At 28.4% G+C, this 144,179-nt stretch overlaps 3 protein-coding genes and 2 long non-coding RNA genes across 5 annotated transcripts in view; all 5 read left to right on the top strand.

Moving 5' to 3' along the window:
• LOC147816961 (uncharacterized) overlaps window positions 1-1,486 on the top strand; it is a 21,791-nt gene extending 20,305 nt beyond the window's left edge. The window contains exon 3 of the long non-coding RNA XR_015429628.1: window positions 665-1,486. This is a non-coding gene — a long non-coding RNA (uncharacterized LOC147816961). The remainder of the gene's footprint in view (window positions 1-664) is intronic.
• Window positions 1,487-26,448: 24,962 nt separating this feature from the next.
• Window positions 26,449-27,199, top strand: LOC147816960 (uncharacterized). Its single transcript, XM_087157522.1, has 2 exons — window positions 26,449-26,854; window positions 27,030-27,199. The coding sequence occupies exons 1-2, from the start codon at window positions 26,449-26,451 to the stop codon at window positions 27,197-27,199; spliced, it is 576 nt and encodes a 191-aa protein (XP_087013648.1).
• A 22,143-nt stretch (window positions 27,200-49,342) lies between these two features.
• Window positions 49,343-64,024, top strand: LOC147816959 (uncharacterized). The gene is made up of 3 exons (XR_015429614.1): window positions 49,343-55,658; window positions 60,520-63,846; window positions 63,940-64,024. It is a non-coding gene; the product is annotated as an uncharacterized LOC147816959 (long non-coding RNA).
• A 9,311-nt stretch (window positions 64,025-73,335) lies between these two features.
• On the top strand, window positions 73,336-141,509 carry LOC107439990 (AP-4 complex subunit mu-1). Its single transcript, XM_087157504.1, has 13 exons — window positions 73,336-73,417; window positions 73,742-73,798; window positions 92,017-92,111; window positions 105,168-105,256; window positions 107,955-108,053; window positions 113,251-113,306; window positions 116,098-116,172; window positions 120,592-120,759; window positions 125,363-125,467; window positions 128,220-128,282; window positions 132,513-132,630; window positions 135,965-136,059; window positions 141,417-141,509. The coding sequence occupies exons 6-13, from the start codon at window positions 113,286-113,288 to the stop codon at window positions 141,507-141,509; spliced, it is 738 nt and encodes a 245-aa protein (XP_087013630.1). The 5' UTR covers window positions 73,336-73,417; window positions 73,742-73,798; window positions 92,017-92,111; window positions 105,168-105,256; window positions 107,955-108,053; window positions 113,251-113,285.
• Window positions 96,169-100,998, top strand: LOC147816958 (uncharacterized). Its single transcript, XM_087157515.1, has 2 exons — window positions 96,169-98,746; window positions 99,383-100,998. The coding sequence occupies exons 1-2, from the start codon at window positions 96,412-96,414 to the stop codon at window positions 100,996-100,998; spliced, it is 3,951 nt and encodes a 1,316-aa protein (XP_087013641.1). The 5' UTR covers window positions 96,169-96,411.
• Window positions 141,510-144,179: the final 2,670 nt, after the last annotated feature.

The raw sequence follows: 144,179 nt of genomic DNA, 5'->3' as shown, positions 1-144,179 counted from the left end.
GCTGGGATATCCTGTAAAATATTGGCTCAATAGAAAATTATACGATTTTTATATTGTTTTGCATAAATGTTTTAATACCCGGCTGAGTAACCGGAACTTACGAGATGATAAATCCGAATTTGCCTGGTTACCCGGAATCGCATGGGTAGCAGATAAAATCTTTGCCGATTACCTGGGAGGGTGGAAGATTCAATGTAACAGGTAATCCAGACCCATCAAAATTTTAGTGACCATCAGTACATCTCTAGAAAAAAGTAGCATTAACTTTTACAAGTTTGTCCTTTTTGTTGATAACTTCAATTTTTCACAAGTTTATTGTTCACAATTTTCAAGCTTAATTATCCGAATTATTTTATAATGTGTGTTCAAATCCTCCAAATTTAATTAAAATCGTGGGGGGGGGGGGACTAAAAGTGATCGTTATGACGCGGAATTTTTCTGTTTATTGTTTGCGATTTATTCTATTGTATTTCAAAAAATTACGAAAGGCTTTTCTGAATTCCTTTTTCAACGGTTTAGATATTTAAGTTCAGGACAGAAAATTTTATTTAATCCCTAGTTTTAAATATCCCAAATGGAAACCCTACTTTATAAAAATGGATTTCGTTATTTTTTTCTGCAAAGTTAATATTTTTGTTGTTATATTTGATTTTTTGTCTTTCAGACAAGAACGGCAAGACTGGCTGTAAGACGTTGCGGACAGGGCCGGAAATGGATAAGTACATTTTCAAACTATAATTTAAAAATTATTTTATGATTGATTCCCGTCATGTCCGTATCATGTCGAAATGATTGCAGCTCATGTGTCCACTCAACCCTGCCTAATCTGATCAATATGTCTTGATCCATGTATTCGATCATCTTGGTTGCTCCCATTTTGCCAAACAGGCATCATCAAGACCATGATCACATATATCTCCCTTTTACGACCTACGGTATTTTTATATATATATATAATGTTATGCCTTTAAAGGCTAGATGATTTAAGAGACTTAGGCGGCTACAGATAAAAAGGCATTTTATTATGTGATATTGAGTATTGAAAACAGTGTTCGTTGGCTATGTACAAGGATGTTTCCCCATTGCAGGGACTGTATGCAGTTGGCCCAGATTTATTTAGCCATAGAAATATGAAGAAAAAAAACACGCATTTTTGCCTGTCCCTAGCTTTTAAAGTGAGGTTCTGAAAGGGAGTGGTTGCAAGAATCGACTTATCTTCATGCAACGTCATTCAATTGATAAAATTTAGTGATTTTGATTCGCTAAAAGGATATCGCCACTCTGACGGTGGGAAATTTTTGGGACTATCTAAATGCGTACTTTATCTACGAATTATTGCCCATTAACTTCAGAAAAAAATCTTCTATCTTGCCTTATCTGGTCCATCTTGACTTTTTATGGCTCTTTGTGAGAGACCGACTTCTACATCGTAAACTTGATAAGAAACATATGTTTTAAGCTTATCAGTTAATATAGAAAGACTCGCATGAGACTCGCATGATATATATATATATATATATATATATATATATATATATATATATATATATATATATATATATATATATATATATATATCGGGTTGAGTAAAAAGTTTTCCGCCACGGGGAAATACTTCCGTGCCATCAGCAGCCATTAACCTTTTCTGAAACGGGCTTTTACATTTTAAAGCTGAAAGTTGAAACTACACAACTGTGTAATTTGTTTGTCAAAACTTTATCATCTTGTGCACCAAAAAAGTGTTTAAAATGGAGCTATCACGTAAGCAGATCAGAACGATTATGTACTATGAGTTTCGAAATAAACACAGTGTTACTGAATGCCACAAGAAAATCTGTGAAAGTTTAGGTTTCAATACTGTTTCTTATAATACGGTAGAAGTTTGGTTTCGAAAGTTTAATAGTGGGAATTTCAACATTGAAGATGAACCACGTTCTGGCCGCCCTATTGAGGTTGATAGTGACTAGGACTGGGCGATATAAGAAATTTTATATCGTGATGCATCGTCAGTTTTGCATAGCGATGTATCGCAATATAGTATTTTTGAAATTCATTTACTTGTAAGGAGCAGAAAATCTGATTTCTATCAAAACTTCATACTCTGATTGATTTAAATCAATTTATGAATTTGATTGTATGTTTTGCTTAAGGAAGATATTAATTTTATATTTTCTAAAAATGATTGCGCAAATAACGAAAGATTTCTTAGTTTAAAGATAAATGATAAAAAAATAAATAAAATTGAAATTTATCAATATATTTACCTAACAATATGGAAAGAAAATTTAAAAAATAAGTTTGATAAAAATTATTTGTATGCTTAAAACAAAGTGCTAAATAAATTAATCAACAACAACAACAAAAACACTTTTAAAACAACACTATTTTTTATCATTATTATTTCACATAAATAATAAAGTTAAATTGAATAATTACCGAATTCTGAACGAAAAAACAAAGTAAGGTTTAATTTCTTAAAAATAAAAACAAAAGAATTATGATATTCGATAATATATTCAACTGACAATATTGAAAGAAAATTAAAAAACACGATTATACTCTTTAATAAAACGAAGTGCCTAATGATTTTAAAAAAAGAAGTCGCAATCGCAAACCAGGGTTGTGTTTTTGCCGTCAAAAACTGGTTTTTGACATGATAGTGGTAAAATCCGTGTTTTTACCGGTAAAAACCGTCAAAAACCTACTGTTTTCTTTAATTTATGGCATATAGCGGACAATATATTATTTTCACTTAATTGCCTTTATAAATGAATGTTGTAAATGATTGCTATTGATTTTGCACCTATATACATGTATTCTTATAGAAAGATATACATTCATACAGAAATATTGTAAAATACTTATTGAAAATAGTGATACTTAACTTTTATCATAATAGCTTGATTTGCAAAAGATTCAAAATTTTGCACTTCTTAATTGTTAGAAATAAACAAACAAACAAAAAAACTTGGAACTATTAATAAATTCAAGAACTAAAAAGAAGAATTTAAAATTTGGCATTTCTTAAATATTAGAAATAAGCCAAACGAAACTTTCAAAACTTGTAACTACTAACAAACTCTAAGTCAGGAATGACTTGACATTCTTCAGTAATGTAATATGCCAAACAAAATTATGCTTGGAAATGTTGAAAATTTTGTTAAGTATCCTAATATTTTACTTCAAATAGTATGATTTGATATAATCATGTTGGAAAAGTGCAAAATTCTGTTCTTAAATATCCTTTAACAACTTTTTTTCCAATCTTATTGCCTAAAAAAGAATTAATTTTAAATCACAACCAGTTAAACTCAAATTAAAATACAGTTTTATCAAAACTATGGGTTTTTGACAGTTTCTGACGTTTTTGACAGAGGGGTTTTCGGCATGACGATTAAACCATGGTATAAAGCGGTAAAAACCGTCATGTGTCAAAAACTTGCCAACCCTGTCGCAAACATTACTAATTTTTTTGAATAAACAAAGTTGATTGATTTATGTCCAAATCCAAAAGAGGAAAAATAAGTTTTGTTATAATTTTATTTATAAAAATGAAACCAACTAAAGATTTATAAATTTAAAATCAGTAATTAGAACACATTAAATTATTATTTTATCCAAAAAGTTTTTAATAAATTAAAATAAAGTAAAAAATAGCCTAACAAATTTAATTACTTTTTAATTTAATTCTTTATGGGCACCTTAAGTTAGATTTCCTTTTGCAATAAATTCAATAAAGTAAAATAATATTTAAACATATAATATCAAAATTTATTTTCACATTTAAAAATAAAGAAAGTTTTGTCTCAAATTTTTTTTTACCTAATTAAGAAACACTTCTTTATAAATTCTTTTCAATAATAGAACAGCGTTCAGAACAAGGTAACGACGACGATTACAAAGTCAGTCCCACTGAAAATAATCTACAAGAAACGATATCAAGTCGCGACAAAGAAGTAAAAAAAAACTAAGAGATGCGGAAACGAACATGCGAGATCACGATATACGTTCTCAAAACTGATTCTGATTCTGCCTCTCATCAATCAAGGCCGTTTCAATATAACGATACGAACATATTCTTCCCCAGCGTGAGTTGGCATCGGAATGTAAGAGATCCTTGCGTGTTTTGTATCGCTATATTGTTCGTCTTCTTTACTCGACGGTTTAAATCAGATTTCTGATGCATCGCCTGGAACGAAAGTCGCTGTGTCGGCCTACCGATACAGGCGTTAAATCGATATGTCGCGATTTATCAATTTGTAGCCCAGTCCTAATTGTGACCAATTAAAGCAAATTATTGATCAAGACAGAAATGTTTCTACACAAACCATTGCATTAGAGCTTGACGTTTGTCCTATGTATTTATCATTTTTACAGGATTGTTTTTTTTGGCGGGAAACTCTTTACTCAACCCGATATATATATATATATATATATATATATATATATATATATATATATATATATATATATATATATATATATATATATATATATATATATATATATATATATATATATATATATATATATATATATATATATATATATATATATATATATATATATATGAAACGAGCCTTTTTGACTCCAGCGGCTCAAGATCAAACGGACGTGATACTAATTCCTTACTCTCGTATTATAAATAACTATCGAGAAAACTATCGCCAAATGACGTGACATTTCGCATTGCAAACTAAAATTAACCGTTCATTGTGAGTAATTATTCATTGTTATATTTGAAGGGATAACTTTTCATATATTGCTCAAATTCGGTTAAATAATATGAGGGTAAAGATTCAATTTTGGGGTACCTTCTGATAGTTGAAGGTTGTCGGAAGATCTGTCTCCACACTCTAACTGTAGTTCTTCATTTGGAATTTACTATTCATATGAAAAAGTTATCCCAGAAGTGTGACTTTATTTTGTCTTTATTTTTTTAAATCTTATTATACACTACCTTTCATGATTTTCAATACATCTCCATTCATTAACAAGAAAAATGGGGTACTTTCAATACCCTATTATGCCCTGTAGCTTACGTATTAAGACAAAGCCCATTTCCCGTAAAGTCCGCTAGCCACATATTTCTGGGCTTTTACAGTGCACAAAATGAAAGATATCACCCGGAATAACTTTTGCTCTAATGATCAGATTTTCGTGAATTAAGTGCCGATTTTTTTGGATGAAAGAAACTACCTCAAATATCTAATTAAGTATCAGAATCAGACATAAAAACGCACTTTCTCTGACTAAACATGTGAGAAATAATTACTGAGAAACGTTGTTTATAACGAACTTATTAAAATAAGAATGATTAGAATTTGAAATTACTTGTGTATTTTTTGTAAATGTTGGAAAAGTAATTAAATCAAATTAATCGAAACTAATAGTAATTATAAGTATTACTTTAATTAGTAACGTGGATAAAATAGAAGTAAGGCATAAGTTTACACTTTTTTCATGGCATAACCCAGCCAATCCATCGCAATCAGTCAATTGATCTACTGCGTTAAGAAAAAACTAATTAATGACTCCCCAAAGTTTTAGATAATACGACCATAGATATGTATTATTTTTAATTCAACCGCGTAATACTCGCGAGAAACCTAATAAAATGGATACAAAGCTACTCATTTCATTTCCAAAGGTAGTCGACGTCTGGAGAAGCTGATTAATAATAAATTTATGACAACCAAAATAAAATAATTTATCTCTCTGCAAAATTTATTAATAAAAAAAAACTGCTAAAATAACACCAAAAGCATCGTTTTGTATGAAATTCAAAACAAGAAAAACTAGCATTTCAATTTTGTAGCAAATTTATCCAGATTACAAAATAAGCAAAGAAGGAAAAGTTATTTTTAAGTAACAAAATGTATTGAAAATTTTACAGTTTAAATATGTTTTAAAATAAAATAAGTTGATCGAAAAGAAAATTACAAACAAATTTCGAAGTCTGGGAAAGGCACCAGGAACATAAATTAAATTGGCTCATAACTTATAACAAATTACATCAATTAATAAATTTAAGTAAAGGCGAATATAAAACTTTGTGTATCCACGAGTTATAATGCAAAATTCAATATTCAAGAAATATTTGAATAACAGTTTTTAATTGTATTTATAATTTGCCCTTTATTCCGGTTAATTCTACCATGAACTGAAAATCAGAAAATTGCTAGTATTTATAATTATTTTCCCCAATGATTTTCAGACATAAGACATATTTTACAGTCCACATCAAATTTATTAAATCAATACAATAATTATTCAAATGACCTGATTTCTTATACCAGGCATTTCTCTTTATAAACATTAACTAAAGTTTATTTCCGAATAATAATAGGATTGAATATTACCCATAATCATCCTGAACTAAATCTCCCAGATCAAAATATTTACCCATCTTGAATAGAACAAACTTTTAGTTTTCGAGGAAAACTTATTCGATTATTTCATAAGAAAAAAGGTGAACAGTAAGGATTAATAAGGATTAAAAGGTGAACTTTAAGGATTAATATTCTAAATGGAAAGCAATGTATTTTAAAATGAAATAAAATTTACCTAATAAAGATCCCTGCCCCTATTTTGAGGGTCAGAAATCTAAATTCATTAAAAAAGTATGCTTATTCAGAGACATAGTGTTTTTGTGTTTGATGCTGTAACTTAATAATTAGCTCTAACTTGTTAGCTTACTTGAAATCACATCATTGAACCTCGTTCTTGGAGCTTAGGTTTTGAACATCAGATTAAAAAAAGTTATTCCAGGTGATAAAATAGGCAAAACTTTACTTTTTATGAACATGCCCTGAAATGAAAATTTCAAAAGAAAAGTGCATTTGATAACTGAAACATATGCAGAATTCTTGTGGTAAGTTGTTCAACGTAACGTTTTTAGAATTTGCTTAGGTTGTTTAGGTTTGAAATGATAATAGTAGTATTTAATTTACGTCGGAAAACTAGATAGTAATAGTACTTTTACATACGTCGCACTAGGACTGCACAATGAGTTATTGGTGACGAACTAAATATTACTATTATCTAGTATTAATATTACTATGACATAATCTCAAGGATATAACTAGATATTAATATGGACTGCGTTTGAAAATTTGCAGTAAATAGAATTTGTTCTTTTTTAAAAGAAGATTTTTCGTTCCTGTGAAGTTGTATTAATTTAAAACTGATATCAATAGAAGGGAGTTACGTAATTAGATTGATTCTCAAATCGATTTCGACAGCTCCTTCAATAGAGAAGTGTGCAGGCTATAGGATGTTTCTATGTTAAGTGTTGTCATCAATTGGAAATTCAGGAATCATGTAAAGTGTATCTGATTAGAAAAGTCAAGTTTGGGTAAAAAAGCGAATATAAATATTGCATCAAGCAATACAAACATTGAATGAATAAATCTTACCGATTATCGCTTCTTGAAAGAAGTTTTCCGATATTCTCTTAAAAGAACTATCAAGAGCCATTAACTGCCTGAACATTAACATCTTCCGCAAAACCTCACATCAGGAAAATGTTTATAAGAGGGGATATCCAAAAGAAATGGATTCAGAACGTCCTCTTATGACAAGGTTGAAGCGATAAAAACTGTAGTGTATCGATATATACAAGTCGCCACCGAACCTTGAGGTTTCAGGTCTGTGTGTCAGCAAGAAAAACAGACGAATAAAAGGAAACCCCTTCGTTATGATCGCCGTATTTATCCACGCGCCCACGTGTGTACGGGAGCCGTAATTAGCAGTCGTGATACCGTTTGGTAACAGTCTCAATCTGTTAACATTGAATCAACCTATTGGCAATATTCCTTTAAACTATATAGAATTAATACCATTAACGGTATATATTGAGTTCGCTTAATATATTTCCTCCGTGAGTTATATATAGGAGTGAAGTATTTGCTACCCACAGAAGCTAAATATTATAAGAAATCATAACATGCAGCATGTCACACCATTTAGTGTTGTTACCTCAGCAAAGTGGATTGCCGTAATGTTAGGATTATCTGGACTAATGAAGACATGGATATTGCACCAGAGATCTGCTGGAGAAAGCTACACTGACGAATAATATCTGGTTCTGAAAAGATTTAGTTTGTGCTATAGACCATTTTATCAGCTGGTATCCAACCTACTATCAAGCATTTAGAGGATTTTATTATAATAATCAGGGGTCTGTTTTGAAGAAAATATCACAAAATATCTTTTCATGAAAACGGACCCTTCACAAAATATTTTAACTTAGAAACGGACCCTTCACAAAATAATTTATCTTTTAATCGGACCCTTCACAAATTTGTTTATCTTCATTATTGTTTTGTTAATCGAATAAACCCTTCCCAGGAAGGGGGGGGGGGAAGAAAGACAGACGTAAACGAACTAAATTTCGTCTTCCGCAGACGCTTCTTCCTTTATTCGTCCGAGATTAATATTCTGCGTTCAGCAGTCGGCTAAATGCCAAATATTTGTATGTTGCATCGCTTATTTAGTAGCTGCATTTGCTGTTTATTTTTTAAAATTTAATTTTCTTAATTATAATTTTACAGCATTGAGCATAATCTTGTATGTCTTTGCAATTTAGAAACTCCTTGAAAAAGTTTTGCAATAACGGACCCTATTTGCACAAATTCACAAAAGCGGACCATGGTTGAAAGAATGTGACTTAACTTTTATTTTATATTCACAAATTACGAGTAATTTTTTCACAATTTTACAAAAAACGGACCTTTCACAAAATGTCTGGACAGACCCCTGATAATAGAAGAAACAGTTTTTTTTGTGATCTTCTATAACTAGATGGGATCGTGGATGCCAGATCATTTTTTACTATTGGTCTGTGATTCAATCTACTGAAAAACTTCATTCTTTTAGTGCAACTGATATGTGAAGAAAGTCAGGATTGTGAAGAAAAATGTTTCAAAGAATTCAAAAGAATGAAGACGAGTGAGTGTCCCGAAATCTCAAAGTATGATTTGGTCTCCTCCTATGTTCACACTACTGCTCTCTTGGGCGACTTTAGAAAAATTTGAATAGTCGCTTCAAAATTATAAAAATTGAAACTGAAATCGTGTAGATGTAAACTCAATATAATTGGAATAATATAAAATTTTTGAGAAGCTAATGAACTACTGTAGTGACCAATGACAAAAATCGCTACTTTAATAAAGGAAGATTCAAGAGAAATTTCCATTGAGCTTATTATATTATGTAATTCTTTCATTTTTGAATAAAATATTATATTTATAATTTTTTGTTCTTTGTATTTCGAAAAAAAGGGAAACACAAAAATAAAGAGATGTATTGAAATATTATGAGTGGTAGTGTGACAGTTATTATGTGTGACAGTTTATAACAAGTAAAAAGTAGACACTATAGTAAAAGAGTTTTATATTTTGAATAAAAATATATTTTTTAACTAAAAGTGAAATAACTTCTTAATCTGTTATGCATTTTCAAATATTTCAATTTCTCACAATCTTTAATCTTATACTGTCCTGTGTTTTATTTTCTCCAACCATGAATTTTTTAAAATTGCATTTACGCTCGCGCTTAGGGCAATTTACGTAGTATTCAATGTCTAAATAAATTTTTTTTGTTGATAGTAATTGCAAGATTGAGAAATTCCATCTCATCATTCAAAAGGAAATGAAATTTTTTAGGGAATGAGTAGGAAAAAGGTAACCCCTTCATCTCTGGTTGAAACTAAATTTTGTAGGGAGAAAAAGTGATGCGTATTGCACCCACACAAAATGAAATCTTTTAAAAAACGTTTCGTCTCTGAGTCACAAATACTTCATTTCCAAACGTATATGAAGCTTGATAAATGTCTGGAAAATACTATTCTTTCAAGGTTAAAGGGTTGCATATATTTCCCAAACAAAAAACAAAATGTTTTCGAAAATGCGGCTATCATATTTTATGAAACAGAAATAAGGTTCATCTATTAGGACGAATGGTACATACTTAAAATTCTGTTCCGCTGCATGCAACAACTTATGGTCCAAGGAAAATGACCTAATATCCATATTTCAAATGGCACTATTATTAATATATTCGATTAGAAAATAAATATTAGTAAGCAAATTCTACCGAATTTTGGGCTAAATTTTCAACCAAAAAAATTAGCTTTCTATTAATTGTGAAATATCGAATTTAAACTTAAAGGAAAAATAATTAAATACGAAATAAGATATTTCTAAACAAAATAAATAAACATAAATCGGACGATTGGAAGCAAAAAAACGTTTCATCGCCGATTTGTTTTGAAGTATACTTTGGTTGAAATTGCATTCATCAGTAACACGTACTAGTATTTATTCTAAGCAGCATTAGTGCCCATTATTTTTTGACAAATGGCCTCCCTAAAATAGAACAATTTATCAGAAATTAAGTTTTGGCATTAATTCTTTTTAGCAATTTTTTCTTCACATTTTATCAATGAGAAACGGCGGATAAAGCTACTAACAGAGATGGACTTTCAAATTGTCTGTTCATTAAAAGTTAAATTGTTGTAATTAAATATCAAAATACTAATGATTAATAAAAATAACAAAACCATTTAAATACTACCTTATCAAAAAAGATATACATGAAAAAATGAAAGTGTTAAATTATAAATATATAATTTTCAGAAATTTCTATTCTAATTTGTTGAAATTCTGAGTAACAGCTTTTCTTTCATTTCGACAACTCGTAAAGCTCTTTAATGTAATGGATTTTTCAACTTTTTCAAATAAAAAACAGCTTTCCGCACGGATCCTTTCAGACTAAATTTTCAAACTATTTTAGGACATTTAATGTATATGAAATGTTATTCGGAAATTGCAACTAAATCGTGAATGAATTATGGTGGAACTAATTCAATACGCATCATCTATGAAATTATACTTAATCTCAAAAAATAAAATTTTTTTTTGCTATAAAGTGTCAGAATAATGAAATAGTCAAATGAATAATTTAGAAATAAATGGACACTACGCAATGGAGCTTACATTTTTTAAACGGATATTTATATTTTCAGCTTTACATTTATTCTGTAATTTATGTCACTTTGATCTTTCCCTGCACCTATAATAAGGTTATAAAGAATTTTAAACGTCCATTTACTTCTGGGTTGTATTTAAAAAAATATGAAACTGGAGTATTGCAGGCATATGTTCTGGGGATGCTGAAAAGGGTTAAGGAGAAGGTAGAAAGCGTTAAAACAAGGAAGGGGTTCCGAATCACGTGTTATAAACCCTAATTGTAAGGCTTATTGTGAAACAAAGAAAAAGAAGAAAAAAAAGAGAATTTTTTTTAACCCTTAACGGACAGTCATTTAAACGGCACTTTTACTTATAGGGAGTCTGCAATCTCTTTATTATTTTTATCACACTTATTGTTGTCATGATTGCAACAATTTAACTGCAATTAATTACATAACTATGATTAATTATAATAACTATGATTAATTATATGGTAGGAAGTAAACTTCATATACTTCCAGACCGTTAAGGGTTAAAAAATTAAAAAATAACTTCTATAGATTTCACATTTTTCTTGATTTCTGTTTAAGTACTATAATCATTTTGAATTATATTCAATAAAATTACTTAAAGGGCCTCAATTTTTTTTTGTGAAAATGTGGCTTTATACATTAGAACTACTAAAAATCTATTTCTCATTGGAATAAAAGTTATCTTCTTGTGACAGCGTTTCACAATAAGTTCCTACAATGACATCACGCAACTCGTAGAGCGATTTTGCCACAGTCCGAAATAGTGTTTTTATCTTAAAGTTTTTAACTTGCAAATTTTGAGGTTGGAAATTCATTTAAAGACAAAGTACACTTCTACCATTTAGTAGTCAAAACCTTTTTGTGGTGTATTGGTTGAGAGTGTGGTGCCCTACGAGTGTGATGCCTTATTTTTTCTATTCGAAGCAAGCTCAGAAGGGGAAGATAAATGGAGTAACAGTTCTTTGTAGCTTTGTTTTGAGTCTATGTCCATTAAAGCAGAGGTGCCATCAATTACAATTTGTCCTCAATCATTACGCTTTAATTGTCAAGATTACTATTTACTTTCAAATAATAAAAATTATACTTTTTAAGAATTTCCGTAATAAGCTGTTTAAAATAAGTTTATTTTCCTCTCCATTACCAAGAGTTACGAAATTTGGTGGGCTGCAACTAATCTGAGATTTTTTTTCTACTCCTCAAACAATTCTACAAATTAAAAAACAATGTTTTGATAGAAACAAATAAAAAAAGGAAAGAAACTTTATATATTTTTCCTTCCAGCAAACTAATCTTCTCTCCTTATGGAAGAGCATATTAGAATATTAACTAAAACTGATGCTGTGAGCATAAGTCTTTTGAGGTTCAAGTGCAAGATGACAAAAAAAGCCATGAAGGCTAGTTTTTGACTAAGACCTTGAAAATTCATTCCATTTAATTTTATCATCTTATAAAGTTTCAACGTTGTATAATTTTTAAATTAGGTTTATTATTTTTTATCTAAATGCTACTTTTATGTTTAATAGTAAATCCGTGCATATTTTTATTAAAATTATCTACTTATATCAAATTAGGTTGTATATACACCTTAAAATTGCTCTAATTTATATTCCGTTTATATTTTGGTGCTCTGATTTCTGATAGCTAAATAGGAAAGTTGGCACCTCTGCTAAAGTCAGCATTTTGAAATATGAGACTCTAGGGTAAAGTCTTGATTAGAATATTAAAAAGGCACGGAAGAAAATTGAGATTTCGGAGGTGGAATAAAAATTAAATTTTAAAAAACAAAATTAAGTCAAAAATAAGCTATCGATGTTTTGTGATAGATGAAACAATTTGGTGAGAAAACAATTTGATTTAATGGAAAGCTCCTCTATACTTATGCCAAAAGGAATAACTAACTTTAACAAATCCATTTACATATGTTTAAAAATGGTTACTTTTTCTCAAAAAAAGAAACGTTTTTTGTGTTTTCGACCTGAATGTGAGGGTTGAAAAATTTCAGGCACACAATTGTGTGTTATTTTACATCTACAAATATCTTAAATTTCCCCCTACGGATAGGAACTGCAAGATTGAAAGCTCTCTTGCTATTTGAGTAAAAATTTCGTTTTAACGCAATTTAATTTTGCGAGCTCTTGGGTGCGTAATGCCATATGAGTTTGCTACTGTGTTTGTTCGCTTTTGAATCTTTTAACTATAAGGTCGGTATTAAATTTGATTATAGGTTAGAATCTTTTGATGATAAGGTCTCAATTAAATTTGATCCTAAGTAAAATCACATCGATTGAATGTAAACAAAATGAAAATGGTGTCCTTTAAGGCTTAACCGCCTTCCTGAGAAAATTTGAAAAATATTTACTTAAAAACTAAACATTAAAAAAAAAATTTTTGGAATTTTTATTGGTAGCTTCATTTACACGTGATTGAATATTTCATAGTAGTATCTGTTATGAAATAAAAATCTTGTTTCAAGGTCATCATATGCTTCAGACGCGTATAAATGTTTACGATTTATGGAACATTTAATAATTTTTTCGTATTTAAAACAAAATTGCTTTTTAATTCATTCAATCTTCATTGTGAAATGAATTGAACAAAAGTTTATTCCTCTTTTAACAGAGCTTTCTTGTCCGTGGTTAGACTTTATCCAAGTTAGATAACTTACCCTGAAAAGTAGGTTATATACAGCTAAGCTTATGTCATTTATATAAAAAATAGGAACGACACTACAGGTGAATACTATTCAGCTTCAAAGTTAAAAGCATTGTGCATTAATTTGGTAGTAAATGTCGCGGATGAATGTTATCGGAAAATTTATCAAATAAAGCATATTTTATGTCCACTTTCTCTCCTCCGGACGAATATTGTGGATACGGGCCTGGTACGTTTTCTGGTAAAATATTGATAGATTTCGAAGAAATATTTTTTCCACTATACATTAAAAAAATTAAATCTTCGAAGAAGGGTTTCATAATGTAATCAAACTTAAGAGATATTTTACTTTCTAATATGACCTCTAATAATAAGAATAAAAGTTTATGGCTAACAGCAGAAATATTTTGCATTAAGAAAAATTTTTTTAAACAGAAGTTTCTGATTTGTACAGTTTGCTGACAATGTATTTAGAAGAAAATGTTCTCATTGCTTAATTAATAACTTGCCAGCCTTTTTTTTTGTTTTCTATGAAACGAAAAATTAATAATGAATTACAGTAAACTGTAATAATTAGAACACACATTTATACTTGTCACTGAATTTTGTTTCTATAATATATTTTACTAGAAAGACAAATAGAATTAAATGATGAGCAACCAAAAATTTTTTTAGAAATGTTAACATTTTTATTATTTTTTGATGTAACTAGATATATTTTTTACCTGGTATTTATCTCCAGAATATTATTTGCTGTGCAATACTGTCAGAAAATGATGCCTTCAATTTTATGCCGCTGATTAATATTGAGAACTCTGAAATATTTCAAATTTTTAATTCGTCAAATTCTCGAAATATGAAGGCCTTGAATTTCTGAAAGCGTTTCGCCAAGAAGTGCACAATTAAAAAAATGGAACATTAATTTTTATAAAAACTTGCATCCAGCTGTAATTGGGGAAAAATTAAAAATTTTAGGATTTAATTTTATCTAAGAATTCGAAATAGCATTCTTAATTGAGACTAATGATAGAAGCCTTGTTATTAATATTATCTTTAGACGCTAAAGACAGTAGCTTTCTCAGGAAAAAAAACACCCTTTTAGTTTAATCTTAGTCATAGTCAGCTATCCGCAAGCACAGCAAAGAACCAAAATGATGTAAGAGTATTGAACAATTATTCATTTAGCTTGATAGGCTTTGGAAATATCTGAGAGTTAAAATTATTTACAAATTGCGTTTGAAGTGTGATCACGTTTGTAAGGTTTTTTTTTATATTTATTGTTCACACATTAAATTTATTCAACGAAAACTAATTCCGACCAGTATGACAAAATCTAATACATGAATCGTGAATATAATACATGAAACGCGTCAGTTTAAGTAAAACGTTTTCTTTTAAACATGCACTGTTTATTTTATTATACATTCTTTCCAGAATGTAATCATAAGCCCTTAAGAAATATTTCATTATAAAAGCTCTATCAGAACGTAATAAATAGCTGAAAACAAATTTGTTATTTTCTATTGCAAAATTTCATACAATTTAATAAGCTACAATTTTATGGGCTCAGACGTAGAATAGTAATCGTTCTCAACTTTTTTTGGTGTTCAAGACTTGGTTTTTAAGACTGTTTGATTTTGTTGCATTGATAACTTAATAAGGTTTGCGATAAACTCAGTAGCTGCTTCCTCGCGCCGTTTGCTATTAAACTATACATTCAATTTATCAATCCATTCACTTAATGGATTTGTAGTGATGTCAACTCCTTATCTTTTGATATCTTGAACTCAGTTTACAATGTTGGGACTCCTGATAGATACTCATATAAGCACACGTTTATGGGATAGTTTTTAATTATTAATCCACATTTGGCTACATATAAAAGAAAACTAAGAGACTCTGTGGCTGTTAGCCCGATATTAATTCTGTTGGTTTTTTATTAAAAAAAAGTGGAAAATATTTTGAAGCTTGTTGGAAAATATTATTAAAATGTGAAACCTAATTCTTTTGTAGGTGTCATTGTTTATAGTTTCTGCAGAAATTAGTATTCATGATTGTAAATTCGTTAGCAAATATTACAAATAATGATGGTTGCAGATTTGACCAGGTCTTAATTAGTAAAAAGTGTTAGCTACCTTATTGTTTTTAAAAAATATAGAATTTCGTTTAGACATCGTGGTGAAAATATAGTTGTTAAAAAAGAAAAAAACAAACACAAGTCTTCACTTTGATGCGAACTTGAGAGTTTGTTTCAGAAGTGATGAATTTAAACATTAAATACTTTATGCTGGTGTTTTTGCTTCATTAGAATTATATTTGTATTATATTCATTTTACATTTATATTTGTGGTTATTTCTTCAACGGAATGTCATAAAATTAGTTTAAGCACTGAAAAATTACTTCAAAACTAAAAAGGCGGCTGAAAAAATATCTTTAAAATTATTTTTTTGTTAAAAAAAAATAAATGTCTCCAGTTATTTAATAAATTACTAAATGTTTTCAAACTTTATTTAAAAAATGCATTTCTATAACATAATGGCAATTTCCACTAGTTCATTATTTGCTATTAGTCATCATATAAAATGCAGCATAAGCTTTACAAAAAGTTTTTTTCTAATTATATTAAGTAAAGGTAACAGTTTATAGTAGTTTTAGCGGCTTTAGTTTGTCAAACGAAGGTTCTTGAAAACACAAATGGTTTAAATTATTGCAGAAAAAGTTCTAGATAGTGCTTAATTTTTTCTTTCCACTTAAGATAATTTTTCTAATTTTTATGCTTATTTTGATTTAAATTAAAAAAATTTCTTTCACCGTAATCAAAATTTTCTATGATTGAAATCTGTTGCATTTTTTTCTTTAAAATTTACATTGCCATACGACATGTGGTAGTATAAACTTTTTCTATTACTATTTTTATAATTCCAGAAAGGCAAACTCTTTATTTTCATTTATTCTTCGGTGCTCATCAAATTCGCATCGTGTTTTCAAGTTAACACTGGTACCACAATCAACTAGGTGTACCCTAGGGTGGTGCTTTCTCCCCCTCCCTCCCCAAAAAATTATAAATAATTAGTTAATTATAAAAACTGGTTTCTCGATCACGAAATATCTTAGTTTTATTTCATTTCGCTTTGTTTTCTGTCCCATTTACTGTTGCGTCAGGTCTATTTTTCCACACCATTTGAATTTATTAACTTGTATTTCTTCTGGCTCTGCTGTATAAGTTTATTGCACCCGATCCTAAGTATATTTCACCCTACCATAAAATTCCTAAATCATTCTCTTTATGTTAATAGTTTTGAGACATGTATCGATTTCCCTCTAATGCATCATAAAAAGTAATTTTTTTTAAAAATCAATTGAAATTATAAATAAAGCAAGAATAAAACAAAAATTGAAATGGAACAATTTCCATATTTTTGAGTCATCATTAAACACTTTCTATATTTAAAGTATTTTTCTGCTAATTAAGAAATTTATATCTAAAATTCTGATTTAAAAAAATATGTGTAGAAAATTTAAACTCTTATGCATAATTTTTTTGTCATATTGGTTTCTTTTTGAAGTACTAAAAATATTCAATTGATTTTAGATTATTGATCAAAACAAGATTTCTGTTCTCAAATAAAAACATGAATGTTCAAGTATAAATATAAATTTTCTGAGTTGCATTCTAAAATTTCAAAAATATGGATACATGTTTGAAGAATCCGCCGGTGCCGTTTTGTAATTTTGACTAATTAATATATATATATTTTTTAAGAGGGGTATATTATATATATTAAAGAGGGGAAGTACGTTTGCTATCTAAAATGACTAGGCATTTTATGTATGAAATTTGTATTACTAAAAAATGAACTAAGTGTTTAACAAATATTTGAGAAATAAGTTTAAATAATTAATAAATTGTCCCTATAGTCGATTACTGTGCATATCAAAATTGTGATCTTAGTACATCTTTACACTGTATATATTTTGTTTTTCACTTCAAATGAGCATTAGTTATTAATGCCAGTGTTCTTGATTATACCGTTAACAACTTACAACACACAAAATTATTTATTTCACAGTTCTGTTTACAAAAATATAAAATACTAGCTTCCTCAATAAAACTTGAAACAAAATGGCGTAAATATAAATATATTAATGCTCAAAAATAAATATATATAAACTAAAGTTGATTTTGTTTCTTCTGCACAAAAAAGAACAAACAAGCTTTAAAAAAGCAAAACCAACCGTTACCATAGCAACTTCCTTTTATGAATTACATCAAAATTAAAGATTAAACAAACGATAATTCATAACAGTATTGCTTTATTTTTTACCTGTTGCACAAAATTATTCTAATATCAGTGCTTCTTTCTATCATGAAAGCTAACTTTTTATCAAACAAATAACTGTTTAGTTAGCATTAATAATACCTACATACAACCTAATACAGCTTCCTACAGCCATGAATTATAATTTATCTAAACACTGTATTGTTATTTTAGCATTATTTTTGCATGAATAGTTAAGATGAATTTTTAAACGCAAGGAAAAAATGAATAACTAATAACATTGAGATTCCAAATACTTTACATTGTGTCAATTAGAAATTTTTTGTTTCTGGTGGTTCTCAGCAAAAAGCAGTTCTTTACACGCCTTAACTTTCTACGTTAGATAGAGAATAACCAAGTAGTTTTAAACTCTATTGGGAAAAACTATGAATTGATTTAAACAATCAGTAAATGATTAGTCGTCTCGGAATGGAAAAACGTCATAAGTGTAAAGATGATTTGGGAAATAAATCAGGCAATGATTTCTAAAAAATTGCTGTTACCTTTCTTTAGTTTTTAATATTTTTTTTAATTAAATGCTTTTGTGGAAAAACCGAAACACGAATTAAATAAATTCCGTGAAAGCATCAATTCGACAACCATAAGCTTCGAAAGAAGTATTAGTTATTTTTTCTATTTGTTTTAAAAGATGGAAAATATGTGGATAACTCTATGTTCTGTGCAACTAATGCTAAAAAAGGTAACAAATGAAATGTTTCAAAAAGTAATTTAGTTTATTATCTTAGACGTGTAGCTATGTCTCAAAATATTTCATAACTCATGCATAAAATTTAACAATTTCAATATCTTCCTGTTCATCACACATATGCGTTTCTTCAGGACATGAATTTAATCATAGAAAAATGAAACTAATCAAACTTTAATAATTTAGTATGTTTTTTCCCTTGTAAAATTAACTTAGATTCCTTATATCGTAAGAAATCTGAAAATTTAGCTGCTTTAAATATTTTTTTATCAAACTTACTCAATAATGAAGCAAAACTATTTTGAATAATATTAATTGTACCAAAAAGTGATTAACAAGGTAAATGTCATTTCCAGAAGAATTTTGAAATTAGAATTATGGCTTTTGGAAAGAAATAAGTAGCATGGTATTATATTAAATAATTATTAATGCTCCCAGCTATATCTGCAATTCCGATTGATCATATATTAAATGTTTGAAACTACGTGGAAAACTTTATAGACGTCAATAATTCTTAATTTCCTTTTCATTTGGTTTGTAAAACAGTAATTGCACACGGACGCACAATATAACATTTATTTACATATTCATGAGAAATGCTGTTTAAAGCTCCATAATAAAAATTTCTGGCAAAATTATTTCGGAATTTCAAGATGACAAAAGAGACAAAAACATTTTCTGCCCTAAGGTGATATCTTTAGCTTCTAATTCACAGCAACAGGCTGTTTTTGTCAGATAAAATTTTCTATTATAAGATGATATTTGTATAGTACGAGTTCTCTGTTATTTAATATGTGTTTTAAACTTTAGTAGCGTATCATTAGTAGTTATAAAAATAAAATATAAAAAATTTCAAATGGCAAAGCTTATGAAAATGTTCGATTTTGTTGTACATTTTAGCAATCCTTTGAACCAAATTAATTACTTTATTATAAAATTTGCTATTTTTCTGTTGCGCACAATACCAACTCTGCTAAATGGTTACCTTAATATTAAAACGATCGTTAATGAAAAACCTCCTTTCCTGACACAAAATAATTTTCAAATATGTGTAAACTTTTAAAACTTATTAGCCTGTCATGTGTCTTCATGCGTTGAAAAAATTTTCCTATGGCTCGGGATAAGGAATGTCATATCTAACCATACTCAATTTATGTATTAGTTTGAGTATTTTTATGCATCTCCTTGCGATATCTTTGCAATTATGTATTTTTCTTCCGAGTTATTTTTTATTTTACGTAAATGTATATTTTTAAGGAATAGATTGGATTTTAATGGTTCCGCTGCTCTTTTTAAATTGCGATCTTATCACGTTTTAAGATGTTTTCTTAAAATAAAAGCGAAGTATCACTTTGTAGTGAGTAGTTGGAAAGTTTTGGATATTCATAATTTTTCATCGACTTCCCGTTTGTGAATGTTTGTATCGATCGAGGTATATAAATTTTTTATTGAATTTGATATTTTTACAAGACTTTGAAAGTTTTGTAAACCTGCTTCTTATTTTAAAAAAGCATAACTCTTTTTAAGAATTGTTTTTTTTAAACTTATTTTGTTTCCGTTGTTTTTTCTGAACGGAATGTTTCGCCCCGAGTAATTCTTTTAAGTTAAAAATAATTCGAAAATATTTATTTTTTGAAAGGTTTATAATAAATTTCAACTGTATCCACGTAACATCCTCTTAATATAATGACGGCACTGTTGATAAAGTGGTGGCATTTTTTTTTTCAAATTTTGAAATGAATTTGCTTAGAGGTGTTAATTTGTCTCAAAAATAGTTCAGTGAAATTATTAGCGCATTAAATTACATTAAGTAACTTGTAACTTATTACTTGAATTTTAGTACTTGTTGATTGAAGTACAAAAAAAAATGTTAGGAAAAAAGTGACTCATGCAAAGGTTTATTAAACAAAAAAAAAATTCGAATATAAGGCAAACATTTTTTTAAAATCCTAGAGCGATTTTTCTAAATAAATATTACAGATAATATTGGAAAATTGTCAAATGTTGAGCAGTTTTAAAAAAAAAGTTTTAATGTTACTTTTCTCTTTACTTTTTGTTTAACGACACTTTTTTAATTAAAAAAATTACTATTTTGAAACAGTTTTATAAAACTAAATATTCTTTGAATGTATCAGTACATGATTAGTCGTCTCAAAACTTGAAGAAATGGAGAAAAATAAAAGTTTACGGAAATGTGATATCAAAGTTAAATCTCTAGAGGAAACTAAGAAATCCTCGTAACCTTTCTATTAATTAAAAGTATCAATAAATCATTTCATTAAAAAACTGATAATTTACTTAAACCTAAATCATCTTAATCTTATGAAAAAAAATCAAACATTTCTACAACTATGAACTACCATAGAAGTAATAAGCTAGCGACTCCTTGTAATCTGCAACCAAATTTGCTGATGTTATCAATAATTATAGGTGCATTGCTTAAAAATATAAATAAATTTGTAAGTAGATTGCTGTTCCCAAAATGTTATTTCTTAATTTGATGCTTAAAATTGAACAATCTTCGTAGCTATCCGTGTGCATAACACACAAATTAAGAATTTCTAAGCCCTTGCTTGCTTGTTTTTTAAATGCTTGAAATTCATCTTAGTATTTCAGATTTGTGGGAAAATCAATTCATTTTAGTGATTTCATATATTTCAAATATTTTTTTTATTTTACAAAAAAAAGGAACTGGTGTTGTCAAACGTTAATGAAGTTTGATACAAGGGATTTAATTTCTTTTATTAAATAGAAATTTATAGAAATAGAAATAAAAATCTTTTCCAGTAAGATAACATTAATAAAGCTCAGCAATAAAAAGTTCTTTTGACGTTTTACTGTGTAAGGTTGTTTAACAAAAAGCAAAAACATTTTCTGCCAATTTCTAATGGACAGCAGCAGTCCGTTTAAAAATGATTGTTCTCAGTTACATCAATCATCTATGATCAAAGTCTTTGTCGGGAAACGTTTTATTATACACGATCAGTAAGACTTTTATTTTACTCGATATGTGTTTTAAACTTAGTAGCTTGTTAATTATAAGAAAAAGTTATAGAACGGCAATACGCAGTTTAAAATGGCAAATCTTTGTAAATTTGAGTTTTGCTTCATAGTTTGAAAATATTTTATGCCTCTGAAACTTCTCAAAAACCCCTTTTTTTAAAACACACAATACTCATAGTACCTAATGGTTGCATTAAAATTTAAACGATCGCTAACGTAAAACCTTCTTTCATACCACAATCTGTTCCATGATGACGAATGCTAATTGAATGAGTGGCGTAAATTCTCAACATTTATTTCCCTGTCCATGTGTTGAACAAGTTTTTCGATTACTCGTGATAAGACTGGTATGCCTAACTACATTAATCTTATGCAGGAATTTGAGTGTACATTCATCACCCCCCAACCCTTTTTTTTTTGAAGGAAAGATACTATTTTAACATTTTTTCAAAAAAAAACGAAGTATCAATTTGTAGTGGGTAAATTATGGATATTTTTTGATGGCTTCTCGTTCGTAAACGTGTGTATCGATCGAGGTATAAGGAAAATTTTAAAAAAATGCGATTATTTTTACAAGACTTTGAAAGTTTTGTAAATTTGCTTTTTACTTTAAAAAGCAAACTCTTTTAATAATTTTCATTTTAATTAAGATGCTTTATATGAATCTTCGCCCCGAGTAATTCTTTTTAGATAAAAAATAATTGGAAAATAATTATTTTTTGTTAGGGTTAGATAGGGTTTTAACTGTATCCTCATAACGTGCTCTTAATACAATGTATGATGCTGCAGAGTATAGAAATACCGACAAAGCATGTCAGAGTTGCCGACATGTATATCAAAACTCTATTTTAAAATTTGAGAAGTATTGTCACTCAATATTTAGAACTCTAGTTTCATTTCTTGTTTGTTTAATATATAAAAATGTTGCAAAAGTAAAATCACCTATGCAAAGATTTATTATTATCTAAATGCTTTTTTTCTTCAATTTTTGTTTTTTAAATAGTTTTAAGCATATTGCATCTTCTTAAAAATTACAAAGACGCAGTTTGAGTTTATAGATAAATAAAAATGAACTGTTCTCTTATAAAATGTCAATAATATTTATCTTTTGCTAGCTCTAAATCTTTTTAACTTTAATTTTTTACCCAAATAAAAATTAATGAATTTCTTGTTTTAACGATGAGTTGTTTTGCATGTTTAAAAGCTTTTTTTGATTATTTTAAAAATTTTCAAATTCAGAATGATTTTTATTTAATTAACTTGAAAATTTCTCTAGAAAATTCATTTTTTCAAAGTAACTTTTTCATTTCTAAGATTAGACCTTAGCTTTATGAACTTAACGAATTATTATTATTAAACAATACCTGAAGTTTGAAAAATGTATCAAGCTGTAAAATCGTGTTAATTTTTGTTTCAAATGTATTTGTTTATACTGGTTATTAGTAATTTTTTGATCTCTAAAACTTTTTTCTTTATGATATTATTTTAAAAGCTAATTTTATTTACGAGTGTATATTTGAATGTAGTTATAATTATTTTAGTTGAAAGAGCATACATTTTAATTGTATTGTGTATTATAAGTAAAAGATTACTAAACGTTAAACAAAACTAGATGCAATAGAAAATATTTGAAGCAGACATTTTCAGAAAAAATGAAACTTTCATAATCACCCCCCCCCCTCACACTGATTAAAAAGTTAAATACACTGAGGTGGATCAATAAGCTGGATTTTATTACGAAACAAACTATTTTTAGTGTTTTTTAAAACTGCTACAAACTACGATCAAACGTTTGGAATTTCAAGAATAGTGCAAACTCTGTTCGTAAACTCGCTCAATGAGAGCTCGAAATTGAGTAGCTTCTTGAACAGTGTGTTAAAAGATATGCAGAATCAACTGGAAATATTGAATCTCTGAGAACTGAATTGACGTAAAAATAAAAGAAAAAGAAATCGAAAATCCAAACGTTCTAGAATATAAACAGCTAGAAAGTAACTTAGTTAAATAAGTTTTAGAGGAAAGATTTGAAAGCTTCAAATATAGCATTCACCGTTTTAAGCACAGCATTTAGACTTTTAATTCGAAAATCGAGAAATGTTACAAAAACTGTAAGCATGTTATATGGATTGTAATTATTTGACAACCTAAATCTATTAGGCCATCTAAATTGTCAGATAAATGCTTGAATAGTCGCGTGCGACAAGCTCAATGATTGCGCTTACAAAAAAGCAGTTTACTCAAATTGCTTAAATTGAGCTTTGAACACTTCAGAGAACACTTTGAACACCTCTCAATTCTTAGGAATGGCTCGAAAATCTGGACTTGTGATTCGTTTTAAAATAACGAGTGATATCAACAAAAGGTTATGAGGAAGCCTGATACAAATTATCAAAAATCTTATTTCTAAGAAGTTAAACTGATTAGCTTAAACGATCAGTTCATTAGGATTTAAGGAGCCATTTTTTAGTAACCAGTTCAAATTTATGCATTTTGGCTCATAAAAAGCAAAAATGATGAGACAAGCTTCAATTTCAAGGCTCTAATGATAGTGATCGATGTCAAAAATTGTTGATCAACTTACTTTTGAAGAAAAAATACAACATTCGCACAGAATTTGCCCTGAAAATTGAAACTTCAATCTCAAATGTCAAGCTATTCCAATCATATGTGCCAGTAACTAACTCGCAAAAAAAAAAATTGAAAGCGAAATTATTAGTAAATACAGGTTAAATGAGACAAAATGAAGTAACTGATTATTTGAAGCATCAGAAGCTTGTATGGTAAAATTATTCTTTAAGCGATATCTACCAGAGCTCAAATTTTCGTTACACATGGATTTAAAAAAAAAAAAAAAATTCAGCGAAAATGGTAGGAAAATTTCTTTTAATCTTTTCAAGAAAGTGGATTGGCATTGATTTTAAATAAAAAGGGAGGAGAGTCTCTAAAGTGTTGATGTTACTTTAATCTGCACATAACCAATTTGGAAGAGTGTTGTACTACTCTTCACTGATTGACGACATTTTGATTTATGTTTTGGCTATTTAACTTACACTTTGAGTTGGTCTGGCCTGTCTGTAAAAATAATACAAGTAAGAGTCAGTTAAGAAGATATGAGATTATAATAGTTGCGAAGATATAAATGGATTAGTAAATAATCTACATTGCCAGTAATTAAGGAACCAGCATTGATCAGGGCAATCCAAGATATATGCAGTATATGGGAATTGGAACAGATGCCGACAGGGAGATGGACTCAAGCCTTTGACTAGTGAGGACGTGTTTTTTCTCTGATCGACCAATGCCGTATCACAGAACAGCGCGCGGCGGAAAGGTTTTCCCTTCCGGCCGCTCTCAAGTACTGCCATTTGATGAGTCATCGTTAGATGATATACTTGCTAACTGCGGGATTCCCCCGCAATATAATTCGTCCGGAAACTTAGAGAAGTCTGAAATTGAAGCCTTCTACCTACAGTTTTCCCTAGAGGAACTGTGCAAAATTGATGACTCTTTCCGATATTTCTACAGAAAATATCCTACTTTTGATGGATCTCATCGACGTTACATCACTCAAAGGAGTGAAATTGCCCACTACATCATGTACAGATTAGGCAGACAGAAACCGGAGGGGATGGAATTAGCAAAGAAAGAAGACCCAGTTCCCGCTTCAGTTCCCATAGCTCAAACAACTGAGAAATTGGTCACAACCAATGCTACTGAATTTGACCAATACTTGGAACCTAGTGAGGAGCCTTCGGCCTCTGATACGAATCCCCAGACAGAAAATCCTAAAGAACCACCTATCAGAAAGAGAAAGAGGAATAATAAGAAGAACTCAACTAATGTAGACTCAACAAAGCCTACTAACTGTTCTTCTGACCCTCTAACTCCGCCAGTGAAACCGACTCCAGTCCCGATGGAAACTCCGGAGGAGAGCACAGAAAAAGTCCCAGAGCCATCCACAAATGTTCATAAAGCTCAACCACCCAAGAACCTAAAAGTTCTCATCCGAGGGCTTCCTTTGTACGGACTTTAGTACGGACAATATTTCCCTTGAATTAGGGAAACAGAATTTAGAAATACTGAAAGTTGTTCAGTTAAAAAAGGAAGTGGGCGGGGCCTATAGGCCACTCCCACTGTTCCTCCTCATCATAACAGAGATGAGAACTACATGAAGATCTACCATATCGAATTCATTAAGGACTTTCCGATTTGTGTAGAGAAATTTCATGGCGGCCGGTGGCCGATACAGGGTTTTAGATGTGAAGGCTACGGACACTCTCAGCGTGCCTGCACTTCCGATCCAAGATGTATGAAGTGTGCCGAAGGGCACTACTCATTCCAGTGCAAAAAAAAGCTAGAACACACCACCTACCTGCTGCAATTGCAGTAAGGATCATACCTCGAACTTCTCTGGGTGCGAGGTCAGGCCCCAGGAGAAAAAGATTCAACAACAAAGCTTCAACTACAGCTACCTCAGCTCATCGTTTGGTTACACTAATGAAAGAGTTACAAGAACTTTTGAAAAATCAGGAGGCACTCAGCCTTCTTCAGACACTTCTTCAGGGGAATACCCCCATCCCAATGATGATTTTCTTCAGTGCAACGCAGGCCCAACATCTGCAATGGACTTATATTGTGTAGATATCTTACAAATATCTTGTGAACTTAGGACATTATAATTTAGGACTTACTAGATTCGATGAATCGGTTAGAAGCGCTTCGTGCTTAATGCCGAGATAACACCTATTTCCAGCATTCCAGCATGGAGCAGATGCCCATTGAATGGGATGATGGTTTTATCTGCTTAATCTACAAAAAGGGAGATTTGATGGATTGTAAAAGTTATAGTGGGATCACCTTCTTGAATACAGCATACAAGATTTTCTCCAATGTATTATATAAAAGACTTTTTCCACACGTGGAGAAGGTGGTTGGAAGTCAACAGTGTGGTTTACAAAGAGAAAAATCTACAACCGATTTAATACAAGTTTTAAGACAAATTATTGAGAAGACAAACGAATTTAATATTGAGACTTTTCCTATTTTTATTGACTTTAAGGCAGCATACGACAGTATCAAGAGAAATAAGTTGTATGAAGCAATGGAGGAATTTGGTATTCCCCCTATTAACTTGACAAAGGCAACACTCAGAAGAGTCAAGTGCAGACGTAAGTTGCAAAATTAACTCTCCGAGCTCTTCTACACTGATGGTGATCTGAGGCAGGGGCATACACTTGTCTGCCTTTTATTTAATATCGCACTTGAAAAAGTAAATCAGAGCATCTGAAATCAATGTAAGAGGCAGTATCTTTCAAAGATCAACACAAATTCTTTCTTATGCAGATGATCTTGATATTATAGGAAGATCTAGACAATCAGTAGTGGAGAACTCCAAAGCTCTTGAAGTAGCAGCTAGTGAAATGGGACTACTAATCATTAATGCTGACAGAACTAAACACATGGATACAAACAGAGGGCTCGCTAAGGCAATGAATGCCCTTTCATGTGAATGATTATGACTTTGAAACTGTTGATGAATTTAAATATTTTGGGACTACTGTTACCTGCAAAAATGTCACAAATACTGAAATCAATAGCCGTTTAGCAATGGCAAACAAGTGCTACTTTGGTTCAAAACGCCAACTAAAAAGTGAATTTCTTAAAAGACAAAAATTAACATATACAAAACACTCTTACGGCCTGTGATCCTATATGGTAGTGAGTGCTGGACTCTTAATAAAAAAGAGAACAAATTGCTGATATTTGAGAGAGGGATACTAAGAAGAATATTTGGTGCAGTCTATGAGAATAACAAATGGTGCACCCTTTACAATCATGAGTTATATAAAAAGTATAAACAACCAGGCATAGTTCATGTTATTCAGGCCAATCGTATTCGATGTCTGGGACTCCTTTATAGATCTGAAGACCAAAATCCTGCAAAAAAGTTTAAAAATACTTTTTTAACCAAATTTACCAACCTTTTTTTAGCCTGGTTTAAAAAAGAAACTTCTTTTAAGCCAGAAGGTACAAGAAAAAGGGGTCGTCCACCGACTAGGTGGCTGGACGCAGTTGAGAGGGACCTAAATATAAAAGGAATAACTAACTGGAAGACCATGGCACAGAATATATTAAGACGGCAAAACTTATTGGGACAGCCTTGGCCTGCCATAGGCTGTAGTGCCCAAGAAAAAGAAGACGAATCAACTTGTTGTGAAAACTAGGAAGCATATGAAAAAGGTGGACTAATGGGAAACAAGCTCACATATCTGCTTAGTAACTGGACTATTTCTTCATTTAAATTTGATGTATCCCAACTGTAAAATGACACTCAGTTCTGATGCATACATTACACCATACCAACAAGTATATGGACAACTGCTTAACAATTCCGTAGAGAAAATAACTGTCAAGAATTGAATTTTCCTCTGAAAAATAACTAATACTGAAACTGTGCACAAAATGTGCAACAAACCTTTCGATTGTCTGATAAATTGTCTGACACGACTAACATATAACTTTAGTTTTTCTTCTCTATAAACAATAGTGGCAATCTATAAACTTCTGGCTAAATAATAGTGTAGAATGTCGAATAACAGAAACAAGGAAATGGGGGTGATTAAAAATAAACAAACTTACTCAAGAAAAATGTTTTAGTTTATTCATTATGTTCCTATTTGTTTTAAAAGCTTGTGATTATTTGCGAATTTTTCTTGAATCGTTTTTATGTAAGTAAGATGAAAACTTTGTTAAACTTGCTTTGCTGTTTTTATGGAGGCTTGTTCTAAAAGTATTTTATCGTTCATTGTTAATTTACATGCATACTTCATCTGTAGTATTCTAATTTTGATAAGTAATATATAAACATAATTCTTTTAGCTGCAAAATAACTTTATTTTTAAAAATGAATTATGTTGATAGATAAACATTTTAAGAAATGTATAGCTCAATTTTTTTATTTAGTCTTAGTTTAAAATCTGCAGTCAGTTAGATCATTATATATCTTAAATGTTTTATAGTTTTAATCAATTTAAACAAAAGAAAATCCATTTGCCCTCATCGCAGCAAAAAAAAAGATGGGGTATAAAGTTTTTTATTTTCCAAATTATTATTATTTTTTTATTTCATTAAATGTGAATTTTTAAAAAAAAGTTTTTTCGGACTAAATGGATTTTCTGCAGTGTTTTGAACGATTTTATATTTGTTTAATTAATTTATTTATAGTTAATTCTTGCCATCAAGAAAATCCATTTCTCCCCATCGTAGCAAATTAAAAAGATGGGGTATAAAACTTTTTATTCCAAATTTTTAATTTTTTTTATTTCTTTAAATGTGATTTTTTTTTTGAGAAATTATTTTCGGTTTGAATGGTTTTTCTTGGGCATTTGAAAGCTATTTAATTTAATTCATCTGTTTATTCATGTTTATATACTTATTTAATTCATTTATTTATAAATCTTGTCATTAAAAAAAAATTCCCCCCATCGTAAAAAAGGGGGTATAAAGTGATCTATTAAACAATTACTTGAAAAATCCAATTCGGCATTATATATAACATACATCCAACCAATTTAAGCCTCCATGAAACACTTGCAAATCCAATGCTTACTTGATTGTAATCTTTTGAACCTATGTATTATGTAAACAATCTAACAGTTTGCTTAAAAAAAAAAATAAATAAAATAAAAAAAAAAAAAAAAAAAAAAAAAAAAAAAAAAAAAAAACATTAAAAAATATAGAAAGTAAGAAATATTAAAAAAAAATATTTAAAAAATATATAAAAAAAGAAAATACAGAGAAAAGAAAAAAATATAAAAAAAGAAAAAAAAGGGGAAAAAAAGAAAAAATATAATATTGAAAATATAAAAAAAGAAAAAAAAAAGAAAATATAAAAAAAAAAGTTAAAGAAAGCAAACTGTGGTAATAGTATTTTGTATAATATTTTTATGCAAATGTGTGCTTTATGTTTTGAATAATATGTACTTTAAATTTTTTGTACTATTTATCTAGAAAAGTTAAGAAATTAATATTATGTATGCTTTTTTGTTTTTAGTGTTCTATTTATTGAAAAATTGTTTTCATCATTTTATTTATCTATAAACATAGACAATTTTTTCTAATTACATTAATGTCATTCGTTACATTTAAAGTTTCTATTTTTCAATAGCTTTCTTTTTTTTGTTGTTTAATTATAGGCTATTTGTAAAATATAATAATTTTCTAAAAACTTTTTTAACTGAATCATTTTGTTAAATTAAAGAAAATTAAATCTTTGCATCAGTGCTTCATACTTTTTCATGCATTACTTTTTCATAACTTGAGTGACTGATATTATATTTTAATTTCGGAATTGTTGAAAACCTCCAGTAAAAAGTTATATTTTTACGAATTAAATTTTAAATACAGAGTAGAGTTTGTAAGAATGAATTTAAATCATTCGAAAGAAACAAAATTTTTTTCAGTTTTTGAGTATCTTTAAAGTAATAGATTCGAATCAATTAATAGAATCCTCAAAAACATTGAATCAAACCAAAGACTCGTGAATATTTCTATTCGGAGCTTCGACTCAATATTTAACTATAATCGGCAGCATCATAAGTTGATATTTAAAGGACGTTTTTACAAAGTTGAACCTGATATTTTCTTGTCTTAAATATTTACTATGAAATCAATAAAATTCTTTATGAAACAGGGTGAAGCTACCTCTCGTTGCAACTATCGTTCTAACGACTTGAAGCCAGTCAAAGAATTATCAAATCCCTTCAAGTGTAAAGTCTATTAAAATAATTATGTAACTTCAATTTGTTGAGCTGAACTTAAATGAAATTTTGAACTATTTCTATTGAAATATTTTAACTGAAAGAATCATTTACTAAAAATTTTCAAATTTTTGTTTCGATTTTTATGTGTGCAAAGTTTTCATAATATTGAAAAAATGCATTAAATGCATTAAAATTTTTTAATTACATTTTTATTTCTTTCTGTCTAAAAATTAAGGTTTAAAAGTAAATAAAAGGTTAAAAACCAAAACAGTACGATGATTAAAATACACATTGATATTTAGCCCTAATTAGTTATGGAAGTCCTGAAAGTTTTGAATTATTTTTAGAAGAATTTTTTGATTGTATTTGTAGTGGGCTTTAATCAAATTAAAAATTCAACCTTTAACTTTACGCTTTGTGATAAATACGCCCTACAATTTTACCTATTGAATATTGAATATATTCAATACTTAGTATTCAATGGTTTATCTATTGAATATTTAAAATTTCTGTCTTCGCAGAAAAATTTCTTCACCGATGCAAAGCAATTTGTACAAAGTATGGCAGAAAATGTTTTGTCGCTTTCTGTATATCAGCCGCAACTGTGATTAATGATTTTTTGCAAACTGAAGAGCAGTCATTTGCTATAAATATAAAACTTAACATATTCTATGTCAGTTATTATGAACTCAACAAAGGAGACTAGGGCAGTTACGAAGTTAAATAGCTAGCTACATTTACCAGTGTCTTCGATGGAGATAGTTTTGAAAAAAATCTTTCGCTGTTAGCGTGAGAGTTATGGAACTGTAAAATAATGATCCATATATCCTCTGGGGAAATTTTATTCCTGCCCTGTATTCTGTGTGGGCTAGGATAAGAAATTTAATTAAATACTGCTATGGAACCGAGATTTGCATTTAGATTCTATTAACGGATCGAAATATGTAGCAGCGTTTTCTTATTACTACTAAAATATCAATTAAAAGAAGCAAAGTGTCATTTTTAATGATTCAATTTCATGCATATATAAATAAGTTCATTTATTAAAAATTGAATTTACGGAGTTGTTAATAATTTCAAATTCTAATGAATAAGAAATATCAGTTTTAAAATGTTTATACATGAACTTAAATCGTTCATCTAAAATGTTTTCAAATTATGTGCGTCTATTAGTAAGTGCAAAAAAAAAAAAAAAAAAAAAAAAAAAAAAAAAAAAACGAGTTGAAAAAAAAGTAATCTGAAACTAATCTTTATACTTTACTTTTATTTATTAACGTATAATTTCCACTTTTCATGCATACCTTTTTTATGATTTTAATGACAAAGGATATATTCAATATAAGTAAAATAAAACCATACAATGCTTAAAAAAATGTTACAAAAATGCAACTTGCGCATAGTTGTTAAGAAGCCTTATTATTAACTCTGAAACTTTTTAGTCAGAAAACAGGGATTTTCATATCAGCAAATTATTTCTCTGATTGTTTAATTGCAAACTAGTCATGTACTGTTATATTCGTCAAGTTTACTGTTATTTGAAGAGTTTTATTGGTAACTAATTGTCTGTGAATATTATGTTAACTTCAGTAATTAATTTTAATATATAATTAGATTTTTTTAATCTTATTAAAAAACTTGCTTTTTTTTAAGAAAACTTGCTTTTTTTAAACTTTTTTCTGTACATTGTCAGGCTTAAAAGCACGTGTTTATGCTTCAAATTTCAGAAAAAATTTATTTGGATTGCATTGGTTGTCAGATCACTAAACATATTTAAGATATATTATTTTAAAAAGCTAACTTTTTTGTAACTGTATATTTGAGAATGGAAATATTTTCTGAATTGAAAATAATATAAAAAAATTATTGTATTTTAAATGTTATAATTAAAAATAGTCTTACTGATTTTTATTATAAACCACAATCTATATTTTTTCTTTTCTTTAAACTTTTGTGAAAAACAAAATTGTATGATCTTCAGGGTCACCCCCTTGCAAATATGGCATTTTTTAAAATTAATAGCAGTTTAGCTGGGTCATTAAGTTATGGATATTAAATAAAAATGTAACTTTGTACAGAGGATGTCAACCTACGATCCGTATGACGAGGAATTATTAGGAGAACTATCATCAAAAATACTTGCAAAATACATACAAACTTGATAATCAAAAATGTAATAAATTATAAATAGTGTGACTTATATCTCGAATCAAAATATGTAGAATTTCGGAAGGGAGCATGAAATTATCAACTTCTTGAAAAAGATGATCTCAAGGTCAAACATGTCTGAACAGGAAATTCTGAAATGCAAGAACAAAAGCAGGTTGCAAAAAAAAAAAAAAAAAATAATTCTAATTGTCAGGAAACGTTACAATTTGAAAGAAGTTTAATTAAACAAGATACAACGAAAATATTTAAGTTTCAAAGATATCATTCCTAATACAGAATATTTACCTGTATTTATAAAAATAAATACTATCATATTCCAAAAGATTAGGATGATGCCGATTACAAATTAGCTGAAAACTGAACATAAAGAATTGAACTGATATGCTTAAAAAACTGGTTTCCGAGAACTTTACAGACAATGTTGCTGCCAACTAGCAAATGTTTACAGTTTCTTGTGTTTTTCTGATAAAATGCGAAGTTGTTTGAATAAACTACAAGTTCAAGTCTTGAATGATAAATTCAAAAAGGTAGATGAATCTTACAAAAATTAACCAAAAGAATATGTCAAAATATTTTTGAAGACCAACTTATTTTTGATGAGTGGAAAATACAACGTTTTTACAGAATATGCCCTATAAAGTACTGGGAATTTCCCTATTGATGATAAGTAATTTTAAAAGAGTTTATAAGGCAGAAAACAATTTCCAAAATGAAGTTTTGACAACTAAGACATTAGCATTTTCAGTTTAGATTTGAAGGAAACAAAATGAAGTAATTGATAATCAGAAGATAGAAAAGGCTGAGTGGTAAAAAATTTCTTTTAAAAAAAAAAAAAAAAAAAAAAACCCTCTACTTTTAAACAAACTAGTCGACTCCAAACAAACTAGACGATCCCAAATTTCAGTTATGCATGAAGAAGTTGACGAATTTGATTCCACAAAAAAACGAAGATATTTGCTAAATGATTTTTGTGCACGTAAACAACTTGAAAAAGTTTTTGAGCCATCCTTTGGTGTGCTGTGAATAAAAAAAGTAATTGCAGACGACGTTTTGAATCGTTCCATTTTATTAGCTTTTGAACTTTATCAAAAAGATATCCTATATTTAGAAATGATGCAACTAGGAATCTGCTAAGAAAATTTTTTATTTTAATTATTGAGAAGCTAGAAATGCTCAAAATAGATAAAAGTAGAATCCACACAACCAGTAATACCGCCTGAGAGCGAGCAAAGAATTTTATAATATATTTTTAAAGGAAAAAGAAAATAATATCAAGAATTTATGTCTCCTTCTTATTAATGATAAAGACTGAAATAGACTTGTTACTCATAAGATCAGAGCAATCCCATGAAAGTTGTTAACGATACAAAATAACGTTGACTGATAGACATGAACATTCCCTGCCTTTTTAGTGGTTTGTTAAATAATTCAAATTTGATACATGCATCTTAGCAAAGTGCTACGCAGTTCTACACATATTACACGATACCAGCAAGTATATGGACAGTTAATTGTTCTATAAGACAATGAATGCCAAAAATTCATTCTTCTTTTGATCAATAATAAAGACTGAAATAGATACATTGTGTGAAAGATGCAATATTAAATGAAACTACGAAAATCGCCTACCTGTTCTATGATTGAATTTTGCATCATCCTTATTCATCTTGCAATTTTTATAGTTATATATTGCCAATAACTATATAAACTATTATTTAAAATTCCTATGAAAAATTATCATTTTTGCTAAAAATTATTCCTATTTTGTGAAATATTTTCCCCCTTACATGTCTGATGATAAAGAATCTCTTCGAAAACGATTTGGAAACAGATAAAAGCGGACAATTAGTGGAACTTATACTGAGTTTGACCATTCAGATATTATCTCACTTCCTTTTTGAACCATGATCTAAATAGTGTGACATCCCCCCGTGTATAGTAGTGTGACATCTCCCCGTGTATAGTAGTGTGACTTCTCCCCGTGTAGCATAGTGAGACAGTTCCTAGTGTGACATAGTGAGAAAAATCTCCCAGTGACATTTGTTCTACTCATGCGCAGAAATTCTATTCAGGATTTACATGCATGAGGTCTCGACATTATTGTTCGATATTGCAACAATCAACATTACTTGAGCTCCATCAAGTGGTGGTGTTGATATTTACTCTGCAGGATAGACATTTTGGTGAAACAACAGATATGCGTGTTCTGGTTTACTCTATTGCTTGGTAAAAAGAGCTTTGATCCTACTCCCGCACAACGCTGTCACATAATAGTGTCGAACTATTTATTCAAAGAGTGATAATTTCAATGACATTCACGCCTATAAACAGAGGCAACAAACTAAATAAAATGGGGGTGACTGAAAAAATAAGTTTTTTGATAATCTTAATAAACAAATATCAATGTCTAAGTTCAGTTATATTCTTTTAAGTTTAAAATGTATTTTCCTCTATTTTTCTTGAAGTGTTTGCTATGTAAATATAATCAATGTCAAAAATTTGTCATTTTATGGAGGTGTATCTTGCACATTTTGAATATTTTTATAGTAAATTACTTGAAAATATTTCATAAACATACAATAGGCTTCAGTGTTTTAAATAAATGAAATTCCATGTAAAATGGTTGGACATGAAATTTTCTTAAATTCCAAATTTTATCTTTATCATTACTGCAAATGTGTATTTATGAGTAAAATAATGACGGATTCCGCTGATTTTTCCAGAAATTTGCATCAATAATAGATTATTAATTTGCAGTTATTTATCCCAATATCTTACGTATTTTTTATCATCTGTCATTAATTTCAAATGTAGTCAATTACATCAACTTAAATTTTTCATTTTTTCAAATAAGAGTTCCATTACACCAAAAATATGGTTTCCGCATTAAGTTCCAAATAATTATTTTTATTTTTTTTATTTTGAAATGTGAAATTTAAAAATAAAAATTTTATAACTGATTTAATTTATTTTTCATTAATTTGGAAAACTTTATTTTATTGTTAGAGAAAGACTGTTTTCAAATTGTTTTCAAGATTGTTTTTTTTGTTTTCTATTGAGAATGAGTTTTCTGTGTTAAAAAATTTTCTTAAGTTAAAACATGCTCATTGTTTCAATGCTTTGTAGAGAAATAGAATGAAAAATTCGTTTATAGTATTAAAAGCAGTTTCACATATTTTAAGCTATCTAAACAAACTCCATGAAAAATTGGCAAATTCATTTTTAATTTATGTAATGCTTACCAGATTGTAATTTATTGTACTAAAGTATAATATAAACAACCTCACGGTTTGCTTAAAAAAAAAAATATACAGAAAAAAATGAAAAAGAAAAAAATATATATATGTATTAAAAGAAGAAAAAAAGAAAAAAAAATTAAAAAAATGTATAAGAAATGTAAAAAAAATATATAAAAAAAAAAAAAAAATGCAAAAAAAAAATGCAAAAAAAAAAAAAAAAAAAAAAATTAAAAAAAAAAATACAAATAAAAATATGAAGAAAAAAAAAAGAAAAATATATATACATAAAAAAAAATTAATAAAATTATTAAAAAAAGCAAACTGTGAGGATATTTTATATATCATTATTTTATATATTTATCTTTTAATTTGTATGCAAACTTATTTTTGTATTATTCTACTGAAAAAGTGAACAAATTAATATTTTGTATGCTTTTTTTTAATTGTTGTGGTTTGTGTATTAAATTGCTCTTACTATTTTATTTATTTATAAATATTGACAATTTTCCATAATTATAGTAATTTCATCATAATCCATAACTTCAAGAATTAAACAGTGAGTTATACTAAATTTTTTTATTTCCTGAAACCTTTTCGAAATTTTTTTGACCTAATTATAGGTTAATTGTGAAATAAATTAATTGCCTTGAACTCTTTGAATTGAAAAAATGTAAGTATTATGCATTAAAAATCTTTGCATAAGTGTTTTACACTTTTTCCCCCATATTCATTTTAAAATGGGTGAGATACATTGTTTTAAGTTCGGAAATGATGAAAACCTTCAGCACAAGAATTAAATTTTAAATGATGAACGAAATTAAGTACTCCGAACCAAACAATTTATTTTCAATTTTGGAATATCTTTAAGCTAATAAATTTGAATCGATTAATGGAATCCTCAAAAACATTGAATCAAATGAACGACTTAATGTTTCACTCTAATCAGCAGTGCTATAAAATATTAAGAGGACGTTCTTCAAAAATTGAACCTGTTATTTTAAATATTTGCTATGAAATAAATAAAATTATTTTTAAAAGAGGGCGAAGCCATACCTCTCGTTTTACTTATCGTTCGACTTACTGGAAGCCAGAAATTATGAAATTAAGAGTATTTTTAAAAGCAGAGCGAAGCGTAATCTTTCGTTTTGAAATGTTCATTCCATTCACAGAAAATTAATAAGATTTTGCGCACACTTTCTTAAACATAACTCGTAAGTGCAAATTTTTTTTAAAAATTATTTTGAAGATTTTGTGTAGCTTTTGTTTAGTTCTTTTTCTTTAAGCTTTTTTTTTCATTGTGGTGATATTTATATTCATGCTTATATGATTATATGTAAATGAATGACAAGCTTTATCACGATATCCTTTTACATGAATTCCAGATGTTCTTAGAGTAAATAAATAATAATTTAATTACTCTTTCCAGACTTCATTTAAAAATCTTGTTTTATTTTCATTGTAACATTTCATCTGAAACACCAATTTGCTAAAAAAAAAACTTTTTAAAAATTTTATTTTATAGAAAATTTTTATGTGCGAACAAAAAACTATGCAACAAAAACCTGAATTTTGTACAAATATTTTAATTAAAATTATAATTTTTTGTCATACAAATTAAAATAATACAGAAATCAACAGTTTAAAATTGCTATGCCATTGTGCTTAGCCATAAACAAAAATATAGTAGCTTGAAAGATTTTTTTCAAAATTTAGCAAATTTTGGTATTGTGCATGTAGCGACCTCTAATCAAATTAATAAAGTCAACATTTATAAATGTTTCAATAGTTCTTTGCTTTAAATTTTTTTCTGTCATAGCAAAGAGATTTCTTCTACTTTATGCAATGTTATTAGTACGAGACACTGGCAGAAAATGTTACGTTTCTTTCTGTTTATCAGCCAAAATGCAGGGAATTATTATAAAAAATAATTTTTATTATACAAAAAAGCCACGATAATCATGTTGAGTAAGTAAATATTTATTAGTAGTTATTATGTAACTTTGTTATTTTTTAAAAAATAATTTTCGTTTTTAATTGGTGTTTATGACTTTCTGTAAAAGGCCAATAGACTTATTGATCTACAACATTTAGGCGACCATCTTATTTTAGTTTCGATTTCTGTTTATTGAAATGGGGCATGATTAAGGGAAATGGAACAAATAACTACCTGTATATACAAGTAGCATCGAAGAAGATTCTTTTAGAGAAACCTTTCACTCTTTGCGGGAGAGTACTTTTAAAATAATGATCCATATACCCAGGAGAGAATTTTATTCATGCCCTATTTTTCGTGTGGGTCAGGATAAGGAATCTTAACGAAATCTACTATGGAACTAGGAATTGCATTTCGATTCTATTAATGGATTGAGATAGTTCAGGTATTTTTTTATCACTACCAAATTATTAATTAAGAGGACATAGTTTTGTTTGATGTATTTCAAAAATACTTGCATTTATTATTTTTTTATTTTAAACGTTTATCTCAATTTGTGATGAACAGGAAGCATTAAAAGATCTGTGCAGTAATAAAGTGTTAACAGTTTCTCTAATGTGCTTTGAATTTGTTTCAGCTATACGGATAAATTTACAAAAATGGGTGAAATGTTTACATTCTAAAACTAAGTTTTTGGTTTACTTTATTTATGAAATGTTTTTAGTATTATTGAGACAGACATTTTCATTACTTTAACGAGGAAAAATATGTTCAATATAAATAAAAAATGATGTTCGTAATGTTTAAAAAAGTACTTCAACATAAAACTATTGTAATTTTTTAAAATTTTTAAAGGTCTTTAATCAGTCATAAGCTTTCAGAAACAAAATATTTTTTATAAAAAAAATAACTAATCATGCACTGTTATTTTTGTAACTTATTTTGTACTTTGTAACTAAATAGTTGGCGGTAAATGTATAAATTATCTGCAGTAATTAATAACTACACATAGCTTTCACTTTTTAAAAAACAATTTCACACAGTTTTATTTTTAAAGTACATTTTTAAAAATTTTGTTAATGAGCTTTACTTCTCGATGAAAGATATTTTTATGATTTTTTATGTTTAGTGCAAATTTTAAAACTCAGTTTTCGAAATATTTATTTGGAAAATAATTTTGGTTAAAGAAATATATTTTCTTAAAATTATGTGACTGAAATATCTATGCACATACTACTGACTCTGCATAGAAGGAATTCACTTGGAAGGAGTGGTTAAGTGCGATGCGTAAAAAAAATTAAATACAAAAAGCAATTTATTCTCAGTTTGGCGATTGGTATATTACAAATTTATTATTAATGGGTTAACTTATAATTTCTAAATATTTTTAATTACATGACTCGTCAATTTTAAAAGTCACGTATCTTAAAGTGAATCAGTTTTTAAATATAACTTTTTACTTGTTTAAAAGTGCTTCCCCTGTTTGATTTTTATCAATTGCCCGTTCGTTTCCAATATTAATTTTTTAACTATTTCCAAACTAGAAAAACTGCCAGAAAAAAACAAGTATCCTGAATTTTTAATGTTAATGTGCCCATTGCTTTCTTTTGAATATTTAACCAGTGATTATAATAGTAATTAATTTTCTGTGCAAAACATTGACATTAATTACCACTTAAAAATATATATGCACTGTAACATTTTTAGTTTAAATAAATATTATCCCTATTATTTCGTATTTTATCAATATATAAACTGCAGCGATGAACACGCATTCTTTCTTAAACTTCTGCAAATTTGGTAGAGTTTCAAGTCTTAGGTAGGTTAATTATAATGTCAAAAAGAAACCAATATATCATGGAAGAAATTTTTTATGTTTAAATTTATGGTGCAAAATCCTTTTTATGCTCTTAATAGTATTTAAATCAGTATTTTTGGAGTTTAAATGCAGTAAAAACTGATTGCATTAAAAAAAAAACGAACAGGGAACGAACTCACAATTCTCTCTCAACTTTAGTCTTGTAAATCAGTTATGTTGTCAAAAATTATCTTGCATACATCCGTTTTTTTTAAAGAAAATTTTATTATGCTTTTGTTCCTTTATGGTCAACAGTTGACAGCGAAACTGTGAATTAGCTTTTTTTTTCCTTTATAGTTCAGCCCTGAGATAAGAGATGTACTCAGGTTTTTTTAAAATAAAAATAGAGAATCAAAGAAATTGCCAATATGTTTTTTTAACCATTAGATTTTACTAAGCCTGTTGTAAGAAAGAAATATTTAAAAAAAACATATAATTATTAATATTGATATTTTTTATAATTAATATTTTTAATGATATTAATATTAATGTTCTTAATATTTTTTCCTATTCAAAAATGTATAAAAACACTTATATATTTGTATTACAGAATATACTTATCCTCAAATTTAATAACTTTTTTTTAAAAATTCATTTTGAGGTTGTGAGTATTTTTCTCTGCTGGTGGCGTGATCGAATGATCTATAACTCACTTTTCTGACTGACTTTTCAAAGTTCTTTGATTTTGTTTGAGATTTTGGATATTTAAGATTTAATGAAATGTCGGTTGAAAGTTGAAATCTTCCCAGTTTTATTTGTATTTCAATACTTTATCTCTTATCTACTTTAGTATAATAACCGTATTAAGAAGTCTCAAATAGTAACTAATAGGTCAAACTAGATAAATGTTATAATCCCCCTTTTTTTAAAAAAAAATTTATTACAATCTTAAAATAAAATAATTTCATTTAAATTCATTTTTGTTTCATAAACTTAAATGTTTCATGGCAGTTTATTTTAAGATATTCTACATAAAAATTGTGATTAGAAACTATAAAATAGTTTAGAGGAAATGTTACTTTATTAAAGGATTTTTAATTACATTAAGATATGCCGATTTTCAAACATTATTTTTTTATTCAACAAATTGCAATTATTAAAATAGTTTTCTGAATAAAGTTGACATTTGCCAAATTGCATTTGAAAAGGAAAATGATATTAAGAGGTGAAATGTATGAGGAAGAATATGCTAGAAAATTATATTTATTTTATTTATACTATTAATTTATATTTTTGATAAAACAGTGTAGTTTATATGATTATTTATTTTTAAAATATTCGATCTAGTTTGAAATTTAATTCGGTGCTTTGTCTAATAGCCAATCTCAAAGCAGTATCATAGACGCAATTGCTTTCCGCAGTTTCATATGCACTATAGATATGCCCTTTTTTTTATTTTCTCGTCATGAAATGCATAAAAGAAATTAAATTGAATAAATGATTAAGAGCTTTATTTTCTTTAAAAGAATTAATAGTATAACATTTATCGGCCAAGCTCTCTGTTTTCCAAAATACAGTATTATATGTATCAACTGATAAGAACTGTGCACTGTTATTTTGAATATTTTATTTAGCCGTACTTTAATAATTTTTATTTTATTTTAGCATTTACTAAACTTTTTTCTTCCTTAAAAGTTGAAATGATATTTTCCCCTCTAATGATTAATTAAATGTTGCCTATCATTAATTAATCAATTCTTTGCTGTTGAATGTAGTGCTTAAGAGCACAAGAGCTGCAGACTCCTTTACTGCTCCAAGACCAAGCATCGCTAACACCTATTCAATTTAATGAAATCAAACAGTGATATAAAACCAGTTTGATGCAAAAATAAGAGGGACAATATAATTTGTAATTATCATGCTTCTTTTGAGTAAAAAATATAAGTTTGAATTTGTTATTCAATGTATATATATATTTTTTTAATTTTCCTCCATATAAAATAAACGCTAATTCTTCTAAATCAAATAATCTTGGACCTGCATTCACTACATTTTTTAATTATTAGAATTTTTTTAATTTAAAGCTACGGTCTTGGTCAATGTTTAAATTTGCATCTTAACACATCTTTAATAGCTTTTATATAACAAGAAACTGAATAGTTTTTTTTAACGTTAATAGTTTTTTTTTTGAAAAAGAATAAAGCAAAGATTGAATTTTTAAGAGCTTATAAAGGACAATAACGTCCTTCCTTAGATAATAATTAATGACAAGTGCTCTATCAAGCAAGGTATGGATTAAAATTTTAATTAAAATTTAAGCATTAAAAATTTATTTATTGTTATTAAAAGGAATTACATGTAAAGTAAAAAGATATTCTCAAAATTAAAATAATGTTTTCAAAATATTACCAAAAAAGAAAATTTTAATTATTGTATTTAACTTACAATTTCTTTCAAAGATTTTTTATAAAATAATATAGAAAACTAAATAAAAAGTAATTTCATTTAATAAAAAAACAACTTAACTATTTAAAAAATTGAGATTTTATTATTAAATTACTTACACAAATTTAAATTTGTGATCACAATATTCTGTAAAAACTTCAGAATGATGGGATAAAAATAGTACTATTTTGTATTTCAAATGACCATTGTCCACTTCCATACCATTTACTTAATCACTTTGCTTTATGAGTATACGAAAAAGATAAACATTAAAAACACCCTATCACAGAAACCAAAGACTTTGTGCACTTTTATGTGCTATTATCATTTTTAAAAAAATAAAAATAAAATATCCTCTGACACTTATTTTACTGGTCCACCTAATTAGTAAAAAAACATTTATGTTGAGATTCATATTTTTTTTTAAGATAAACAGTTTTACTAAATTTCTAGATTATTAAACTGATTTTTCGACTGTTTGCATTTATCTCTTGTCCAAAACTATATAGTTGTTTCTTAAAAGGCAAACATTTATTAATGAAAAAAAATTTCATTTTTTCATTCAAGTTTTTTTTAATCTATCGGTTTTCAGAAAGGTTGTCTTATTACATAAAATCGTCAACTGAATAAAACAACGATAGCTAAAATTAATAATGGCAGTGTTTGCTGACAGTTTTGATACTTTAAAAATATCAGTACTTTTTTTAAAAAATTTGATTTGATTTTTCGAAATTTTTGTTCTAAGATTATCATTGAAATAATAACAAACCAAAGTTTAAAATTTAGAATGGTTGCTCATCTATTTCTCTAAAGTAGATATTTTGTGATTTATGGTGAAGTAGAATATTTTGGATTTTTATATTTTTAAATTGTTACTGCTTCTTATTAAAGTGGTCACAAAATATGTTTAAAAAGTTTCAATGATAACGAATTGCACGAAATAAAATTCAGTTATACGAAAGTATAGTTCATTGTGTAAACTTAAACATTATTTTGATATTCATCTTTACTTAGTCCCGTTGAAAAGAATATAATTTAAAAGAGTACAAAAAAATCTAAATTCCATATATGTACTAAAAAATCATTGATTAAAATTGCATCATATAAAATATTTGAAATATTGAAATAGAGGTTAAAATGACAAATTTAGATTTCGATATAGCTGGATCAATATTTTCTAATTTATCTTCTTTTCAATAGTTTCATCCATCTTCACAATTGATAATGATTCCCATGTTTAGTGGGGGAAAATGCACCTTAAAGTTCTTTCTAATTGCTCTAGTTAATTTTTTTCTATTAACAGTTTATTAATTGATACATAAACAGAAATTTATATCTAATGTTTGTACACACGTATCAGTATCCGTATCAGTAATTACACACTGGCTTTGTTGCGTGTCTTTCTTTTAAATATAATTTACTAAAGACAGTTAAATATTTCATAAGTATAAATTGCAATTATATTTGGCCTCGATAACTTTAATTTTTTTTTAAAATTAAAAATAAATCTGCTAAATTTTTTAAATAAAAGTTTAAAGTATAAAAAGTCAGTTTTGATAAACAATATTGATTTCGAAAATAAAAAAGCAAAATAAAACAGTTCTGAAATTTTCTACATTTATTGATAAATTATTTTGTTTTTGAGATCCTTTAACAGTACTAAATAGTACTTGCGTTTTTGTTGGTAAAATCAGTTACCTCTATTCGTTGAATGGTAGGATTTCCATATAGGTAATTACATTAAAATAATCTTGAAGGTTTTTGCTACTTCTGCACAATGGTCCACGAGAAGCTTCAAAATAAATAATTAGCAGCTGATAATCACCTCGTATAACTGCAGAAAAACGTAAGAGTTGGACTAATGTCATGTCACCACCAATTCTTTTGTTTTTACTAGTTCAATTGCTGAATTATTGACGTACCTTTGGCATGAAATGAAGCACTTTTTAATTAATCTGCAAGTGATCTAGCTTGGATAAATTCTCAATAGTTAACAGTCACTTACGATACATTTTAATTTCTTTCCATGGTTCATGATATTATATAGTAGATAAAAATCAAGCTTTAATTCTCGAAACAAGGTTACAAGGCTTCTGTTTCAACTTAATCAAAATAAATGCGCAAATATAAGTAAATTGTTTCAAAAGCTATTTCCTAGTAAACTTGGCAGCAGAAACAATGCAGCATGGTCAAGGGCTCTGCAGATTTTTTTTTACTACTTCTTGGGTGAAATAGAAAAAAAAATTTTGAAGATAAAACTTTCAACATAAAATTGTCAAGCTAAGCATTTATATATATATATATATATATATATATATATATATATATATATATATATATATATATATGTATATGTATATGTATATGTGTATATGTATATGTATATGTATATGTATATGTATATGTATATGTATATGTATATGTATATGTATATGTATATGTATATGTATATATATATATATATATATATATATATATATATATATATATATATATATATATATATATATATATATATATATATATATATATATATTGCTTTAATACTAATTTTGTTTTAAATGTGCTTGGCGTAAACATCTGCTAGACCAGAGTTATTCATTTTTAACTATGCCATATTTTAAAACCATCTTTAAACTTATTTTCAATCAAAAATATATAGCTGAATAGATAGAACATCAAGAATAAATTGTTTGTTAAAGTAAAACTAAAGACAAACATTCGAGATAATTTTGCATATCTTAAAATGTTTAGAAACTTCAATTTTATATGTTGGAAAATGAAGAAAAAATAATTGTAGGAAAATGGGAAACGATTAAGTGCAGCAGATGGAGAAAGAATTACTCCCTTCGTGTATTCAAAATATTCTTGCTTATTTTCCATTTATTATTGATAAATAAAAGGTATCCATTCTGTTGAGGAAATAAAACATCAAATAATTTATGAACATCTATCAATCACAATAACATAAATAATTCATTAATCATATATCAACTACTGCAAACATTTAAAAGTTTGCTTATTGCAGCTGATGAATATTACTGAAAAGCTGTTATGAAAATCTTTTGCTTATTAATTATACAGTAAATCATTTTATCATTCATAGCTTATATATTCTCCTATCTCACACTTACGGAGTGTGTTAATATGAATATAGTAAACACCATTTTCATTTTTATTCAGTTCAAATCAGTAAATGATAGAAATCATAATCGAATTTTTTCAACAAATTTTTTATTTTATAACCGCTGTTAAACAGCCGACCCAATTTTTGGTTTTCGACTGCTAATGTTCCACTCAGTAGCTTTGAAACTTTGAGCCCAATCACGAACACAAGGGAACTCCTGGATCAAGTATTGGGTGAAATGATCCCGCGTGGAAATTGTTTTGATGGAAGTAACACGCATTTGCGTTTCATGGAGAGGAAAACCATAAAAAACTCCCACCAATAGCCTGACTGTATGGGGTTTCTAACCTATGATCCGTCTACCACTGAGGATATTTCACGTCAGCACTGTAGTCGGTGCGAGCCGGGTGCGGAATTCATGTCACCCAGCCGTCACTGGGATTCGAACCCGGTACACCTCATTGGAAGGTGAACTCTATATCCTCTGAGCTACCGCGGCTCTTTCAACAAGTACTGTCATTAATGATATTTTTACCACAATTATTGCATTGGATATTTGCCTTCTTGTGCAATATAATACAAAAGAGTGTCACCAACGCAGCGCACATGTTAAGGTTTCTTACATTATCCAAGAGAAAGAATTTTAAAGTTCGACATTATTCCTGACTTTATGTTGGATATGTAATGGATTGTTGTTTAAATTTATGATAAATTTTCATGGTTAAAATCTAAAATTATATTTTGTTACGATGTTTTAGGATATAATGAGATAGAAAAACAAATTGTAGTAAAAGAGCTAAATCTAGAAGAGTTTAACCCTTTCTCACCAAATTGTTTTCGTTTTGAAACGCTGGTAAAATAGAGAGAAAAGAAAGAAACCTTGAAAATGTAAGGAAATTCCATAAATTTGAGGACAACTAAGAAAATTCAGGGAAAAATATTTTCACCTTCAATATTTATTATCATAAGGATAAAAAATTTTCTCGTTTATTTATCCCCTTCTCTATTATACATATAAGGTAGTTTCCTACTACCGTATATGTATCATACATGGATATCCAATTTCCGACTACAAATTATTTGGAACAGTTGACTGTGCTCGAATGGTGACCCCTATAAATAAAAAGACTGACTAAGGTCTTGAAGTCTGGGCCCGTGTGAAAATCAAATTGTGAGTACAAAGGAAAGTATTTTGTTGATTTGAGATTCAGTTATGAAATTGCCTCATTTTTTAAAAATTGAATTATTGTTTAAAAGCAATATCAGGTTAATTTTGAATAAAGATGGAATCTTTTTGGATTGCTTAAAATTTATTGTAAGAAATAACTAGACTTCTTAATTTAATTATTTTGTATAATTTTAATATGTAAGATTAATATATTCTTAATACTTGCTAAATAAGTTACACTTGGTGTATGCTAATAATCAAATTTTAGATGTCAATTCCTGACTTCCTTCATTTGCTTAGCAGTGAAAAGCTTAAGAATTGAAATGATAAAGTGGTTGGCATAAAACAGTGGGTCTATGATAATTAAAAACAAATTTTAATCGTTCTAAAAAAGGAAAAAGTAAGATGTTGCAACAGGGGATAAAAAAATGATAGAAACCAATTGAAGTGTTTTTGACTTTGATGGTGTAAGGGATAATCGAAATAAAAATGTTTGATGGAAAATTATAGCTTGCTTTGAATGACTAGGAAAAATAAGGAGGGTTTCTGACACGAATTTAAAACGTGCCCCTGAAAAATTTCATTTTTCCAACAATGAATGATGTTATGGATTTTCTCGGTCTTCGCAATGAACTCGAAAAAAAAATATTTAGACATTAAATACAATGTGAATTCTCCTTTTTGTTGTTTTTTCCCCTTGAAATTGGATTTAAAATTCATGGTTTGCAAAAAAGAAGTAAACAAAAATAAATCAAAAAGTAAGGACAATTTCGTATTTTTGCATTATTGTGTTATCTGAAGTCACCACATATATGCTCTGAGTGAAGTTGGAATATCCATTCATCTAATGGAATGTCGTGGAGGCAAATTTATGGATGTTACTACTCCATGAGTGCATCATTGAGTAACCCTTCGATTTATAGGATGTAACACTACACCACAGTTTACTCGATGGTACTTTCATTGAGCAGTGCTTTCATACGTATGACCTTCGACATTCCATTGGTACATGGGCTGTAATAGATATACCAACCACACTCATAGCTTATATGTTAGGACAACAGTGTTTTTTTTTTTTTACACTTTTTTTTTCCTTGCAAAAATACGAAATTTAACTTTTTGAGTTATTTTTATATTAATGCGTAATTCAAAATGGGAGGGTGGGCCAAATTTTAAATATATATTCTTAAATTTCCTGCATATTTACTTCTTTTTGCATATTTCATTTACATTTAATGTTTTCCTCCCTTTGCATGTTTTTTTAAACTCCTTTTCCTTTAATCTTTTAATTTTTCTGGTTTTATTTTCTTGTTATTCCATATTATTTCCTTAAATGCTTTTTTTTAAATTTTATTTTTAATAATCATTTTTTTCCTCCCTTTACCTTTAACCCATAATTGCCTTTTACCTTTTTGTTCCTAGATTTTGTTTGTTTCTAATAACTAAATTCTATGTGTGCATTATGATACTACCAATCTTACTTTTTATTTTTTATGTACGATTTAACAGTTTATTATTTCTCTTGAGTTATCAAGGCAGTGCTTGAAATTTTGTTGAAAATGCATAATTACTTTATAGTCTATTTTGAAATTTGATATTAAAAATAATTTTGGTAAATAAATTACAAACTGATTGAAAATTTTCAATTATTTGTTTTTGTGAATTGTTAATGTTTTAATGTAGTTTTTAGTTTAAAGCTTGTGTCTTACAAAACAGTGCCAAAGTTCAATTCTGAAATTTGCATGATTTATTGAAAATTAAAAATGCGAGCTTGTGACAAATTACACACGCAACGAATTGCATTCACAATACTTTTAACGACATGCAATCTCACATAGCGACTTATATAGATTTTTATGTATTGTGTATATGTCCTCGTGATTATGAACTGAACTCAGAAGGTAAAGAAACTTTATATCAAAAAAGGAATATGAAAGAGACAATAGAAAAATCTAGATAAGATTTTAATTCATGATGTGGTTTTTTTATTATTAAGGACATTTTTTTTAATTAAACAGATGACAATTAAACATAATGCTAACGCAGCTCCTAAAGCTGGACTGCAAACCTCAGAACAGGAGTTCAATATTGAATTCTTGATTTTTTTTTAATGAAAGTTTTAGTTGATTTGGATAATTGATATTTTTTCTCTTTAACTGAATTAAAATTTCCCCCCAGGGGGTTTGCTTAACCCTACAATACGAATTTACTTTATTCTTAATACTGACTATTTTTAAATTCATATTTTGTATAGCTTTTATTCGCGTGTATTTCTTTTGGAAAAAAATCGCATATAAAAGTTAATCTATTTTTTTATAAAAATTGAAAATAAGCATTTCTATTTCTTTTAAATGTAATTTTTAAAAATGTATTTTTTAGACTTTTGAAGTTTTACAAATTTTTCAATTTTAATAGTCAATTTAAAAAAAAAAACAACAAAAAACATAAGTGAAAGGGAAAATGGAACGGCTTATACCCATTTGTTAACAGAAATGACTATTGGTTCGTAAATTTTGAGAATTGCTAAGTTTTGGAAAATCATTAAAGTGAAAAATTTTCTTGAGAGTTATTACACAGTTAAGATAGGCAGTGCCTTAAATGGTTCCTGTCCAATCATCGATACTATGAAAAGTATAGCTAATTGGGCAATACTTGTAAGGGAACATTTATGGGAAAAAAGTTTTGAGAGAAAAAAGTGTCTTTTCCAATCAGATTTCCAAATTGATTATTTCCTGAACAACCAGCTATTTAAATACAATTATCAATATCAAGAATTATAAATTTCGTTTTGAAATTCTAAGGGACGCAGATAAATGCTTGTGATATTCGTATACATTTTTTACTTTTACGATTACAATGATCCTGAAAACTCTCAAACCCAGAACCAGATTTCACGAATATAAATCTCCCCTCTTGATTTGCAGTTGTTATTTCATCAAATTGTAGGGTTTAGCAAATACGGGTTTCACTTACCCGGGGCCCCAGTGACGTCCATCTTCATTTACATCTTTTAATTTTTGGCTTAAATCATATGCTTGATGCATTTTTTTAATATTAACTTCGAATGACTTGAATCTTATTTTCTAAACGAATGATTTTTATATAAGTAACCGCAAAACAAAATTTTAAGACTCACTTGCTAAAATTATGCATTTTAAATAGTTAAAAAAATTTTTTGGAATATATTCAATCATGTCTAATATCTCTACTATAAATTCGTATTTTCTCCAGAAAAATGAAGATGGACGGTCGGATAGAGTATTTTTGTTTTAGCTTATTTTTCAACATTGTTGTAGGCGTTTTTTTAGATATTATGATTTAATAGAATTACAAAATATGGCCTCCTAAAAATTAAAAGTATCAATCCGACTTTTTAACAAAAATTTATACATCTGATTGTTTAAAGAAAAAATATTTTTCATTTTGGACAGCTAGAAAATAATAGGAATTAAGATAATTGTTTCATTATCCAGTTTTACTTATAAAGAAAAGAATATTTAATTAGTATTGATTAAAATACTTTTGCGAGAAAAGTTTCAAGTAACTTAACAGAAAGGAATTCTGTAAGTTTAAATAGAAGTAAGTTTGTTTCTAGTAGTAAGTTTGAATAGAAAAAGAGAGGAATTCTATAAGCTGAATTCATTGGTTTGAAATTCTAGAGCTTTCTATTTACTTTTAACTAAACTGTTAGATTTAAGATATTTTTAATGCCTGGAAAAACAAATGCTCCCAGAAGGAAATATTTTCAAAAAAGTTTTAATATTAACAATTTGAGTGCTTGTTTTTAATGGATTTTTTTTTATGGTAATTGGTTTTTAAACCTAACATCCCACCTATAATCAATTCATTTAAAAAAAATTACACAGCTATTAATTCTTTTCTACGATTGTGATTAAAGAATAAAATGGAATATTCTCCTAATTTAAATTCGAATACATTTGTTTTTCCAAATTGAAAAGTTTCTGTTCTGAATTTAAAGAAGTGTTGCAACTATTTTAAATCACAGCTAATAAAAACCTATTTGTTCAAAAAATTGCATTTTGATTCAAAATCGAACGTAAAAAATATGTGTGGCTAGAAAGATTATAAAACTCGCATTTATTAAAACTATAAATAAACGTCACACTATGACATATATTATTACATATGATTAAAACTATGAATAAATATTTAACAATATTAATAAACTTTTTTTGAAGAAAGAAAAGGTAAAAAAAATGTCTGTTTTCAAGAAAGCAAAACTTTTTCTTGGCACCGATCCAATGAAAATAGCTTCTTTAAGTACAGAAACTTTTTATTTATCATTTTCGATTACATGTATTTTACATAGTTTTATGTTTTGTATTTTACACTTATTTATGCTTTGTATTTACATATATTTTACATAGTTTAGTTCTCGATAAATCTTTTCTGTACTGTTGCAATTTTTCAGGAAAAAATAAAAAAAGATCAATTAATAGAAAAAAATTTCTTAAAAAAATTAAATGTAAACTAGTTTTTATTTAAAAAAAACTAGATTATCCTTTTCAAATAATCTCTATATTAAATTCATTCACAATACCCATTGTTTTCCCAAAACAATTTTCGTCATTTGTTTTTTTTAATACATGGGATTCTCTAAAAATAATAAAGTTCTTATTTTGTGAAGTATGAAAGTTGAATAGGTATTCAATTATAGCACTTGAGCTCAGAATTGCTTGATTCAGATAACTCCAGTAAAACCTCTTGGGAGCGACCACTCTCCTGTTCCACATTAAAATGGTAGTTGATGGAAGTTGGTTGTTCTAAGAGGTTACCTCCATTGACTTCAAACTTGGTATGGAAGGTTCATCGATTTTTCGTAAGCGTTTTTAATTTTTTTTCTGAGTCATTTTCTTGGTGCGGAAGTACCACTTCTGTTGATGTCATAAAAAGATGTCTGAATGAATAAAATATAGCGTTCATAAAAATGATCCCAACTGATATAATTAAGTATGAAAACAAATTTTCCAATTATGAATGATAAAGATATTTTAAATAAATAAACAATTATGTTTTTTTTCTTTAATTTTAAATTTAATTTCATACCACAAAAATCAGTTAGCTTTAAAAGATGAGAAAAGATTTGTTTGTTTGAAATGTTTTTTTTTCTTTCTAAAGTTACTTTTTTTTTCTCATTTAACTATCAAATCTATAAGAGAATGATTGATAGCATCTTCTTTAGTGTACTCTGACTGCAACATGAGGTTGTATCGTCAAAAGAGCTTTAGCCAAAATAAGCATGAAAAATATTTTATATGAAATAAAATATAAGATCTGCTGCTTTCCTAGATTTTAAAGTTACAGCCAAGCATTAAAAAGTAAAGGTTTTCACATTTTTTTATTGTTAAATTCTTGTATTATCATTGTTATGATGATATGGAGAATTTTTTTTTATTTCATTTACTATATTGCATGCGTCTTACTAAGTTTAGGACACTTTAATAGGAAAATTTTTAATAATTGAATGAATTTTTAGGTGAACACAGTTTAGTTAGCCAAACTGTGGTTACTTGAACCAACCCTTTTTGCAATTCGTGTATTCATAACATACATAAATGTTTGAGTGTATTTGATGGAGAAAAATATTCCCTTGTTTTAAAATGTTATTTTTAAATAAAAAGTTTCATAATTTAGAGCACAAACATTAAAAAAAAAATCGGAAAAGGAAGAACAAAGTTGTAGTTTGAAATTTAACCTATGTTTGTTTAACATATTGTTTTGTTGTTTTAGTTAGTAATTATTTCAATAAGAAAATATATATATAAATAATATTTTTTCAGCTCTAAACATAGATTTTTAAGTTGTCAATTTATGGGTAGCATATTTTTACAGTTAAATGAAATGCAATTATACTTCCTAACATTTTCTGTATTTACGAATAACAGCTTGGTCACTCACATATATCAATTTTCCAATTTTATTTAATTCAATTAGATAAAAATGAAATATTTTTAAGATTTTCTGAGAATTAAGAAGTCTACATTTTTGTTTTTAGAATGTAAAAAGATTCTTTGATTCATTAGTGATGCGAACTTGCTTTATATTTTGAAACTTTCTATTTATTCTTCTTTTTAAAGAGGTGCCAACTGCTACGGTTTGTCTGTAATTTTCAGTTTCTTATTTAATAATAAATTCCTTCACAGTAATAGTGAACATATAAGCATATATTTTAATATTAGTATTACTGTATATAATTATATATTATTAGGCATAGACTATATAAAATTAAGTAGATTATTTGGAAATTTCTATAGATTATATATGTTACAGTGAAAGATTGAAATAAAGAGAATGTCGACTTTCTCTGGTGAATGTCCGAAATATTTCTTATATCCTATTTGATATTAATTTATACATTATTCGATTATTACATTTATTCGATATTTTAATATCTGATAAGAATAGATTAAAAGAAACATCAGTGTTCGGAGTTCCATTCTGGGAAGTGGCACTTGACATTAAAAAACATCAGTGTAGGGTATACCGGGCAAATGTACACCAAGCACTTAACTATACCTAGTATATATTTCGGACATTTACCGAAGCGACTATTTGATTGTCAAAATTCACCGGTGTAAGTCAACAACCTAAAATTTCGGTCATTCACAGAAACATATATATTATTGTAATACTTCTAATTGCTGATATCTAGTTAGGAAAGTTGGCACCCCTCTTCTATCGATTTTAAGTTTTCTTTACTCTATTCAAAAATATTAATTTGTTTTTATTTTGTTTTATTTCTTATAAATGTGTTCTGGTTTTTAATATTATGACTCTTGATACTATGGATTTTTTAAAGTGTTTTCTTGAGATCAAAGCTATGCAAATCAGGATTAATAATTGTTAATCTATTATTATTGAGCTATTATTATATTCTTGCAGTGCTTATAATTTATATTATATTTACATTATAGTTATCTTCTCAAATACGTTTGTAATATTTATTTCTTTTTTTTAAATAGAAAGCTTCTAGAAAATGTGATTGTTGGCTAAACATTCAGATTAAGAGTTCATTACTACTCATAGACTAATAAAATCGGATTAGACTGTTACCCTAATCGTAAAACCCACTCAAACTCTTGAAACTAACTTCCTTTAAAAACTCACTTCCCCCCTGATCACATTAAATTAATCAAAACTGATTCCTTAAAGAATTAATTATAAGAATGATTTATTGATTTTCAATTGGTTTGGTGAAAATGCTGAAAAAAAAATAGTTTTATGTGGGCTACATTAACACAGTTTTATGCAGCATAAAAAATATGGAAAAGCTAAAATACATAAAGAAAGAAAAGATTTCCAGCTATTTTTCACAATTAAAAGATTTTACTACGTTTTTATATTTTTTCCTGTGCAACTAGCCAACTTACATAGTTCATAGTTACATAGTCAATAAGAACTAAACTGAGTTCTAATTGAGCATATATAGTTCTAATTGAAAGAGTTGAGTAAACTTCCTGCGCAACAAGTGAAATTATATAGTTTTCAATTACGTTTTGAAAGAGTTGAGTAAACTTGGTACCCACAATGTTAAGTTTACTGAAGCTAAAATGTCGAAATTTTCTTTCAGAAAAATGTCGAGTTGTGAATAAGGAAATTTACGCAGAACAAAATATAATTTACACATTGAAAAACAAATATACAACTTCAAAGACTTTGTCCCAACTGTTTTTTCTAATCAATAATTCAAAAAATTTAATTTCAATCGAATTTGAACTTAATTGTAAAATATTTTTAGGATAAAATCATTTTTTTGTTACAGTTACGTGTTTTTTAAAATACATTTTAAAACGACGTTTCATGTCTTGTTTGTTTGAATGTTTGTTTGCATTCATCTACATCTCTAATCAGTAAATTTTTAATTATATCAACACTTAACTAAATCAAGCAAAGCTGACAAAAGTTTTCATCCATTAGCAAACAAAAGAATTGATATATAAATTCGTTATCTGTCTTAAATTAAAACAAAATATTGATCTAAAATTTACAAGTTGGCACAATAATTTTGTACAAATATTTCTAACTAATTCAAGAACAAAATTATTAAAAATGTAGGTCTTATTCAACTTTAACATTTTTAAATTCTTAATCTTTATTGTTCTTAAAGAAAGAATCAACAAAATTATTTTGTGCTCAATGAAATGATTATTAAAAATACATTGAAAAATAAATTTAAATCACTAATCTTTTCTTTTATAGACGCGCTATTAAACATTCATTAAATTTTTCAATCATAAATAAGTTTGCGAAATATCATTAAATTTAATTTGATTAGTGATTATTTCAGATAAAGTATTGCAACCTAAAAAAAATTTTAAGAAGAAAATACTGATCTTTTTTAATTTTGCTCTCAGGTTGAGTTCAATTAACAATGTGTAATCAAAGAATTGGTAAAGAACAGTAATGAGTCCAGACATAACATGCAGGAAAGGTAAAATAGACAAATATTTTTTCTGGAATTTTATACAAAATCAAAAATGAATTTTTGCCTTTTTTATTTGGCGTTCCTTTGCGATTGCCTGGGTTCCCCAAATGATAAATCCAGCCCTGTTCAAATACAGCAAGGATTTGCCATTTTATTCATAAGATTCTTCCTAGCTGCCTATTGGCAATCATAGATGAGCGGTCTACCTATATTATTAGTCTACGAAAGAACTCTTCTGTATGTATAGCTAACTTAATTTATTCTGTTTTGTGCCATACATAAAACAGAAGGTAAGGTAAGAAGGTAATATTTTAGGTAAATAATGGATAATGGAAAAATTTTAGTGCCTTCTGAGTTTGGAGTTCAAAAAATAAAAATAGTAGAACACACAATAAGTAGATAAGCTGATTATCAAAGGTTATTAAAAAATAAACATTTAATCACATACGTTTAGCAAAATCGAATTAAAGAATAGCGATTTGTCTTCGAAATTTGAATTTATTTTTACAAATATGTTATATTTAAATTGCAGTGTTATCAACTGCCACAGATAACGCTTAGAAATACTTAATTGAATGAATTTCTTATTCTCAAAATTTAAGGTAGAGTAATTGTTGTTGACTATCATATTCACGACGTCGGTAGTCGTACGTCTACTTTTTATTCTTTAAGAAACTGTTGCTCAATATTTACTATGTAGATTTGATTTTAATCAACTATTTCTTTTCAGGTGAAACTAATACGTATTTTAGATTTTTTCTAGTTTATTGAAGTCGTTGTCTTGTGTTCTCCGATTTTATTCGACTGAATGAATGGGTTTTTGTATGCATACACACAGATAAAGACAGCAGGAAATATTTAGAAAATTTTGAAAGATCGTCTTTTTGGGTAAGTTTAACAATTATATTATAATGAATTTATAATGATTTGAAAATATTTTCTTTGAAAGTTGATGATGGCTTAGAGGACAGCGCATTTGCATTCCAATGAGCTGAACCGAGTTCGAACAACAGCGATGGCTGGTCGATGAGAATTCCTCATCCGGCTAGCATCGACCACAGTTCTGACGTAAAATATCCTCAGTGGTAGACGGATCATGGGTTAGAGTCCCCTTGCCGTCAACGCTAACTGTGGAATGTTCTCGTGGTCTTCCCCTCCATGCAACGCAAATGCGGGTTAGTTCCGTCTGAAAAATTCTTTACGAAGGCAATTTTTTCCTAATACTTGATCCAGGAGTTTCCTTGTCTTCTGGGTTGGGTTTAAAATTACAAGACTACGGAGTTGAACATCAGTAGTTGTGAACCCAAAAAATTTGGATCGGCTGTTCAAGGGCGGTGATAAAATAAAATAACTAAGAGGAATTTTTATTTTCTATTCGAATAAAATCTGTGACTTAAGGCATTCTATGGATAGACGTGACGCACAATGCGAAAAATAAATTTTAACTTAACTTCCTGAATAAGTTTAGATTTAATGATCGGATTTTCACGTCGTGCGACTCAATCTTAAAGCATGGTGCTTAGCTTTTTTAAAAAGTGCTAGAAGGTGCTTTATTTCGATTTTCGTTTCTTGAAAACCCTCAAAGGTGCTTTTTTCATTGGGTGTTTTTAAAAAGTGCTTAATTTTCCCTCTTCAAAAATGAGATTTTTTTTTCTTAACTATGTCGATTTTTGCCACGTATTATGCAAAATCGTGCTTTTCATATAATTCTATTCACCGTTTTCACAATTCATTCAACCACAATCGATTTCGGCGCACCGTCGGTCCATAGCGCTAATCATTTTTAAAGGAAAAGACTTCCTCATGTGCGTCTAATGAGCTGTGAGATTATTGCACCCTCTGTTGCATTTTGCAAGATATTCTGGCTTCATTTTCCACTCTCACCGAAAAAATCTCTCCATCATTCTATAATGGTTAATATAATCAAGAAAATAGTTATTTGTCGGAAACTAGTTATTTTATCATGATCATGTAAAGTCTTTGAAAATTATTTTGCATTTCGCTAATGTATGTAGTGATTAAAAATATTTTTTGACTGCTTAAAAAGTACTTAAAAGGTGCTTCTTTTTTGTTGAGAAATATCGCTACGCACCCTGTAAAGGTTCGAGAATGAAACTATATATATATATATATATATATATATATATATATATATATATATATATATATATATATATATATATATATATATATATATATATATATATATATATATATATATATATATATGCTAATTAATTAATGCAAATGATATATTAGTTACAAATGAAATACGAAAACGTATTTTCTTTGAATAAAAATGCCTTTTTTTCATCACAGATTTGGATTTCTGACTCTCAAAATATAGTGGGGGGGGGGGAAGAAACCAACCTTAAAGAACACAGGGACTAACCATACTTGTGTTCATGGACTAAAGCCCTGAAAGAGTTATCCAAATGAATATCTTCAATAGGACATCTGAAAAAAAAAACTGCTAGCGGCTGATCTCAAGGAGGTGTTTTATGACCATTACTTTGGAGTCGGGTATTAAACAGTCTAATAAAACATTTCAGCTACTTTACTCAGGGATATGCAAATGACATTGTCATACTCATCAAGTCGAAATTTTTGATGGTTTCCCATTGATGTACCAACATAATCTTGATAGAAACCATCAATAATTCCATCATGAACCATTATATTTTTGATGTTAACCAACATAAGTGACCATCACCCCAATGTAACCATCCCAGGAATTTGGACTGATTTATGATGGTCCAACATAAGAATAGCAACTTGTTTTGATGGTTTGTTTATGTTGAACCATCGGAAATTTCGAACATAGTTGTTGGAACGATCATGCAGCACAATCCCCTCAATGTAGGAATTTGGACTGATTTATGGAAGAAAAAAGAAAACAAATGGTTTTGATGGTATATTCCTAAGAACTAACAAGAGTTTCCATTTAACGGTCATGGAACTATTATGGACCATCACGGTTCATCGTGGATGTTGATTCACGAGAATTCTCTTCATGATTAACCATCCTAGTATTCAAGTAATATTTTCCATCATGAAATGATAGAAGTTTGTGGGCATATAAAACACTATGAACACAGATTGGAACATGTTAGATGATGGTGACCATCAAATGATTTTGGACCATCATGAATCGCACTGAAACCAACATAAATCATCGAAACTTTTCAAACTGGTCATCAATAAATATTTTTCAAGTAAGGTAAAGATTTTCACATAACTTGCAAAATTCTATGTAAGCAAATGGCGTATTGAAAGGAATCCACAGTTGACCACTCTTGTACCATGCACTCACAAAATAAAAAGGGATTATTTTTTCACCTAAAAAACTGCTAAAAGTCCAAATCAACATTGCCTCTAAAGGTTTTTGCCTAATCCTTGACCAAAATTCAACCTTGGAACAAACATGTTGGTTGCAAAATTAATCAAACCAAAGAATGTATCTTGATGTGTCGTGCTTATAACTGAAACAACAGGGGTTTATAACCGAAAATTATGAAGCAAAAAAATAAATAAACCATCCCGAATAGTTTTTAAGAAATCGAATTAAAAAAGAGTCGTATTTTAAAAATTTGATTTCTCGGGAACTATTTGACCTATTTCATTCAAATTTTGTATTTTGCCGTGTAAAATTATATTTTCTTTATAATGATGTAAAAAATGTTATACTTTGCAATATAAAAATTTTTCGACTAATATTAAATAAATAATAAAATATAATAAATATTTATTATAAGTTATATTTTGCATAGAATTATCTTTGTATAAATGAATTTTATAATTGTTTGGTAAAGATTTCTAATTGTCTTTTAAATATCTCGAGATATTGATAAACGCGCAAAAGAAAAATAAACACTAAGGGGTCTAAATTTTGGAGCACTCTCCTGACCTAACTATTGGGACCCTATTCCTAGATCCCGTTAGCTGAGACGCGATGGCTCAGGAAATAGAACGTTCGCCTTCCAATGAGGTGAACCAGGTTCTAATCCCAGCAATGGTAGGAAGGTACGAATCCGCATCCGACTTGCAACCGACACAGTGCTGATCTGAAATATCCTCAGTGGTAGACGGAGAGTTCCTTTGCCGTCAGGCTAACAGTGGGAGATTCTCGTGGTCTTCCTCTCCATGTACCGCGAATGCGGCTTAGTTCCATCAAAATGTCCTCCACGAAGGCAAATTTCTCCCAATACTTGGTCTAGGAGTTCCCTTGTCTTCTGGATTGGGTTCAACATTACAAGGCTACGGAGTTGAACATCAGTAGTTGTAAACCCAAAAATTGGGTCTGCTGTTCAACGACGGTTATAAAATAATATAAAATAAAATTATCCCCTCTATTTTGGAGGTCTGAAATTCGAATACGTCAGGGAAAAAAAATATGTTTATTCATCGAAAGTACGTTTTTGTGTCTAATTTCTTATCTTAAAATATCGTCTGCACTAATTAATTAGCATGTTTGAGATAACACCCTCGAACCATTAAGATTGAGTCCTAGAACGTGAAGATCCGACCATTTGATCAAAAGTTATTCAGGATTGTCCGTTTTTTTTATTTTGCGCGCTGTACACATCAATAGTCAGGCCTGCTATCACTTGCGCTTTTGTGATTCGGTGGTGCAAAGTGGAGCAGAACTAAATTTGTAATGGTGCCTGAATACAAGTAGTTTTTTAAATATAAATGTTTTTCTTTAGTTTTATATTTTATCTACAAGATAGTACTCTTTTCTTTGGTTAAACTATGTTGGTAGCTCTGCTATGAGAATATAGTTGAAGATAAATGATTTCTTCGATTTATTAGGATATATTTAACAATTAAAATTTAAGACAATGGAAGCTTACTTAAAGATTTTATTTTGCACTTCAGTATTAAGGTTCCAACTCAAAACACTAAAGTACTGAATAGTTTCACAACTATGATAATACAGAGCAATAGACTACTTTTTTCAATGTATTATAGTGTGTCTATCACTACAAAAATACAATGGCAATTCAATAGTATATCAGATATTTAAACCCAATTCTATGTTGGGGTACCTTTACATACATGAAGGCTGACATTGTCGGTAACTCCTTTCCCCACATTGGTGACCTTCGGACTTGATTTGAACATGCCTACCTTGACAGTAACGGCCACTTCGATCTGAACACGCCTTCTTCGATGGATGGTTCACATTGAACAGTTGGACTTGTTAGTTATGACTCTCTCCATTGCTACTCAGTCTCAATCGCCCACAACGTATACACTCGACTGCTAAAGGCGACACAGGAGCGACCACTACAGTCAACTTAATACAGCTCTCATGATCAGCTCAAAAGTACTGTGATCTTAATACAGCTCTCCCGGCTTTTCACAAAACAGCAATAAATCAACTAGTGGTATCCATTCATTGAATTCTATCACAGTTATGATTCTGGTTGGGGGAGTACTTCAGTGTGTCTATCACTGCAAAAATACAATTCACTAATATATAAGACATGTTAACTCGATTCTACGTTGGGGTACCTTTTCGTAGATGAAGGTTGACATTGTCGAAAACTCCTCTCCACACAGTGTGTTTTAAAACAATCCGATTGTTTTTCTCTTTAATTTTTAAATATATTTTTTTAAATAAAGAATGTTCTGAATAAGGAACTAACTATTTTTCTTAAAGATCGAAAAATGAACGAATGTATGAAAGCAGTGCAATCTTTCGTTTTCCCATTACGAATTGAGTTTAATTTTCTTTTCTTTCTAGAATCTGAAGAAAAAGATTACCAGTAAGTTGTCAGCTGACATTCATGAATGAAATCAGTGAAGAGTTAGTGAGTATTTTAGGTAAGTTTTAATTAAATTCAAGAGATATTTTACGTGACGATCACAAAATGGCTGCGTACTTTTCTTCGTTAATAGGTAAGCTCACACTTGTAAGGTAAGGCACTTATTTATTTTACATGGTACAATACTGGATGCAAAGTCTCATTTATTACTGAAAAGAGGTAATGCATTTTTTCTTTGAATAGAAAACAAAATAAATTTAATTCGTTCTTTTTAATTATTTTTTTTCGTCGGTTTGCCGTCGGCTCGCAACATGCGCTCGAGGTTTTCCCGCTTTTAAATCACGCGCGACGAATTTCGATCGATCGGGTTTATCATTATTTCATCATAAAGCGTATTCCGTCTCTTTTTTTTCCTTTTTAACTAATTAGAATTTTTTTCATCGAAGTTTTGAGTTTAAAATTTTTTCATTTTAGTTTCTATTTCGTATTTAGTGTGTTCCAAACTTTTTCTTCAAATGCTTATGCTCCAAATTTTTTTTATCCAGTATTTATGTTCCTACATCTTTCGTTCTATGTTCCTGTTACTAAATTTTTCGTTCTTTGTTTTCCAAATTTTTTCATTCTGTATCGGTGTTCCAAATTTTTTCACCTTGTATTAGTGTTTCTAATTTGTTAACCCAGTGTTTGTGTTCCGCATATTTTTCAACCATTGTTTGTGATCTTTATTTTTTCACGATGTGTTAGTGTTCCAAATTTATTCATCCCACTATTTTATATTTCTGTATTCTATTCTATATTTTTTTACGTACTGTTTGTGTTCCAATTAATTCCTTCCAATATGTGTTTTTTAATTTTTTCTCTGAGTGCTTTATGTGATGTTTAAATGTTTTGAATGTTTTCTGTAGTATTTTCAAAGTGTTATTCGATTGATAAATTATTTGTTCAAGTACATTCAATCAATTTTTTTTTGAGAGGCACCATCTTTATGTATTTTTACGTGCGCAATTCTATTTCATATTTTCTTTATGTTCTTTATGTTCTAATTTTTTTCATCCAATGACATTATTTCAATTTTTTTATCCAGTGTTTGTTTTCCATTTTTTTTCCATCTAGTGCTTGTGATCCAAATTCTTTCTTCCAGTAATTGTGTTTCAAATTTTTTCATCCAGTAATTTTGAACCAGGTTTTTCCGTCCTGTGTTTGTGTTTCTAATTTTTTTCAACCTATGTTCGTGTTCCAAATTTCTTGTCTTGTGTTTCTTCCAAATTTTTTGTTCATTGTTTCTGTTCCTTTTAGTTTCGTACGTTTGTTCAATTTTATTCCATATTTTTAATTTTGTTTGGATTTTTCATATTTCCAATTTTTATTTTTGATTTTTCAGGTTTTTTTTTTCTTTTTTAATGTTTTTTATCATTTCCTATTGTTTAATTGACTTATTTAGTTTTTCTTTTTAATGTAGATTCCATTTCTTTCAATATATGATCCTTTTTTTTTTATTTAATGTGTGTTTTATTTCCACTATATTTTCAGTTCTTTTTATATTTCCCTTTTTATTTCCAGCTTCTGTGCCCGGTTTTTTATTCCAAGTTTGTATTTCGTTTTTATTTTCATTGTATGTTTCAAACTTCCTTTTATAATATGTATTCAACTTTTCATTTTTCAATATGCGTTTAAATTTTTTTCTTTCAATGTGTGTGGCAGATTTTTCACTCAACGTGTTTGTATTCCAAATTTTTTCATCCAATGTTTATGTTTCAAAATGTTATGTCCCTATCTTTGTATTTGAAATTTTTTCGTGCTTTGTTTGTTCTTCAATTTTTATCGTTCTGTGTTTGTGTTCCTACTTTTTTCGTCCTGTTCCAAATTATTTCGTACAGTGTTAGTGCTCCAATTTGTTTGTTCTTTGTTCCTGTTTCGAATTTTTTCAAACTGTGTTCATTTTTTAAATTTCTTTATCTAATGTTTGTGTTTATATCTTTTCATCAGGCATTATGTTTCGATTTTTTTTTGTTTATCCTGTATTAGAGTTTCAAACTTTTTCATCTTATTTTTGTGTTCCAAATTTTTTCATTCAGTATTTGTGTTCCAATTCATTTCTTCCAATGTACGTGTTGTTTAAGTGTATTTTGTACTTTTTAAATGTTTTCCTGTGTCTTTTTCAGAGTGTTTTTCAAAGGTTAATATTTTCTTTCCAGTGAAGTTGATCAAATCCATCCCTTGTAATTATCTTTTCCAATTTTGATTTCCTCATATTTCTCCACCATTTTCAAATGCTTTCCACTCTTATTCATAGTGTTCCAGCTTTCATCTTCTTTTCTCTAATGTACCCTCTGCTTTTCAATGAGTAAGATTCAATCAGTAAGATATATATAAAAAATTAAATCTGCGTTTTTATATCCTATATGTGTTTTGTTTTCGTTTCCAATGTACATGTGTATATCTTTTTTTGGAGTTTTTTTTGGCGTGTTTATCTTCCAATGGTTTTTTCAGTGCTTTTTTTCATATTTTCGAATGGATGTTTGTTTTTCGTATTGGTGCACCACTTTTGTTCCATGTCTCTTCCATTTTTTTCCAATGCGGGATCATTTTTTTTTTGCTTTATAAAATTTTCGTTTATGTGCATTTGATCTAGTCCATTTTTGTTCATGGCCTTATTTGGTTTTCATATTATTCGGTTTTGTTTACGGTGCGATATTATTCTTACACAGATTTAACTTTTTTTATTATTAATTTCTCAATTTGAGTATATCCATTTTTAATCTTTATTTCAAGATTTTTATTACTTTAATTATTTTATTCTTATTTTTTTCTCATTTTATGATTTGACAAATTTTTTTAATTGATTTAGATAAAATTTTCCTATTTTTTTTTTAAAGGATTCAGATTTTAATGTGTATTTTCTTTTTGTTTCTTTTTAGCAATTTTGTTCCTCGTTTCTTTTCGAGTGTATCTGATAGATTTTTTAATAATGTTTTTAATTATTTTCTTTGTTTTTATCAGATGTAAATTAGTGTTTCATCTTATGTATTTTTTAGCTATTTCTTTTCCATGTGTTTGTAAGTATATTGATTGCTTCCGACCATGTTCCTTGTGCTGTGTTTCCATTACTTTTAATATCGTTAACTTTCAGTTTTTCTAATTTAAACTTTTTCTATATTTTTTGAGACCTTTAATTTGTTTGATATTAATCCTGTCTCTCTAATCCAATGTAATTCAGCTTTGTAGGATATTTTTTGCTCAATAGGGTGACAAATAAGGAACAACCGGACAAAGTGGGATCTGTTTTGCTGATTGCAACTTCATGTGTAAGTAAAATTTAATTTCTTAGAAAACTATTTCAAATCTTGTAATTAATTTCAAATTGCAATTGCTTTTATTAAATTCAACAATGCTTGTAGGATAAATTTCAGCTCAGTATTGTGACAAATAGGGAACAACCAGATAAAGTGGGATCTGTTTTGCTGATTGCAACTTCATCTGTAAGTAAAATTCAATCTACTTTGTAAACTATTTCAAATCTTGCAATTATTTTCAAACACACATCTTGCTACGGTTTTTTTTCTTTGTTAACAGGCAATTTCTAGCTGTTTAAACAAAGAGTTATAAATTGTATAATATACAAATTTTAATACAAATTCTAGTACGAGGAATAATACATTATATTAAGATACATATGTACGGTGCTCAATATAAAAAATGGGCTACCCTGAATTACTTTTAGTCCAATGATCATATGTTCAAAATCTTAGTAGTTAAAGGGAGTGACCCCAAAATATATAAAATAATTAAGTGCAGACGATATTTTAAGTTACGAAGCCCAACGCAGAAACGTACTTTCTCAAAATACGCGAAGCTTTTTTCCTCCGAGGAATTCGGATTTCTGACCGCCAAAATCTAAGAGGAATAATTTTGGGAAAAAACATAATTTTATTTTATAAACTCCTAGCTTTTTAATTTTGAACCCAATCCAGAAGACAAGGGAGCTTCTGGATCAAGTATTGGAAGAAATTTGCCTTCGTGGAGGATTTTTTGATAGAACTTACCCGCATTTGCATTACATGGCGAGGAAAACCATGAGAAACCTCCCACGGTAAGCCTGACGGCAAAGGTTCCCGTGATCCGTCTACCACAGAGGATATTTTACGTCAGCACTGTAGTCAGCTGAAGCCTAATGCGGAATTTGTATTGACCAGCCATTGCTGGCAGTCGAACCCGGTTCCACTCATTGGAAGGCGAGAAATACGGTCCCAATAGTTTGATCACGAAGGTGGTATTATTTAATAATAGTCGAAATAATTTCGATTTTTAAGGTATAAAATTTTTTACATCTTTTTAAAGAATGTAATTTTACAAAGCAAAATATGACATTTAAGTGAAATTGGTCAACTAGTTCTAGAGAAATTGAATTTTAAAACAGTAGTATTTTTGAAGCTCGATTTTCCAGGAACTATTCTACTACTTCTTTTACATTTTGCTTTTTGATATGTGAAATTGCATTCTTTGTAATGATGTAAAAAAATTATACCTTACAATTTAAAATTATTTGACTATTAATAACCAAAATAAAAAATAATAAATATTTGCTAAAATTGATTTTTTTGTATCTTTAGACAAAAGAATTTTATTATTGTGTGAAATTTTTTTTCAATTTACTTAAAAATTTCTCTAGACACTGCAAAATATGCTTAAAGTAAATTAATAATTGCTTCAAACTGTGTACAGTTCTCTTAGCCAAACTATCAGGACAAATTTTTTTCCAGATTGCGGCTAATCCCTATATTTTGGGAAATAGATATCCGATTCCGTTGTTTATTCAGAAAAATTACTTTTTTTTGTCTCTTGTCTGATTTCCTAATATAGAATATCTTCTGCACTAATTAGTTCCCCCACAAACCTTTAAAATTGAGTACGTAAAAATCCGATTATTAGATCAAACGTTATTAAGAGTGGCGCTCTTTTTCTTTGATCACTGTACCTGCGCTCACAAAATTAAGCGATTACTATTACGACAAAAAGTTAAAGCTAGTTTTAAGCCATTTATGATCTAGAACTTAACCTCCTTTTCCTTTTCAACTGGTTGAATCATCCGGACTGAGCCATGGTGGCTCAGGGGATAGAACGCTCGCTTCCAATGAAGTGACTCTGGTTCGATCCCAGTGATAACTGGTCAATTCGAATTCTGCTCAGTCGGCACGCACAAACCTCAGGGCTGAGGGAAAATATCCTCAGTGGTAGATGGATCATAGGTTAGAGTTTCCTGCTGTCAAGCAAACCGTGGAAGGTTTTCACGGTTCTCCTTTCCATGTAACGCAAATGTGGATTAATTGCATCAAAAAGTCCTCCACGAAGGCAAATTTTCTCAAAATACTTGATCCAGGAGTCTCCTGGTCTTCTGGGTTGGGTTCAAAATTAAAAGGCTACGGTGTTGAACATTAGTAGCCGTAGACGCTAAATTAGGTTGGCTGCTTAATGACGGTTATAAAATCATTCGGACTCGCCATAGACCTGAAAAAGCACCCTGGGCCCCAGCCAAAGCCTTCCTTAAAAGTGGGGCCGTTTGACTCCCTGCCCTTTAGAACAACAACAACAAAAATGAAGCATTTTAAATACTCAGTATAATTTCAAAACGTATTTTGTCGTAATTCATTTTATTTTTGACATTATGAATATAATATTTAAAATATTATTATTTAAAAAATAAAATACTTATTTAGAATTTTATTTAATAACTAAGTTGGAGGCTACGTTGTGCGTGCCATTTGAATAAATATAGGGAATTTCACCTTTAGCCTAATGCACGTGCATGAAATTCTGAGTTAACAATCGTTTGAGTCTACAAACCGGGACCTCACATACAAAAGTTTGAAACCAAATTGAGTAAATATCCGTAGAAATCAAAACAATAAACTAATATTTCGTAGTTCTTCCTCCTTTTCTTACGATTCAAAACTTTCCTCACTTGTTCCTTTTTGCTCAATGCCAAGGTTGTTAACGCCTTTTCAAAAAAAATAATGAAACTGGGGAGTTGTCACTGTGAATCTTGAAATTATGGCCCCCCTAGATTAATACATTATCTGATCAGAACAAATTCCAAAACTGTTTAATTCGAACTTGCAATGTTTTATTAATATTATTGAATTTTCTCGCACAAAGTGTGCACTTACTTTGAAGATAAAATGCATCGAATATGTTGGGGGCTCCACAGATTTCCTGGACCTGTTGTCATGAATTATGACACCTGTACAGATAAAAATTATATTTTAGTTGGAAACAGTTTTCGTTTAAGACTTCAGACAATGTCGGTTTAAACTCATAACAATGTATGTCTTACAGTGAATGACAGAGATTGGTGGACTTAAACTGGTGAATGTTGACAATTACCTAGTCTATCTTGTTAAATGATACTACCCGGCCTACATTTCTCCGCTTTATATCCTACATCAATGTTTTATTTTAAGTTTCAATGTTTACCCGATATACCCTATATTGAAGTTTTCTTAAGGTTCAGTGTTACTGTTCGATATGGATTTTACCGGTACTCCGAACACTGATGTTTCTCCTAATCTATCTTCAGAAGAGATCTTAAAATATCGTATAAATATGATAATATCAAAGAATAAATATAAAATAGGATGTAATTAATATTTCGGCCATTCACCAATGTGACTAAGTGATTGTTGGCATTCACCGGTGAAAGTTGACATTCTCATCATTTCAGTGGTAAAAATTTGATTTCGACGATTTTTCATTCATGGTAACAACTACATTTCGAAAATAGTCTGTAAAAAAAAGCAGTTGCAGTTAACTACATTTCATTTTTATTTTATAACCGTCGTTGAACAGCCAACCTGATTTTTGGGTTTACGACTACTAACGTTCAACTGCGTAACCTTGCAATTTTTTAATCCAATCCAGAAGACAAGGGAGCTCCTGTATCAAGTATTGGGCGAAATTTGCCCTCGTGGAGGATGTTTTGATGGAACTAACCCGCATTTGCATTACATGGAGAGGAAGATCACGAGAACCTTCCACGGTTAGCCTTTCGGCAGGGGATCCGTCTACCACTAAAGTAGGTTGATATTCACCATTGAAAGATGACATTTTCTTCATTTCGGTGACTAACAGTACTATAGGCATTTCAAAATTTCTTGCTGATTCAGAATATCATTGGTTTTATTGAGCAATTAATTTTTAAAAAAAATATCTTTCACTCATCAGTTTCTAAATGTTAAAATGCGTCACTCAGTGGAAAATTTATGACATACATTTCTGTTTCATTTGTTGCCTAACAATATAGCCAAACATTTTGTTTACCTGTAAAGTTGGCATATTGATTGAGTAAAAATGCGTTAAGAAATGCTATGGTTTACAATAGTTTAGGTACTTCAAACAGTTTTAAATGTCACTTAAAGTTGGGAAAAAATAAAAAATAATTTTAAAATCAAAATAAACTAGTTATTGGTACTAATAAAATTCAGGACTAAAAAATTTCATATTTTAATTTTCTTACAATAAATTCTAAAATAAACAATGTTGACTAATAAGTAAGTACTTTAAATTTAAATATAAAATATTTAGCTCCCTAAGGAATGTTTAATATTTCTTATAAAATCTGAAATCGAGTTATGAAGCGGAAGTAGTAAGGCTGTATTAACTAACTGTGAGAGGTTTCCCACTTTATGCAACGCAAATACGGGCTAGTTCCATCAAAAAGTCCTCCACGAAATCAAGTTTTTCCCAATACATTATCTGGGACTTCCCTTGTCTTCTGGATTGGGTTCAAAATTACAAGGCTAAGGAGTTGAACATTAGTAGTCGTAAGCCCAAAAATTGGGACAGTTATTAAAAAAAAAGAAAGTGTAGTATTAAATTATTGTTTAATACTGTAATTTTATACTTTAATTTGTTTATATTTGTTATTTTTTTACTGTTAATTTAATACTGTTTGTTTGTCTTGAGATTTTTGGTATGTTTAATTTTGTCTGATTAATAATGTTATTTTGTTTACATTTGTTATTTTTTTACTGTTAATTTGTCTGTCTTGAGATTTTCTAAAATTTATTTTAATTTTGTCTGCAAAATTCGCAGTGGATGCAGCTTAAAATTTCTTTTAACCTTAATCATGCAATAATGTAAATATTTTTCATAACCTAAAAGTGGACAAAAGTATAGTATTAAATTACTTTAAGAAAATGCTGCTCACAGTTAATTAGCTTAGGTTCACGTATTGATGTAATTTTGTCAGAAAAATGCATTGACCTTCTAGAATATTGGCTGTAAAATGTCTCCCTTTTATAATTTAATGTAGTTTTGGAAGAAAAATTTTATATTAGTTAGAATGATTATTGATAATTATTTAGGTTTTATTTATAACTGATTAACAAAAAATTGGAGTGGAAGGTTTTGTTTCTGATTTTCATTCAATTATACTTTCAATGTAAGTATTTTAAGTTTGAAAAGAAATCATGTCAATCATCTTCAGGTTGGCAAATTTATTGTTTATAAGTTTTTATTTAATTTGTTTTATTGAATTAAAAGATATAAAATATTTTAATAGTTATACCATGCAGAGTAATATAAGAAAAATACATTAAAGTTCTATTTCAGTTTGTTTTGTAAGTTCGTTTTTGCATTTTATTAAAAGTTCTGAATTCTTATTTTCTGCAGTAAACTATATTTTTCTTTCTTACTTTTTAAATTTGTGGAACACTAATTGAATGATATTGTTACAAATTTTTTTAAAATTTTCTAGTCATAAATTTTTAAAGTTTTATTGCAATGTTTTAGTCTAAATTATGCAATACATATGACATATTAAAACTTGAATTAAAATTGCTTTTTGGATTATGTTTTAAAACTCCTTTACTAAAATTTTATTAGCTACGCGTTATAAAATTTTTTCACCCTACAAAGCGGTAGGATGTGTAATTATTGAATAATAAAAAATTCAAGTGCGTTACTCTTTGAAATCGATTTATTGTCCTGAGAACTTCTTTTTAAAGATTATTCCACTTTAGTTAAAAAAAAATTCAGAAAACTCAAAAATTATAATTTGAGGTAATATTAGTTCACTATAATATTCCTTGTATTTTGTTTTTCTTGTAACAATGCTTAACTTTCCCTTTTTTTTAATAAACTCATCTGTTACTTGAACTCTTAAAATAGTTTTAGCATTTATTATTATTATTATTATTATTATTATTAGCAAGTGAAAAGTTATATTATTGTTAAATGGAGTTTGACTAAAACATTTTAATGTGTTAACTGTTCCAAATAAAAAACAACTAATTTCATTTTTTTTCTAATCCTGGATCAACTATTTTAAGTAACATATAATCTCTTAACTTTCTAAGTGTAATTTATTTTGAGTTAATTTGGAAACTTTTCATTTTTTTGGAAGTTTTTTTGTAGTAGTTTTTAGTTTAAAAAAAAAGTAATTCTGATTTATTTTAATTATTGTTAAATGTGATACATTTTTTTAAGGACAGCTTTATGAATTTCTTACCATTTTGAAACTTATTAATTTTCAGGGAATAATTCAAAACTGCCAACTGCATGGAATGATACTCATGAAAAGCTTCTTACCTTTGAGTCATAAAATAATTGTGAATTCAGAAGATAATTTAAAGCAAGGTGACGTAATGAAAGGTAATTTTTATTTTAGCAAAATTTTTTAACTTGAATATTTTTTTTTTTTTTTAAATTTTGGAAGATTGATTATTTTTCTTGACTGATATTCTTATTTATTTACTGTTTTAATACTTATAAGTAATAAACTTTTTTTTAAAAAAATAAATGTGTAATATCTTATTTTCATAGTTCGTATCTGTATCAAGTTATAAATAACAATAATTACTTCCTTAACATTAACATTTGTTTTAGACTAATTTAAGTTGAGAAGTAAGTTAGTAATGGCAGTATAAATCAAATTCTAAGCAATTTAAGCAATAGTTCAAGATCAAGTGCTAATTTAGGAAGTTTTTACCTTATTGAAATTGATAATTTGCTAAGAATGAATTGCAAAACGTAAAATTATCAAGGTACTCAGTTTATTAACATGTTAAGTTATCATAGTTTGGTAAATGAAAGAAATAAAAATTCATATTTAAATTTATTGTTTCCTTTTTTTTTTGGTTTGGGCTGGAAAAAAATTTTTCCTAATCTGGCTGCAGGAAGACCATTAGTAAAATCTAGATCTGAGCTGATGGTATTTTTTGTTTTATGTATATTTTTATATTAGATTCTTTATTAAATAAATATTTATGTAATATTTAAAAAAAGAAACATTAATTAATGCGTGATTTTTTATGCAAAACTACTTATTAATTACAGTGTATCAAGTTCAAAACGGGCATATGCAAAAAGTAAAATTAACGTTAAAGAACCAAACATTCGACTGCTTTCTATTGGGATCAGATTTAAGAGATGTCCATTTTATTAAAACTTTAAATTCTTATTATCTGCCGTAAACTGTATTTTTCAGTCTTATCTTTTAGATTTGTAAAAAACGCACTTTTATTGATAGATATTTTTACTAAATTATCTGTTGACAAATTTGTAAGGTGTTATTGCACTGCTTCAGTCTATATCATGCAATAAATATGACAGATTAAAACTTGAATCAAAATCGTTTTTTGATTTATGAATTTTAAATTCCTTTACAAAACTTTTATTAGAAAGACCTTGTAAAAAAGTTTTACCCAACAAAACTGTAGGATGTGTAATTATTGAATAATAAAAAATTGAAGTACGTAAACTATTTGAAAATGAGTTATTGTTCTTTGAGCTTCTTTTTAAAGATTATTCCACTTTAGTTGAAAACAAATTCAGAAAGCTCTAAAATTATAATGCAAGTAATATTAGTTCACTATAATATTCCTTGCATTTTGTTTTTCTAATAACTTAAATATCCTTTTTTAATAAACTCATGAACTCTTAAAACAGTTTTGGCATTTATAATTTTTTTTAGCAAAGAGAAAAGTTAATTTATAGTTAAAAAAATTAACTGGAAAATTTTAATGTCTTAACTGATGAAAATAAAATACGACTAATTCCATGTAAAAATTAATCATTTTTCATGTAAAAATTAAAGAAGACAGAAATCAGTGCATATGAAACAATTTTAAGTATCGAAGAACGTGCATACTGTATCACAGAGTTATTTAAGAGCATTTCTTGTTTATTTATTTAGTTTTTTTCTTGCACCAAAAAGTTAAATTTAGCTTAATTTTTCTTTTATAGAACTGGAAGAATGAAGTTGATGTTATTGAAAACATAGTGGTCCATATTTCTAAAGAGGTAATAAATTATTCTGTAACAAAACATAATTAGTTTAAAATTTTACAACATGTCTTAGTTAATTTATCAATTTTATATGAAGTAGCATTAAAAAATTAATAGAAGATCTATGAACTTATTACTTTCTTTATTATAATGTTACCACGTTTAAAACCTTTTGATTTGTTGAATTTGATATTTTTACAATTTTACAAATTATTCCTTACCTGGACGTTTTCTGAATATCATTTCTATGCCGCTTTTCCTAAAAGTGCAATGCCATCATTTCTTAGATATTCATAAAACAATGTTGAGTTATTTCAAAATTTTTCATTGTACTGGGGGATTGTTGAAACAAATTGAGGCTATATTCTTCTTAATTCAAAATTATTTTCTGCCCAATTTATGATTTTGTTTTCCCTTCAAGAGTACATATAAATTTTTTGGAAATAATTATTTAAATATTTTTTTTTAAAAAAGATGGAGAATTACCACCGTAAATAATGTCTGAAAAATATTTTAAACTGATAAGTAAATTTTTTTGTAGTTAACTGCTTTCTTTTAGAAATGCTTCATGGTGTGCTTTGTTAGATTGGTAATTCTTTAAATTTATTTCTGTCTGAAAGGAAAACTTTCAAGAATGAAGAAAAATTTGAAGATTATTACTTAAGACTGAAGTGACTAAGAATTATCAATCTAAATAATCGCTTTATTAATTAAGTTTGGGTGCTCTAGTTAATAAAGTTTTATATTGTAAAGTTACATACACACACATGCATATATATATATATATATATATATATATATATATATATATATATATATATATATATATATATATATATATATATATATATATATATATATATATATATATATATATATATATATATAGCACAATAAATAAAAATAAAAAGGAGAAAAACAAAGAAAATCAGTAAGTTTTATTTACTGCTCCTAATCTGCAAGTACATAAAACTCATAAAATAAGTTCAAAATGTAGACAAAACATGGAAAAATTTACAGAATAAAGAAAAAAATATTTAAAATAAATTAATAAAAGTCTGGGAGAAAAAAAGATATAATCTCTTCATCAGCTCAGACGATTATATCCGCGAAAAGGAGTGCTTTCTAATATTGTATCAATATAGTCTATGCAAATACATCAATACAATAGTGTGAGGAGCACTAAAGAAATAGTGGATATAGTCATGTGACTATATCCGTCATTCTATACTTTATTTTTTTACCCCCGGACTTTTATTAATTTTTTTTTCTATCTTTTTCTTTAAAGTAATTTTCTTTTTTCAATATTCTGTAATCTTTTCCATGTTTTCTCTACATTTTGAACGTTGAGCAAAAATTACTAAATGTAAACTAATTTTTAAGAATAGCTCTTAATATATATATATGTATATATACACACATATATTAAACAGCTATTTTCCAAAATTGGTTTATATTTTGTCATTTTCGCTTTACAATTATTCTTAGAAAAATAATTCGAAACGCAGACAAGGTCTTAAAAAATGTTGCATGATATTTTATACGAGGGAAATCATCATTGCAAGTAGCTTCTTTTATAACTGCACCATACCAGTTGAGTTCTATAAAGTTTTCTTTGTATAGTTCAAAATTTATTACATATAATATAAAATCCTCCTGTTTTTAAAATTGTGTTCTATTTTTTATATAACCTTGGATCAACTATTTTAAGTAAAATATGATCTTTTAACTTTATAAATTTAATTTATTTTGAGTTAATTTGGAAACATTTCATCATATTTTTTCTTTTTTTCTGAAATAATGTTTGTAGTAGTTTTTAATTTAAAAAAGTATTCTAGCTTTATTTTACTTATTATTAAATGTATTATTCGTTCTTAAGCATAACATCATATGATATTAAAACTCATTTATTTTCAGGGAATAATTCAAAAGTGCAAACTGCATGGAATGATACTCATGAAAAGCTTCTTACCAGTAAGTCATAAAATAATTGTGAATTCAGCCGTAATGAAAGGTAATTTTTATTTTCGCAAAGTGTTTTTAACTTGTTGTTTCTTTATTTTTAAAAATTTAGAAGATTGATTATTTTTATTGACTGATATTCTTATTTGTTTAACGTTTTATTATTTCTAAGTAAAAAACCTAAAAGAGAAGCCGTGTGTAGCATCTTATTTTCATAGTTTGTATCTGTATTAAGTAATAAATAACAATAATTAATTCCTTAACTGTTCTATATTTGCTTCAGGTTAATTTAAGTGTTTTTTTATGAATGAATAATTATTTTCCCCATGGTGTGTAGTTTTCTTAAGAAGTACTTATTTTCAATTTTCGGTTTTTAAATTTTTAAAAGTCTTTAAAGATGATTTTTTATTGGGTGTTTTAAAAAAGTGCTTAATTTTCCTTCTGAAAATGAAATTTTTTTTCTTTGCCTTGTTGATTTTCATCACTTGATATGCAAAAGAGTGGTTTTCACGTTCTTTGCAACGTTTTCACTATTCGTTCAAACGCAATGCATTTTGGCGTACCGTTAGTAGTAGTATATGGGGGGGGGGCTCCAGGACACTTTGCCTTTTCCTCATATACTACTATTAATTTCCTATTTTATATTAAAGAAATTTAAAAAAGTACTATATTTTGCATTTTTATATGAAATATTAAACAAAATCAGCATATTTAAAAATTCTTATTTTTTATATTAATAATTTTTATTTTATTAATAATCCTGTATTTTATCTGACTTTAGTAATCAAAATTCTTATTTTTATAGTAATAATCCCTTATTACTAAAATTATCACGATTATTTAAAATATCGTTTTTTATTTTACATGTAATTCATAATCGTAATATTTATTTTTACCTTTAAAATCAAAAATATATTTTCCACTATTAATTTTTCTTATAGCTTCATCAGATAATTCACCATGACATTTTGAGAGATAAAAATCTTTCTCATCATTGTCTACTTCTAATCTAGCTACAATAGAGTCACCGTATTTTGTATTTATTTTTCTCAGCGATATTAAATTATATTTACCTATCTCGAGTTCATTTAATTTGTATGTTTCAGGAAATCGTTTGAGGTCATTAAATTCTTCCATTTATTTAAGAACATTTTTTGCAATATAATTTCTGTAATACATACACTTGTATAACGAACATCCAGGTCCTAAAATTTTAGTACATTTAGGTACATCAATGTCAATAGATGGTATATTCAATTCATCTAATATCTCTTTTTCTAAAATACCTCCTTTATAAGCAAATGTACCACCATATAGTTGATATAGGTTATTTATATAATTTTTTACGTCTTGATGATTTATCCATAAACTATTCTTATTTCTATTAAATCTTAATCCGTGTACTTCTGAAGAGCATTTACGTACAATCTTCAATTCTTGATGATTCAATTCACAATTAGGTGTGAATACGCCAATATATTCACCGATTGGTAAATTTAAATGAACCCATCCTATCTCTCTTACAATCTTACGATTGGGAAAAATAAATCCCTGAATGTTTAGGATGACTGTAATCTTATCCATTTATTAAGAAACATTTTTAAAAGCCAAAAGGCACAGTATCATAATTATCTAAAAGTCTACGTTTATCGTATCCAAAGGTATAACGTTTATTTGTTTTAATACTTGAAATATATCTTTTTCGATTTTAAACTGATTGATTTCTACATCTAAACAATCTGTTTCACCTGTTATTATTTTAGTTCTATTATCAAAGTCTAATATGGTTTCACTCTGATAAGACATTTTAAATCCTTTTACTTTTTCATGTACAGATTTATCATTTAATTTATACCCATAATCTTTAGAGGCTCTAGCTATCCAATATGCAATATATTTATCATTTCCCAATTCATAAGTCCATTCTCCTAACATGCATCCCGTTTCAATTTTATTGGTTCCGTCGTCTATATATACTGCACTATCTGTATCATAATAAAGTACTTTATCTCCTAATTTATCTAACATTTCATATAATCTAATTCTGGCAGAACTAGTTGTAAAAGCAGCTATATATACATTAGTATTGAAGTTATTTTTTTCAAATTTATCTTTCATTTTATTACTCATTTCCACACAATCGTTGTTTAAAAAATTCATATTCAAATCTTTAATAGTATCATTTAGAATAATTCTATAAAAATCTTCAATTTCCTTCACGTATTCAGTTTGCTTCATATTATTTCTTTGGCCAAACTTACCCCATAAAGAATTTAAACATATTTTAGCTATGAATCTCAAACCTGGATTTTCTTCAATTTTATCTAATTTAATATTTAATTTTTCCTTAACTACTTTTCCATACTCTTCTTCATTTTTGAAATTATTTTTCCACTTATCACAAGTTTCTAATTTTATTTTTAGAAACATCTTGACATATTTTCTAAATAGTTTATTCGATTTATTTTCGAAGTGCCACACTTCATAAATATTCAATATTTTATATCCTTTTTTAACAGCTAATCTGATCTCATCGGTAGTTCCAATAATGCGTCGATCGCAATCATCGTGTTTACATTCCGAATTTCTTATCTCATGACACATTTCGCATTTCTTCTTTTCTAAAGTTGTTTTGAAATGATTGCATTTTATTGTTCAGAGCAAGTTCTGCATAATGAAAATATTAATTTTTCTGCTTTATAAGGTAATACTGGATGATATAGTTTTCTGGGTGGAAGTACTTTACATTTGATTAATCCATACCATTTTTCATCATATTTTTTAGAATTAAATACTTTGATAGGATGACCTTTTGGATAGTTATCAAAATAATTTACAGTAGGATATAAAGAACATACGTCAATATATCTGCCTTTTTCATTACTTTTCATTTCATATTTTAATTTGGTAGGTTCACATCTTCCACCATAAAAAACATCTCGAGGATTTAAAGGTTCTATAAAATCTCTCTTCCATTCCTTTTTCATGTATTGTTTCATATCCTTATTATTATCAAAATCACACTCCCAGATATTTACCAATTCATAACCTGCTTCAATTATATTTTTATTGATCTTCTTAGTTCGTTTATATAAATCTTCCATAAGCATTTGATTAACAGTGTTTATTTGTGTTCTAGTGAAACATTTGTTACATCCATGCCAGAAACATCCATTAAATTGAAATACTGTATTTTTATAAAATCCATCTACCTTGTAATATTTTTCACCTAATTGCAATTTTTTCTCTCCTCCATTCAAAGCATGACGTATATTAATATTTTCCTTTTTTGATATGTAATCTAACCAAGCTATTGATTTTTTACTGTACTGATCTTTTTGAATGACATTTTCATCAATAGCTATTGTGTTTTCTTTCAAGAATTTATCTCTGTAAATGGCCATACATAGACCAGCTAAAGTTACATATTTAAACGGATCTACATTCGCAATTTCTAAGAATAATCTTCTTAATTCTAAACAACCTTTTCTTAAAATATCTACATCAGATCTGCAGTATTTTATAAATTCCTTTTGGAAATCAAAGGTTTCATGTTTAATGGAATCATACCATTTATCAAATTTTTTCCTGTCTTCATCAACCATATAATTATATCCATAGTAATATTTATCTGGATATTTACCAATATAATTTTGATTCTTTTGTTTGTTGAATAAATGAGGAAAATAATAACCCTTGGCCAGTTCATTTAAATTGAATGTTTTTGGAAATTTCTTGAGTGCACACATTGTAAAATTAATAGAATCAATAAACCTTATATTATACTTATCAGCTTTCATATATGCTAACTTATTTCCTTGATAAATTGTGAATATTTTTATATGTTTTTTAAAACAATACTTAGCTAAAAATTGAAAATCAAATCCTTTTCCATAATGAGCTATAACTGTATATTCAACGTGTTCCCCTCTAAATAACCATTCACAAAAATCGTTTTCATTTTTAAATTCTGTTTCGTTTCCATGAAAATGATAACATATAACTAGATTCACTTCATGAATTCCTGTATCTTGCTTGGTTTCAACATCAAAAAATAAATATTTTTCTGTATAATCATCTTTACATTTTTCACACCATTGTTTTTAATACATTTATTTTTTACACAATTATCTTTACATACACCTCCTTTGCTTTTTTAATTTTTCATGAAACACTCATGACCCTTAGTGACCCACTCCCAACAATTGTTACAACGATATTCACCACATATATGTTCACCAGGGTCTCTGTCCTCTCTATTAATATTTCTTTTACGTTTTTAAACATTTCCATAAAACTTTACAAACACTAGGTTTCTTTGGAAATTCTTTTTTATGATTATCAAAACAATCTTCTCCTTTAAATTTACGGTTACATTTTTTACAAAATATTTCTTCTCCTTCACAATCAGATTCTTTAACAAAACACCTATCACATGTTAAAGGGCATTTATGTTGATTTGAACGTTTATAACCCACTTTACAATAATTACAATAATTATTCTTACCTAAAAATCCTGTCATTGATGTAATGACATCGAAATGATTTCTATTCTTATATATAAAAATACATGTTGATTTATAATTACCATTATATATAATTTCATTACCATTTTCTCTGCAAACTATATTGATCTGAATGTCTAAAAAATTTTCAAATATTTTAACTTCTTCTAAACTGCACACTTCTAAAGGAATTTTGCATATATCATGTAATTTTATAGCTAATGTTTTTTGTAAAACATGACCTTTTTTAATATAAATTATTTCATTGCTTGATAATTTTTCAGTACATAATTTATCACTTAACAGTTCAGGATTTTGGATAGCTAAAACTGTTACAATTGATCTAGCCAATATATTATCATCATTTTTTACTTGACAAATGCTTTTCATTTTTGCTGGATCTGTTTCAGAATGCATTTTTAAAGCCTTGTGTCTACCACCGTGAGGTAATTCGATGACATTAAAAACAAATATACACTCTGTTATATCGAGTTCTTTATATTCAATTTGGTTGGATAATTTATCAATGTATTCATTAAAAGCAGTTTTAGTTGACATCATTTTATCATGAAAAGGTACATTTAATTTGGGATTATGTATAATTACATCTACTTTTCCTATAATATTTCCAATAGCCCTTTTAAATATATTTCTTAAAATATTATAGTATTGTTCAGGTAAAATTTTAGATCCTACCACTCTATATTGTTTTCTATAAACTTTATATTTTTCAATATATTGACCTCTGAATTCAATAATTTTATAATCTGGTTTAAAGAAATTTTTAAGATTTACCTCTACTTTTACCTTATCTTTCATTTTTTGAGGCCTATACAAAGCATTTAAATTAGTTTCAATTAAAATATTTTTTTCTGCTTTTGGTATAAATTTACCATCTTTATATTTTAAATTATAAGAATCAAAAACTTTTTTTAATTCATTTCTTTGCTTAGGATATTTATTAAATAGTTTCATATAATAAGAAGCATCTAATCCTAAATAATCTGATAAAAAAGATTTATAATTTCCTGTACTTTTGATGTATGAAACTATTGATTTAATGATATTTGATTTTAATCTCTTATCAGTCAGGACAGGAATTTTAAGTTTAGTTATCAATTCTTAGTTTTTTAATACTGAAAGTTGAGAGTACATTACTCAAGTGTTGGAACTCCTTTGCTATGTTACTCATTTATAAGGAAGAAAATTTATAAATGCTTATTGTCCAATTCTTTTATCCGTTGTATATGAAAATTACTTTTAAAATGTCGTTGTTTATGTGAATAAGTATAATTTTCTTCACATTTGCATTCATAATATGTATATTTTCTTTTTAGATCACAATTTATACATCTTTTAAATAAATATTTTTTAAATTTGTAAAATTCGTCAGCTGATTTCAAAGTCTTACAATCACAACAAAATTTCTCTTCCATTTTATTAGAAAACTTTTTTTTAAATATTTTCTGCAGTTAAATCTCTTTAAGAAACGAATTCCAAATTTCATCATAAATGTTTTGCTTTTTCGGACTACCTAACTTAATATTATTAGGAATATTATAATAATCACATATCTTTTTCATAAAATATTTATAATTTAAACTCTTTTTAAAATACATATAATCTAAAAATTTTAAAAACATTTCATCTGCTTCAACTGTAAAAACCAAGTTCAATTTTCTTTTTAACTTTTTAAAAAAACTAATTCTAGATGTGTATCTCTGTTTTAAAAAAATATCAAAATCATTTGAATCATAATAATATTTTTCTTCTTCCTTATCAAATGTAATTTTTAAATTTGAAAGGCTATTCCTTTTAATCTGATTAAATATTTCTAAATATTGACTTTCCATTTATTTACATAATAATAATAATTAAAACACTTTCCTCTCTGACCTTATCAGCGAGATGGAAATCGAAGAAACTTTTTTCATGCCACTTTGCGGTAAAATTGACCGCTTCGTGGGATTCTGACCGGAGAGTGGTGTGATTTTTTTATCTGATAATAATCTTCTTTATAAGCTCTTTAGTTACGAAAAAAATGGCAGGTCAAAGTTGTGCCTGCTCCTTCATCGTCAGAATTATGCAGGGTATTCTTACTGAAACTACTGGTTCTTCTTTAAAAGATATTTACTGATAAAATTTTATATTAATAATTGAAAAAATAACATATGAAATTAGAGATTATAAATGGATATAGATAATAAAATTAATTTATAAAAATGTTTCGTAATAAAATGACTTCTTTAAAAGATATTTGTTATGAGCAAATTAAAGATAGTTATTATTATGGATTGTTTGGAGATTTTAAATTAATAATAGATAAAAAATACTGGATATTTCAATGCTTCTAAGCTATGTAAATCAGGAGGTAAAAAGATTTAAAAAGTGGTTAGAAAATAAAGAATCTAAAGAGTTAATTTTATATTTAGCTAAAATCCTAGAAGGCCCGAATTCGGGCCCTCTAGAAAATTCATTATTTTATGAAATTAAAGGTAGAAATGCAATTGAATTAAAATATAATGGGACTTATGTTTCTAAGGATTTAATTACAAATATAGCTTGTTGGATTTAACCTGAATTTTCTAAAAAAGTAAACGATGTTGTAATTAATTATTATGTTAATGAATTTAATGAAAAATATAAAATTGATAATGATAAACTTCAAAAGAAATTAGATATAATAAAAATTAAAATGAATGACTTAAAAATAAAAAATGAAAAATATAAAGAAGACGTAGCACCTAAAACATCTCAACCTAGAAAATTAAACATGTTTACAATAATAGAAAAGAATAAAAATGATTATCATTATCATTATTATGTTATTAGATGTCAAAGAGGTTTATATAATAAAACTATACGAGATTTAAAATTTAGATATCCAAATTTAAAAATAGCTCATGAAATTCAATATAATCCGAATGCTATTAATTTATTTAACAGAATAAAAGAAAATATTTCTTATTTAGAAACTAAATTTAATCATTTAAAATTAAAAGATTATGATATGGAGAGATTTAAAAATGATATAATTCAATTGATTCCTAAATAAGCATAATATTTTTTTCATCTATCCAACTATTAAATTTTTCAGGGTAACCAACCCATTTTACGAATAACTTATTATCTTTTCTTTTTATTATTTTTTCAATCTTATATGTTTCATTTTTCTTATTATATTTTACTAATTCCTTTTCATAATAAGTTCCTTTAATTTCTTCACCATTTAAATCTTTCACTCTATAAGTTATAGGATCTGTTTTCAATATTTCAGATATGATAAAAATTTCTTCTGTAAATGTAGGATGATAACCTCTGGTAAATGTTTCTTTATATTTTGAAATTCTAACTTTATCGCCTATTTTAAACTTTGGTTTCTTTATTTCTTTTTTAGAAAATAAATTATTGTATACGATACTTTCATTTTTTGTTCGACTGGCTTGTGAGGGTGTCATTTTAATAGATCGATGATAAGAATTATTATAATTATAAACTAATTTATCTAGCACGTCTAAGTATTTTTTAGTATTATTTGCAGCCATATATTTTCTAATTTTACCATTTATTGTACGATTAAATCTTTCAACAATAGAACATTTATTTAAACATTTTCAGTAGTAAACCAGTGAATATTATTATCTTTGAATAATTTTTGAGTATCTTTATTAATAAATTCCGTACCTTTATCCGTTTGTTGTTTCTCTGGAATTCTTTCTTTAAAAATGAGTTTAAAAGCTTTTGTTACTTCCTCACCTGTTTTTCTTTTAATAGGAACGCACCAAGCATATTTACTAAAAATATCTATAACTGTTAAGATGTAATTCACTCCGTTATTGTACTTACTAAAAGGTTTTATAAACAATAAATCGGCTTGCCATTGATCATCAATATGTGAAACGTAACATCTTCTTCTTTTAAATTTTCTAATGAGAGGTTTATATCTAGTATAAACATCTTGTTCATGTAAAAAATCTGTAATTTGTTTTTGAGATAAACCAGTTTTTCTTTTTAATTCATTGATACCACAATAACCTTTTTCGGGATCATAATAAACTGCTTTTATGACCCCGTTTTCTTTAAAAAAGTACTTTTTTTAGATCCACAAACTTCACATATACCTTTCCTCGTCAATCTTCCATTTTTAGAAGTTTCTTCATAAACATCTTTAGTATTAGTAAAATTTTTACATTTTAAACAATAAATCATTCCCATACCAAATGTTCTTTTGGCTTTGATAATAGGTTTAACAATTCCTCTTTCTATTCTTTCCCTGATTGTAGGATTTGGAATTGTATTTAACTCTTCTATCATATTTTTATCACATACATCATTTCTAGTTTTAGTATCTTTATTTTTAAGGTAACAAACATCATGTTTATATGCTATTTCATCTACTCTGTTAATGGGCTTACTCCATTCTTTATATGTTAAATCATCGTTTAATCTTTTCTTTCCATGTAATAATTGTGTTCCAGGTCCTGTAAATTGATGTCCTGGTAAATGTATTTCAAAGGGTAAATTATTAATTGTTGAATTGATAAAGCCAGATCCTTTTTGGCCACATTCTTTACAACAAAACTTGAACTTTCCGTCTTTACTTAATTTTCCAACTTTGAATATATTACTTTTACACGTCATTTATAGGTAATAAAAAATTATATGTATTTGTAGCCATTCAATTGAGTTTTTTTAACGTATTTCTCTAAAGGAAAATATTTCAAACTTTGAATAAATTCAGCCTCTTTTTTATGAATTTCTTCTTCAGTTAATGTATTAGCTTTAAACAAATTCAGTAGTTGTTTATAAAATTTGTTCTTCTTTTCTTTCGGATATATTTAAAGATCTGTCAACCACTTCAATCACACCAGCTCCTAAACTCAAAGCTGATAAAGGGATTAAAGTAAAACCAGATAAGCCAGACGCACTAAATAAAAACTTACTCATAGATAGTGCGATACTAATCTTTTGATAGTAATTATAACTTTTTTTGTGAATAAAAATTCTTTTCTCTAAATATTCTTCCATTTATAAATTCTTTATTTCGGTACCTCATATTAGGATTGACTAAATCTAAAACTAAAAAATCATATGGTTTTTTGATACAGTTCTTATACATTTTATTAAATTCTTCTTTTGTTAATTGACCATCTATTTCTCGTATTATTTGTTTAATTTCTTTTTGTTTCATATCGAAAAATATAAAATAATCGCTGTTACTTCTGATGGTTATAGGTATTTTATAATAGTACTGACTTATATAGATAAGGGATGTATTTTTCTTTCTTCCTCGTATAAAAAATTCTTCTATAGATTGTTGATCTTTTTCACATATACAATCATCAAATACAACTAAATTCATATAAGAAGGATCCAAGTCATCTACGGTAATAAAATCATCTAGTTTGGAAGAAAACAAAACTTGATCTTTTTTAAATTCTTTATATTCTTTCAAAACTTCTTTTTTATTCTTTAAACCTTTACATTTTTGAATATCTTCTAATTCTACATCTGTAAATTGAATGTATTTTTCTTGTAATTTTACATACTTAGATTCAAATATGTCTTTTGCACACATGTAAAGTCTATCAAAGTGTAAATAGTCATAAATTAAATTGATTAATAAGTTCGATTTTCCACTGTTGGAAGCACCATTTATGATTAATCTAAAGGGATGTATAGGCAATAGAGGATGTTGATTTGGATCTTTAAATTCATCCGGTTCATTATAGTCTTTAATTACAATTTTAGAATACATTTATTAATTAAAAAATAATCTACTGCGAGTAAAAAATAATCTACTACGAGTAAAAAATAATCTACTACGAGTAAAAACTATTATTAAAATAAAAAATTTTTTTTTTAAATAATTTATTCTTTTAATGGTTCATATAGCGGTACTCGTGTATTATGACAAATTTCAGCAAGAAGTATACAAACTATCTTTTCTTTGTTTGAATTATAAAATTCTTCTGGTAATATATTACTTTTATTTTTTATTAAAAGACAGAAATCTATTTTAGAAACAAATTCTATTACAAAGTCTTTATCAATATCTTGATACTGTATAATATAATCCCAATTTACATAATCTTGAAATTTTCTTATAAGGTTCATTGATAATTTTTGATATCTAGATACAACATTCATATTTAAACGGTCAGAATAATTTTCTATAAATCTTAAATCCAATTTTTGGAATCTTGATATTTCATACCAAGTCACTTTATCTAAATGTCTCTCAATAAAACGGATAGATAAGGTTTGGTATCTACATATTTTTTCCCAATCTACATCAGAGGCATGTTTTTCAATAAAAGGTTCATTGAGTTTTTGATATTGAGAAATAATATACCAATCATTTGGCTGTACATATCGTTTGATTAAAACTTCAGATAAGATAATTCAGAAAATTGAAACACATATTCCCATTTTAAATAATCTGCTAAACTTATAATTACATCTTCTGAAAGTTTCTTTCTAGAAAAGTCGTTCCAATTAATTTCATTGGCCATTTATTAAGAAGAAAAATTTATCTTTTCAATATGTAAGTAAGGCTTTAATTTACAGCCTCCTCCTGTTAGCGCTGATAATGTTAAAACTTCCTTTAACTTTCCATTCGCAAACATAGTTATTGCATCTTCATCAACATTTATCTCTTTATCAAGAAGTACTTCTTTCACTTTTTCTAAACGTATTTTAGGCTTTTCCCCTACTTTATCACAGACTAAAAAAATTGTAATTTTCATATACATGTTTTGTGATAATTTTAAGTTTGAATCTAAAAGTTTGAAGTAGTTTCGTTGAATTCAAAAGTCTTGTAACCCACACCTGTAAACTGAACAAGTCTATCTGTGGTAGCGCAAAAAGTTTTATTATCAACGTAATATTTATTAGCAACGTCGGTATCATTTGTGGGCCATTTTACACTCGATATTCTCTGATTGTGAGCATAATAACTTCTATTAATTTTATCCCACAGTATACAATAATAATCAAGATGTTTTTTGGTAACAGCATCGCCTTCTTTTTCAGGTTCTTTTACATTTGATATGATTTTATTTTTAGCATCAAAATTATTTTCATCATGTATTAAACTTTTGTCTTTTAATTCATCGACATATTTTTTAGTTGAAGCATCATTGTCCTCTAGAGGAGTAGCTATATTTCTAATACATTTATGTTTAGCGTTATAATGACCGTTATTACGAATTAAACACTTATTTTTTAAATCATCTACATATTTTTTAGTTGCAGCATCAGATTCTTCTCTAGGATCTCCTAAATTTTTTATATATTTTTGTTTCGCATTGAAAGAATCTTCCCCGTGAATCAGACTATTATCTCTTAAAGTATGAATTTTTTCTTTTATTTCCTTGTAGCTACTATCTACGTAACTTTTAGTTGCAGAATCACTATCTTCTCGAGGATCGAATGCATTTTTTAAAAGTTTTCTTTCCATATCATAATTACCATCATTTGTTACTTTAAACCCTATACCAGGAGGACCTGGAGGACCTTCTTTTATTTCATCGCCTAGAGGATAATAAGCAGCCATTTATTAAAATAATAAAAATCATTTATGTTTTCAGAGTTTTAATCATTTTTATATCTTGAGTTGACATATTCAAGGAGCATTTGTTTCTTTCTTTCAAAATAAAGTAAAAAACATAATTTTTAGTAGTATTATTTCTCAACCTCCAATTGAATTCAATCATTAAATTACTTAAGTTCGTATAATTTTCATGGTTTGCCAAGTTGAAACAAATTATAGGATACTTACTGAAATTTGAATAGTTTATCATACAACCTGTTTCAGAATTTATATTATTCATTCCTGATTCTGAAAGAGCATAATATAATCGATTATAATCACTATTATTAAAGTCCATCATATAACTTACAGTGGGAACTTTAATGTCTTAATCATTAACCAGCATTCTATCATATCCAAGTGATCAAACATCATGTTATTTTGATTTATATTTTCATTTCTTTCTTCATATTGTGGAATGACATATAAACTCAAAACTTCATCAGATGTAGCCGGAATAGAATAAGACCCACTGGCATTTTTATAAAATACATTTGATTTGATAATGTTATAATGATCCCAATTTATTTCTATAGGAGTATTTGATAATTTTAATTCATTGAATTTTACAGATGCTGAATTTTTAAATCTAACATAAGGTAACCAAAGTGATAAATTTTCAACAAGAACCTTAAAATCTGGATTTGGAATATCTGTATACAGCATATTTTTACTATCATTTCTTTGAATTTCTATTTTAACTTGGAAACCTGTCATTACTTTTTTATATTCGTTAAAGAAATCAAATGTATACTTTAAAGGAATCCATATTTTTACTGTTTGACTATTTTTAGTAAATTTACATCTTTTTGAAAATCCTTCATTAAAACTTTCATTTAGTTTAAGGTTTTTAAAAAAATCAGTTATTTTGGTAGTTTCTACCAGAGTTCCATTATATTTGAAATCCTTTCTATCTGCAGAATCAGCTGTATCTACATGAAAGAACATGTTAGTAGCTTCTGATGTTGAGTAATCAGGGGTGAAGTGTATCATCCCTAATACTTGATTCATAATGGCTTTATAATTTATAGTGGATTCAACTTCAGTATTTCCTATAGTCAACCTGTTTGAATTTATGAGACCTCCTCCATTCACTAGGGTAACATTTTCATTACTTATTGCACCCCCATCTCCTTTTACAATTTTTAATTCTTGTTGCAGATATCCTGCAGAATATAAAATATTAGCATTTGTATCATTGATAAAGAAATTATATGTAGCATTTTCACGAAGATTATCTCAATTTTCACTTTTTAATTCTCTATATTCAAAACTTTCAACGTCGTTATTATAATAATAACTAGTGTCTTTCAAATCGCAAATTTTATCCATTTATTTAGGAATAAAAAATTTCAATCCAGCACCATGCTTTTTCTTTTTTGAAAATATTTCATTCAATTTTTCTCTCACAAATTTAGATTTTTCTTCTACAACTGGACTTATAAAGTCTGAAAAGAAGCCTCTTCCTTGTATTTTTTTACTCTTTCTGTACAATCTATGTTTATTCATTTATTTAGCAATAAATGTGTACTGTACTTCTTGTTTATTTAAATCAATTAGTTCACCTCTATGATTTGTAATTCTCATTCTAATTCGATTAATAGAATCAGATTTAACCGGAAAAAATATTAGTTTATCAAATTCTTTAGCATATAAACTTCCAGGAGGATTTGATGATGTAAAAGAATAAATAACTTGAGATTGAAACTGATTTATATAAGCACCATCCACTATATCACAGTGAATATAAATATTATCATTACCATTAGCTATATCAGCAATAAATTTACCTTCTTGCTCTTCCTTTTCATATATTTTAGGTTCAAAGCCTAAATTTTGTACAATTCACTTTTAGATAAATCAATTTTATAATTCTTCTCGAGTTTAATACTAAACCTTTGTCTTTCTTCGATTATTCCAAATAGTATATGTGGATCATTTCCAAAATATTTTACCATATAACGATTCAAACCTCTTATCTATAATGACCATTTGGAATAATAAAATCTTCCCATTTGGCTCCGTCAAAGTATGAAAATTTATTGTTTTTCTCCGTAATATTATTCCATGAAATATACATAGAAAAGGACTGAAGAGCTATCTCTGTAAAATGAAAAGGTCTCGAATACTCAATGGTGAAATCTTCAGATTTATCTGCGTTTTTCAAATCTAATATAATATACTTCATTTATAAAGAACAATTTTTTCATTTAAATTACTAGGTTCTTGAGTAAATGAATATAAAACATCAATAGGAGATTTATTTTTATTTCTTTCAGTTATATATTTCATACAATAGAAACCACATCTTACAGAACTCGGACTTTGTAAAAAACTATCGTTATATCTAATTTCTTTTCCAGAAGTATTTAAATAACTTAGTATGTTTTGAGGAAGAAAATCATTTTTTATTATTCTATTGTTATATACATATTCTCCAAAAGGATCAAAATATTCTATAAAATCATACTTTGGGTCGTTATAATAACAAACCCAATGTGTTCCACTCCCTGTAGATATATCTAAATTTATTATTCCGTTTTAAAATTTTCTTATCTTTTTAGGTAACATATCAATAGTAAATATACCTCTAAATCCTTTTTCGTTTTTCATATTTTCTTGTATTACTTCATTGGATATTCCGAGGGAAAATATACCCCCTTTCCACAAGGTTTTTTTTTTTTAGTCGTACCTGATCCTGAAATTTTATCCAACACTTTTTTGGTTCCCCAACCAGCTGCTCCGCTAGCGTCTCCTAATGCTAAAGTAGAAAGTAAAGGCACTAAAAATGGTAAAAACCCTCCATTCTTTTTCAGTTGAGTCTTTGATATTTTAATTCTTTTACCTTTAACAATTTGGTTAATTTGTGTAGCTGTTAAATGTAAATCAAAATTGAGTGTTTTACTTTTATCTATTTGCAAACTAAGTTCTTCACCATTTTTATAAGCTGATTTCAATTTAGAAATCTGACTGTCGCTCAAGTATACTTTTTTTACAATATAATTACTCATTTATATACTAAGAAATTTTCCATAGTATTCCTTTACCTGATCGTTTGTCATAGTTCCCTCTCTTAATAGTGAATCCAACAAATCTACAGTTTTATTATACAATTTTTTACTTTTAGAACCTTTTCAAATTTTATCTGTCAAATCAGCTAAGTTTTTCAATTTATCTTCCAAACCTTTTCCTGTGTAATATCTACCTTTTTTAATAGTTAATAAAGCATCTATATATATTTTCATCATACTCATCTTATTATCAGCAATGTCAATCTTTTTTTGATATTCAACTTTCTTTTCTTTTGTTGCAAAATTTCTATTTTTGGTTTCATTTCCTTTCTCTCTTTTAAGTTGATCTCTGTATTCTCTCGCCCTATCAATAACTTCATCAATTTCGTCATCAGTTTTATTCCACATTATTGAAGGTAATTCAAATTCTAATTCTTCTAGAACAGTTTTATCCACATCTCTGTCCATATCTATTTTTAAAACTTCAGCCTTATTAAACATATTTCCTACATCTTCAGCATAATCTTCCTCTGACTGATTCTCTATCTGAGGTAAAGATCTATAGGTCTCATTCATAGTTAAAGATAAATCATCAACAGCATATTTTATGTCTAGCAAGTTTTGTTGTCTAGAAGTTTCTAGTTTTTCCATTTTTTCCATTTGATGAAGTACAGGTTCGTGAAATTCTACCATTATTTCTGTATTCTATATCTACTTCTAATTTCATTTCATTATTTTTTCGAATTTCTGCTTGTAATTTAACCAACTTTATATAATTTTTCAATTGCTCTACCAACTTTTTATTTCTCTCCTCTTCGACTTTATCCATTTATAGGCAGTAAAAATAACTATCAGGCTTTTTTGCCTAAAAAAGTATTCTAAAAATGTTTCTTAATAAATGGATAAGATTAGAGTCATCCTAAAAATTCAGGGATTTATTTTTCCCAATCGTAAGATTGTAAGAGAGATAAGATGGGTTCATTTAAATTTACCAATCGGTGAATATATTGGCGTATTCACACCTAATTGTGAATTGAATGATCAAGAATTTAAATTTTTTTAATATAAAATAGGAAATTAATAGTAGTATATGAGGAAAGGGCAAAGTGTCCCCCCCATATACTACTGTTAGTCAGTGGTGTATGAAAGCGTCAATCATTTTACATGCTTGACGAAATAGCTGCAGGTCCGCATGTGCGTCGACTGAGCTTGGGTTCGGTGAGATTCTTGCACTCTCATGTTCCTTGCAAGATATTCTTAATTTTAGTCTTCATTTTTCATCCTCTGAAATCGAACTAAAAAGTCTCACAATCTTTTTATGGTAGCTAATATAATCAAAAAAGGAAAAAGTTCTTTGTCAGAAACTGGTTATTTTATCATGATCATTTAAAGTATTTGAAAATCAATTTACCTTTTGTTACTGTACATAGTGCATAAAAAGTATTTAAACGGTGTTTATTTTTTGTTGAAAGATTTGGCTACACACCCTGTTTCCTCATCACTTTAATCTTTCTAGTGTTTCTGATGTTTAGTTAGTTATGGTTGAGGTATTCGATAGAAAATGAAAAATAGGTTACCTTTGTTTTGTTTTTTCTTTCTTTCTAATTTTAATCTTAAACCATATACATTTTATCAAGCTTTGCTCTATGACTTTGAATCTCTATCGATAAACCAGGTCTTTTATCTATAGTGTCTTTTTTTTCTTTTTAAAATTCTTTCTCCTAATTATTTTTTTCGTCTTTTTTAGTAGAAGCATTTTATAAGTTTTATATAAGGGTTAGGCTCGGTATTGTTATGTTTTCACATGGCTAATTATCTTTAACTTCTTCATGAAGATGGACCCTGGTCATTTGATCTATGGATAAAGCAAGAAAATGTTTATTGCTCTCCATAGATCTGTGCTAAAATTATTAAATAAAAAATTATCTGTTCTACTATTTAATTAAATATATATAAATTTCATTTTAATTTTTATATTCAAATAATATTTTTCTGTTAATTTTTTCTCTCTTGGAAATTTTAATGGAAATATATGAAAAATTAAGTCTGATTTTATTTGGGATTGCTTATTATTAACCTATTATTATTTTTTTTATCTACATGGGCTCATCTTTTCATTGAGTCAGTCTTATTCAGATCCACAAAACTGTGGATTAGATTCACAATTCTCTATTTCATTATTTTTTTTTATTAACTATTTTTCCCTATTTATTCTTAGTTTCTATAGTTTCCTTCTTGATGCTAAGGCCGCTGACCAGACTTAGATCAAATTGATATTTATTTGAAAGTCTTACTTGAATGTAATATTAAAAAGCTAAATCAGTTTATTGACATTAAAACTTGCTCAATATTTAATCAAAAATAGCAATAATTTGGTTTTAAAATACTTAAATTATGAATTAAAATGGTAGTTAACATTAAAACAAAATTTTAATGAAGAGTAAATATTGATACTACATGTATTTAAATCGTATAGTTAAATGTAGAGAAAAAGTATTTCTTTACTCAAACTTTTTCTGTTATTATTATTTCTCTATTTATTTTTTTCCTATTTATTCTTTGTTTCTATTTAGTTTCATTCTTGATACTAAGGCCACTGTACAGATCAGAATTAGATCAAAATAATTATATGTATTTGAAAATTTTACTTTTATGTATTATTTAAAAGCTCAATATTTAATTAAAAAAAGTACTAATTGCATTTTAATGATACTCAAATTATGAATTAAAATGAGAGTAAACATTTACTCATAAAATAAGTTCAAAATGTAGAGAAAACATGTAAAAAATGCTAAGGCTAATGAACAAAGATGAAATAATGAAAATAGAGAAGAAAAAATAATTGAAAATAAAATAAAAAATGAAAATCCGAAAAGAGAAAATCTCAGCTTTTCATTAGCTCACAAGTATATACAATACAATGTTAGATACAATATTAGAAAGCACTCCTTTTTTGCGGATATAATCGTGTGAGCTGATGAAAAGATTATATCTTGTATTTTCCGGATTTTAATAAATATTTTCCCCTTTTTTTCGGATTTTTTATTTACTTATTCTTAACTATTTTTTATTTTTTATTTTTTCATTATTCTCTCTCTATATATTTAAATTTTGTTGTAGCACTGATTTTTGGGCAACATCATTTTAGCAGTTGCGTCGATGACAGAAACTTTGAGAAACACAGATCTTTTGTTGTAACACAGTCTCAAGGTGAGGTTAGTAAGTTTTATGTTCCATATTGTTTTTAATTATTTTTGTTACTGTGTGCAAACTATTATTATATTCTTTGTTTTAACTAATATTCTTCTAAATACGAAGAAATATTTAAGCTGTTTACTTCATTATTTCTTTTGATAAAACATTTTTGTTTGGTTTTTATTCAAAAGCTTTAGTTTATTTACCATTTTTTTAATATTCGTATATCCCACTTTTCATCAAAGTGATTTTTAACCCAACAAATTGAAACTTTTTAGTGTTCACGTTTCACAATTTTTGCAAACGCTCTTAAACTTTTTTTGCATTGAACATGTTATCAAGCACGTAAAAAGGTAAATAAAGTAAATAAATAAGTGGTTCCCCAATTGATGCTGTTTTACATAACATTTTTAGTGTTCCAAAGCAGACAAAAATCCCCAAGTTTATTCTATTTAACACATTCTTTCTCTTCATGTGTTTCCATTTTTGCAAAAAGACAAAATTATTTTCTGAGCTTTAGAAAACCACACCTGTTTAACCCCACATTTTTTCCCCATATTGACAGTTCGGGTGAAACGACGGTTGAATCAATAATATTAATACAAATGCACTCCTGATTGTGCTTCTGGAAAAATAAGGATTTCCGTATTTTTTGCTAATCGCGAGAAATCAAAGGCCCAGAAGTTTTAAGAAATCATCGATTACATTTATGCATAAAAACTCTTGTATATTTTATTTAGAAATATTAGAACTAGAATTTATGCTTGACCTATTTTTCATTTGTAAATATTTTTTCTGGTAGAATAATAAATGTGATTACAGATAAAAATAAACTTATACATAATTATTTATTTAAGTTATGCTACATGTAATTTACTTAGAATTTCATGTTTTGAAAATTGCAGTCGCTTAAATTTATAAAGACATTATTTTTAGAAATGTGTCAATGATTTTATTCAAGAAATTTTCAGGATTTTTGAGTTGGGCTCGCGATCACCACTGATATACTTCTGATTGTCTGTCTATAACTTCTGGTTGATCCGGATTCAAAAATATTAGGAAATATTGACATTAATTATTTCATTAGTTTGTACGTTGCAGTGCGTCTACCACTACAAAAATGCAATTCCAATTCACAAATATATAAGACATGTTAACGTGATTCTATGGTGGGGTACATTTTCATAGATAAAGGTCAGCAACTCCTCTCCTCACTTTGGTGATCTTTGGACGCGATGAGAACATGCCGACCTTGGCAGAAACTTCGATTTGAACACGTCTACTTTTATGGATTCCTCATTAAACAGTTGACTTGCCACTTGTGACTGCGACATTAATCACCTCCTTGTGTTGTTGCTACTCAGTCTCGATCACACATAACGTTGGCCTGAACTGCTGATGGCAACACATGAGCGACCTCGATCGTGATCTCAATACAGCTCTCCCGACTTCTCACAAAACAACAATGAATCTACTAGTGGTATCCATTCATTGAATTCTATCACAGATAAAATTCTGGGGGGGGGGTGTACTGTAGTGTATCTACCACTACAAAAAATACAATTTTAATTCACTTATATATGACATGTTAACTCTATACTATGTTGGGGTACCTTTTTATAAATGAAAATTGGCATTGTCGATAACTACTATCCCCACATTTTTTTTATTTAAAATTCTTAGTTTGTTTACCATTTTCATAATATTAAGTTTTATAATAATAAATTCCTAATTATTTATATACAACTCCTGTTTATACTTGATTCAAAATGTTAGATAATTTCAACTGTACTAGAAAAAAAATATTTAATCTTAATAATACTAAATGTGCAACACAATCAAAAACAGGAAAATATAAGTTATTTTACTTATTAACATTATGTAATGATAACCTTCAGTTCGAATTGAAAAATTTATTTTATGTCTCTTGAATCTTTAATATTTTTAAAAATTTTAATATCAAGCGTTAAGATTTATTTCCGGCAACATCTAACCCTAGTGTTTTTTATTTTTCAATTTTTTTTTCGTTTATGATATCAAGCACGGTGCAAGCTATAAACTGAAGTTCTTGAAAGCAGGGTTGCCACAGGCTACTAAAATGCAACTATTTGCTACTATTTTCGGCCCTAGGCGACTTTTTTCGAATCAAAAGGCTAAAAAAGCAACTATTTTCAGGAATAGGCGACTATTAGGAGATTTTTTTACTCTTGGCGAAGTTTTTCGCAAAAATGAACGTTACTTTTCAGAACGTTAATAAAAGAAAGTAAACTTTTATACAATCATTTATGTCCAAAGAGCCAAAAATTTAAATTTCCATTGGATTTAATAAAGTACTTGTTATATGTTCTCTCTGAGGGGCAGTTTTGTTATTTTTAATTGTTTTTTCCTTCTATTAACATTCATATTTTATTGTAATTCGACTTTTATTTAGGTACCTATTTTCTAATATGTATACCTTTTATATTAGTACAAAACTTTTTTTTTAAATTGGAGCATAGTTAGGACTAGGCGATAAATCGATGTATCGCGAAATATCGATTTAACGCCTATATCAGTAGGTCGATGTAGTGACTTTCGTTTTAGGCGATGCATCAGAAATCTGATTTAAGTCGCCGGAATTAGATTACAATCGCGGTTTAACGATTTAGTATGCAAGGATCCTTGATTAAGCTAACGCTGTTACCGCACTAACGAAGACGATTTTGATTTCGTCTAGCTGCAGAGATTTTGCTATTAAGATGATGTTAGTTTTGTGATGTTGAATGACGAAGAGTAAATTGAATCAGAACTCCCGCTTTCGTGCGAGGATCAGCGCTGTAATATTATAGAACGCAATGCATAGTTTCTTTATGTCCATTTTTGTCTTTGGAATTTTGCGTTTTTTGAAGACTATTTTCAATGGAATCGTTGTGCATTTTATTTCGTCGGAAATAATTGTCGGGTTTCTTGTAAATTATTTCCAGTGAGACTTTTGCAGCGATCGTTTCGTTCTGCATTATTTCATACAATTTTTTTCTGTCTGGGTTTAACGATTATTTTCAATTATTTTTAGTAGACCTACTGTTACTTTGTGATTGCTGTACTATAGCTGTTATCTTAAATTTTCGTTCTGAACTCAATAGATCAAATCATTGATTTTTTTCAATTATTGTTTTTTATTTTAAGCGATACAATTTAATAGGGGTATTTTGTATTTGACTTTGTTATAAAAAGTAAATTTTTTTAAATTTTAAGTATAATAATTTGATTGTTTTTCAACCAATAAATGCTCAGTCGTTTTTAATTATAAAAAAATTAAAACAAAGGTTACCTTCATTTAATTTGCTTTTATTTTTCAGAAAATGAAAACAAAGTTTTAAAAAAATTTGGCTATTAGTTAATATAATTTTTTTTTCAATCTATATGTATAAAAGTGAATGTGTGTCTGTCTGTTTGTCTGTCCTCTATAGACTCCTAAACCATCCGACAGAAAGCTATGAAACTTGGCATACAGATAGTTCAAAGCACGAGGAAGGTTTCTGTCGATATTAGAACATTCTGCGACAAACCGTTCCAGCGATATCAGCGAAAGTCGAAATGGAATTCTCTGATTGGTTAAAAGTTAGCCATTGTTTTAAATTTTGCTTTAAACGATTCAGTTTTCAAACATCTTGAAGATAACAACAGTGATATTTTCTATCTTATAGCTCTATTCTTTTAGAAAAGTAAATTACATATACTTTAATATTTAATTATAATTCGCGCAAGTTTCTTAATGTCAGGTGAGCACACGTAAAATGAACGAGAATAGGTTTCGTAATTATTAGTCGTATCTCGGATGTAGTATTGTGAAAACGGCTTAATAAAAATAAAGGTGAAAGCAAATTTCATCCAAAAAATATCAAAATAACATTTAATTAGTAATGATGTTTGAAATTCAGCTTAGCAGTATGACGTAATGTAATATTTGCTAGATTCTAAGGCTCCCATACTATCAGAGCTGACCTATCAAGCAATATTGGAGCAAAAAAGTTTTTAAGTTAACGTTATGTTAGTATTGTGCTTATGCTAGCTCTTTGGTGCAAAAATAGATCATGAGTCGGCCTAGATTCCTGTATCTGAGATTATTTGTATTATTGTTATAGTTTGTATTATTCACGTGATATCATATTCTGTATTATTCCTACTTTACAATGACTGAAGATGGCAACTTCTATTATTTTTTATAGGATGTAATACGTTTGTAAGTTGTTTTTTAAGATGTCAAAGAGCTTTTGCAATTATTAATACGAGAAAAATTTTAATATTTTTTGAAAATACGTTTTATTTAACCCCTCAATTATGCCACCAAAGCGAAGTGCCGTTGGTCGATCTACAAATCAAGCGAAAAGGAGAAGAGAAAAACGAGCTTCAGAAACAAGTGAGCAGAGACAAGCTAGGCAAGAAAGAGATCGAGATCACACTGCTCTTGCTCGAACATTAGAAACAAGTGAGCAGAGACAAGATAGGCAAGAAAGAGTTCGAGATCACACTGCTCTTGCTCGAACATTAGAGACAAGTGAGCAGAGACAAGATAGGCAAGAAAGAGATCGAGATCACACTGCTCTTGCTCGAACATTAGAAACGAGTGAACAGAGGCAAAAAAGGCAAGAAAGAGATCGAGTTCACATTGCTCTTGCTCGAACATTAGAAACGAGTGAACAGAGGCAAGCAAGGCAGCAAAGGAATCGAATTCGCGGAACGCAGACAAGACGAACGATACATACTGATTTGAATTTATGTGGTTTCAATTACAATCCCCTTTACAATTACAGTCTTCACCCAAGTGTAATTATTGGAAAAATGGATAAAAAGTGTACGTATTGTAGTGCTCAAAAATTTAAAAATGAAGCACCAGGTATGTGCTGTGCAGGTGGAAAAGTAAAGTTACCAGACTTGCGTTCACCACCTGAACCATTATTAACTTTAGTATCAGGTGAAACAAGTCAATCAAAAAATTTTTTGAAAAATATACGCAAGTACAATTCATGCTTCCAAATGACATCGTTCGGAGCAACAAATATCGTTACCGCAAATTATATGCCAACATTTAAAGTACAAGGGCAAATTTATCACCATGCTGGATCACTACTACCCTTGGCAAATGCTGATCACAAATATCTTCAGATATATTTTATGGGAAATACTGACGAACAAATAAACAGACGGTGTCAACTGAATATGAGTACTAAACGAGAGATTGTCGCTGAATTACAAAATTTGTTTGAACAACATAATGAATTAATTAAATTATTTAAAACCGCCATTGAACAAATGCCATCTGACGATTACAAAGTAATAATAAAGGCAGATAAAACACCTATTGGTCGACATCGAAGACAATTCAACGCGCCAACGATCGATGAAGTGGCAATTGTCATAGTTGGTGAAGAATTTACTTCTCGCGACATAATTCTTCATCGTAGAAATGGTGACGTCCAGAAAGTATCAGAAACGCATCGTTCATATGATGCATTACAATATCCCATTCTATTTTGGCAAGGAGAGGATGGGTATCATTTTAATATTAATATGAGAAATCCTACAACTAATGTGGACATTAACAAAAAGGTCAGTGCTATGCATTATTATGCATATCGAATAATGATTCGTGAGAATGCTGATAATCATGTACTGAAATGCAGACAATTATTTCATCAATACATTGTTGACATGTATGCAAAAATAGAAAGTGAAAGACTCCTCTATATACGACTAAATCAAGTTAAATTGCGTTCTGAAGAGTACATCCATTTACGTGATGCAGTTGTAAATGATGGCAATCTCAGTGAAATTGGAAAAATAGTCATTTTACCATCCACATATACAGGCAGCCCAAGACACATGCATGAATATGCACAAGATGCAATGACGTATGTTCGTGCATATGGTCGTCCAGATTTTTTCATCACATTTACATGCAACCCAGCATGGGATGAAATAAAGGAGCTTCTATTAACTGGACAATCGCCATCAGATCGTCATGATATTTCTGCACGTGTATTTAAACAAAAGTTAAAATCTTTAATGGATTTTATTGTCAAACACCATGTATTTGGAGAGACGCGCTGTTGGATGTATTCCATTGAATGGCAAAAAAGAGGTTTACCACATGCGCATATTTTAATATGGATGATGAAAAAGATAACACCTAACAGAATTGATGAAATCATATCTGCAGAAATACCAGACATTGAAATTGATAAAGATTTGCACGATATTGTCTCAAAAAATATGATTCACGGTCCATGTGGCTCACTAAATAATAATTCACCATGCATGTCAGATGGAAAGTGCACAAAGCGGTATCCTAGAGACTTACTTGCTGAAACTATTACAGGCAATGATGGATATCCACTCTATCGACGACGATCTACCGAAGATGGTGGAAAATCCATAAAACTAAAAGTACTCAACAATACTATTGATGTTGATAATCGTTGGGTAGTACCATATTCTCCATTACTACTAAAAACGTATAACGCGCACATAAATGTTGAGTACTGCAATTCAGTGAAAGCTATAAAATATATTTGCAAATATGTGAACAAAGGAAGCGATATGGCAGTGTATGCAGTGGAAAATACAACTGCTTCTAACGATGAAGTCACCCAATATCAACTGGGACGCTACATAAGTAGCAATGAGGCTGTATGGCGTATTTTATCATTTTCCATTCATGAGCGATATCCAACCGTTGTTCATTTAGCAGTACATCTTGAAAATGGACAGCGTGCGTATTTTACATCAGAAAATGTACGTGCAAGAGCAATGTCACCACCGCCAACAACATTAACTGAATTTTTCGCATTATGTAGAAATGATACCTTTGCAAGGATGCTACTGTACTCTGAAGTACCAACTTATTTTACGTAGAATACATCATCAAGAAAATTTCAGGGTCGTAAACAAGGTAGAGCAGTACAAGGTCATCTAAATTTATATTCCACAGATGCATTGGGTCGTCTGTACACTGTACATCCAAATAACGCAGAATGCTTTTACCTGAGATTATTATTAATCAATGTTCGTGGACCAACATGTTTCCAAGAATTAAAAACAGTCAATGGCCATGTGTGTGCTACATTTCGTGAGGCTTGCCAGAAATTAAGTCTCTTAGAAAACGATGCTCATTGGGATATTTCACTCGCTGATGCTTCTAATACAGCTCAACCACCACAGATACGTACACTATTTTCCATCATACTAACTACATGTTTTCCGGCTAATCCAAAGGATCTTTGGGAAAAATATAAAGACTATATGAGTGAAGACATTTTACATCGCATGCGTAGAATAAATGCTAAACCCAACATTCAATTTACATCAAATATATACAATGAAGTATTGATTTTAATTGAGAATGTATGTTTGACAATAGCCAACAAATCACTGACAGATTTGGGAATGATTGCTCCAAATAGATCTGGTAATGACATTTTCGATCGTGATATACAACGAGAAACGCACTTCGATGTTAATGAATTACAAACATTTGTTCGAATTAATCTTCCGAAATTGGTATTAGAACAACGAACAGCATATGACACAATTATAAATGCAATATCTAACAAGAGTTGTGGCTTATATTTCTTAGATGCACCTGCAGGTACTGGCAAAACTTTTCTTATTTCAATTATTCTGGCAACTATAAGATCGCAAAATAATATTGCACTTGCTATTGCATCATCTGGTACTGCAGCAACTCTTTTGGACGGTGGTCGAACAGCACATTCAGCATTGAAATTGCCATTAAATGTGCAGGTAATTGAAACTCCAACATGTAATATTAGCAAAGATTCTGGGATGGGAAAAGTACTAAGATCATGTCAGCTTATAATATGGGATGAATGCACCATGGCACACAAGAAATCATTAGAAGCACTCAATCGCACATTAAAAGATTTGAGAGGAAATGAGCAGCTCTTTGGTGGTGCACTCATTTTGCTAGCTGGTGATTTTAGACAAACTCTACCAGTCATACCCCGTTCAACACCAGCAGATGAATTGAATGCATGTCTCAAATCATCAGTGTTATGGCGGTATGTGGAGAAAATATCTTTAAAGACCAATATGCGTATTCAATTACAACAAGATGAATCTTCTGAACGTTTTACAAAACAATTGTTAGATATTGGGAATGGTAAAATAGAAATGGACCAATCCACACACTGTATTACATTACCAGAAAACTTTTGTCACATTGTAAAATCCACTGATGAATTGATTGCAAAAGTTTTTCCAAATTTATCGCAGAATTATAAAAATAATCAATGGGTTAGTGAGCGGGCTATATTGGCAGCCAGAAACATAGATGTGAATTTAATAAACAGCAAAATTCAAAATGAAATACCTGATGAAGAAACAACATATAAATCCATAGATACTGTTGTCAATCAAGATGAATCAGTTAATTATCCAATAGAATTTTTAAATTCATTGGATCTACCAGGAATGCCACCGCATATTTTATCTTTGAAAATTGGTTCCCCAATCATCCTTCTACGAAATACAAATCCACCGCGACTATGCAATGGGACTAGGCTATCAGTAAAAAAATTAATGAATAACATAATTGAGGCAACCATTTTAAATGGAAAACACCAAGGAGAACATGAACTAATACCACGCATTCCCATGATACCAACGAATACTCCATTTGAATTCAAACGTCTACAGTTTCCAGTACGACTAGCCTTTGCAATGACCATTAACAAAGCACAGGGACAATCATTGCAAGTATGTGGATTAAATTTGATAAATCCATGCTTCTCACATGGACAGCTGTACGTTGCGTGTTCACGAGTTGGAAAACCATCAAATTTATTTGTTCTTGCACCAGATGGGAAAACAAAAAACGTTGTATATTTACAAGCACTACTAAGATAAAGTTCACCATCAATCATCAAATATCATTCATTTCATGATGATATCGTTTGCAATATTGTTTAATATCACAAGTGAAGAAACATGTTTATTCTACCATCAACTGTTATATATCTACGTTTCATTATATTCAAATGACATATATGTAGGGATAATTTTATTATTAATTTCCATTTTGATGTATTGTATACATTTGATCATTAATCACAGCAACGTGTGAACGGGTACAACTAGTCTATATATATAAAAGTGAATGTGTGTCTGTCTGTCTGTCTGTCTGTCTGTCTGTCTGTCCTCTATAGACTCCTAAACCATCCGACAGAAAGCTATGAAACTTGGCATACAGATAGTTCAAAGAACGAGGAAGGTTTCTGTCGACATTAGAACATTCTGCGATAAACCGTTCGAGCGATATTAGTGAAAGTCGAAATGGAATTTTCTGATTGGTTAAAAGCTAGCCATTGTTTAAAATTTTGCTATAAACGATTCAATTTTCAAATATCTTGAAGATAACAACAGTGATATTTTCTATCTTATAACTCTATTCATTTAGAAAAGTAAATTGCATATACTTTAATTTTTAATTCGCGCGTTTCTTTATGTCAGGTGAGCACAAGCAAGTAAAATCAACGAGAATAGATTTCTTAATTGTTTGTCGTATCACGGATTCAGTACTGTGAAAACTGTTTAATAAATATAAAGACAAAAGCAAATGTCATTCAAATTGCACGTTTTCAGAAATATTTATATTTAGTACGTAATTTTAGGTTAGCACAATTAAATACAGTTTTCGAAGATTTCAGTGCTGTGACAGTTGTCATTTGAAAACTATTAGTTTGTTTGTTTATTTATGCAAAGTTTTCGAATTCATCCATTTTATTTCTTTCATTTATAAAATTGATTTTTGTTTTAAATCTTATAGTTTTCATATTTCTTATTCATCTCATTTTTATTGCTCTTTTTATTATTTAAAATATGTATGTGACATTTCGATTTAGCAAATTTGCGACCACTGTCAACTTTTACATTTCTTTTTCTTTGTCAGAAAGAATATTTGCAAAAATATGCCGCCTAAGCAAATCGCTCTTAGTCGGTCGACATCTCAAGCGCGCAAAAAGAGAACTACCCGTGTTTCAGAAACATCGGAGCAACGGGAAAAAGACTTGAAACTAATCGAGAACAGAATGCTTTTGTCCGTTCCTTAGAAACGTCTGAGCAACAGGAAAGAAGACTGTCAACAAATCAACTACGAACTACACAAGCCCGTTCGTCGGAAACATCAGAGCAACGGGAAGCAAGAATGAAAACCGACCGAGAACGCATTTCGCTATTCAGACGCTACCAATACTCTGATTTGAATTTCAGTGTGCATTTCACTATGATCCGACAACAAACTATAGTCTTCCCCCAAGTGTCATCATCGGAGAAATATATCAATTATGTATGTTTTGTAATGCTCTCAAATTTAAAAATGAAACAGCTGAAATTTGCTGTTCTAGAGGCATACTGAAACTACAAGATTTTACGTCGCCTGCCGAGACATTATCAACCTTTGTATCAGGTCAAACAAACCAATCGAAACATTTTTTGGCGCATATACGCCGGTACAATTCGTGTTTCTAAATTACTTTATTCGGTGCTACACGTATCGTGAACGAGAATTACATCCCAACATTCAAAGTGCAAGGCCAAATTTATCATCGTGCAGGATCACTTCTTTCAATGCCTAACGCAGATCATAAATTTCTGCAAATTTATTTCATGGATAACACAAACGATCAAGTCAATCAACGTTGTCAGGTAAACAATGGCACTAAACGAAAAATTGTTACCGTATTACAAAAATTTTTCGATCAACATAATCAGTTAATTAGGCTGTTCACAATTGCCCTTGACTAAATGTCATCCAATATTTACAAAGTTGTTATTAGAGCTGAAAAAACACCTGTAGGCCACCACAAAGAAAAATACAATGCGCCAACATTGGATGAAGTGGCTATTGTTATAGTTGGCGAAGAATTTACCTCCCGCGATACAGTTCTTCATCGCAGAAATCGTGACGTTCAAAGAGTTCTCAGAAACTTATCGATCATATGATGCATTGCAATATCCTATTTTATTTTGGTGAGGAGAGGAGGGATATTATTTTAACATAAAATTAAGAAGTCCGCAAACAGGCGATAAAACCAATAAGAAAGCAAGTGCAATAAGTTTTTATGCATATAGATTAATGATTGCCAAAACGCTGATAATCATACCTTAAAATGTCGACAATTAGTTCATCAATACATAATCGATATGTATGCGAAAATTGAAACTGAACGCCTACTGTATATTAAATTTAAATCAAACCAAATTACGTTCAGAAGAATGCATTCATTTACGGGATGCAATAATTAATGATGGTAACGTTAATCCTAATGATGTGGGGAAAATGATTATATTGCCGACTACATTTGCAGGGAGAAAAACTTGGACTCCCTGCAAATGTAGTATTCATACATGTCTGAGTATTCATACATGTGCCTTGGACTCCAAGGCACATGTATGAATACTCACAGGATGCAATGACATATGTTCTCGCATATGGGCTCCTAGATTTATTCATTACATTTACGTGCAATTCTGCTTGGGTTGAAATTAGAGATATTTTGTTACCAGGACAATCATCATCGGATCGTCATGATATTACAGCACGTGTGTTCAAACAAAAATGATAATCTTTACTTGATTTCATTGTGAAGCGTCATGTTTTTAGAGAGACACGGTGTTGGGTGTACTCTATTGAATGGCAAAAACGAGGATTGCCTCAGGCACACATTCTAATTTGGCTTATTGAAGAAAAAACCATCTTGCCAAACTGATCAGATATCAGCAGAAATTCTTGATGTCACCATAGATCCAGTCTTATTTCAGATCATTGTCCAAAATATGTTTCATGCTCCGTGTGCATCACCATACATGTCTGTTTGAAAATGCACTAATGATATCCTAGAGAATTAACTGCTGAGACTATCACTGGTTTTTTTTCACCATTAAATAAAATTTGCATTTCAAATCATAATCGCAAATGTCATTTACACACTTAAATACAAAATTCAAATTCAAATTGAAAGCGTTGCAACGCACGCAGGGTACAGCTAGTTAAATATAAAGTTTAGTACTGTTTTGACGTTTTTAATAATTTAACATTAGTACTTAAAGTATTTTTTTAAAATTTTCATTAAAATTCTTTCAATACTTGTTTGTTTTATAATTTGTTCGATAGTCAGTATCATTTTTAAACAAATAAATCTTTACTCGATTTTATTTTCAAAAATGAAAGCAGTAATAAATAAGTAAAAATATTTTTACATTTATTAAGTACAGAATTTGACCATTAGTTAATACTACCTTTTATTATTTTATATAAGTAAATAAAAAAGGATCTAATGATGTTTCAAAAGCATGTTTTTTTTCAACAAATAATAAATAAAAAAAATTTTCTGAAGTGAACATTTCTTTGGTTTGTTTTCCACTTTCGTTTTTTTTCTTTTAATTTTTAATGCATGTGCGTAAAATAATTTGTTACCGTACTATTATTTTTAAACCAATAAATCTTAAATCATTTTTAATTTAAGAAAAATGAAATAAAGCTTGGGTTTGCTTTTACTTTGACTTCTTTATTAATTTAATTGAATAATTAAGCAATGATATTGATGTCTTAGTAGAATATGTTTAGAATTAATATTTTCTTTTGTACTAGATTTATTCCTTTTATATTTATTTTTGATTGATTTAAATATTTCCCGTAGGTAATTTTTGAACATATGCTAAATACATCACTATATCATCACTGTGTATTTACACTGGTTGTTTAGGCGACTTCTAAAATTACAAGTTCGCAAGTGAAGTGAGCAGCCAACCACCATCGCCTTCATTTTAATATGCAATAGAGTCACGATGACTGGCTTTCACCGTGCTGAATTTAAATATCCTTAGTGGTAGAGGGATCGTGGGTTACAGTTTCTTTGCCGTCAGGCTAACCGTGGGAGGTTCTCTCTTCATGTAACGCAAATGTAGTATTTTCTAGTTATATTGCATTTTTTAGATATTCTGTCTTTTTAGGTGATGATAATATGTAATGGTATATATACGTTTGAAAATGTTAATGATTATTAATTTTTTTTCAGATCAAGGCAATAACTTATTATTAGACGACCAGTGCATCATTTGTGCAATTTAGACTGCTTTCGATTGTTGAAGATGTGGATAAAAACAGGTGACTTTCTTTTTTCTTATCTGCCGAGTATTATTAAATTTGTTATTTAAAGAAGTTTTTTTTTTTTTGAAATATCAGTTTTTATAATAATTTTAATTTAAAATTCGGTTTGTAATAACATTGCTTTTTTTTTAATAATAATTATAATCTAAACTGATTATTCATTTTAAATCCAAAGAAAGAACATGCATTTTATAGTTATTTTTGTTTTTGCAAGTTAAATTTTTTATTAACTTGTATTAACCATTTATTTTTTATTAACTTGCAAGCTAACTTTAGAAACTTTAGCCTATTTTAGAGCTTAGCAAATATGCCAATTGTTGCATAATTTACAATGCATGTCAATTTGTTTTAAAAATTTATTTTAATGGTCAATATTATGGATGTGAGAATAGTCTACTCACTGAGTTTGATATTTTTCTTAATGCAACTGTGCAGAATATAAATTGATTTTATGATCTTTTTATTCTTTTTCATATTATCCTGTAACTACTACTATATTGCAGTGCAATGCAATTCAAAAAAACTAGTTGTTTTTTTGGAAAATTAAATAAAGTAAAATAAGGATTTTTTTAAAGAAATATTTATAAAAATAGCTGTATTTTTTATTAATGTATTTTACTTGCAATAGGTAGGATAAATAATTTATTATTGATAATTCTTCTAATAAGTGATTTATATGTATAAAAAAATGACTGCCTGGTTTCCAAATCCTTCTAAATATTTAAAGTAGCCCAATCGAATCTCATAAAATTCAAGATCAAATATTCCTTAAAACATTTATATAACATCAAAAATAGACTTCTATACACGCCAATAACATCACAGTTAACTCACTGAGTAAAATATTATTCATTTTATTTACGGCAGGTAAGTTTTTACCGTACAAAAAAAATGAAATTAGTAGGAACAAGCAAAATACAATTGTATTTTGCAGAAGCTTTTCCTCAACTCAGGGTTACAAATTACAATCAACTCGAGTTACTCATATTGTTATTGCCTAAAAGAAATTTTTTAATGTACATGATAGCAATCAATAATATTTATTCTGAAATCTATTAACAATAAGAAATTCTTTTTAATTCATTATTTTAGCAATTAAACTTCAGAACGCATGTCGTGATGTATGTTTAAAATTACTTTTATACTAAATTCAGCTATAATTTTATACATAAATTTAGCGTTTTTTTAGTTGAAAGTATATGTAAAATGTACTGGATAATGTTTTGCTCTATTCTTGCTTTCCATGCAGATTTCTTTTGTGCATAAGATTTATAAAATAAATAGTAGATGCTAGTTTACAAGATAAAGGTGTATGAATTGCTATTTTAATTATGTCTAGTGTTAATGAATTTATAACCTGTTTTATGTTTAAGTATTTCAAAAGGTGATTTTCTTTGTAACAAATTTATTCTCGGGATATAGTGACTTTGTTAAATGGAGGTCCGACTGCAATGTAATGGTAGTACACACTGATTGTGCTTGTCAACCCTTTCAGATTGCTTCGCTACTTGATTGCTTCGCTATTTTACTCGTTCATTAAATACTAGTTCCTTAGAGTACTTTTTTTAAAGTGTAAATTCTTTCTGAGAAATTTTGTAAAACCTTTGATTTCAAACTACTTAGTAGTACTGAAATACTACCAAGAGGTTTTTAGTACTACTACTTGGAAATTAGATTTAGACTGGATAGTTCATTGAATTTTTCTATGTACACAAAAATATAAATTGAGTGTTTGGAGTTGCGACAGTTTAATATATTGGACACCATATGACATTGATGAATGCCTCAGCTCATAAATTAAATAAGACAGTGTGACTCTTGTGTGCTACACTGCAATGGTGCCATTGCCTGTGCGAACTATTCATAATAACTACATTAATAAAGATGCTCTATACTTGTACTTAACGTATCACAGTCCTGTATTCTGACATAAACTTTTGTTAAATGTAGTATTTATAAAACCCAACGAAAAATGCTTAAAAAGTTTCAAAGTATATATATATATATACAAAAATCTCATAAATCCATCATCTATGTATATATATATATATATATATATATATATATATATATATATATATATATATATATATATATATATATATGTATATATATATATATATGTATATATATATATATATGTATATATATATATATATATATATATATATATATATATATATATATATATATACATATATATATATATATACATACATAGATGATGGATTTATGAGATTTTTGTTCTTTTGCTATTTTATTAGAATACTTCTCTTTCGTGCACAAACTGTTAAGTGATCTGCATAAATTATGGAGCATCATGAAAACAAAAAGAATAGTCTTAATTACAGTGTATCCTGTGTAGATTAAAAAACATAATCAAGAACAAAATATAGCTCAGATTGTTGGTTTACATAAACAGTTAATTTTTAACTTCTGCCTAACTCATAGATCAGTTTTTTTCAGCGTTTCATTGTCAATGCGCAAAAATAAGTTTCATAAGCTTAGTGATAACATACATATAGTGTTTTAAATAAATTCTTTCTGTTACACAAGAAAAATTACTTTTGATAATTAGAAAAGCATTAATTTTTTTAAGTTGGTTAATTTGATGTTTATTCAATTCATTTTAAATTAATTAATGCTGAAAAAATATATTTGAAATTGTCAGCATACTAATAATTTTTTTCTATAGGGATTGTGATTCAACTCTACAATTGTCTTGTAATTTGCCATCTAGCATAGAAGCATTGAATGTTGTACTACATATATCTGTGCCATCTACTACTAGAAAGTACTTATTTGTTAAATATTATAATCTAGACTTTATTTTATAATCGAATAACGTCAATTGTACTTTCAAAAGGAACATATATCTTTGTTTTTGCTCCTGATTATTTTATTTTCCTGATTAAGTTAAAATAATTTTTTTTTACCACCATCCTAAAGTTTTTTTTTTGTTTGAAAAAATTTCAATAATTTACTCTTTTAAGTTACTTATATACAATATGCTTTTGATTTGTAATTGTTTTCATGAATTAAGAAATTTTTTTTCTATACTCCAATAGTTTTAATTGTAATTTCAAACTAAGCATATATCTTTGTTTTTGTTCCTGATTATATTATTTTTCTAATTGATTAAGTTAAAGTAAATTATTTCACAACTATCCTACAAAAAAAAAAATTTTTTTTAAATCAATAATTTATATTACTTTTAAATTACTTATATACAATATGCTTCTGATTTGTATTTATTTTTAAAAAAATTAACTAAAAATAGAAAAGGTCTCAGAATTTTTTTTTTTTTGAATTTTAAAGTATCTATCTTAAACTGCTGTGTTGAAAAAAGAAAAAAAAACAATTTGAGTATATTAGAAGTGGCAACTATAGTAGTAACCGCTGAAATAGAGATCGAAAATTCTAATCTATTCACTTGGTTAGACTTTCCTTTAAATGAATGCATTTTCTATTGTTAGTCATCAATTTTCGAAAAGAGCTTTACATTGATTTACACATTTTGGTTGAAAATATGAAATAGGTCAAAGTTATAACAAAATTTCAAAGTTTTTAAATTATGAGTGTCAAATGAAAGATTGTCATCATATGATCCCTATTTTTGTAAGGAGAACTTGTATGTGTGTTAATTTTGTTTACTTCCCCGTGGCAGAATCGTGGTGACAAGGCGACACTTTCGCTGGACACAAAATTTTTCCTTTGGGAAGTAAAAAATTTTGGTATTCTTTCCTGCAAAAGTTTTCGATCTGTCTTTTTAATGTAGTTATTACTATTGATTTCCATAGTTATTAAAATCCTATATTTTTAATACAATATTATTTATTACAATAACTGAATCTCAAAATGAAAACTCACATTTAGTACACTCTTTTTGAAAAGTCCGATTGGAGTGATTTTGTCGTCAAAAATTTTTTTTTGGTAGTTACTGCAACTGATTACACGATTTTTTCTAATGCCATGATTTACAAAATGGGAAAAAGGAAATATTTAGAGTGTTTTCCCCCTACAAAATATATTTTCACCTGAAAACAAGTTCTTTTTTTTTCAGAACTCTATTACATTGGAAGAAATTATTAGTGCATTCTAATCCTAAATAAGTTCTTGTCAGATCATTCGACAAAAAAAAAACAATTATGGCACGGCAAAGACAAGTTAAAAATATTTTTTGTCCTGCATACCTCAAATGTGAATTTTGCCTTTTAAAGTTAGTCGTTATCCTTCTAGATATTTTCCCAGAATCAAAATCGTCGCTCACTGTAAAGGTTCGTTAGGTAATTTGCATTAATATAGAACACTTTCCAAGATAGGTTTTTATATATTTTATGATCTAGAAACCTACCGTTCCAGATCATAATTGCCAAAAAACATTAAAAAATTACCAAATTATGTTAAAAAAATAGCCAAAACAAGTTTGAAATAATTTATGTCTTAGAAACAGCAATATTAAATCTTGCCTCAAAAAGTTATTTTCCTGTAAACATTTGTTACCCGAAGCAACCCACCAAAAGAAATTGAAATTAGACATAGCTTAGCTAGTTTTTGACCACGAAACAGAGATTCGACAGTTTTTAGTTAACTTTTTAAAAATCGAATATTTTTAGAACAAAATTTTAAATTTTGCACCTCAGAGTTGGCCGTTTATGAGGATATCGTTTGCCTAGTCTTGCACAACAATCATTCTAATTAGCCAACTTGCTGAAAAGTTATATTTATTTATTAACTAGCCGACTCAGGTGGTCAGCTGTCCGCCACGCTTTGTTTCTTGGGCCCTAGCACTGCTAGTAGAGACATGATCCTCTTCTAATCTTCGTTGATGTTTCTTGGGTGTTTCTCGGACCCTAGCTCTTCTATTTGAGACACGAACCTCTTCTAATCTTCTCTGACGTTCCTCAGGTGTTTCCCGGGCCCTAGCACTGATAGTTGAGACACGATCTTCTTCCAGTCTTCTTTGACGTTCCTCTGGTGTTTTTTAGGCCCTAGCACTGCTAGTTGAGACACGATCCTCTTCCAATCTTCTTTGAAGTTTCTCTGGTACTTCTTGCGCTCTAGAATTGCTTGTCAAAATTCAGTCATGTTCCATCCTTCTTTGACGTTCCACAGACGTTTCTTGGGCCCTTCTTCTTCTTTGAAAATCTCTTAATATCTTTTTCTTTGACAAAATACAAAGTTTTTTGGAAGGCGGTTCTACCATGTCAGTAATCGGGTTTTTAAGAAGTCAACGAATACTTTAGAACAACAATTACTATGAAAGCAAGTCATGAAACTTCAATATTAAAATCTAGGTGCTTACCTGCAAACTGAAACTTTCTGAAAATAACTAATTGCATTTAATAAAAACTGTTAAAATAAAGAATAGAAAAACCAAAGAGATCCAAGGTAAGAGTCATCGTTCCTTCAAAAACAATTGAATTCCTATTTTATATATTATATAGCTACAACGCTTAAGAAAAAAAAACTAAAATGCTAAATACATGAAAAGAACACGAAAACGAATAAATTTTTATGGTATCAATTTCTATTTCTATATCGCTACAAAAATTATCGTCTTCGCTTAAGAAAAAAAAATAGAGCGTGGAAAGAAGAAGAAAAACTTATTATAACAATTATGAACAGCGACAAATATATCAAAGCGAAGCGTTCTATTTACGTATCGAATATGTTGCCACATTTTTAATATAAAAGTTAAAGTTTTCTCCACTTTGATAAATGTAAACTAATGCGAACCTTACAATTAAATTATTAATTCCTTCGTATATTATTGGTTTAAGTGGTCGAAAATTAATATTTCAATTGTAAGGTTCACATTAGCATACATTTATAAGAGATATGCATTTTTTAATAGTTTTTTTAATATGGCTCCTTGAGGACGAAAAAGCATAGATTTTCTTACAAAATGACTGATAACTAAAAAACTAATCCAAATTTTTGAAAAAGAAAAAAAATACTTCTTCATTATGTCAAAACACAATTATGTGCCGAGTTTCGTGCCTGGGTGAGGCTTCTGGGGCGATATATTGAGATTACAGACACACACACAGCCGCGTTTATTATTATGTATAGATTAATTTTTTTAAAAATTTGCAACGTCCAACTATGCACTGGTCACTGAGATATCATTAGAAAGAATTAAAGAATTGAGGTATAAACGTGCTTCTCCAGTCGAAGCTCACCGATTTCAAATCTATTCTTGCCTACTTGCCTCGGAAGTGAAGGCGGCCGGTGCATCATGTCGTTGGTTTCAAAATGGTGGATACTTAATATCCTGAATCCCTCTGGGTAACATAAGCTATTGTGGAAATACTTTTTATGCCTGCTTAAACGTGTTTTTTAGATAAAACAGTTTTTAATTTACTAAATTTATTTTTGGATCAAAATTACGAATTTCGTTACACACTGTTTGCTCATTGAGGAGAATTAATCAACCCGGAAAAAAACTTTTGTTAGCCCACCCATAAAAAGGAATAAAAAGCCACGAGAAAAGCAGGTTCAACTGATTTTTGTCATTTCATTTAAATTCATTTCAAAATTTTTAATTCAAAATCAAAATTTAATGTTTTAAATGTTTTTACAATAAATTTTAAAATGAACTATGTTAACTAATAAGTAAGTGCTTTAAATTTAAATATAAAATATTTAGCTCATTAAAGAATGTTTAATATTTCTTATAAAATTTGTAAATAAAGTTACGAAGAGGAAGTAAAAAACGCTTTATTAACATTTTCAATAAATAGAATTTCAATTCTTTCAAGGGTGTCCTGCGGGCTCCAAAGTCTCAGTCCGACCCTGGGATCATGAGCAGGGCGACGTGCTGGTTTATAATTTAACATCCTAATATTAGAGTAACAAACATTCCCATCAGATTTTTTCAAAAATAAGTTTCAACTCCTTTTTGTTATAACAACCACGTTAGCTGTGGTAGCTCAGAAGATAGAACGTTCTCCTTCCAATGAGGTGAATCTGGTTCGAATCCCAGCGATGGCTGGTCGGTACGAATTCCACACCCTGCTCGCTCCGACCACAGTGGTAAGGTAAAATATCCTCAGTGGTAGACGGATCATGGATCAGAATACCCTTGTGTCTTTCTAACCATGTGAGGTTTTGTGGTTTTCTTCTCCATGCAATACTAATGTTGTTAGATCCATCGGAAGGTTTTCCAGAGAGGGAAATTTCTCCCAATACTTGATCCAGGAGTCGAACATTAGGAGTCGCAAACCCAAAATTGTGTAGTCCTTAACGACGGTTATAAAAAAAAATAACCACCTGTTATAATTTTCCATCGAGCACTTACCATTAGTATGGAATCATTAGCCTAACAAATATTGTTATCAAGAAGTTATGGCCAAAACATTCAGTATCCAATTTGTAATAAACTTATTAATTTTAATGACTGAGAGTTTTGATTTGAAGCAACATTTGAAATTATTCTGCGGTATGTTAATAAAAAAATTCTGATCCTGCTAGAATTTTTTCTCAGTCAACCTTTAGAAAAAGTTACGATCTTAACCGCAAATTTTAGTGAATTTTTTATCTGAAAAAAAAGAGATCATAACAGACATATTGACAACTGGAAATTTACTTAAAAAGAAAAACTACACAAACCTTTATGTCAGCTTGTCTTTACATGCCTACCTTTTAATAACAAATCGAATGCATGCATTGGGAGGGAAAGAAAAATTAAGGAACAATAATTATGTTTAATGCTTTTTAACTTATACTTAATGTTCAGTGCACATCTTAAGAAAATGATCAAACAAGCCTTATAAAAAGCGTTAAAAACTTAAATCATCTCCTCAATGTTTCTTACCTGTGGTCTTCCTGTGTCAATAATTTTTTGCCTACATTAGTTTCGTGAATTAACAGTGTTATACAGTTATTAATACATTTTTATTTAATTTTGCATTTGAAATGCTTATTAAAACATTGCTTATTGTTTACTTTGTAATTTTTGTTAATAAATTTGGGTCTTCATTTTTCAGGTAGGGAAGAGTTATGACGTTATTTGAACTGTATTATGAGTGCTGTATATTTTGTGGTAAGAAATTTATTTTATTGTTTCAAAAAATAATATTTCCCGGTGCTTTGACCAGTGGTCGAAAGTAGCGCACTAGAAGTAGTGAAACTACTGTAGTCGCAAGTTTTTTCATAATTTGTAGTGTAGTGTGCTCCTTTTTTTTAAAAAAAAAAGTAGTGCAGTGAGAAGTAGAACTGGGCGATTTTAAAATTTTGGCATCGTGATGCTTCGGTACATTAATGTTTTATATTTTTTACGGCATAAACTTACAATTAGTAAGTTGCATTATTTTTTTAAATAAAGTTTGCATTTTTTATAATTGTTTATCAATATTTAAAAACTTGGATATCTGCAAAATAGCGGTTTAAAAACAATAAACGGCTCGATTGATAGTTTAAAAAAATCAACAGGATTTGCACAACACTTCTATTCTCAGTTACATCCGGATTCATCATGTTAGCAAAACGATAAGTCACGATGTCAAAAAAATCGGAGTGAGATAACAATCATCGCCGCGGATATCGCTGCACACTTCCGGAGGAAAATGCTCTTCGCAGGAGCTAGCAGACATCGATGTCAACGACACATCGGGAAATATCGTACACATCTATGAGAATCACAATTTCCGGTGCTTCGTAAAATTGGAAATCTAAACATCGGATTTGCAACATAGAATGCATTTTATAATATGTATAATTTCGATTAATTACAACATTCTTTAAAGGGTACTCTGAAAAAACATTTTAAAAATATATTTAAGTTTAAGAATAATTTTTATATTTAACAAAGAGTTATTGATAAGCTTTTAATCCCAAGATAAAATTTCTGATGGTTTTCTATTGATGAACCAATATAATCTTGATGATAACCATCAATAATTCCATCCATAATTATTATATTTTTTTATGGTAACCATCACCCCAATGTAGGAATTCGGACTGATTTAAGATGGTCCAAAATAAAAAAAACACCAAAAAGTTTTGATATTATGTTCCTGAGAGCCATCAAGAATTCCCATTCAACCATGCATAGTTTGATCCATCATGAATCATCAAAGATTATCATGGATTGTAGGTTCATGAGAGTCAAACCTCTCTTGATGGTTAACCATTACAGTATTAAAGTAGCATTTTTCCTCATGAAATAAGGGAAATTTATTGGTATATCAAAAACCATGAACGCATAATGTTGGATGATGATGACCATCAATTGATGTTGGACCATCATGAATCGCATTGAAACCAACAAAAACCATCAAAATGTTTTGATGGGATCATCAAGAATTTTGACTTGGGTAGACTGTCGTGATTTTTTCTGACTTTCAGCTTTTTGACCTGCTATTCCCGAATTTTTCGTACGTTCAGAAGACCACCGTATTCTACTCAAGTAAAAAAAGATTTTAAAATAATCTGTTCGAATCGCAGCATAGGAAAAATATAGATTTTCAACCCAACATCTTTTAACTTTAATTAATAATAAAAATTTTGATGCACATTCTAACTTTAATGGTGATGAATTCAAGTTCATGTACTCATTTATTATTTTCACCCAATCCAGCTACAAATCGTGTTGGTTGAATTTCGTAGTTTCACAACTATCGTTTCTTATGATTTTAAAAATGATTGGTTACTATCAATATAGTAATTATGAGCCGTAATGGGGGCTCAGGGGATAGAGCTTTCGCCTTCCAATTACGTGAACTGGGTTTGAATCCCAGCAAGGCCTGGTCGAGTTTGGACCGACCACAGTGCTGGCATAAAATATTCTATTCTCAGTGTTAGACGGATCATGGGTTAGAGTCCGCTAGCAGTCGCAACAACCATGGGAGGATTTCGTGGTTTTCCTCCTCATGTAATACAATTACGGGTTATTTCCAAGAAAAGTCCTCCTTGAACGCAAATTTCACTCAATACTTAAATCAGGAGTTTTCTGGTCTTCTGGATTCAATTCAAAATGTCAAGTCTACAGAGTTGAACATTAGTAGTCGTAAACCCAAAAATTGGGTCGGCTGTTCAACGACGGTTATAAAATAAATTAAAATACAGTTATTATACCATGGAATTTTGAAATGGTAAATTGGGGGATCATTCAGCAATTTAGATTTTTTTCTTCCTTTAATTCCTTTTTTGCTTCTTTAACATTGTTGAAATCCTACTTTAATATTATTCTTGAACTATAGTTAAAATCTTAATCAAATTTGATTGCTATTACGAAAGAATACCGACTAACTGATGCTGTTTATTATTTTTAAGCAACATTACTGCAAGAATTTTCTATATATTGATATTAATCTATTTGGAATTGTTTAGTTAGCTATTCATTAAAATGTGTTAAAAACTTTAAACACTTTACGTTCGAAATAAAATAATTATGAAATAAAAAATAGTATATTATAAAGATATTATGGTATATTGTAGTATATTAGAGGGACCACAATTTCTCGATTGCGGGGTACCCCCTCCTGAGATTTCAAGAGCAAAAAATCCAAATACGTAAGAAAAATCCATGTTTATTTCGAGAAAGTTTGTTTTTGTGTTTGATTTCGTTACTTAATTAATAGTTAGTACTAATCAATTAGCAAAGTTGAAGTCATGGAAAACTAATGAGATTGATACTTAGTTCGTGAAGTGAAGTTATAAGGGTGTGCAGGTCATATTTTTTTGGATCCTTGTGTTTGTAAATATATTGATTGTTTCCTGTCATTTTCCTTGTGTTTTCATTGCTTTTAGCATCGTTAATTTTCACTTTTTCTATGTTTTCTTGAGACCTTTAATTTTGCTTGATATTACACTCTAATCCAATGTAATTTTAGCTTTGTAGGATATCTTTCCGCTCAAAAGGGCAACCTGACAAAATGGGATTTGTTTTGCTGATTGCAACTTCAGCTGTAAGTAAAGTTTAATCTATTTAGCAAACTATTTTATATCTTGTAACTGATTTCAAGCACACTTCTTGCTACAGGTTTTTCCTTCGTTAGCAGGCAATTTCAAGTTGTTTAAACAAAGAGTTATAAATTATATAATATGCGTAGTGCGATAGATTAAGGTACTTATGTACGGTGAGCAATATAGAAAAAATGGGCCACCCTGAATTACTTTTAGTTCAATGATCTGATGTTCAAGTTTTCGAAATCAAATCTTAGTAGTTAAAGGGGGGAACCCAAAATATGTTAATAATTAAGTGCGGACGATATTTTAAGTTACGAAGTCAAACGCAAATACGTACTTTCTCTGAAAGCGCATAGCCCCCGAGGAATTCGGATTTCTGACCGCCCAAATCTAAAAGGAATAATTTTGGTGAAAAAATATAATTTTATTTTATAAACTCCGCAGCCTTTTAATTTTGAACCCAATCCAGAAGATAAGGGAGTTTCTGGATCAAGTATTGGAAGAAATATAACTTCGTGGAGGATTGTTTGATGAAACTAACCCACATTTGCACTGTTAGCCTAACGACAAGGGCACCCGTGATCCGTCTACCACAGAGGATATTTTACGTCAGCACTGTGTTCAGCGCAAGCCCGATGCTGATTTTGTATCGACCAGCCATCTCTGAGATTCGAACCCGGTTCACCTCATTTGAAGGCGGGTGGTCCTAATAGTTTGATCATGAAAGCGGTATTAAATTTAGACCCCATAATGTTAATTTTACTTTTTACGCATTTCGCATGCATGCGTTGTTTATCATATATGAAGAATTTTTTAAGCAAATTGAAAACTTTTTGCACACGTTTCGTTTATCTATAAATAATTCTTTGCTAAAAATAGCTTTTAGTAAATAATTTTTTATTTTTTTAATAATAGTCGAAATAATTTCGATTTGTAAGGTATGCAATTTTTAAATCATTTTAAACAATGCAATTTTACAAAACTAAATATAACATTTAAGTGAAATCGGTCAACTAGTCTTTGAGAAACTGAATTTATAACAGTAGTATTTTTAAAATTCGCTTTCTCAGGAACAATTCTACCAAATCAATTTTTGTATTTTAATATGCGAAATTGCATTTTTTATAATGATATAAAAAATGTCAATTTTACAATTTAAAATGTTTTGAATATTAGTAAACAAAATAAAAAGTAAAAAATGCTTACTAAAATTTATTTTTTTTACATCTTTGGACAAAAGAATTTTATTATCGTGTGTATTTTTTTTTCAATTAGCTTAAAAATTTCTGTAGACACTGCGAAATATGCATAAAGTAAATTAATAAGGGCCTCAAACTGTGAACCGCTCTCTTGGTCAAACTATCAGGACAATGTTTTTCCAGATTGCGGCTAATCCCTATATTTTGGGAGTTAGATATCCGATTCCGTTGTTTATTCAGAAAAATTACGTTTTTTGTCTCTTGTCTGATTTCCGAATTTAAAATTAGGTCTACGCTGATTAGTTCCCCCACGAACCATTAAAATTGAGTAGGTTAAAATCCGATGATTAGATCAAAAGATATTAAGAGTGGCACTCTTTTTCTTTGGTCACTGTACCTACGCTTTATTTTTTCAATTCTCCTGAATTAAAATAAAGCACTTTTTGACAGTTTTTTTCAAAAGTGAATAATTTCGCTCTTTTTATATTTCGTGAAAAGACAACTGAAAATTTCACACACAAAATTCAGGACAAGCTGAATTCTAACTTTTTCTCACAAAAGTAGGCGCATTCTAATAAGACAAAAAGTTCAAACAACTTATGACTAATTTATGATCTGGAATTCAACCTCCTTTTCCCTGTCAACTGGTTGAATCATCCGGACTGGGAGAGAGCGCTCGTCTTCCAGTGTAGTAGCCCGGGTTCGAATCCCAGTCGACGATACAAATTCCGCATCCGGCTTGCACCGACCACATCGCTGACGGGAAATATCCACAGGGGGTGACGGATCATGGGTTGGTTCCCTTGCCTTAAGCTATACGTGGTTTTAATCTTCATTTAACGCAAATCCTGGTTAGCTCCATCAGAAAGTTTTCCACGAAGACAAATTTCTCCCAATACTTGATCCAGGAGTTCCCATGTCTTCTGGATTTAGTTCAAAACTACAGGGCTACGGAGTTGAATGTTAATAGTCGTAAACCCAAAAATTGGGTCGGCTGTTTAACGACGGTTGCAAAATATATAAATATCAAAAACCGGGGCCTCACATACAAAAGTTTAAAACCAAGTTTAGTAAATATCCGTAGAAATTAAAACAATATATTATTTCGTAGTTCTTTCTCCTTTTTCAAAACTTTCCTCACTTGTTCCTTTTTGGTGATTGCCAAGGTTATTAACGCAAAAGGAGGAGAAGAAGATAATGAAATTGGGGAGTTGTCACTGTGTTTCTTGGAATTCTGGTCCCCCTAGATTGATTGCTTAACTAATCAGATCAAATTCCAAAACTGTTTAGGTCGAACTTGTAATCAAGGGTCTGTCCAGACATTTTGTGAAAGGTCCGGTTTTGTAAAATTGTGAAAAAATGACTCGTCATTTGTGAACATAAAATAAACGTTAAGTCACATTCCTTCAACTAGAGTCCTGCTTTTGTGAATTTATGCAAATAGGGTCCTACTATTGCAAAAAACTCTTTCAAGGAGTTTTCAAATTGTAAATCGATACAAGATTATGCTCAACACAGTAAAATTATAATCAAAAGAAATTACATTTTAAAAAATAAACAGCAATTGCTGCTACTGAATTAGAGATGTAACATAAAAATATTTGGTGTTTAGCCTATACTGCTGAACACAGAATATTCATTTCGGACGAATAAAGGAAGAAGCTTGTGCCGAAGACAAAACTTAGTTCGTTTACATCTGTCTTTCTTTTTTCATCCCCCTGGGAAGGGCTTATTCGATTTACAAAACAATAATGAAGATAAACAAATTTGTGAGGGGTCCAATTAAAAGATCAATTATTTTGTGAAGGGTCCGTTTTTATGAGAAGATAGTTTGTGAAGGGTTCGTTAACGAACCCAAATTTCTTCTAAATGGTAATGTTTTATTGATATTATTTTCACACAAAGTGCGCAGTTATTTTGAAGATAAAATGCATGGAATACAGTGGGGGATCCACAGATTTCCTGGACTTATTGGTATTAATTATGACACCTGTACAGCAAAAAATTATAATTTAGTTGAAAATAGTTTTTAAGCTGTTTTCCTTTAAGACTTTTGACAATGTCGATTTAAACTCATAACAATGTTGCTGTGAATGACCGAAATTAGTGGTCGTTGATTTCCACTGGTTGACAATTACATAGTCTATCATATGGTGCGTAGCGTTTTTAAAAAGTTCTTAAAGGTGCTTAGTTTTGATTTTCGTTTTTCAAAAGCCCTTAAAGGTGCTTTTTCATGTAATGTTTTTTAAAGTGCTTAATTTTTCTTTTTCTAAAATGAGATTTTTTCCTTTACCGTGTCGATTTTCGCTGCTTTATTATGCAAAAACTTACTTTGTTCTATTCAATGTTTTCATAATTCCTCCCACCACAATTCATTTCGACTTATCATCGACCCTCAACACATGATAGCACCCCAATCATGTTATTTGTTTGATGAAATACTTGGGAGTCCACATCTACTGGGCTGAGTTCCGTGAGATTATTCCACTCTCATGTGCTGCATTTTGCAACATATTCTGAATTTCAGACTTCATTTTCCACTCTCTGAAATTGAACCAAAAAAACTTTTTATCGTGACTAATATGATCAAGAAAAGAATTCTTTGTCAGAAACTAGTTCTTTTATCATGATCATGTAAAGTCTTTGAAAATTATTTTCCATTTTGTTAATGTATATAGTGCTTAAAAGTATTTTATTACTGCTTAAAAAATACTTAAGAGGGGCTTATTTTTTGTTGAGATATTTCGGTACGCACCCTGTTTAATTAAATGCCACTACCCGGTATACATTTGTCCGGCAAACCCTACTTTCAATGTTTTTTTTTAAATCTTCATCAGTGTCACGATACATTTACCCGATATGCCCTACACTGATGTTTTTTTAAGATTCAGTGTCACTCACCGGTACTCAGATCCTCAGATGATATTAAAATATCGAATAAATATAATAATATCAACGAATAAATTCATATAAAATTAGATGTAACAAATATTTCGGACATTCACCGGTAAAAGTTGATATTCTCTTCATTTTGACGGTAATAACTTGATTTCGATGATTTTTCATTCATGGTAACATTTCGAAAATAGTTTGTAAAAAAAGTAGTTGAAGTTAACTACATTTTATTTCATACCCATCGTTGAACAGCTGACGCGATTTTTGAATTTACTATTACTAATGTTCAACTGCGTAACCTTGTAATTTTTTAATCCAATCCAGAAGACAAGGGAACTTCTGTATCAAGTATTGGGAGAAATTTGCCTTCGTGGAGGACTTTTTGATGGAACTAACTTGCATTTGCATTACATGGAGAGGAAGACCACGAGAACCTTCCACGGTTTGCCTTACAGCAAGGGGACTCTAACCCATGATTCGTCTACCAGTGAGGTAGGTTGACATTCACCATTGGAAGTTGACATTTTCTTCATTTCGATCACTAACAGTAATTTATGCATTTCAACATTTTTTGCTGATTCGGAAGATCATTTGTTTTATTGACCTATAAATTTGTTAAAAAAATTTCTTTCACGCATCAGTTTTTAAAAGTTGAAATGCATCACTCAGTCGAAAATTTATGAACTACATTTCTGTTTTATTTGTTGCTTAATTATACAGGCAAACATTTTGTTATCCCGTATAGTTGATTGAGTAAAAGTGCTTTAAAAATATTCTTTGGGTTAAGTTTAAGCGACATTTGAAACTGTTTCAACAGTCTGTCAAAAATATTTCTTAAACAGAAGAAACTAGTTATTAGTACTAATTTTATTGGTAATCATTAAATTAAGTACCAACAAATTTAATTTTTAAAATTTTTTTACAATAAATTCTAAAATGAACTATGTTAACTAATAAGCAAGTGCTTTAAATTTAAATATAAAATATTTGGCTCATTAAAGAATGTTTAATATTTCTTATAATTTTGTAAATATATTTACTAAGCGGAAGTAAAAACGCTTTATTAACATTTTCAAAAAATAGAATTCCAATTCTTTCAAAGGTCCCCTAATTCCTGTGCCCCTCTGGGCCCCAAAATCTCATACCGACCCTGGGATCATGAACAGGGCTGCGTGATGGTTTATAATATAACATCCTTATGTTAGAGTAACAGAAATTTTCATCAGATTTGGTCAAAAATAAATTTCAACTCATTTTTGTTATAACAACCACGTTAGTTTTGATGGCTCAGAAGATAGAGCGCTTGCCTTCCGATGAGGTGAATCAGGTTCGAATCCCAGAGATGGCTGGTCAATACAAATTCCGCATCCAGCTTGCACCGACCACAGTGAGGACATAAAATATCCTTAGTTGTAGGCGGACAATCCCCTTGTCGTCTGGCTCACCTTGGGAGGTTTTCGAGGTTTTCCTCTTTGTGAAACTCAAATGCAGGATAGTCCCATCAAAAAGTCCTCCACAAAGACAAATTTCTCCCAATACCTAATCCAGGATTTCTCTTGTCTTCTGGATTGGGTCTAAAATTACAAGGCTATTGAGTTGAACATTAGTAGTAGTCATAAACCCAAAATTAGGTCGACTGTTCAACGACAATTATAAATGAAATTATAAATAATGGTTTATAAAATCTTCTTTAGATTAAGATTTATACATATTTTTTAATTTCTCTAAATTTATGTGCTTATATTATTTCCAATTTTGAATTCCTCTTTTCCATTTACATGATTATGAATGATGTATCAAAACATTACTCGTAGCCTAAGAAGGTTGCTAGTAAAATATCCGTTATTTTATTTCTCCAATGTTGAGAGATATGTTAATAATTTTAAATACATATTTTGTCATTATAAAATTGTTGTTGCCATTCAATGGAGTAACAATGTAAATTTTGCATCCAGATAAGTATAACAATTAATAAGTGTAAAATTTATGTTGGTATTTCATAATCATAATTGAAAGCATAATCCAAACCAATTGGATTAAAAAGATGTAGCCTGGCTTTTTTCTAAAAAAAATCTTTTTCCTTCATCTTTATAATTTTTTTTATTACTTATGTATTTTTACCCTTGAGGGAACCAAATTAAAAAAATATGAAAATATCCCGTGGCTTTTTTTTGATTTCAAGTTTAATTGATTCTGTGAATCACTATTAATTTAAATGGCGATGAATAAAATTTCACATATCATTGCATTATTACATTGTATTATTTACATATCATTGCAAAAGCAAAAATATCTACATGAAGTATTAATGTGAACAAGTTAAGGTTAAGTAATGATAATTCTAAATGCTTGAAATAAAATAAATCATCTCCAATTCCATGTTTTGATAATTTTTATAAGTAGTTTAATAAAGTAATTTATTGAATAAGTTGAGATAAAACCTTGGAAAAATTTTTCCTCCATCTTTTTTTTAAAGATACATTAAACATTGCTATAATTAAAAGAACTACAGGGAATGAAGCAATTTTTTGAATTTTAGACTTTATTTTTCTTTTTTTAAAATTTTTTTTCTGTATTCATTATTGTATTTTTTTCAATCATATTTTTTTATATTAGCAGAAAAATTTCAACAAAAATATTGATAACTCATTGAAGATATTTTCATTTAATATTATTTTACTTAAAACTCTATGAAATATTAAAATAAGTAATGAAAGTATTTTATTCTTTATTTATTAAGAAATAATTTATATATGCCTGTGTTACTATTATATATATATATATATATATATACACTATCTGGCCATTAATGACCGGACACCCCTCATTTCGGATACATGAGGTGCTAGTATCAAGTCAGTAGAGCGTAGGGTCGCCACGCGCCTGAATCACAGTTTTAACCCTTTTAGGAAGGCTATCCACTAGGTGTTGGTACACGGCGGCAGGTATTGCCCATCATTCCTCCTGTAATATGGCGAAGAGTTGAATGGTGGTTTTGGGGCGTTGTGGTCTGGCCCTTAACCGGCGCTTCAACTCATCCCAGAGATGCTCAATTGGATTGATGTCAGGATTTTGGGATGGCCAGTCAAGCTCTTGCACCCCCATTTCATCAAACCAGTCCGTGATGGCATGTGCTTTATGAATGACAGCGTTATCGTGTTGAAACACAAACAGGCCATTAACGAACTGTTGCCACAGGGTGGGAAGCGCCGAATTGTCCAGGATGTCTCTATACCCTTCTACGATCAGGGTTCCACGCACTAACACCAAGGGCCCAAGGCCAAACCATGAGAAACAGGACCACACCATAATTCCTCCACCGCCGAACTTCACAGTGGGACAATGCACTCCGGTAGGTACCGTTCTCCGGGCATTCGCCAGGTCCACACCCCTCCATCAGAGTGCCACAACATGTAGCGTGACTCATCACTCCACATAACGCTTTTCCATTGCTCTACTGTCCACTGGCGACGTGCTCTGCACCACTGAAATTGGTGGCGAGCGTTTAATGGAGAGATGTTTGGCTTATGTGCTGCCTCTCGTCCATGGAATCCTTGTGCAATCAGTTCCCGACGAATGGTACGTGTACTGGCAACACTGCCAGATGCAGTCCGGAAGTTGGTAGCGACAGTGTCCAACGACATTTGTCGGTTTGCCGTCACTACACGTCGAAGAGATCGTCGATCCCTGTCGGACATTATTTTGGACTTGCCAGATCGGGACTGCGGTTTTATCACTCCCTCTTGTTCCCATTTCAACACGACGTCACCAACTGCTGACCGTGGTATCTGAAACTTGTCGGAGATGGCACGTATGGAATGACCAAATCGGTGGGCGCCTATGATCATACCCCTTTCCGCCTCATTCAGCTCTCGTCGTCCACTCATTTTCACTGTTAACGCTCGTACAGCCGTCGCCTGCTTGCGAATGGTCTTTCCCCCACCACAGGTTCCGTATTTATTCCGCCAGGACGAGTCTACCTGCCGTACAAGGGGTGTCCGGTCATTAATGGCTAGATAGTGTATATATATATATATATATATATATATATATATATATATATATATATATATATATATATAAGAATAGTAACACAGGCATATATAAATGGCACATAAAATTACACACACAATAAAAAAACAGGCACATAAAATTATAAATGAGATGTATTAATACATATATGTATTAATACATCTCATTTATAATTTTATACTTTTAAACATACTGTCTAAATATTTCGCATTTAATATATATTGATTCAATGGATGAAAAAGAAACAAAAATGTTTATATCAAGCTAAGATTATTACATTTTACAGGCGTAATGCTGACGTTATCTTGAATTTCCATTAAGTGGTGTTGTAAAGTGATATGTAAGCATACTTAAAATCTTAAGTTACTATTTTTTGAAATCACGATAACTCAACAACGATGCATATTTTTGAATTGTTAATCAAAAATATCATTTAATAGCTAAGAACTTACCTTAAACTCTCTTGAAAGGTTCAGTAACTTTTAATTTGGGACTTAAGGTGTCATTTTGCTCTTTGTTTTACATAAACTGAAATATAAAAGAAATATTTTTAAAAAAATCATTGTTTATAGAAAGCACAGGTTTTGAAAATGAAGAATCTGATTTTAGCTATTTGTTAATGAGATTACTACTATCCATTTGTGCATATTATTATTCTTTTTTTATAAACATTTAATTTTGCTTATTTCTGATTTTGATTTGGTGAATTGACCTTTTTTTAGGGGGGGGGGGGCAAAAAATAATGTGTTACATTTTTATTGTTACCTTTTAGATACTAATTTAGTAAGTTTGATAATTTTTCTTAAATGGCATTGCAAGTATTAATGTCAGATTTACATTATCATCCTGTTCAACTTATTCTATTAACTTTATTTTTGTTCTTTTAACTGCGATTTATTGTCCCCTTGAGATTTATTATAGCCACACAAAATACTAAATCAAATTTCAAAAAAGTTTCCTACTTTATAAAAATTTCATTAATTTACGATAAAAATATATTTTATTGATGTTAATAATTGTGGTTGTCTATTTATATTTTCACTTTACTGTTATTTCTTGAAAGGATGTTATCAAAGCAACTTCAACCGAGCAAGTCCACCATTCAGTTTATAGCGATCCAGTTTTTACAAAGATAAGCTTTAAGTCTGAAGTGAAAAAACCAGGACCTGTAAGTTCTTTTTTTATAAATAATATTTTCTTATTAATAAAACTATTAATAAAACTATTAATTACTATTAGAAAACTATTAATAAAGCAAAAAGAAAAAAACAGTATAAAAATGGACTATAAAGCGAGTAGAGAAATCAGATCAACTTACATGGGTGGAAAATTTTTCAAGAATGATTTAAAAATGTTTTTGCAGAAAGACTGAAAGATCCATTTTTATACTGTTTTTTCTTTTCATTTTATTTTATTTAAATTTCTGTTTTTACATGTTATTTTTACTTATTTTTACTTTTTGTGTTCTATTTTATTTGTTGTAATTTTTATAAAAAAAATTTTTGAGTGCTCCTCACACTATTGTATTTATATATTTTGCTTTGGCTTTATTGATACAATATCAGAAAACACTCTGTTTTGCGGATATAATCGTGTGGGCTGATGAAAAGATTATATATCTTTCTTTCTGGTTTTTTTCAGGTTTTTTTAAATAAAATTTCATCCTTTTTTTCCCAACTGTTTGTTATTTTATGACTTATTATTCCCCCCCCCTTTTTTTTTCATATGTCTATAATTTTTCTTAGTTTTATTCTTCATTTTGAACTATATATATATATATATATATATATATAAAGTATAGTTTTGTAGTAAAGAGGGCCAAGTTCCGTCGTCATGGACTGAAGAGTCGAGACGTAAGTTAGCAATGGTAGTAAATATCAAATTCTAAGCAATTTGAGTAATAGTTCAGGATCAAGTGATAAGTTAGGAAGTTTTTTCCTTATTGAAATTGATAATTTGCTAAGAGTGAAATCTAAAATGTAAACTTATCAAGGTAGTTAGTTTATTGACATGCTAAGTTGACATGCATAGTTTGGTAAATAAAAGAAATAAAAATTCATATTCTAATTTATTCTTTCTTATTTTTTTTTTAATTTGATCTGGGAAGAAATTTACTCCTAATCTGGATGCAAAAAGACAATTAGTCAAATCTAGATCTCAGCATGGTATTTTTTGTTTTATGTATATTTTTATATTAGATTCTTTATTAAATAAATATAATTTATTTAATCTTTAAAAAATAAACATCAGTTAATGTGTGGTTTTTTATGCAAAACTACTTATTAAGTACAGTGCATCAAATTCATAAAAATACTTTGATAATTTTTTATCCAACTAAATAAATAATGGAACAAGAAATAATTTATTTAACCTTTAAATATAATTTATTTAATCTTTAAAAAATAAACATCAGCTAATGCGTAATTTTTTATGTAAAACTACTTATTAAGTACAGTGCATCAAGTTCAAATAAATACTTTAATCTTTTTTGATGCAACTAAATAATAAATAATAGAACAAGAAATAATTTCACAAAATTATGATTTGTATGAAACTCTTTAGATTTGTGCAATTCTAAAATAGTTCTGAGACAAATTTCCGAAGTTTTCTAAAATAGTTCTTAAGACATATGCAAAAATTAACATTAAAGAACCGAACATTTGACTGGTTTCTATTGGGATCAGATTTAAGAGATGTCCTCCTTGAGTGTCAAAATATAAAGGTTATTGAAAGACGTTTTCGTGACTGATTTTTCTGTTTTAAATATCGTCTATACAAATTTCTTTGCATAATTTAGATCGTTAATAATGTTAATAATTCTAAAGTTATTAACATTTTAGGTTAGTACTGAAAATCTAATCATTAATTCAAACATTTTTCAGCTGTTTCTTTCTTTCTTTGGCTCATTAAGACTTTTAGTATTGTAGCATTTGTTTTAGATTTGTTATATTTGTTTACAGTAAGTAAATAAGATTTTGAATATTGAAAATTATTTAGTAATTATCTTCAAATGCATCGTTTTCTAGTTTCTGAATAATTTGTTCTATTTGCTTATGCCAAGCATAATAAAGTAAGAAAAAGTAATAGTAAAATAAGAATCCATTTCAATTTGTTTGATAAATTTGTTTTAACATTTTAATATTAAAACTTTAAATTCTGCAGTAACTATATTTTTCAGTCTTATCTTTTAGATTTGTAAAAAACGCACTTTTATTGATAGATATTTTTACTAAATTATCTGTTGACAAATTTGTAAGGTGTTATTGCACTGCTTCAGTCTATATCATGCAATAAATATGACAGATTAAAACTTGAATCAAAATGGTTTTTTAATTTATGAATTTTAAACTCCTTTACAAAACTTTTATTAGAAAGACTTTGCGAAAAATGTTTACCCAACAAAACTGTAGGATGTGTAATTATTGAATAATAAAAAATTCAAGTGCGTAAACTATTTGAAAATAGGTTATTGTCCTGTGAACTTTTTTTTTAAAGATTATTCCACTTTAGTTGAAAACAAATTCAGAAAGCTCTAAAATTATAGTGCAAGTAATATTAGTTCACTATAATATTCCTTGCATTTTGTTTTTATAATAACTTAAATTTCCTTTTTTTAATAAATCATAAACTCTTAAAACAGTTTTGGCATTTATAATTTGTTTTCAGCAAAAGGAAATGTTATTTTATAGTTACAAATATTTTAACTAGAAAGCTTTAATGTTTTAACTGATACAAATAAAATACAACTAATTTCATGTAAAAATTAGGGAAGACAGAAACTAGTGGATATTAAACAATTTAAAGTATCGAAGAAAATGCATGCTGTCTCACAGAGTTATTTAAAAGCATTGCTTGTTTATTTATTTAGTTTTTTTTCCTTGCACCAAAAAGTTAAATTTAGCTGAATTTTTCATTTATAGGACTTGAAGAATGAAGTGTTTGTTGATGTAATTGAAAAAATAGTGGTCCATTTTTCCAAAGAGGTAATAAATTTTTCGATAACAAAACAGTTAGTTTAAAATTTTATAACATGTCTTAGTTAATTTATCCATTTTATATGAATTAACATTAAAAAATAATTAATAGGTTATTGTCCCATTCTATGAAATGAGATGATTGTAGAAAAAAATGATTTGCATAAAAATGTATTATTTTGTAAGAACTTTGAATATCGTTGCTTTAGCAATTCCCCAAAAGTCCTATTTTCTTTTTCTTTCTACAAATACTTTGTAGAAATAAATATATAGAAAGAATAGTCATATTTTTTTTCTACAATTATTTTTTTAATGCAAGAAATATTCGTGCATATTTTATATTTTCATGTATGTGTTAAAATTGTTTTTTATTTACAATATGAAAGAAATTTGTTTTAAAGCACTTTTTCTTTAGAAACATGAAAAATTTCATTTCATAAGAGCCTTGAATATTGTTACAAATTTTGTTGCTTTAGCAACCCACCAATAGTCTTATTTTTCTTTCTACAATTGTTTTCCTTCTACAAATACATTGCATAAAAAAGGAATAGTCTTATTTTTCTTTCTACAAATACTTTTTTTAATGCAAGGAATATTCGTGCAGATTTTATTTACAAAGTAAAAAATAATTATTTTAAAGCACATTTACTTTAAAAACATAAAGATGTATTATTTTGTAAAATCTTTGAATATTGTTACAAGTTTTGCTCTTTAGCAACCCCAAAAATAGTCGGATTTTTCTTTCTACAAAAAAACCTTGTTGGAAATTTTTGTTTTTAATTCTGCAAGTGAGCGTTAAACTGCATGAGACTTTGCTGGAAACACTTTTTTATCAATATCTTTTTAATGAGCTAAAATAATTGCCAATTTAGGTTCAGTTGCTGTAAGCAAATAATTTGTTTTAAGCTTATGGTTTTTGTACTAAGATATATAGTCAAACCCCGCTATAGTGAACCTTAAAGGGACCGAAATTTTGGTTCACTATAACCGGGAGTTCACTATATCCGTTACGCAGGCAATTTAACTAATGGTTCCCAAACTCCTCCCTTTTATTACACATTATTCAAATAAATGACTTAAAAATATTATGTAGTAGCAAAAAATGTGTTATTTTTCATTATTCTTTGTCGTGCATGCAAAAAAAAATTAGTAATCTTTAGCTGATGAGTAATCCTCAACATCCAATATAGAAACACTTCCTCAGATAATTTTTCTTGAATTTCTGTTATTCCGCTTTTTACCTTTTCTATACCTGCCATTCGAGCACATAAAAGTAGTCTCATAAAATCGCTTAATAAATTCATCGACATTTGTCCAGATACTGGAAGATGGCGGACTCTTCGAATGTTGAACCACTTCAGTAATGCTTATTCAACATCCTCGTGATCTGCTTTTCTCAACTTTTTTCTGCCTTCTAAATTTTTTTCATGAGCAGAAATTATTAATTGCCTATTTTTCCGTACGTTACAAACTGCAGATTTGGATAGTTTATATTCCCTGCAAATATCAACTTGATTGCATACATTTTCAATTTTTTTGATTATGCTCATTTTATCATCAATGGAGAACGTTTTACGTTTACTGGTCTCCAGAGTTAAATTTGAGACACTTGTTAGCAGACTTCTTTTTAATTGAACTGAAAGCAAAAAGGAGTTGAAATGAGGGCCTTATCAACGCATATTAGTATCCAACCCTTTGACCAATAACGAATAATTACTCATTCCCTCTGACAGAAAATGTACATTGATCCCACTGACACGTTACAGGTGCCTCATTGCCTGGATTGGAAACATCTGCTTGGTTTGTTTAGGGATTGGAAAGTGAGATAAAAGAAGCAAACAAGAAAAAAAGCTTATCGCTACCTTCCCCTCTATAGATGGTTTTAAACATTTGTATGTGTATTTATTTTGAAGTAGAAATTTCAAAATTATAACAAAAAAATGAAGAAAAAAATCAGTCTAAGACAGGAAAAAGTTAATTATATCCAACTTTCTCACTTTTTTGGTTCATTATATCCACAAAAAATAACATTACACGTGTATAGCAAGGCACGGGACAGAATATTTCGTTCACTATATCCGGGAGTTCACTATAAACCATGTTCACTATAGCGGGGTTTGACTGTAGTTGCTTCTCTGACTTAGAATTTTCTATGTCAATTTTTGAACTTAACAAAGAATAATGTTTAAAAAAAAAACATGCTTAAAATAAGTGTTTTGTTTAATGTGAAAAGCAAGTGTTTTAAAGGGATATTCTGGTTAGCAGTGTGCAGGACTCGTGTTCGTGAAAACGGGGTCTGGGTGTGGCAGAAGTCAAATTCTTGGCTATAGATTGTGCCACTAGAAAACAAATGCAATCACACCCTAATGGCCTACAACAACAATAAGTGTTTTAAGCATATCTCTGATTTTCAAAAACACCAATTATTATTACCAAGCCAATTCCTACCCATTCTTCGTGAAACGGTGGCTTAACTAAATAATCCTTCCATAATTGTTTTTACATTATGTATCTAAATTTATATTTAAGTACTGCTTATGGGGTGTATAGCTTTAAAATTATATTAAGAGAAGACCTATGAACTTATTACTTTTTTTTTATTATAATGTTACCACACTTAAAACCTTTTGATTTGTTGAATTTGATATTTTTACAAATTATTCCTTATCTGGAAATTTTCTAAATATAATTTCTTTGTTGCTTTTCCTAAAAGTGCAATGACATCATTTCTTAGATATTCATAAAACAATGTTGAGTTATTTAAAAATGTTTTGTTGTACTGGGGGATTGTTGAAACAAATTGAGGCTATTTTCTTTTTAATTCAAAATTATTTTCTATTCAATTTTTTGCTTTATTTTTCCTTTCTATGTGTAGTTTTTTTTTTTTGGAAAATAACTATTTCAATATTTTTTTTATTAAAACGATTGAGAATTACCAATGTAAATACCATCTGAAATAGCATTTTGAACTGATAAGTAATTTTTTTTGCAGTATACTATTTTCCTTAAAAAAATTTTTAAAAAAATCAAGATGTGCTTTTTAATATTGATATTTCTTTAAATTTACTTCTCTCTAAACACAAAACTTTCAAGAATAAAGAAAAATTTGAAGATTATTGCTTGGGACTTAAGAATTATCAATCTAAATGACTGCAGCTCTTTGTCAATTATTTAAGTGTTCTAATAAAGTTTTGATATATTGTAAAGTTATATCTATACAATCGGACCTCTATTTAAGGATGACACTAAATCCTGATAATAAATTCGATACATGGAAAATTCGTTAAAAAGGAAATACCTTTTTAAATACTAACACAAAACAGGTTTTAAATTCATAAACACTAGACATAATTAAAATAGCAATTGATACACCTTTATCTTGTAAACTAGTATATACTATTTATTTCATAAATTGTAAGCAGGAATAGAGGTAAACATTATTCAGTGTTATACTATCATGTTACATACGTTTTCAACTAAAAAAAAGATTAATTTATGCATAAAATTATTGCTGTATTTATTGCAAAAGTAATTTTAAACATACATTGCCACATATGTTCTTAAGTTTAATTGCTAGTGATAAAATCTGTTAATTTTGTCTGAGTTTCTTGTTAAGAATGCAAACAAGAAAGGAAAGGGATTTTACTGCTTTCTCTAAAGGTTAAATGGCCTCGAAAATCAATTCAAGGTCATTTTCTCCATAAAATACATCCACAAGTTTGAAATAGGTGGTTCTCAAAGAAAAATTCATTAAACAGAAGTCCGACTGTGGTATATATATATATATTAGGAAACTGCTTTGAAACACAGATAAAGTCTAAAACAATATTGCATGACATTTTAGAAGACTAAAAAGGATAATTTTGAAGTAGCTTCTTCACTATCTGCAATCCTTATCAATTGAGTTCTATAAAATTGTCTTTGTACAGTCCAAAATTTAGTTAATGTAATATGAAAATTTTCTTTCTTTTTTTAAAAAACTGGTTTGTAGAAAATTTTTTTCTGACTTTGGATCAAATATTTTAAGCAAGATATGATCTCTTGACTTTTTAAATGTAATTTACTTTGAGTTAGTTTGGAAACTTTGAATTTTTTTTTTTTTTGGAAATAATGCTTGTAGTAGTTTTTAATTTAAAAAAAAAGTAGTTTCGCCTTATTTTACTTATTGTAAATGTGTCATTCGATTTTTAAGCATAGCTTGATGAATTTTTTATCATTTAAAAACTTATTAATTTTCAGGGAATAATTCATAAGTACAAACTGCATGGAATGATGCTCATGAAAAGCTTCTTACTGCTTAGTCTTAAAATAATTGTGAATTTAGAAGATAATTTAAAACAAGGTGACGTAAAGAAAGGTAATTTTTATTTTAGCAAAATTTTTTAACTTGTTGTTTTTTATGTTTTTTAAAAATTTTGGAAGATTACTTTTTTTTATTAATATTCTTATTTATTTACTGTTCTGCTATTTATAAGTAACAAACTTTTAAAAAAAAGAAATGTGTAATTTCTTATTTTCATAGTTTGTTTCTGTATGAAGTTATAAATAAAAATAATTAATTCTTTAACTGTTTAACATTTGTTTTAGATTAATTGAAGTGTTTTTTATGAATGAATAATTCATTTCATTGATAATTATTTTGAATGCATGTTTCTTTTGAAGTAAACATTTGTGATAATTTTTGTTTTTAATGCATTGTTAATACGTGATGGTTGTGAACGCGGTGTGTAGCTTTTCTCAAAAGGGCTTATTTTTGATTTGCGTTTTTTGAAAAACCCTTACAGGTGCTTTTTTTTATTTGGGATATGTAAGAAGAGCTTAATTTTTCTTTGAGATTTTTTCTTTGCCTTGTCGATTGTCATTTTAAATTGCAAAAAAGACATGATTTTTACAATTTTCTCTGCAATATTCATCAGAAACTAGTTATTCCATCATGATTATGTAAAGTTTTTGAAAACTTTTTTGAATTTTATTGATTTTATGTTAATAATTTAAGAACTTTAAACGATAGAAAAAAATGATTTTTTGCCGCACAGTTCCTAATTATAATTTTCTTCGAAAGTGATCTAAACTATTTTTTGAGTGATAAAAAAGTGCTGGCGCTTATTTTTTGTTGAAAAATCTGACTGCGCATTCTGTATGCCATTTTGTTCCCCATGACATTCGAGTGGTGATAAAGAGTATTTTTAATCAATTTTTTTAAAAATAACTATTTTTTTATATAAAAAACAGTTATTTTTCTTATCCATTACTTTTTCAATCTTCTCTCTGCCTGATTTGTTTTCATTCTTGAACTATGAATGTATTTTTCCCATGGTGTGCAGCATTCTTAAAGATTGCTTATTTTCGAATTTTAAAAGCCCCTAAAAGTGCTCTTTTTATTGATTGTTTTTAAAAAGTGCTTAATTTTCCCTTTTTGAAAATGAGATTTTTTTTCTTTACCATGTCTCCTTTCGTCACATATTATGCAAAAGACTGATTTTCACATTGTTCTTTTCAACGTTTTCACAATTCATTCAAGATCAATGCATTTCCGTTGGTCAGTAGTGTATGAAAGCGCCAATCATTTTACATGTTTGATGAAATACTTGCAGGTCCGCATGTGCGTATACTGACCTTGGGTTCGGTGAGATTCTTGGACTTCCCTGCACAACCTTACTGCATTTTGCAAGATATTCCTTTTTTCAGACTTCATTTTTCACCCTCTGAAATCGAACTGAAAAGTCTCACTTTTCTTTTATGGTGGCAAATATAACTAAAAAAAGTGTTCTTTGTCAGAAACTAGTTATTTCATCATGACTATAGTTTCTTTGTCTGAAAATTACTTTGCATTTTGTTAATGTACATAGTGCTTAAAAAGTACTTAAAAGGTTCTTATTTTTTATTGAAAGATTTAGCTAGACACGCTGTTTCCTCATCACTTTAATCTTTCTAGTGTTTCTGATGTTTAGTTAGTTATGGTTGAGGTATTTGATAGAATATGAAAAACAGGTTCTTTCTAATTTTAATCTTAGATCCCATGAATTTCATCAAACTTACCTCCATGACTTTGAATCTCTGTCTATTAACCAGGTCTTTTATTTATAGTGTCTTTTTCTTATTAAAATTCGTTCTCCTATTAATTTTTTTTGTTTGTCTTTTTTAATAGAAGCATTTTATAAGTTTTATGTAAAGTTAGATTCGACATTGTTATGTTTTTACATGGTTAATTACTTTTAACTTCTTCATAAAGATGGGCCCAGGTCATTAGACCTATGGATAAGGCAAGCAAAAGTTCATTGTTCTCCACAGATTTATGCTAAAATTATTAAATAAAAAATTATATGTTTTACTATTTAATTAAATATTTCAATTTTATTTTAATTTTTATATTCAGATAACATTTTTACTGTTAATTTTTTCTCTCTTGGAAATTGCAATGAAAATATAAGAAAAATTAAGTCTGATTTTAGTTGGGATTGTTATTATTAACCTATTATTATTTTTATTTTATCTACATGGACCCATCTTTTCAGTGAGACATGGTTTTATTCAGATTCACAGAACATGGACAAAATACAGATTCACAATTCTCTGTTTTATTATTTTTTTATTGATTTTTTTTCCGTACTTACTCTTAGTTTCTATTCTTAGTTTCTATAATTTCCTTCTTGATGCTAAGGCCGCTGACCAGACTTAGATCAAATTGACATTTATTTGAAAGATTTTCTTCGATGTAATATTAAAAAGCTAAATCAGTTTATTGACATTAACTCACTATTTAATTAAAAATTGACACAAGCTCACTATTTAATTAAAAATAACACTAATTTTGTTTTTAAGATACTTAAATTATGAATTAAAATAAGAGTAAACATTAAAAAAAATTTAATGAATAGTGAATATCAATACTACATGTATTTAAATCATATGGTTAAATGTAAAGAAAAAGTATTTTTTTATTCAAAATTTTTCTATTATTAGTATTTCTCCATTTTTTTTTCTTTTACCTATTTATTCTTTGTTTCTATTTAGTTTCCTTCTTGATGCTAAGGCCACTGTACAGATCAGAATTGGATCAAAATGATTATATGTATTTGAAAGTTTTGCTTAGATGTAATATTAAAAAGTTAAATCAGTTTATTAAATTCAACTAACTCAATATTTAATTTAAAAAAGTACTAATTGTATTTTAAGATACTCAAATTATCAATTAAAATGAGAGTAAACATTAATACTAAATTTTAACGAAGAATAAACAATAATAATACTACCTACATGTATTTATTCTTATAGTTAAATAGTATTAGCAAATTAGTAAATAGCAAAGAAAAAGTATTTTTTCCATTCATTTGCTGCACATAAGCTGTAAGTATATAGAACTCATAAAATAAGTTCAAAATGTAGAGAAAACATGAAAAAATTACAGAATAATGAAAAAGTGAAAGAAAAGATATAATCTTTTCATTAGCTCACACGATTATATCCTCACACTATTGTATTGATATATTTTGCTTTGGCTATATTGACACAATATTAGAAAGCACTCCTTTTTGCTGATATAATCGTGTGAGCTGAGGAAAATATTATATCTCCTATTTTCCAAATTTTTATAAATTTTTTCTCCTTTTTTTCGGATTTTTTAACTTTATTTTTAACAATTTTTTTCTTTTTTCATTATTCTCTCTCTATATATTTATTTTTTGTTGCAGCACTGATTTTTGAGCAACATCATTTCAGCAGTTGCGTCGATGAAAAAAACTTTGAGAAATACAGATCTTTTGCTGTAACGCAGTCTCAAGGTGAGGTTAGTAAGTTTTATGTTCCATATTGTTTTTAATTATTTTGTTACTGCGTGCAAACTATTATTATATTCTTCGCTTTAACTAATATCCTTCTATATAATGAGAAATATTTAAGCTATTTACTTCCTTATTTATTTTGATAAAACATTTTTGTTTGGTTTTTATATAAAAGCTTTAGCTTATTTACCATTTTTGTAATATCTCCCACTTTTCATCAAAGCTATTTTTAACCCATCACTTGCAACTTTTTAGTGTTCACGTTTCACAATTTTCGCAAACACACTTGAACTTTTTTTTACATTGAACATCTTATCAAGCACGTAAAAAGGTAAATAAAATAAATAAATAAGCGGTTCCCCAATTGATGCTGTTTTACATAACATTTTTAGGGTTTCAAAGCAGATAAAAATCCCCAACTTTATTCTTAACACACTCTTTCCTTTCATGTGTTTGCTAAAAAACAAGATTATTTTCTACGATTTGAATACCACACCTGTTTAACCCCACCCTTTTTTTTCCATTTTGACAGTTCGGGTAAGATGATGGTTGAATCAATAATATTAATACACAATATACTCCTGATTGTGCTCCGGGAAAAATCCGAATTTCCGGATTTTTTGCTAATTGCGAGAAATCCAAGGCATAGAAGTTTTAAGAAATCATCGATTACATTTATGCATGAAAACTCTTGTATATTTTATTTAGAAATATTAGAACTAGAATTTATGCTTGACATATTTTTCATTTGTAAATATTTTCTTCTGGTAGAATAACAAATGTGATTAGAAATAAAAGTTAACTTATACATAATTATTTATTTACATTATGCTACATGTAATTTATTTAGAATTTCACGTTTTGAAAATATCAATAGCTTGAGTTTATAAAGACATTTATTTTTTGAAATGCGTCATTAATGATTTTACTCAAGAAACTTGCAGGATTTTCGATTTGGGTTCGCGATTACCTTTTATACTCCTGATTGTCTGCCTATAACTTCTGGTTGTTCCGGATTCAAAAATATTAGGAAATATTGACTCTCATTATTTTATTAGTTTGTACATTGCAGTGTGTCTACCACTACAATAATACAATTCCAATTCACTAGTATATAAGACATGTTAACTCGATTCTATGCTGGGGAACCTTTTCATAAATGAAGGTTGACATTGTCGATAACTACTATCCCCACAAATATTTTTTTATTTAAAAAGCTTAGTTTATTTACCATTTTCATAATAATTTTTATAATAATAAATTTCTAATTATTTACATACAACTCCTGTTTATACTTGATTCAAAATATTAGATTTGGTAACATCGACATCCATTACGTGCTATTTCTTATGAGAGTTTTTAATTTTTCTTCATTTAAAAGTAGATACTTTATTAACTGTTTTCATGGCATGAATGTACTGGAAACTCTTGGTGCCTTAGCAGGGACTTTGAGGAATCTGAATTGAAGCTCCTGAAAAAAACTAAATCTAGAATATGAGATTCATCGATCTTTAGGAATCCAGATTTCGATGAAAAATGGCATTACCGCTAAACGAAAGATTTAAAAGTGGGTGGAGTTTCAGATTTAACCAATCATCAACAGGTTTTTAGGTGTAGTGCGTTATCAGAAGAAACAGATTCTAATACAAAATGCAGAGTGTCAATTGTCAAAATGTCAGAGTGTCAAAATGCAATTGATCAATTCTGATATTTTCCAGATTTTTTTAAGAGAAATTTGAAAGCGCAATAATGAAATTCCGTTTGAAAGTAATATTTGTTTCAGAAATATAATTAATTTAAATGTGTCGTTTTGTTAATATATCATACAGATTAATTTTACTTTAATTACCAAATTCATTTAAATGTAAAACCTAGCGTGTTTTTTATGTTGAAAAATCGAATATTAAAGACTGCAAAAGCATACTGCGTATTTTTAAATGATGATATGATTCAATCTAATTTAATACTTGCGTCTTCCAATATTTTATGTTTACTCTTTGTTTTGTGTTCATCCATAAAATATGATTAATCAAGAAGACAATGTTACAAACAAGTGTATTTAAAGAAAAAAGCTTCGGTTGAAATTGTTATTTTTTTTCTTCAGTCAAAAATCAGTTCGATTTTAATTTGATATTGGTTTTATTTTTAATTTCATTACATTATATGCACAAAACTAAATTACATTGTAATGTAAATTTCATATTAAAATATAGCAATATAATTTTAATAATTTTAATATAATTTTAATACTCTCGGTTAGAAATTCAAATTGTATTTAATTTAAAGATTTGTTTACATTTCTTTGAAGAAAGCTGTTTCTGTAAGTATCAGAAATAGGAATGTGACATGATGAACAATAAGATAGATGTAATTTTATTTTCGCACCTAATAAATTAAATGTTAAAAAATAAAGTATTGAAATTAATAACTAATAATATTTCTGCAGCCGATGAATCATAATTATTTAAACAATAATATTTATATGTACAAAAATACCGCGGCTTTCATGAAATTCAAACTTTAGAAAACAGTTACTTAAATTATTAAATATTTTTGAGAATGCCATTTGTAGTTTCAACTCATTTTTAGTTTCTTTGATTATACAATTGATGCTTTTCTATATCAGTGAATTATAAATCAATTTTACTTATAGAATATTTTTTTTTAAAAAATTTCTATCTATATTTTTTTTCTATGCTTTATATATTTTTTTCTTAAAAGTTTCTATATTTTATAATATATTTCTTCTAACTATTTTTAACTGGATTTTGAGACCCTTCCCCTTGCTCGCACCAATTCACAGTCATAATTCTTTTTCTTCGCTTAAAAGTCAGTGTATATTATATCTTTTCATTATCAAGGGAAAAAATATCTTTGTTTATAAAATATATAGTTATTGCAATGATATGTATTAATATAATGATATCTCAATTGGAACAATTAGCTGCATTTGAAAATTTAAACTGCACTAGAAAAAATATTTAATCTTAATAATTCCAAATGTGCAACATAATTAAAATCAGAAAAATATAAGTTATTTTACTTATTAACAATATGTAATTATACTTCAGTTCAAAAACTTCAGTTCAAATTGAAAAAGATTTGCATGTCTCTTGAATATCTAATATTTTTTTTAATTTTTATATAAATGTTAAGATTTATTTCTGGCAACATCTAACCATATTTTTCTTTTATTTATTAAATTTTTTTTTGTTGTTTATGATATCAAGAACAGTGTAACCTATAAATTGAAGATCTTGAGAGAGATAAATATATTTTTTTACAACAACGAGTATATAATTATTAATAAAAAATAAAAACTGAAGAAAAAAAAATTTAAAAAAAATATATATTTTTTTCAAACTTAAATATAATGTTACTTTTATGATAAAGACGCTTTACAAATAACTTAAAAATAAAACGAGTCTTAAGGAAATGTGAGTTTAGATTTATCAGGATTCACTCTAAAGTTAATGAAATCTTTAATTTAATCGATTTTAAACTATATTTAACTAATAATACATTTATTATAAGTTTAGTTCAAATTTAAGGTACAATAACATCTTAAATAAAATTTTTACTTTTTGTTCAATTAACTCTAAATTTTAAATTATCGTAATTTTTTGGCAACTTAATAACATAAATTTGTTTTAAATAATTTATTTTTGTCTTCTTATTTAGATAATAAATTTCTATCCCGTTTACCTCCTTTTTTGATCTGTTGGAGCAATATCGTATAAAATTCACTCCACCAAACAATGGCTAAGCACCTAGTCCCGTTTTTCAGATCTTCATCGTTTATTAAGCGTGGTAGGAATGCTATCGAATTATGGCCGTGATCAGATAACGTGGACAACGCCTGAGCTGGTATCCTTCTCTCTAAACTTTCACATCACAATCAACATGGCACTTTTAGCCACAATAGATTTAACGTGTATCTTTCTGTGTATTTACACTGGTGGTTTAGGCGGCTTCTAAAATTGAATTTATGACCCGCAAGTGAAGTGAGCAGTTAACGGGCTACCACCACTGCCTTCATAATAATATGCAATAGAGTCACGATGGCTGTTCGATACGAATTCGGCATCCGGCTTTCACTGACCGCAGTGCTGAAGGTAAATATCCTCAGTGGTAGAGGGATCATAGGTTAGAGTCCCTTTGCCGTCAGGTTAACCGTGGGAGGTTCTCGTGGTCTTCCTCTTCATGTAACGCAAATGTGGTTTAGTTTCATAAAAAAGTCCTCCGCGAATTTCTCTCAATACTTGATCAAGGAGATCCTTTGTCTTCTGGATTGGGTTCAAAATTACAAGGTTACGCAGTTGTACATTAATAGTTGTAAACCCAAAAATTGGGTCGGCTATTCAAAGACGGTAATAAAATAAAATATGCCAATAACATAAAATTTGTATTGAAAAGTTTATGGAGTCACATTAACTCAACTGCATGTAATTAGTAAATTATTTGTATGTTATTTTAATAATTTTTTTGGTTCCTTTGATCTTTTTATTACATTGCTGATTATTCGAAAGCTTTCAATTCCTTATTGTTTCTTTCATTTTTCCAAAGTATTTGATTAACAGCCTGTTCTACTTCAGATTTTTTATGTTAATGTGATAGATACACAACTTACTGCATTTTTTAGCTTTCTTTGATATTTTTTTAGTGTTTTTAAGATTTTGTATGAAAATTTTAGTTTTAAAATTTCACAAAAAAAAACATGGCGATTTCTTGGTATTTTCTTGGTCTTTATTCAATAGATGGATATTTAGGTATCAAAGAAAAATAAGTGAAATTTGATTTTGCTAACATTAAATATTTTAGTCATCTGCATAACCAAAATAATTATTTCTTTCTTAATAAAAAGAGATATTAAAAATTGTACAAAGCAGTTATACTACAATTCCAAAGGACAGTTGTGAAGTGCAGCAGAAATACCATAAAAAAAATTTAAACCAATAGAAAATTTAAAAGAAGAAAACAATGAAAATTATGAAATTGATGAAAAATTTTAAAATGTCATTTTTATATTTTTCATCGTTTTCTTCTTTGAAATATCCTATTTGTTTCTTGTTCCCTTTTGGTCTTTACCCAATTTTGTCAATTTAGTTTTGTGAAAAAGTGTTTGATCTATAATACTATCTTTCCTTAAAAGATTATTCATTCTGCCTTTTATGTTATAAACATATAGCTAATTGTGATTTTACTTCTTTGAAACTTCTTTCATCGACTTAAATTATAATTCTAGAAATTACGGTATTTTCTAGTTATATTGCATTTTTTAGATATCCTGTCTTTTATGTGATGATAATATGTAATGGTATATATATGTTTGAAAATGTTAATGATTATTAATTTTTTTCAGGTCAAAGCAATGACTTATTATTCCACGACTAGTGCATCATTTGTGCCATTTAGACTGCTTTCAATTGTTGAAGATGTGGATAAAAATAGGTGACTTTCTTTTTTTCTTAACTGCTGAGTATTATTAAATTTGTTATTTAAAGCAGTTTTTTTTTAAATATCAGTTTTTTATAATAATTTTAATTTAAAATTCGGTTTGTAATAACATTGCTTTTTTATAATAATTATAATCTAAACTGATTATTCATATTAAATACAAAAAAAGAACATGCATTTTATAACTATTTTTGTTTTTGCAAGTTAAATTTTTTATTAACTTGTATTAACTATTCATTTTTTATTAGCTTGCAAGCTAACTTTAGAAACTTCAGCCTATTTTAGAGCTTAGCAAATATGCCAATTGTAGCATAATTTACAATGCATGTCAATTTTTTTTAAAAATTTATTTTAATGGTTAATATTATGGATGTAAGAATGGTCTAGTCACTGATGTTCGATATTGTTCTTAATACAACTATGCAGAATATAAGATGATTTTATGATCTTTTAATTCTTTTTCATATTATTCTGTAACTACTACTACTATATGCAATGCAATGCAAAAAGACTAGTTGTTTGTTTTTTTTGGAAAATTAAATAAAGTAAAATAAGGATTTTTTTAAAGAAATATTTTTAAAAATAGCTGTATTTTTTATTCATGTATTTTACTTACAATAGGTACGATAAATAATTTATTATTGATAATTCTTCTAATAAGTGATTTATATGTATAAAAAAATGACTGTCTGGTTTCCAAATCCTTCTAAATATTTAAAGTAACCAAATCGAATCTCATAAAATTCAAGATCAAATATTCCTTAAAACATTTATATAACATCCAAAATAGACAAATATACGAGCCAATAACTTCACAGTTAACTCGATGAGTAAAATATTATTCATTTTTTTATGACAGGTAAGTTTTTTCCTTACAAAAAAATGAAATTAGTAGGAACAAGCAAAATACAATTGTATTTTGCAGAAGCTTTTCCTCAACTCAGGGTTACAAATTACAATCAACCTGTAGTTACTCATATTGTTATTGCCTAAAAGAAATTTTTTAAAGTACATTAAAGCAATAAATAATATTAATTCCAAAATCTATTAACAATACGAAATTCTTTTTAATTCATTATTTAGGTTTCACCACAAGTTTCCATTGCAATATTTTTTAAATAAAGTCGGACTTCTTTTTAACGAACTTCCATTTTGCAAATTTCTTTATTTTGTGATTTTTTTTTCTTCAAGAAATTTTGGAAATTTTTTGTTAAAATAACTTCCAAATAGAAGAGAATTTTCTATTTAACGAACTTTTCTTTGAGATCCACATGTTTGAAATGTTCTGAAATGTTTCCCAAAATATTTCAGAACATTTCAAACTTGTTGACGCATTCTATGGGGGAAATGACCTTGATTTAATTTTTTAAGCCACTTAATTTATAGAGTAAGCTGTAAAATCCCTTTTTGCTTGCATCTAAAACAGAAAACTCAGACGAAATTAACGGATTTTATTAGTAGCAATTAAACTTAAGAATGCATGTGGTAATGTATGTTTAAAATTACTTTTATACTAAATGCAGCTATAATATGGTACATAAATTTAGCTTTTTTCTCAGTTGAAAATTTATAGCATATGCTAGATAATGTTTTGCACTTTTCTTGCTTTCCCTGCAGATTTCTTTTATGCTTTTATGATTTATAAAATAAATAGTAGATGTTAGTTTACAATATAAAGGTGTATGAACTGCTATTTTAATTATGTCTAGTGTTTATGAATTTATAAAATGTTTTGTATTGTTTAAGTATTTCAAAAGGTGATTTTCTATTTAGGTAATTTTCCTTCCAACAAACTTATTTTCGGGTGACTTTGTTAAATAGAGGTCAGACTGCAATGTATACACACTGATTGTGCTTGTCAACCCTTTTCAGATTGCTTCGCTATTTGAGCTGATTTTACTCGCTCATTAAATACCTTGTAGTACTTTTTTTAAAGTTCTTTCTTAGAAATCTTGTGAAACCTTTGATTTCAAACTACTTGGGTATGCTACTTAGTAATACTGAAATACTACCAAGTAGTTTTTCAGTACTACTACTTGGAAATCAGATTTAGACTGAAAAATTCATTGAATTTTTCTATGTACACAGAAATATAAATTCAGTGTTTGGAGTTGCAACAGTTTAATATATTGGACACCATATGGCATTGATGACACCATATGGCACCATATGGCACCATATGGCATTGGACACCATATGGCCTCAGCTCATAAATTTAATAAGACAGTGAGAGTCTTATGTGCTACACTGCAATGGTGCCATTGCCTGTGCAAACTATTCATAATAACTACATTAATTAAATTACTCTATACTTGTACTTAACGTATTACAGTCCTTTATTCTGACATAAACTTGCTTGAGCTTGATTTATGAGATTTTTGTTCTTTTGCTATTTTATTAGAATATTTCTCTTTCGTGTACAAACTATTAAGTGATCTGTATAAATTATGGAGCATCATGAAAACAAAAAGAAGAGTCTTAATTATTGTGTAACGTGTAACCTGTGTAGATTAAAAAACATCATAAAAAAATATAGCTCAGCTTGTAGGTTTACATAAACAGTTTGTTTTTAACTTCTGCCTAACTCATAGATCAGTTTTTTTTCATCGTTTTGTTGTCAATGTGAAAAAAAAATGTTTCATAGTATAGTGTTTTAAATAAATTCTTT

The sequence above is a fragment of the Parasteatoda tepidariorum genome, chromosome 1 (genome assembly GCF_982258835.1).
Source record: "Parasteatoda tepidariorum strain Cologne lab strain chromosome 1, Ptep-v5.0, whole genome shotgun sequence".
NCBI lineage: Eukaryota > Metazoa > Arthropoda > Arachnida > Araneae > Theridiidae > Parasteatoda > Parasteatoda tepidariorum.
This window is presented reverse-complemented; position numbering and strand designations above follow the sequence as displayed.

Bases quoted from the DNA above. Each gene is read 5' to 3' on its own strand.
- LOC147816960 (XM_087157522.1), top strand. From the start codon at position 26,449: ATGGAGCAGATGCCCATTGAATGGGATGATGGTTTTATCTGCTTAATC. The intron at 26,855-27,029 runs GTAAGTTGCAAA...TTTCTTATGCAG, and splicing joins CAGAAGAGTCAAGTGCAGAC to ATGATCTTGATATTATAGGA.
- LOC107439990 (XM_087157504.1), top strand. From the start codon at position 113,286: ATGAGTGCTGTATATTTTGTG. The intron at 116,173-120,591 runs GTAAGTAAAGTT...AATCCAATCCAG, and splicing joins TGCTGATTGCAACTTCAGCT to AAGACAAGGGAACTTCTGTA. The intron at 120,760-125,362 runs GTAGGTTGACAT...ATTTCTTGAAAG, and splicing joins ATGATTCGTCTACCAGTGAG to GATGTTATCAAAGCAACTTC.
- LOC147816958 (XM_087157515.1), top strand. From the start codon at position 96,412: ATGCCACCAAAGCGAAGTGCCGTTGGTCGATCTACAAATCAAGCGAAA. The intron at 98,747-99,382 runs GTAGCAATGAGG...ATATGAGTGAAG, and splicing joins TCAACTGGGACGCTACATAA to ACATTTTACATCGCATGCGT.